This window comes from Eubalaena glacialis, chromosome 11, assembly GCF_028564815.1.
Source record: "Eubalaena glacialis isolate mEubGla1 chromosome 11, mEubGla1.1.hap2.+ XY, whole genome shotgun sequence".
In the NCBI taxonomy this organism is placed as follows: Eukaryota; Metazoa; Chordata; class Mammalia; order Artiodactyla; family Balaenidae; genus Eubalaena; species Eubalaena glacialis.
The window spans coordinates 62,948,948-63,088,158 of NC_083726.1; the positions used below are offsets into that span (position 1 = coordinate 62,948,948).

At 46.1% G+C, this 139,211-nt stretch overlaps 7 protein-coding genes and 1 pseudogene across 7 annotated transcripts in view; all 8 read left to right on the forward strand.

The window, feature by feature from the left end:
• The window catches only part of LOC133101464 (keratin, type II cytoskeletal 5), a 6,568-nt gene extending 394 nt beyond the window's left edge, over window positions 1-6,174 (forward strand). Inside the window, exons 1-9 of the mRNA XM_061206289.1 lie at window positions 1-161; window positions 748-962; window positions 1,732-1,792; window positions 1,903-1,998; window positions 3,412-3,576; window positions 3,944-4,069; window positions 4,320-4,540; window positions 5,317-5,351; window positions 5,824-6,174. The exon at window positions 1-161 is cut by the window's left edge and continues 394 nt beyond it. Coding sequence (XP_061062272.1) covers window positions 1-161; window positions 748-962; window positions 1,732-1,792; window positions 1,903-1,998; window positions 3,412-3,576; window positions 3,944-4,069; window positions 4,320-4,540; window positions 5,317-5,351; window positions 5,824-6,119 — 1,376 coding nt within the window. The 3' untranslated portion in view covers window positions 6,120-6,174. The remainder of the gene's footprint in view (window positions 162-747; window positions 963-1,731; window positions 1,793-1,902; window positions 1,999-3,411; window positions 3,577-3,943; window positions 4,070-4,319; window positions 4,541-5,316; window positions 5,352-5,823) is intronic.
• A 21,929-nt stretch (window positions 6,175-28,103) lies between these two features.
• LOC133100445 (keratin, type II cytoskeletal 6A-like) lies at window positions 28,104-33,008 on the forward strand. The gene is made up of 9 exons (XM_061204514.1): window positions 28,104-28,643; window positions 29,603-29,817; window positions 30,161-30,221; window positions 30,366-30,461; window positions 30,588-30,752; window positions 31,231-31,356; window positions 32,185-32,405; window positions 32,625-32,659; window positions 32,773-33,008. Exons 1-9 carry the CDS (start codon window positions 28,104-28,106, stop codon window positions 33,006-33,008), a joined length of 1,695 nt encoding a protein of 564 aa, XP_061060497.1.
• Window positions 33,009-41,294: 8,286 nt separating this feature from the next.
• Window positions 41,295-46,199, forward strand: LOC133101500 (keratin, type II cytoskeletal 6A-like). The gene is made up of 9 exons (XM_061206354.1): window positions 41,295-41,834; window positions 42,794-43,008; window positions 43,352-43,412; window positions 43,557-43,652; window positions 43,779-43,943; window positions 44,422-44,547; window positions 45,376-45,596; window positions 45,816-45,850; window positions 45,964-46,199. The coding sequence occupies exons 1-9, from the start codon at window positions 41,295-41,297 to the stop codon at window positions 46,197-46,199; spliced, it is 1,695 nt and encodes a 564-aa protein (XP_061062337.1).
• Window positions 46,200-54,487: 8,288 nt separating this feature from the next.
• LOC133101501 (keratin, type II cytoskeletal 6A-like) lies at window positions 54,488-59,392 on the forward strand. Its single transcript, XM_061206355.1, has 9 exons — window positions 54,488-55,027; window positions 55,987-56,201; window positions 56,545-56,605; window positions 56,750-56,845; window positions 56,972-57,136; window positions 57,615-57,740; window positions 58,569-58,789; window positions 59,009-59,043; window positions 59,157-59,392. Exons 1-9 carry the CDS (start codon window positions 54,488-54,490, stop codon window positions 59,390-59,392), a joined length of 1,695 nt encoding a protein of 564 aa, XP_061062338.1.
• Window positions 59,393-67,678: 8,286 nt separating this feature from the next.
• LOC133101333 (keratin, type II cytoskeletal 6A-like) lies at window positions 67,679-81,791 on the forward strand. The gene is made up of 10 exons (XM_061206016.1): window positions 67,679-68,218; window positions 69,178-69,392; window positions 69,736-69,796; window positions 69,941-70,036; window positions 70,163-70,327; window positions 70,806-70,931; window positions 71,760-71,980; window positions 72,200-72,234; window positions 72,348-72,394; window positions 81,567-81,791. The coding sequence occupies exons 1-10, from the start codon at window positions 67,679-67,681 to the stop codon at window positions 81,789-81,791; spliced, it is 1,731 nt and encodes a 576-aa protein (XP_061061999.1).
• Window positions 77,984-81,557, forward strand: LOC133101298 (keratin, type II cytoskeletal 6A-like; annotated as a pseudogene).
• A 14,959-nt stretch (window positions 81,792-96,750) lies between the features above and the next one.
• Window positions 96,751-116,590, forward strand: LOC133101334 (keratin, type II cytoskeletal 75-like). Its single transcript, XM_061206017.1, is given in 8 exon segments — window positions 96,751-96,870; window positions 96,872-97,249; window positions 97,783-97,991; window positions 100,640-100,700; window positions 101,535-101,630; window positions 111,599-111,769; window positions 114,304-114,427; window positions 116,370-116,590. Coding segments are annotated over 8 exon segments (1,380 nt in total).
• Window positions 116,591-126,688: 10,098 nt separating this feature from the next.
• LOC133101332 (keratin, type II cuticular Hb4-like) lies at window positions 126,689-134,154 on the forward strand. Its single transcript, XM_061206015.1, has 9 exons — window positions 126,689-127,210; window positions 128,460-128,668; window positions 129,283-129,343; window positions 129,852-129,947; window positions 130,874-131,038; window positions 131,167-131,292; window positions 131,796-132,016; window positions 132,502-132,533; window positions 133,835-134,154. The coding sequence occupies exons 1-9, from the start codon at window positions 126,689-126,691 to the stop codon at window positions 134,152-134,154; spliced, it is 1,752 nt and encodes a 583-aa protein (XP_061061998.1).
• Window positions 134,155-139,211: the final 5,057 nt, after the last annotated feature.

Genomic DNA, 139,211 nt, shown 5'->3' on the forward strand with positions numbered 1-139,211 from the left:
TCCCCGTCTGTCCCCCTGGAGGCATCCAAGAGGTCACCATCAACCAGAGTCTCCTGACTCCCCTCAACCTGCAAATTGACCCCACCATCCAGCGAGTCAAGACTGAGGAGCGGGAACAGATCAAGACCCTCAACAACAGGTTCGCCTCCTTCATCGACAAGGTGAGACATGATTCTTTGTGAAAAACCGCTATGAGTGTGGAATAAGTGTCAAAGAAAGTGGAAAGAGGGGCAATTTCCTGACTTTGTGCAAATATCTTCATAGTTTGCAGTTATGTTTTTCTCTTTGTTTCTGTGTCCTGGATTTGTGGCCTGCTTTCTTAATTAGACTGGCAGCTTGGAAGAGAAGGTCTTAATTCTTCCCCTTCAGAGCTAACCGCACAAGGGATCCTTGCTTACTGTTGGGCAGAGAGATATATTCTGTGCTCCAGGTAACAGGGCTGATTGCACAGAAAGGTGGCTGAGTTCATTGGGCAGCAGCCCGAGTGCTTTTGCAGCCACCCCTGCACCAGGTCACTCTCTGCCCAGCCGTGCCCAGTGCTATCTGTGCCCTGGAGAAGTGTCCTGTCTCCCCTAGAAGAGTGAGTTTAAACGCTTCACTCTGGACCTGCCCTCTGGGGCCCAGGTCCAAGCACTGCCCATCATGGGAAGGTTTAGGGGGACAGAATGAGATGGGAGGAAAACTGGGAAATTGATCACTGAAACATGAAATCCAAGTTTGTCCATCTTCGAACTCTGTCCCCTCCAGGTGCGGTTCCTGGAACAGCAGAACAAGGTCCTGGACACCAAGTGGACCCTGCTGCAGGAGCAGGGCACCAAGACCGTGAGGCAGAACCTGGAGCCTCTGTTTGAGCAGTACATCAACAATCTCAGGAGACAGCTGGATGGTATCCTGGGGGAGAGAGGTCGCCTGGACTCAGAGCTGAGGAACATGCAGGACTTGGTGGAGGACTTCAAGAACAAGTGAGTTGGGGTGGAGTGGAGACAGGGGCGGGTCTTGGCACCAGATGTACTTTATAACCAGACTACTGCTTATGCCTTTCCCAAGGGGTGAAATCATATACCTTCCTTGGACACCTAAAGTACTGGAAAAAAATCCAGGTCGGTGTTTAGAAAGTTCTAGCTGCAAGCTCAGTCTCTCTGCGAGGCACTTAGCCTCCAGCCAGAGTAACAAACTCAGCACCCTTGGTACCACTTGGTGGAAAAAGCAGTCATGTAATCCTTGCTTTATGGGGCTTTTCTCCCCAACACACTCAAAGCACACAGCATTGGCTTTTTGATGGATTCCCCCCAAAGCAGGAACTGATGACGTAACCTAGTTTGGTGGCTCAAAGTATTTCTTTAGTCCTTATGAACCAGCAGCTGGGTTGCTAATTTTTTGGTTTTTTTCAAAGGCTATGAAAGCTGGGAAAAAAAAAAAAAAAAAGCATTACAGAAATTGACTAGATGTGGAGTTGGGGAGAAACAGCACAGCTTTTCTATAGGAATGTTCTTGAAGCAACTGAATTATAGCAATAAAAGAATAGTTATCTGCTAGACAATTAGAGAGAAAACAGTACCCTAATGGGTAAAGACCTTGCCCAAAGGCTCACCCTCCCAGTGTCCCTCCCTCTCTGCCTATATGATGTGAGAAGCCCCTTTTGGTGGGAAAGCAGGCTCACAGTTGACTTTATGCAGTACAGACCCCAGACCTCATCCTTTGATAAGCACTTCTCATCCTTTTTACCACCAGGTATGAAGATGAAATCAACAAGCGTACCACCGCCGAGAATGAGTTTGTGATGCTGAAGAAGGTATGTGGGTAGCAGAGAACCTGTTGCCTGTGGCTATGCTCACTTAAGGTGTTGTTCATTTAAGTCAGGGTGGAAATGGGGTGCGGTGCCAACCATCCCTGTTCCTCTAGGATGTGGACGCCGCCTACATGAACAAGGTGGAGCTAGAGGCCAAGGTCGATGCACTCATGGACGAGATCAACTTCTTGAAGATGTTCTTTGAGGCGGTAAGAAATGCCCCCTATTTGGGACCCAGAGAGATGGTCACGGGGACACCACCAGGGATTAGGGTCTCCAGGGTTAAGTGACTTTCAGTGGTTCCTAAGCTATGGGCACATTTTTGTCTTTCCTACTCCTTTAGTACTATTCACATTACTTAATAAAGCCAATTCTTTTTTTTTTTTTTTAAGTCAAATTTAAAGCAAAAGACCACTTCAGTAATCATTTTGCAGAGTGAGATTTAGAATGAGTTATTAGAGCCCCAGGTATACCTTTCCCAGCCACCTCCCCTTTCTGGCGTATCATCCCGTCTTTGTTTACTCCCAGCATGGCAGACCACACAACTAGATTCTTTTTTTTCTTTCCTTTTTTTTTAACATCTTTATTGGAGTGTAATTGCTTTACATTGTTGAGTTAGTTGCTGCTGTATAACAAAGTGAATCAGCTATACGTATACATATATTTCCATATCCCATCCCTCTTGCGGTCTCCCTCCCTCCCTCCCTCTCCCTCCCCTCTAGGTGGTCACAAAGCACTGAGCTGATCTCCCTGTGCTATGTGGCTGCTTCCCACTAGCTATCTATTTTACGTTTGGTAGTGTATATATGTCCATGCCACTCTCTCACTTCGTCCCAGCTTACCCTTCCCCCTCCCTGTGTCCTCAAGTCCATTCTCTACCTCTGCGTCTTTATTCCTGTCCTGTCCCTAGGTTCTTCAGAACATTTTTTTTTTTTTTTTTAGATTCCATACATATGTGTTAGCATACAGTATTTGTTTTTCTCTTTCTGACTTACTTCACTCTGTATGACAGACTCTAGGTCCATCCACCTCACTACAAATAACTCAATTTTGTTTAAAATAAGTTATGACCTAAGAAGATTCAAGTCTGAGAGGTTACACGGTAGGGGTTTCTTGATGTTCAGAGTTGTTAAATTAAAAAAAAAAAAAGATTTAGTAGTGATTTGGATTATTTATTTATTTGTTTATTTTTTAAAATTTTATTTATTTATTTATTTATTTATTTATGGCTGTGTTGGGTCCCCGTTTTTGTGCGAGGGCTTTCTCCAGCTGTGGCGAGGGGGGGCCACTCTTCATCGCGGTGCGCGGGCCTCTCACCGCCGTGGCCTCTCCCGTTGCGGAGCGCAGGCTCAGTAACTGTGGCTCACGGGCCCAGCCGCTCCGCGGCATGTGGGATCCTCCCAGACCAGGCCTCGAACCCGCGTCCCCCGCATTGGCAGGCAGACTCTCAACCACTGCGCCACCAGGGAAGCCCTGGGTTATTTATTAACTGACCTAGGTTTTTTACGTAGGAGGTTATTCTTATTTTTCTCAAGTCGACATAGCACAGTGAGTAGAAGATTTGAATGGACCTGCTATTAAATAACACGGACTCACATGACTGACTTGAACTCTCCCCGCAGGAGCTGTCCCAGATACAGACGCACATCTCAGACACGTCCGTGGTCCTGTCCATGGACAACAACCGCTGCCTGGACCTGGACAGCATCATCGCCGAGGTCAAGGCCCAGTACGAGGAGATCGCCAACCGCAGCCGCACGGAAGCCGAGTCCTGGTACCAGACCAAGGTGGGTGCTGTGGCGAATGTGCGAGTGTGTCCTGAGCGAGGGACGGACACATGTCTAGGATTCCAGGCCATGACCAAATACTAAGGATGTGGCTCCTGAGACTGGCTGAGGCCTACTGGGAGGAGTTATGGGAACAGTCATGCATGCATCTGCCACATAAATTCAAGAACATTAGGGAACATCTCACTGAGTTTCACACCAGTGTCTCTAGAAAAGCAAAGGCAAAAAGAGCAGATTATTGAAGACCAGCCCCGGGCCCCCAGTAACTACACCACTTGCCACCTCTTGGTAGCTCCCGCCTGTGAACCTGGGAAAGTGTTTCCATCCTCATATAAATGGACTCTTTCCTCTTTTCTGGTGGCATCAGTACGAGGAGCTGCAGCAGACTGCGGGCCGGCACGGCGACGATCTCCGCAACACCAAGCATGAGATCTCTGAGATGAACAGGATGATCCAGAGGCTGAGATCCGATATCGACAACGTCAAGAAGCAGGTAGGGAAAGAAGGCAGAGAAGGGGCCTGAGCTTTGAAAGGGAGACCTATTTTGTTTTGTTTTACGTTTTCTAAGTATACACACACACACACACACACACAGAACTGGAGCAAGTACCAGCATTTCAATATTCCACCATCCACAATGACCAGGACAAATGTGCTGGCTTCTCTCTGGAATCTCAGAAAGAGACACTGCAGGCCCAGCTCAGCCTCTAAAGGGTCCCCATCCTTCCTTCCTTCCCCTCTAGTGTGCCAACCTGCAGAACGCCATCGCCGATGCTGAGCAGCGTGGGGAGCTGGCCCTCAAGGACGCCAAGAACAAGCTGACCGAGCTGGAGGACGCCCTGCAGAAGGCCAAGCAGGACATGGCGCGGCTACTGAAGGACTACCAGGAGCTCATGAACACCAAGCTGTCTCTGGACGTGGAGATCGCCACCTACAGGAAGCTGCTGGAGGGCGAGGAGTGCAGGTGGGTGACACGGCCGACATCACGAGCCCACGATGGCCTCACATTTGATAAAGTGGAGCTTCTTCTTCACTGCAGGGTGTCAAACACACACACAGGTGGCCACTACCTTGTGCATGATGATTATCCATCATTAATCCGATGATCCAATCCAATCCAATCTGACACCTGGGCATACAGCTGACCTACACAATGTGACCTCAACTCACTTTCTGACCCTATTCCCACCACCAGTATTCTAGAATGCTGCCTCTCCTTCAAACAACCAAGCAACCCAGCAAATGTCTTCCCCATTCTTCAAGTGCTTCTTCCTTCAGGAAGCCTTTCATGATTACTCCAGCTGAGTTAAACTCACCTGCCTTTGGATTCTCAAACTACTGGGTTTTCTTCAATCTTCTGACACTGCCCACCGCCTATGTCCTGTCTGAAGTATTTCTGTCTAGGCCAAGTCTTCTCACAGGACTTAAGCTCCTACAAGGCGAAAACTGCTTCCTACATATTCACAGTTCCCACAGCCTCTCCCTCACGTTTTCCATATAATGGGTAGAGAACAGTGTGAATTATAAGCTTCCTTTGATAACCTGTTTCTAGATCAAGACCTCTTCCTTGGGAAGTCCCTCCAGAGAACTGTCTCTTTCTCTAATTTAAGCAGTTTTTCAGGCATGCAGTCTCCTTGCTCAGAAAACAAGTTCTAAACATGACTATGGGAGTTATCCATACAGACTAATGCTGTCTTTGGGGGGAGTTTTTAACTCTTATTTCAATTTTTCCCCTTTCAGACTGAGTGGAGAAGGAGTTGGACCAGTCAACATCTGTAAGTAACTTTGAACAGACATTAACAATGATGACAATATGGGGTACTTGGTGTCAACTCAGAATCCTGCTATTTCTAGATACCAGACACTCCCATCCCCAAAATGGTTATTTAATACACTTAGTGAGAAGCAGGTGGTGGAGGGGAAAGAACACAGGTTGAGACAGGAAGCAACGGGGCTCATTTCTTATCTCCTAAAGAGCAGGCCGTGTATCTTACCTGTCTTGGACCCTGTTCCCCTGCCTTGCCCTGACCCCCATCCCCTGATGACTTAGCACTGTCCCTTGCCTACTGTGTTCACCAGCTTTCTGTTAGGGATCTTCACTAAATGACTTAGCTCTTCTGGGCCTCATCTGCTGCTCTGTAAAAGGGGCCAAGTACAGTGCCGACACCAGCAGGATCAAATAAATTAGATGCCTAGGCTCTAATCTGGCAGACGGGTCTCACCAGGTTCTCCCTCCTTGCTCCACAGCTTTTGTCACGAACACCGTCTCCTCTGCCTACGGCGGTGGCGGCAGCTTTGGCGGCGGCTTTGGCGGCGGCATCTGCGGTGGTCTTGGCGGTGGCCTTGGTGGAGGCGGCGGCGGCGGCGGCTTCTACTCCAGCAGCAGCGGGGGCGTCGGCCTAGGCGGTGGGCTCGGTGTGGGGGGCTCTGGCTTCAGTGCGAGCAGTGGCCGAAGCCTGGGCTTTGGCAGTGGCGGGGGCAGCAGCTCCAACGTCAAGTTTGTCTCCACCACCTCGTCCTCCCGGAAGAGCTTCAAGAGCTAAGAGCCTGCGGCAGGTCACTGTCTCCCAAGTGCAGAAGCCGGCCGTGGCAACAGCCTCTTCTAGGTGGTGGCCCAAGCCAAGTTTTCTCTTTTTCTGGAGTCTAGTCGACCAAGTCTATCGCAGACCCACATTCTTTGGTTCCTGAAAGGCCCAACCCCCAGTCTCTAGCCTGCTGTGTCCTGATTCTATGCTCTGCTTGCAATTAGCCTTTGGGTCTCTACAGCCTGGTCCTCGGTGACAGAAGAATCCAATGTTTTCCAGTATTGAAACCATCAAAACAGAGTCCCTACCCCAATCCCATCTGGTCTATCTCCAGAGTGTGTTCAATAAAATGCTTTTATAATATAAGCTGTTGGGAAGAACTGTTTTTTCAAGATCTACAACCAACCTAGAGAACCCCTGTGGGTCCATCTGTCCAGGTGTGATTTGTTCCTTGCATGATTCACAGGGAGACAGAATGGCCTTGGAGGGAAAGTGGTCCTCGTGGGCGGTCCAGAGACTCCAGGAGGCATGAGAAGTGGATGCTAAATCCTCTAGAATGAAGGAGTCTCTGGAGGGCACGAAGGGGAGGGTTCCTTGTTTCGACAGATTACAGAGCTGTTTGTTGGAGGGGGGCCCCAATGAAGGTGGGCCAACTTGCAAGTAACGACATAATGCGCTTAAGTCAAATTTGTAAATAAGGAATATGTTGCCTTGAAACCCCACAAAGGCCTAAAAGATATTGGGCCTGTTCTAATAATGTGGGTGCTGAGCGTGTCAATAGCTTATAGTTTCTTAACAGCGTCAGGCATGAAGTAGCCCTCGGATTAGCAAATAATTTCAAGAATTTAATGGAGGTGACCGGAACTTGCACTATGTGTTGGACAATGGCCCATCCTCTTTTTCTGAACTTCTTTGTGAGTCTTTGTTGGTCCTGAATGGGTATGTTTAATGAATCTTTTCGAAGGGGGATTTATCAATGCAATATCATACCTATGTTCCTGGGGAAAGTCAGATGCATTTAAAATCTTGCCTGCAAAGACTGTGTGTGATGGCAGGGCTGTTGAGGTACCTCACCAGCATCTGGGTAGAGATGGATTGTGCCCCTTCTGAGGTGAAAGCAAACTGTGATGGAGAGGCTGTTGCAATGGGCACTGAACAGAACATTATTAGCCAAATCCACAAGAGCAAAATATCTACCAGTTGCTGATTGAACAGAGTCAGCGATTTCAATAATATTGGGTAGTGAGCCTTAACGGGAGTGACCATGGCATTAGGGTTGTGGTAATCCACTGTCAGGCACCTTTATTCTTTCCAAGTTTAAAAGTAGGCCAAATTGAGTTGTTGAATGGAGAAACAGCGGGCATAATCACCCCATTCTCTAAATATATTCCCTTTAATGGGTTTGACCTTTGAAGGCCCTGTTTTCATTTACATTGGGACGTATTAACAATTTTAACTGGGGGAAGGTCCATGGAGTCCCATTGTGACAAGCCAATTTGTTAATGTCAAGGATTTAATTTAATTTTAGTTTTGTTACTCACTGGATCAGAGTGTCCATGACCACTGAGATATACTGGGGGGTGGGGGGGGTGGGCAATGATCATGTGAAATTTAGGCAAGTCAGTAGTTCTGATAATTAAGGTGAGGCATACTTGTTTGTTCTCTCTTTTGTGTTCAATAGCTTCCTCAAGATTACAGGGGGGTACCTTGTTTAAATTTAGTGAGATCCCCAGTATAATATGAGCTCCAGTATGGATTAAGGCCATGAAGATTTGCCAATTGGTGTATTTCAGCAGACATTAAAGTTAATTCAGAACCTATGCAGTAGAGGTGCAAAGCCAATCCACACCCCTTTATATCTTTTTTAATGTATTAATTCTTTCAGTAAATTTTGGATTTTCAATTACATCGAATTGTGTTTAAGTTTTTTTTGTTTCCTCCCCCTGTTTCCAGGTTTCTTTCTTTTCTTGCTTCCTCACTCTGGTTCTCTCTCTCTATTTCTTCTTCCTCCCTCCCTTCCTTCCTTCCTCCCTCCCTCCCTTCCTTCCTCCCTCCCTCCCTCCCTCCTTTCCTTCCTCCCTCCCTCCCTCCCTCCCTTCCTTCCTTCCTCCCTCCCTCCCTCTCCCATGGCCCCTCTCTTTTCTAGGGTTACTAGAATTACTTATGAGAGAGGAATTCTTGCTACCCTGCTCATATCTATAAATTTGTTCCTCCAGAAGGCCTCAAATCAGTATCATCAGGGTTTAAGGCCTCCCCCACAGAAATAGTTGAATTAACTCCTTAGTTGTGCCACAAGGGTGCCCTATGTGTCTTCCCCTATAACCCTGAAGAAGAGGATCTTTTCTTGGTAACAGAGGCATAGGCAGCAGCAGCAGAAAAGCATTTTGTAGGGTTCTCATACACTATCTGCCTTTAAGAGTGTGGCCTCAGTATGCTACAGAGTGACTGCTTTTCCTCCCAATGAGTGATCACCTGATAGGACCATATATTGCACAGGTTGTAGTCTTTCCCCTGAGCACTTCATAGAATGGGGGCCAACACCTGCTTAAGACACACACCAGTCTTCACAGGGTAACAGTCATTCCCTTGAGCTTGGCGTCGGTCATTGTTTATGGAAGAATCAAGAAACACAATTCAATATGAGACACACAGATAGGTCTGGGCCGAGGCACATGACACTTTAAGGAGGGCTCCAATCCCATAACTGTCTCCAAATGACAATGATTGAAACTTCTGACATAGATCAGTTAAGTCTATAACAGAGGCCTTGGTAGAACTCAATAAATGTAGCACAAAGCAGTACAGCTCAAGTGCAAGCTTGACAGCAGGTAGCAACACAGCTCAAAGAGCTCACTAGGCAGAAAGCAGCGGTTCAAAGTGCATATTGCCATGCTGCAAGCTAAAACAAGAAAAGAAAGATCCCAGTGGTAGCAGTCATCATCCAGACATCCTGCTCACAAAACCAATTATTGTGAACACCCTCACTCAAAATGTGGTTCCACTATTGAGACTGATGACTCCACACACACGCACCAATATGGTATGAAAATGATATTATTCACATAATAAAGCTTTCTGGAAAGAGTAGGGCAGGCTTCCCATGCTGGTCCACATATGGCTTGAAAGAGACTGGAGTGGGTTTATTACGGTGGTTAGGGGTTGGGCCAGGCCAAGGATTCCCGCACATGGTTTGAAGTTCCCACTAGTCACGAACAGGGCGGGGATCACCCAGGCTTTCTTATTAGCTGGGGAAGGAAGAGGGGTGGGGATTAGAAGCTGTCAACTGTCAAGCATCATTACAGTAAGAGTGCTTTAACATTCAAAAAATTCAATCACATAATACGCAAATTTACGGAATAAAAAGAGAGGAGTCAAATTGTCACCTCTCCCTCCAAATAGACAGGAAATATTATACTTAATAGTGAATGATCAAAACTTTCCATTGAGATCAGAAAGAAAAGAAAAACCATATCACCACAATTATTCAACATTATACTGGAGCTTTAGCCAGTGCAAGTCAAGACAAAGAAATAAATATCTTTTTTTTTTTTTCACACACACACATTGTATTTTATTTTTACAAGAGATAAACTGACACCAAGCATTGTAAATGGATGACCACAACAAAAGCAACAATGATTGCAATTACCAAACACGAAACACACTCATACTATGTCATAATATTGACACTCAGTCCAGTAATCCTCCACTGTAACAGCTCCTTTACTTTGCAGTGAAAATTGATTTGTATATTTTTTGCCTCTGAGTCCTTGTGGGATTTTTTTTTTAATTCAAACACAAAGTCACAAAAATTATAATCATCCTCATCAGTTCACTCAGTCCCATGTAATTAATTTTTATTTTTCATCTTGCTCTTTTGTTAGCACTTTTATGAATTCATCAGTTTTCCATTAGAGTTCTGAAAATGCTTATTCATTCAGTTCAGCAGAATAGTCAGTTACCAGAAACCTGTACTTGTCAGAGTCTTTTCCATGAATTCCTTGAAGATGAAACCCTTTTATAGGAACATTTTTGCAAAAGCATCAGAGTACACCCAGAACTGTCTGTAAATGACAAAAGACTTAAAAATGACCACGGTTAAAGATTTGATGAAAGTTCACAATAATGCAATTGACAAGGAAATTTAGTTATTTCTGAGATGTACATTTTAAAGTAATAACTAGAATTATGACATAACATTATACCATAACATATAAGATTTTTAGAAATTTCATGTAATGTCTGAAACATTTATATTGACATATTTCCATACAAATAACCTAAAGAAAGTTTAGTATTAGTTGTTTTTTTGTTGTTTGTTTGTTTTTTTATACTGCAGGTTCTTATTAGTCATCAATTTTATACACATCAGTGTACACATGTCAATCCCAATCACCCAATTCAGCACACCGCCATCCCCACTCCACCGCCGTTTTCCCCCCTTGGTGTCCATACGTTTGTTCTCTACATCTGTGTCTCAACTTCTGCCCTGCAAACCGGTTCACCTGTACCATTTTTCTAGGTTCCACATGCATGCGTTAATATATGATATTTGTTTTTCTCTTTCTGACTTACTTCACTCTGTATGACAGTCTCTAGATCCATCCACGTCTCAACAAATGACTCAATTTCGTTCCTTTTTAGGGCTAAGTAATATTCCATTGTATATATGTACCACATCTTCTTTATCCATTCATCTGTCGATGGACATTTAGGTTGCTTCCGTGACCTGGCTATTGTAAATAGTGCTGCAATGAACATTGGGGTGCATGTGTCTTTTTGAATTATGGTTTTCTCTGGGTATATGCCCAGTAGTGGGATTGCTGGATCATATGGTAATTCTATTTTTAGTTTTTTAAGGAACCTCCATACTGTTCTCCATAGTGGCTGTATCAATTTACATTCCCACCAACAGTGCAAGAGGGTTCCCTTTTCTCCACACCCTCTCCAGCATTTGTTGTTTGTAGATTTTCTGAAGGAAATAAATATCTTAAGGATTAGAAAGAAAGAAAGCAAACCACAGTTACTCACATATGACATGATTATGTATATAGAAAATCAAGAGAGTCTCCTAACTATTAGAACTAATAAGTGAATTTATTAAGGTCACTGGAAAATAAATATAAAAATTAATTGTATTTCTATATACCTACAAGAAACAATTAGAAAATGAAATTTAAAAGATACCATTTTCAGTAGCATCAAAAATATCTGATATCAAAAAAAAAATCTGATATCTAGGAATAAACGCAGTCAAAGATATGCAATACTTATACACAGAAAACTACAAAAGTTTATTGAAAATGACTAAAGGAACTTAATAAACAGGTATGTATATACTATCTTCATGGATTGGAAAACTTAATAATGTAAATATGTCAATTTCCTCCAATTGAACTATGGATTCAAAGCAATTTCAATCAAATTTCATTTGGTATTTTATGAAAATTTATAAACCTATTCTAAAATTTGTATGGAAATGAAAAAGATCTAACATAATCAAAACAATCCTGAAAAAGAAGAACAAAATTCTTATAGTTCTAGATACTGAGAATTATTAGAAAGATATAGTAATTAAGAGATTGTAATATTGAGGAAATGACTGAAAAATGGACCAATGGAACTATATACAGAAACTGGAAACAAACCACACGTAGACTCACTAGATTGACAACAATGGGGCCCTTGAAGTGCAATAGGGAAAGGATGGCTTTGCACAATAAATGATGCAAGATCAGTTAACTCTCCATATGGGAAAAAATGTGTCGAGTCCTAATTCAAAACATTCACAAATATCAGTTTCAGCTGTATTATAGTTCTATATGTGAAAGGTAAAATAATGTATTTAGAAGAAAATAGAATATATCATTATGACCTGAGGATAGGCAAAATATCTTAAACACCATAAAAAACTGCTTCCCTTAAAAAAGAATAAACTTCTGCCCATAAGACACAAAGAGAACAAAACAACAAGCCACAACCCAGGAAAATACATACTACAATACTACATGATCCATCGATGGTTGAATCCATGGATGCAGAACTGCAAATACAGAGGGCCAACTGTAAAGTTACACACAAATTTTCAACTGCGTGGGGGCCTGGTACCCCTAACCCCTGCATTGTTCAAGGATCAGCTGTATTGTAAGAGTCTAAATTGCTGCGGTTTTGTCAGAAGCTAATCAACCTGGGGGAAGAGAATACCTGACTCCAGCCTCCTCTAGCCATCTTGTCCCACCTAAGGGGTGAAAAAAACCCCTGAGAAGCACATGCGGAGTTCACAGCCCAGGGGCACAAGCTCAAAAAAACCAGGACCTAATCATGGGACTATAGAATGTTTTCTTCCTCCCACACCTTACCACCACATCACTAAAGGCCTATTTCAATAGCACAGTTTCTTTCACCCAGTACATCATGGCTGGCTTTCAACAAAAATTTACAAGGCATACTAAAAGGCAAAAAAAAGAAAAAGAAAAAAAAAAAAAGAAGTTTGAAGAGACACAACAAGCAAGCACAAGAACCAGACTTAGGTATGGCAGGAATATTGGAATTATCAGACCAGGAATTTAAAATAACTATGACTAATATGCTAAAGGCACTAATGGGAAAAAAGACAGTATGCAAGAACAGATGGATAATGTTAGCAGAGAGATAGAAATTCTAAGAAAGAATAAAAATAAACACTAGAGATCAAAAACCCTATAACAGAAGTGATGAATGCCTTTGATAGTCTCATTAGTAGATGGGGCATGGCTGAAGAAAGATTATCTGAACTTGAGTATATGTCAATAGAAACTTCCAAAATTGAAAAGCAAAGAGAAAAAAAAAAAAAAAAAAAACCAGAACAGAATATCCAAGAACTGTGGAATAACTACAAAAGGTATAACCCACGTGCAGTGGGAATACCAGAAGAAGAAGAAAAAAAGACAGAAACAGAAATAATATTGGAGGCATTAATGACTGAAAAATTCTCCGAAGTATTGTCAGACACCAAACTACAGATCCAAGTTCAGATAACACCAAGCAGGATAAGTGACAAAACAGAACCACAAAAAGCAAACAAACAAAAAGACACCTAGGCATATTCAAACAGCAAAAAAATCAAAGATAAAGAAAAAAATCTTGAAAAAATGTTTGAGGAAAAAACAGCTTACCTACAGAGGATACCTTTGATTTCTCCTCAGAAACCATGCAAGCAGGATGAGAGTGGAATGAAATATTTAAAATGTTGAAAGGAAATCAAAACACCAATCTAGAATTCTATACTCTGCAAAACTATCATTCAAAAGTGAAAGAGAAATAAAGACTTTCTCAGATAAACGAAAATTGGGGAAATTTCTTGCCAGTAGTTTTGACTTGCAAGAAATGTTAAAAGAAATTCTTCATAAAGAAAGAAAATGATATGGGTCAGAAATTCAAATATACATAAAGAAAGGAAGAGAATTAAAGAAGGAATAAGTAAAGGTAAAGCAAAAGTTTTCATTTTTCTTATTCTGAGTTGATCTAACAGATAATACCTGTTCAAAATAAAAACAGCAACAATATATTCAATGTTTATAGCTTATGTGCAAATGAGATGAATGACAACAATACAAGGAAAGAATTTGGAATGCTTGGTTAATATAAGGAACTTGCACTACTCATGAAGTAGTACAGTTGTTATTTAAAAGCAGACTGGGATTAGTTATAAATGTATATCGCAAACTCTAGGGCAACCAGTAAAAGAATTTTTAAAAGATGTATAATTAATATGTTAAGAAAAAAGAGAAAATGGAATCATATAAAATGCTCAATTAGAACTACCAAAGGTAGAAAAAAAGTGGAAAACAAAAATAAGAACAAAGAACAAGGACAATGACTAGAAAACTGTAACAATAATGGTATTGATTGAACTACATTGATGATCACTTTACACAACAATGATCTAAGTACACCAATTAAAAGACAGATTAACAGAATGGATCAAAACAAAAGACCCAGCTATAGGTTGTCTACAAGAAACCCACTTATATAAAGACATATATAGGTTAAAAGTAAAGTGATGGAGAAAGATACACCATGTTAACACTAACTGAAATACAGTTGGAGTAGCTGTATTAATTTCAGAAAGAGTAGACTTCAGAGCAAGGAAAATTATCAGGGATAAAGAGGGGCATTACCTAATGATAAAGGAATCAATTCTCCAAGAAGATATAACAATCTTTAACATGTACATACCTATAACAGAGTACCAAAATACATCACACAAAAAGTGATAAAGTGGTACAGAGAAATAATGGCTACTATTATAATTGGAAACTTCAACCCTTCTCTATTAGTGACGGGCAAATCTAGCAGACAGAAACTCAATAAGGACATAGTTGAACTCAACAGCACCATGAATTAACTGGATATAATTGACATCTATAGAATACTTCATCCAACAGTAGCAGAATACACATTCTTCTCAAGCTTACATGGAACACTCATCAGGGTAGAAAGAATGAAATTGTACAATCTATGTTCCCAGACCAAAAACAGAAATAAATCAGAAATGAATAACAGAAAGATAGCCAAAAAAATCTTTTAAAAATGAGGAGACTAAACAACAAACTTCTAAATAACACATGGGTCAAAGAAGAAATCTCAGGAGAAATTTTAAAATATTTTGAACTAAATGAAAATTGAAGTATAACAACTAAATTTTGTGGGATGCAGCAAAAACAATGTTTAGAAAGAATTTTATAGCACTGAATGCATATATTAGAAAAGAAGAAAAGTCTAAAATCAATAATCCAAGTGTTCACCTTTGGAAACTAGAAAAAGAAGAACAAAATAAATCCAAAGTAAGTGGAAGAAAAGAAATAATAAACAGAAATCAATGAAGTTAAAAAAAGAAATTAATAGAAAAAATTAATGAAACCCAAAACTTGTTCTTTGAAATGATCAATAAGAGCAATAAGCCTCTAGCCTAGTTAACTAAGAAAAAAAAGAGAAAAAACACAAATTACTAATATCAAAACCAAGGAGTGGACATCACTATAGATCCCATGGACATTAAAGAAATAACAAAGGAATACTATGAACAACTCTGTGTCCACAAAGTTGATAACCTGAACGAAATGGACCAATTTCTTGAAAGACGCAATCTGCCAAAATTCACACAAGAAGAAACAGACAATCTCAATAAGGCTATATCTATCTAAAAATTGAATCAAGAATTAATAACCTTCCAAAACAAAAAGCATCAGACTCAGATGGTTTCTGAGTCTGATGAAACTCAGAAAGTTTTTCACTGGTGAAAAACTTAAGGAAGAAATTGTACCAATTCTATACAATTTCTTCTAGAATCAGAGAAAATATTTTCTCATTCTACAAGGCCAGCATTGCCTTAATACCAAAATCAAAGACATTACAGGAAAAGAAAGCTATAGACCAATATCTCTCATGAACTTAGATGCAAAAATTCTCAATAAAATATCAGCAAATCAAATCTGACAATGTATAAAAAGAATTATATATCGTGATCAAGTAGGATTTATTCCAGGTATATGAAGCTGATTCAGCATCCAGAAATCAATTAATATAATCCATCACATCAACAGACTATAGCAGAAAAATCACAAGATTATATCAATAGATGCAGAAAAAGTATTTGACAGAATCCAACACCATTCATGATAAAAACTCTCAGCAAGCTAGGAATAGAGGGGAACTTCCTCAACCTGACAAAAAAATCTACAAACAACCTACAGCTAACATCATATTCAGTGGTGAGAAAATAGAAGCTTTCCCACTAAGATCAGGAACAGGGCAAAGATGTTCCCTCTCACCACTCCATTTCAGCATTGTACTGGAATTCCCAGTTAATGCATTAAGACAGGAAAAGGAAAGAAAGGTGTACAGATTCAGAAGAAAGAATGAGACTATCCGTTCACAGATGACTTGATTGTTTATGTAGAAAATCCAAAAGAATTGATAAAAAATACTCCTAGAACTAATAAGCAATTACAGCAAGGTTTTAGGATACACAGTTAATATATAAAAGTTGATTGCTTTGCTTATACCAGCAATGAACAAGTGGAATTTGAAATTAAAAACCCAACACTATTTACATTAGTATCCCCCAAAATGAAATATAATACGTAGGTATAAATCTAACTAAATATGTGGAAGATCTATATGAGGAAAACACTAAAACTCTCATGAACAAAATCAAAGAACTAAATAAATAAAGGGCTATTCCATGTTCATGGATAGAAGGACTCAATATTGTCAAGATGTCAGTTCTTCCCAACTTAATCTTTAGATTCAATGCAATCCCAATCAAAATTATAGCAAGTTATTTGGTGGATATCAACAAACTGTTTCTAAAGTTTATATGGAGGCAAAAGAACCAGAATAACCAACACAATATTGAAGGACAACAAAGTTGGAGGATTGACACTACACAGTCTCAAGACTTACTATGTTAAGGTAATCAAGACAGTATGGTACTGTTGAAAGAATAGACAAATAGGTCAATGGAACAGAATAGAGAGCCTAGAAGTAGACCCACACAACAATGGCCAACTGGTCTTTGACAAAGGAACAAAGGCAATACAATGGAGAAAAGATAATCTTTTTAAATAAATGGTGCTAGCACAACAGGACATCCACATACAATAAATTAATATAAACACAGACATTACACCCTTCCCAAAAATTAACTCAAAATGCATCATAGTCCTACATGTAAAATGCAAAACCGTAAAACTCCTAGAAGATAACATAGGAGAAAATCTAGATGACCTTAGGTCTGGTAATGACGTGGATACAACACCAAGGGCATGAGTCATGAAAGACATAATTAATAAATTGGACTTCATTAAAATTAAAAACTTCTGCTTTGCAAAAGACACTCAAAAAATGGTAAGTCAAGCCACAAACTGGGAGAAAATATTCGCAAAAGACATATCCAATAAAAGACTGTTATCTGAAATATAAAGAGCTCTTTAAACTCAACAATAAGAAAACTAACAACCTAATTAGAAAATAGACTAAAGATCTTAACAGATACTTCACCAAAGAAGATATACAGAATGCAAATAAGTGTATGAAAAAAATGCCCACATCATATTTCATTAGGGCAATGCAAGTTAAAACGAGACACCACTACACACTTACTAGAATAGTGAAAATCCAAAACTCTGAGAACAACAAATGCTGACAAGGATGTAGAACAACAATAACTCTCATTCATTGCTGGTGGGAGTGCAAAATGATACAGCAATGTAGGAGACAGTTTGGACGTTTCTTATAAAACTAAGCATACTCTTGCCATACACCCCAGCAATTGTACTCATTAGTATTTGTTCAAATGAGTTGAAATTCATGTCCACACAAAAACCTGTACACGAGTTTCATTAGGTCCCATTTGTTTATTTTTGTTTTTATTTCCATTACTCTAGGAGGTGGATCAAAAAAGATCTTGCTGTGATTTATGTCAAAGAGTGTTCTTCCTATGTTTTCCTCTAAGAGTTTTATAGTGTCCAATCTTACATTTAGGTCTCTAATCCATTTTGAGTTTATTTTTGTGTATGGTGTTAGGGAGCATTCTAATTTCATTCTTTTACATGTAGCGGTCCAGTTTTCCCAGCACCACTTAATGAAGAGACTCTCTTTTCTCCCTTGTATATCCTTGCCTCCTTTGTCATAGATTAGTTGACCATAGGTGCGTGGGTCTATCTCTGGGCTTTCTATCCTGTTCCATTGATCTATATTTCTGTTTTTGTGCCAGTACCATGTTGTCTTGATTACTGTGGCTTTATAGTATAGTCTGAAGTCAAGGAGTCTGATCCCTCCAGCTCCATTTTTTTCCCTCAAGACTGCTTTGGCTATTCGGGGTCTTTTGTGTCTCCATACAAATTTAAAATTTTTTTGTTCTAGTTCTGTAAAAAATGCCATTGGTAATTTGATAGGGATTGCATTGAATCTGTAGATTGCTTTGGGTAGTATAGTCATTTTCACAATATTGATTCTTCCAATCCAAGAACATGGTATATCTCTCCATCTATTTGTGTCATCTTTAATTTCTTTCATCAGTGTCTTTTAGTTTTCTGCATACAGGTCTTTTGTCTCCCTAGGTAGCTTTATTCCTAGGTATTTTATTCTTTTTGTTGCAATGGTAATGGGAGTGTTTCCTTAATTTCTCTTTCAGATTTTTCATCATTCGTGTATAGGAATGCAAGAGATTTCTGTGCATTAATTTTGTATCCTGTAACTTTACCAAATTCATTGATTAGCTCTAGTAGTTTTCTGGTGGCATCTGTAGGATTCTCTATATATAGTATCATGTCATCTGCAAACAGTGACAGTTTTCCTTCTTCTTTTCCAATTTGTATTCCTTTTATTTCTTTTTCTTCTCTGATTGCTGTGGCTAGGATTTCCAAAACTATGTTGAATAATAGTGGCGAGAGTGGACATCCTTGTCTTGTTCCTGATCTTAGAGGAAATGCTTTCAGTTTTTCACCACTGAGAATGATGTTTGCTGTGGGTTTGTCATATATGGCCTTTATTACGTTGAGGTAGGTTCCCTCTTTGCCCACTTTCTGGAGAGCTTTTTTATCATAAATCGGTGTTGAATTTTGTCAAAAGCTTTTTCTGCATCTATTGAGATGATCACATGGTTTTTATTCTTCAATTTGTTAATATGGTGTATCACATTGATTGCTTTGCATATAATGAAGAATCCTTGCATCCCTGGGATAAACCCCACTTGATCATGGTGTATGATTCTTTTAATGTGTTGTTGGATTCTGTTTGCTAGTATTTTGTTGAGGATTTTTGCATATATATTCATCAGTGATATTGGTCTGTAATTTTCTTTTTTTGTAGTATCTTTGTCTGGTTTTGGTATCAGGATGATGGTGGCCTCATAGAATGAGTTTGGGAGTGTTCCTTCCTCTGCAATTTTTTGGAAGAGTTTGAGAAGGATGGGTGTTAGCTCTTCTCTAAATGTTTGATAGAATTCACCTGTGAAGCCATCTGATCCTGGACTTTTGTTTGTTGGAAGGTTTTTAGTCACAGTTTCAATTTCATTACTTGTGATTGGTCTGCTCATATTTTCTATTTCTTCCTGGTTCAGTCTTGGGAGGCTATACCTTTCTAAGAATTTGTCCATTTCTTCCAGGTTGTCCATTTTATTGGCATAGAGTTGCTTGTAGTAGTCTCTTAGGGTGCTTTGTATTTCTGCGGTGTCAGTTGTAATCTCTCCTTTTTCATTTCTAATTTTATTGATTTGAGTCCTCTCCCTCTTTTTCTTGATGAGTTTGGCTAATGGTTTATCAATTTAGTTTATCTTCTCAAAGAACCAGCTTTCAGTTTTATTGATCTTTGCTATTGTTTTCTTTGTTTCTATTTCATTTATTTCTGCTCTGATCTTTATGATTCCTTTCCTTCTGCTAACTTTGGGTTTTGTTTGTTCTTCCTTCTCTAGTTCCTTTAGGTGTAAGGTTAGATTGTTTATTTGAGATTTTTCTTGTTTCTTGAGGTAGGCTTGTTTTGCTATAAACTTCCCTCTTAGAATGGCTTTTGCTGCATCCCATAGGTTTTGGATCGTCGTGTTTTCATTTTCATTTGTCTCTAGGTATTTTTTGATTTCCTCTTTGATTTCTTCAGTGATCTCTTGGTTATTTAGTAACGTATTGTTTAGCCTCCATGTGTTTGTGTTTTTTTATTTTTTTTTTCCCTGTAATTGATTTCTAATCTCATAGCATTGAGACAAAAATAAACAAATGGGACCTAGTGAAACTTAAAAGCTTTTGCAAAGCAAAGGAAACTACAAACAAGATGAAAAGACAACCCTCAGAATGGGAGAAAATATTTGCAAATGAATCAGTGGACAAAGGATTAATCTCCCAAATATATAAATGGTTCATGCAGCTCAATATTAAAAAAACAAACAACCCAATCCAAAAATGAGCAGAAGACCTAAATAGACATTTCTCCAATGAAGACATACAGATGGCCAAGAAGCACATGAAAAGCTGCTCAATATCACTAATTATTAGAGAAATGCAAATCAAAACTACAATGAGGTATCACCTCACACCAGTTAGAATGGGCATCATCAGAAAATCTACAAAAAACAAATGCTGGAGAGGGTGTGGAGAAAAGGGAACCCTCTTGCACTGTTGGTGGGAATGTAAATTGCCAAAGCCACTATGGAGAACAGTATGGAAGTTCCTTAAAAAACTGAAAATAGAATTACCATATGACCCAGCAATCCCACTACTGGGCATATACCCAGAGAAAACCATAATTCAAAAAGACACATGCACCCCAATGTTCATTGCAGCACTATTTACAATAGCTAGGTCATGGAAGCAACCTAAATGCCCATCAACAGACGAATGGATAAAGAAGATGTGGTACATATATACAATGGAATATTACTCAGCCATAGAAAGAAACGAAATTGGGTCATTTGTAGAGACATGGATGAATCTAGAGACTGTCATACAGAGTGAAGTAAGTCAGAAAGAGAAGAACAAATATCATATATTAACGCATATATGTGGAACCTAGAAAAATGGTACAGATGAACCAGTTTTCAGGGCAGAAATTGAGACACAGATGTAGGGAACAAACTTATGGACACCAAGGGGGGAAAGTGGTGGTGGGGGGAGATGGCGGTGTGATGAATTGGGAGATTGGGATTGACATATATACACTAATATGTATAAAATGGATAACTAATAAGAACCTGTTGTATAAAAAAATAAATAAAATAAAAACCAAACAAACAAAAAAACCCAAAAACCTGTACATGATGTTTATAGCAGTATAGATTCATTGACTGTAGAAACTGTACCACTCTGATGTGGAATGTTGATAGTGGGGAAGGCTATGTGTGTGAGGGGGCAGGGAGTGTATGGGAACTCTGTACATCATGCTCAATTTTGTTGTGAACCTAAAACTGCTCTAAAAATTAAAGTCTAACGTTAAAAAATGGTTCAACCATTTTAGAAAACTGATATACATTTAATCGTCTGTGTGTGTATGTGTGTGTGAGAGAGAGAGAGAGGAATGGAATTTTCTATGGCTCTGGTTATATACACATAAGATGTGCCTGGCTGGGCTGGCTGTACATTTCCTCTTGATGCAGCAGTTACATTCCTAGGTACTTATTTAAGGAAAATGAAACATATGTCAACACAAAGACTCACAAGTATGCTCATAATTGTTTAATGGAAAGTAACCCCAAACTGGAAATATTTTAGGAACCCACGAGTCAGAATGGGTAAAGAAACTGTGGTTTATTCATACAATGGTACAGTACTCAGCCATAAAAAAGAATGAACTACCAATATTCACAACCATCTGGATGAATCTTAAAAACATTTTGCTGACTGAAAAAACTACACACACACAAATATATACATATATATTTATACATATGTAAGTAAATGCTGTGTGATTCCATTTATATAAAATTCTAAAATAAATTAATTCAAGGTGGAAAAATCAAAACAGTGATTGCTTTAGGCAGTGGGCTTAAAGGGAAAGGGCACAGAGGAATTTTCTGGAGGAATGGAAGTGTTCTATGTCTTGATATTGTGTGGATACAGAAGTGAGCAAATTTGTCAAAATTAATTGAACACCACACTTAAGATCTGTGCATTTCACTGTATATAAACTATACCTCAATAAACACAAAAATTTTTAAGAGAAAGAATATTTCATGTTTCAAGTTTCTAAAGTGGAAACGGGAAAGAAAAAAGTAAATCAGGAATGGAATCTAGATTAGCCAAACCAACAGTTTCTGCCACAGGGTCCAAACTTTTCTAGCCATCTTGAATGTTCTTCTGGGCCTATCGGAAAAATTCAAGCTATTTTCTGGAAGTGGCTGAGGGAAGGGCAGAGGAAAATCGGAAGGAAGCTAAATGTATCAGATCCACCCTGAGGTCTCCTTTGCAATGTTAGTTCCACAGACTTGTGCCAGAGTATCAATGATCTGTTACTAATTCCAGCCCTAGGTTTAAAGTAAGATTATAAAGGATTAACAAATGGAAGTAGCCATTGAATGCTAAGAAATCTCAGAGGAAACAGTTGGAGGCATGTTTGTTCTCTAGGACATTCAGATGGTTTTGAGATGAATTTTTTTGGGGTAGGAATTACTCCAAATCATCCTGAATTGGTGGGGAGAATTACCCAGTACATTCATAATTAACCAATATTTCCCCTTTACTGAAATAAAGGGAGTTTAACCAGAAGGCAGATGTAGTAAGACATCATCCCATAAGGTGCATCTTTTCTAATCACTCATGTTATTTAAGTCAGATACTTCGTGTATCTTATTAAAATGTTGGAGAATTTTCACCCAACTATACTTTTTTTTTTAATGACACAGTATAGAGAGGTGGACCCTGCAGAGGTGAGGAGGTGAAAACAAGAAGCTCAAAGAGGAGGCAGACATAAGAAGGGAGGCAAGGATGTGAGGGAGGCAGTGGAGAGAGAAAGAAACCAGTCCACTGGTAACTCTTCTTGGGCACTTTCTTGGTCTCCCCTGGAGCCCTGGCTTGGCTCTCTTCAACCTCTGTTCCTACTGAGGACTGAGGACATATGACGAAGGAGGCTCTGGCCCCTTGTCCTCTTCCCCATGCTCTTTTTGGCTGCTCATCCCAGGCATGCTCCACACTAGCCCTGGGGTTCAGCCTGTTCTCTCCCCATCCTCACATCTTCTCTAAAACACTTCTCACCTCCTGCATCACTCTTGCTTCAGAGCATTAAAATGCCTCACTCACAAGATACCAATTGCTCCTCCTCCTCCAACTAGTTTCCCCACATCAATTAGGAAAGCCAAAGGTTGTCCCCTTCATCCAACTATGCCTTCAGTCCCAGCCCAATGATGCACTTATCAGTGACTTATACTTTCAAGTACACCTACCTACCCAATACCAGTATGTACAGGGCGAGTCAAAAAGAAATGAACATTTCCAAAAATGTATTACTCAGTAACTAGGTTTTATAAGAAGAGGTACCAAAATCAGTTGAAGGGAAAAATCAGAGTTTTTTTTTTTTCTATAACTGTACAAACACTCAATTTTTGTCCCTCAAGGCACATGACACGCCTTAATTCTGTAGGCTAATAATTGCATCAATTCATCCCAGACCCTTTGTTGAATACTACTTTTGATAGTTGAAATGGCAGCCACAATGTTTCCCTTCATCTCCTCCAGGCTATGAGGAAGAGGTGGGACAAACACGAGGTTCTTGACTTATACCCCCTAGCAGTCACATGGAGTGACATCTGGGGACTTGGGACTGTAGTTCCAGAGGTCAATACTTTGAACCAAGCATCTCACTGAGCACCGTGGAAGGTGTTCTTTCCATGACCTCTGGACCCCACGATTGACTTAAGGTAGAGCCCCATCCTGCTGGAAGACGGAGTTGTCAGAAACTACCTGCAGCTGTGAATAAAGCCACACAGGTATCATATCCAGATATGCGACCCCATCACTGTGCTCTCTGCCAAAAATGGGTGGACTCTGTGTGTGAAAATTGAGAAATACAAGGGAAGCTCTACTCTTTAGTGCATACTACATGTTTATATACAGCATGGTTACTAAGTAATACAATTTTGAAAGTTTCAATACTTTCTGAACCACTCTGTATATCATAGAAGGCTGCATTTTCCACTCCAACTTTTGGTGCTGAGACAGGCTGGGACCTGGGACCTGGGACCCTTTGCTGCAGTGCTTGCACCTGGACAAACATCTCCTTGAACAACAAAATACAAAGAAACTTATAAGGGACTAAAAATAACTGTATATGTGCCGTTGGGGCAAATTATGGACAACAAGATACAAAAAGACCAAACAAACCCAACTGCCACTTCTGAAGAGTTGGGAGCAAAAGCAGGGTACTGCGCATGCCCCCTGCATACAACATCACCAAAGGGGTGGCCAAATCACCTAAGCCACCCCTCCAGCCCGACCCCTGGACATTCCCCTACCCTCACCCCATATAAGGAACCAGCTCGCTCCTGAGCTAGCAAGGAAACATGTTACTTGTTCTCACTCCCCGCTGCTGCAGTAGGGGTCCCAATAAAGCCTTGCCTGAATTTCTCGTCTGACCTCTGATCAATTTCTATTGATTAAGGAGGTTAAGAACCCTGGTCGGTGACAGTGCTACTGTCTCCATCCTTTACATGTGTGGTTGCATGTGCTTCTCTTTCAATGGCTGCTCCCCAGGGACAAGACTGGGTCTGTGGGATTCCCTCTGAACAGCATCATCCTGCTCTGGGGCTTGCAGGGTTAGGCACTTAGTCTTAAGCTTTTGACGGAATGTGACAATGGCCTATTCCTCATTCTCATCTGCCAGCTCCATCCAGGGAGGCAGAAAGACAAGGCAAATCCTCTTGAGGCAGACTTTCCATGGGCTCAGCCTTCAGGGGATCCCTCCTGCCTTCCTCCATGCTGGGAAAAATGCAAGGAGTATGGTTTAATCCCTGGGCCCTAGAACAAAGGCCTTCCTCATTCCATGGCCATGAGAGACAACACCAGCCTGGATGGAGGCTCTCCCAGCAGAGAGTAGAGGCTGGGTTCAGCAGCCTGCTGAGGAGGAGGCTGGCTGTTGCCGGAGTTACTCATGCAGCTTTGCTTCAGTTTCTCTCACATAGTTGCCTGGATTATCACTCTTTGTTTTAATCTTATTATGAAGGTCTGGCTTCCCCACCTTTCTCCTCTGGGAAAATATAACTCCCCTGTGCTCCACCATGGGACATGATTCAGGATCACTGGGAAGATTTCATCTGAGAAGTCAATTCTCTAACCATCCAGTGGGTCCCCACTGCCTATGAACACAACCCTCTCCTGGGCACTAAAACAGGGGAAGAGGGCAGAGTACTGCATTCCAGAGGAGGGAAGAAGTACAGCTTAGTCCAGGGAGGCAGTCTAAAACTGGGTTAGGGAACATGGCACACTTCCCACACCCAGACAAAGAAAGATAGAGAAAATCAAGGGCAAATGAACCACTTGCCCTTGACCTTTTAAGGGTAGTGGGACTTGGAAAGAGTGGGCAGAAATGGATCAGCCACAGGGTCCCTTCTCCCTGACTCCCCCTCCACTCTCTCAGGAGCCCTCATCATCTCTCATGAGCCCTCTCAGTGGACATGACTCAGGGTCAGGGTCCCTGGAATTGGTTCCTAGAACATCATTCCCTGGCAGGTGGTGATGGGGACTTTTGGGGGGAAAAAAAGTATATATATATATGAATGACTTATAAATCTACCAATAGGAGAAATACTTGTGTCAGGAAATGAAACAAACATGATACTTTACATTGCTCATGCCATCTGGTGCACATGCCAAATTTCACACTGGATAATATGTTGAAGTTAAATCATCCTCTGATAGGCTAAATGGTTGAATGTGAGGTTCCTGCTGCAATTGAATTATATACTTCATTGGAGGATGAGTCTTCTCCCACCCTGGAAAAGATATACAATTAGTACTAAAAGAGGAACTGATCTGATCACCTGTGCTGTTTGACAGAAACCTGTCCCCGTGTGCACAGCCCAGAGGACAGATAAGGACCCGGAAGAGGGTTACAGCAGAGAACCTGACTCCACAGGAGGGAGAGGGCAGCCTGCCAGGCTCCCTCCTAGGACTTGGATGCTGCCTCCCTCTGACCACCGCTTCCTTCCAGCCCCTTGAGCAAGGAGCTGCTGCTGGAGAAGAGCTCTTCCCTGCCTGCTGCTCTGAGTGCCAGCAAGCTTGCAAATCACACTTCTGATCTCGTGCCTCTGCATGGCCTCCAGGAGCAAGGACAAAATTCTACCTGTGGCTTCTGGCCTTACTAATGTGGCACAAACCTGCAACACTGTTTGCATTTTCTCCCCACCCCTCCCAGACACATACACGCTGTCCCTGTGTTCTGTTCTTGAAGCTTCTTGTGGGTCCCTGAACACACCAAGCTTCTTCATACTTCCATTATAATGATGATATTAGCTCATCTTCATTGAGAACTTATGCGCAGACACTGTGCTAAGACTTTTACGTGAATTATTTCACGTTATCCTCACATCACTGTGAGATAGGTACTATTTTCATCCCCCAGTTTACAGCTCTAAAAATGAGTAATTTGCATAAAGACCACGGGAGCCTGTGAGCCTGAGCACTCTGTCTCCAGAGCCCTTGCTCTTAACCAGGGGTTGGCACATTTTTCTTCAAAGGGCCATCTAATAAATCTTTTAAGCTTTGCCAGTCATACACTCTTCTGTTGCAACCATTACTCAACTCTGCCATTGCAATGTGAAAGCAGACACAGACATGGAACACTGACATAGACACAGGACGTTGGACAAATGCATGTTGCTCCAAACTGACTTGCCAACCCTTCCTCCCCTCCTGGCCTCATCCATGCCAAGTCTAAAGAATCTATCCCAAGAGAGTAGCTCAGAACACCATGCCATGGAAAGGAAAGCTTCTTTCTCAGAATTGGGTGGAATCACATTTCTTGGTAAAGCATTGTGCAACCAGGGTGGAGGAAGGGGAGCTGCTTCCATTGCCTTGAGAAGGTATCTCTTTCCTGCCAGATGCTGAGTTAGCACTCCTTTGGGTAGGGAATGCCCTGCTCTCCGGGATGCTGTGCCTCCATAACACTGGAGAGATTGAATTGCTTATAAAATCAACACAAGAGCTTTTCTCAGGCTCATCTCAATATGGGAGTTTGTCTTTCCTCCCTTGGTTGTCAATTAACCAGATATTCTCATAAATCACCATGCCTACAATTGCTCTCAACATTCCTCTTAGTACTTAATGTATGGACTAAGAAATGAATCTCTTTCCCCCTAAACCAAACACCATGCTCACTTGACAGCCTTCCGACCCTCTAAGAATGTGTCTGGGGATTTGAGATTTCAAGCACTGAGATTAGAAATATAAATTTGGAATTTACTTGTGACATCATCACACTTATAAAGGTACATTTTTATGATTCACTGCTTCTATATGCCCCTCAACTTTCTGTGCACACCACATTAAGATATATAATTCTTGATTCTTAAGAAATGTCAGAATCTATGGGCATCAAAATGCAGTGAATTCCCTTAATGATTTTTGTCCTACTCATTTAAGCTTCTGTAAATTAAGCTCTAAGTTAACATTCCAAAAAACCAGAGAAAAAGGTGTCTATGAATTTCATTTGGTTAAAAAAAATGTACAGGGTCATCAGCTCAATGGGAAAACAAACACTAGGGAGGGAGGTGCAGGCATGGGTAGAAATCACAAGAAGTCAGATCTCTGGGCAGGGTGGGCTTGGGTGATCTCTTATCCTATCATGAAACTGCCAATTCCACATAGGATAGAGTTGCTCTTATGCTGTAAAAACTCAGCTCCTTTGTCCCTCTTGCCTTTCAAAGGAGGGTCATGTCCCCAAAGTAGCCCCCATTCCCAGGCCAGGCCACCAGAAAAGCAGCCAGGAGCTCCAGAAGGACAGGTTCAAACATGGCGGGAAAACACCACAAGCCACTTCTTGCTCAGGCCACAGGGCAAATGCCTATTAGCTCTCAGAGGCAGTCCAACTTGATGGGAAGGGTGGTGCTGGTGGAAGAGAAAAACTGTGTGGGAAAGGGGCACACAGAACAGTGTCTGAGTAAGCAGAAGGAGGGGACAATTATCACAGATCAACTCCTTGTCTCCTTTGTTTGAGAACATGACTAACTCATGACTTCAGTGAATTTACATCCAGACTTATTGTGTTGTGATCAAGTCAAGGCTAGAAGCCAGGAGAATTTCTCCACGAGTAAAGGATGCCACAGAAGCAACATCCATACTTCATACCTTTCTAGTGCCTGGGGGTGATGTCACTATTGTAAAGCCCAGCCTTCACAACCTGCAGGCTCACCTTCCGGCACTGAGCCCAGCCCATTTTCTCCATATATAAGCCACTGCTGGGAACCTCGTCTCACCAATCTGCTCCTCTCAGCTCTACCCTCCACCTCTCACGCCCTCCTCAGCCTCTTCGACTTCAGGAACCATGACTTCCAAATCCACCGTGAAGAGCCAAAGCTGCAGCCGCCGTGTCTTCAGTGCCGGCTCAGCCAGAGTCCCTAGGGTCAGCTGCTCTGGCTTCAGCAGCGTGCCCGTGTGCCGCACCAGGGGCAGTGGTGGCCTCGTTGGAGTGGGTGGAGGAGCTGGCTTTGGCAGCCGCAGCCTCTATGGCGTGGGGGGCTCCAAGAAGATCTCCATCGGAGGGGTCGGCTGTGCCTTCGGTGGCAGATATGGTGGCAGAGCTGGAGGCGGCTATGGCGTTGGAGGTGGAGCTGGGAGTGGATTTGGTTTTGGCAGTGGAGCTAGTGGTGGCTTTGGGTTCGGTGGTGGAGCTGGCTTTGGTAGTGGCTGTTTGGGCCCGGGCTTCCCCGTCTGTCCCCCTGGAGGCATCCAAGAGGTCACCATCAACCAGAGTCTCCTGACTCCCCTCAACCTGAAAATTGACCCTGCCATCCAGCAAGTCAAGACTGAGGAGCGGGAACAGATCAAGACCCTCAACAACAGGTTCGCCTGCTTCATCGACAAGGTGAGCCGGGAGCACCTGCCCTCCACTGGGATTACAGAGTCCACAGTCGAGAGACGCAACCAACGTCCTACCAGGGGGAGACTCGGGAGAGAGGGAGGAGGGGACTCGGGCTAGCTCTCCACTGGGATGCAGGACAGGCTCCATGTGGACCACAGGTAGAAGGTGATAAAAATCATTTACAGCTACTGATCCCTTAAATGTCTTCATTCCTGCCTGGGAAGCATTCTCCACTCTTGATAACCCTCAAGCAAAGGAAAGGAACTGAGAGAATGGAATGAGTTAGCTTGATCTTCTGAAGGGTCTAAGAAATTAAAAAGGGAATTACAGTGGAAACTGCGCTTGAGCCTTAGTTGGGGTGGTGGCAGGGAAGGAAAGAAGATAAAAACCCAAAGGAGATGTCAGGAAAAAAAGACTCAGAAACATGTATATGTGCCTAGAAATACTTAACTTGTAGAACCAGATCACGAGCATTAAGGGAGCTTGTTTTAGAGGAACTCATGCACTAGATGGGAAAGAAGATTAAATCCAATTGCCAATAGGGTTGGAATTTAACCATTAGATTGTAAACATTTGACATCCCTTTAGCTGAGATACACTCTATAAAATAACTCTGTGCAATATACGAGAGAAATACTGTTTTCAAGTACATTTGTGATTGTGCTTATCAAGAGGAAGAAAAGAAATGTTGAAAGTCACTGACTGACAGGCTCCGTAATTGAGAAGAGGGACTATGTGACAGCTCCCTGGGGAAGCGTGGCCAGTGAGATCTGTGCGGGTGAAGGAAAACAGTCAGGGGAGCAGCACTGTCAGCCTGAGGCTCTGTGCATGCTCTGGAGCAGCCCAGCACCACGGGGACCATCAGATCTGCTTGGGCACAGTCAACCCACCTCTCTTCCTGCCTTCCTTCCTTCCTTCCTTCTTTCCTTTGTTGCACAAATAACCATCTTGTCTTCCTCCAGGTCCGATTCCTGGAGCAGCAAAACAAGGTCCTGGACACCAAGTGGACCCTGCTGCAGGAGCAGGGCACCAAGACCGTGAGGCAGAATCTGGAGCCTTTGTTCGAGCAGTACATCAACAATCTCAGGAGACAGCTGGACAGCCTTGTCGCGGAGAGATGCTGCCTGGACTCCGAGTTCAGGGGGATGCAGGACACGGTAGAGGACTTCAAGAAGAAGTGAGTTACAGGAGAGAAAAGGGCTCAGTTTCCTGAAGCCCACGCTTCAAGTCTATTAGATGACCAGGTCCAAATGAGGGCATGATTCTTAGCAAAACATGTCCATGGAAATGGAACCACAATTCTTGCCTAAACACAAACCCCGAAGAACAAAAGGGCCATACAGGTGGATGGGGAGAGTAAAGATGTAAACAATTTAGGGACCACAGAATTCGTCTTTTAGGCTTACTGGCAGGAAAGCTCCATTTGGATATATCCATTGTGGGAAGTTGGGATCCCAGGCTGCCTTTTCTGTATAATCTTCACCACTGACTCAATTAGGTTTTACCCTTTCTAATTCCAGATATGAAGATGAAATCAACAGGCGCATGTCAGCAGAGAATGAATTTGTGAATCTGAAGAAGGTGAGATGAGTAAGATCAGGGGTTCATGTTTCTTTGCCGAAGGAGAGGACTCTGAGAAAAGAATAATCAGGGAGATTAAAGGAGGAGCAGACTGGGAAGGAGGGCTCGGCTCATCTGATCCCAAGTTGTTGGCTTCTTCCCCAGGATGTGGATACTGCTTACATGAATAAGGTTGAACTACAAACCAAGGCAGACGCTCTCATAGATGAGATCAACTTCCTCAGAGCCCTCTATGAAGCAGTAAGCATCTTTCCACACTCTGTTTTATTGACTCTAAAGAGATTTGCAAAAGATGGAAAATCTTAGGCTTGGGTACCTCTGTAAACGTCATGGGAAAAGGGGATCTGACGATCTCATGTTCTGCAGGAGCTGGCTCAGATGCAAACCCACATCTCAGACACGTCTGTGGTCCTCTCCATGGACAACAACCGCACCCTGGACCTGGACAGCATCATCGCTGAAGTCAAAGCCCAATATGAGGAGATCGCTTGCAGGAGCCGGGAAGAGGCTGAGTGCTGGTACAAGTGCAAGGTGAGCAGTGAGGGGGAAGCTGAAGAAGAATCCCTGTGCCTCCTCGCTGGAGACCAGCAAGGCTTCCCGAGACTTCACTCGGGAAATCTCCATCTAGGAAGCGGGGGTCCTCTCAATGGACGTGTACCCTGAACCAACAGAGTAGATCTTTACAGTATTTATGTCCACGTCTAGTAAGTCAAAGAACCTAAATGTAGGACAAAAGCTACCGTAGATAAAGGCCAAGGGATCTTTGCTTTAGCTTCACCCCAATGCTGGTTCTCAGAAACAGTACAGAGGATGTTCTGGTCCTGAAGAGAACCAGGCAGTCAGTGGTCCTACCAAGGATGGTGTGTGATGGGTGTACAGTGTCCATGACCTTGTAACACCAATTTTCTTAAAACGCCTCGTGGAGAAACCATTCGTTTCGATTTGTGAAAACCTTGATTAGTGTCCTGTGAAGCCCATGGACACCACCCTCTCTCCCTCTGGTTTACAGTACGAGGAGCTGCAGCTGACGGCGGGCAGACATGGGGACGACCTGCGCAACACCAAGCAGGAGATCAGTGAGATCAACCGCATGATCCAGAGGCTGAGGTCTGAGATCGACCACGTCAAGAAGCAGGTATGGTGGGGACCATGGAGGAGAAAAGCATCCTTTCCTTCCTTGCTTTCCACCAGGGATCATCTACCACCATGTAGGGAATTCCTGGGCACTGAGGGAACAGCAGGGAGGGGAGGACATGTACTTCCTCCCTTAGTGAGTTCCCACAGGTTAGAGAGATGGATCCCAACCCAAGAGCAGGAAACCAATGCATGACAGGACCAATCCCAACTGGTCAGCGGTACAAAGATACAGTCTTGAGGCACTGAAATGAGATTCCATAAGAGGAATGATTGATTTGGGAATGCAAGACACAAGTTGGCAAAGAAAAGGTCAGGCCAGAAAGTGTGAGGAAGATTGCTGCAAATATGCTCAGATTCGATGTGGAAAAGAAGCTGAGAAAAGACACAGGACAAATGAGGGTTTTCCAAACATGTGAAGTGGAAGGAAGGCAAGGTCGCAACAGTTTAAAGTGAAATCGTCTCCTCACTGTGGGTGTCTGTGGTTCTGTGTGAGTTCGTGTGCATCCACATGAACTTACCCAAACTGTCAACATTCAGAAGAAGCCAGTGGGTCCATTTCTTCCAATGTCCCCTGGTCTTGGGTCTGCTGTAGTATCTTCCAGCAGTCACCACCTCCATCCTCATTAGGGTGGTTAACACAGAGGCGCAGAGGGAGCTCCTAGACTAGTTCAGGTTTGCAGAATGGAAAAAGACTGGACAAAAAGAATCAAACGTCCTTTTCCATGGAATCTGGGCTCTAGAGCTCTTCCTCATTGGGAAAGAAGAACCATGCTTCGTCTCCTGAGGAGTCCAGATTGCAGGTTCATCTGTCCATCTTCCCCTCCAGTGCTCCAACCTGCAATCCGCCATCGCCGATGCTGAGCAGCGTGGGGAGCTGGCCCTCAGGGATGCCAAGAACAAGCTGGCCGAGCTGGAGAACGCCCTGCAGAAGGCCAAGCAGGACATGGCGCAGCTAGTGAAGGACTACCAGGAGCTCATGAATGTCAAGCTGTCTCTGGACGTGGAGATCGCCACCTACAGGAAGCTGCTGGAGGGTGAGGAGTGCAGGTGAGTAACTCACACAACCTCCTCAAACATCTGGGTCCATGTCCACGGTGTCCAGCCAGTGAGCACCAGTGGAAGGCGCTCTAGTCGTGGCCATAATGCCACTCCCAGAAAAGCACTTAGAAGGCACGTTCCCCATGGGCTCTCCTCACGCCGAAGCTTCCCACGCTGGTCCAGCTCTGGCTCTGAGGTCTCATGATGGCTGTGTCTCCTCTCTCCTAGGCTGAATGGGGAAGGCGTTGGACAAGTCAACATCTGTAAGTACCTTCACTTGCCTCCCTCCCTTGCCCTTGTGCTCTTCTGACTGGACTCTGTGTGGCAGAGTGAGCTCACCATGTCTTGTCATGGCCTTGTCCCCTTGCCTCTCCAGCCGTGGTACAGTCCACCCTCTCCAGTGGCTATGGCTGTGCCGGCGGTGTCAGCAGCGGCTTAGGCCTGGGCGGAGGCAGTGGCTACTCCTACGGCAGTGGTTACGGCATTGGAGGTGGCTTCAGTTCCTGCAGTGGCAGAGCCAAAGGGGGTGGCATCAGCTCCTCCGGGGGCAGCACTTCCGCCGTCAAATACACCACCACCTCCTCCTCCAGCCAGAAGAGCTACAAGCATTGAACGCCTGCCATGGGCTCGGGGTCCCACAGTGTCTCAGGCTCCCTCTCCAGCTTCACTGCCCTTTCCTCCAGTTGCTTCCTCTCTCCTGCTTCTTTCTTCTCTTACTCCTTGAGTTAGAACTGAAGTTGCTGAGTGCCCTCATGTCCTCTCCGCCAACACCTACTGCATCTGAGCTTCCATTGCTCACCATCGGAAGGTCTGGGTCCTACTCCAGAACAGGGCAATGCCCCTAGCTTTCCACTGGCCCAGTATGTCCCATCTCACAGGTGCTGTGTTCCTCCCTTGCAGTGATCATGAAAGCACAAGTGACTAGTTCTATGATGTACGGGGGTCTCTATCCCTGTGACGCTTCCTCTGCTCTTTGCTCACTTGTATTGCTAAATAAAGCAGATTTATACTATAATGCGTGGTTTCATATTGCCTTGCTTTGTTACCAATGGTTCTTGCGGTTTTCACCGGGCAAATGCCTTTTCAGGAATGAAGCATACTGCCAATCCCCATGTGCTTCACCCCCCTCCTTTAGAGAACTTCGGCAAACAGCAACTTAGCATCCGGATGCTCAGGAGTCCTCCGAGAGCAGTTTGGCAAGTGAAGCGGGAGGGATCAGGTTCATCATCATAGTAAAGTCTGTTTTCACTGCCCTTACCAGGTGCCAGCAGATTAGTTTCTCTGACTTGGTCTCTAACACTCAACCTCCTCCTGCCCCCGTTGACACCCATACTCCCCAGAGAATCATATTACAGTCCAAGTCGATCAGAAGGACATTGACTAGAGAGTAAGATATTTGACTTATACTTAGAAAGGCCTCATGACCAAGAAACTTGCCTGGCAACGTGTATCAGGAGTAATTTAAATGTACATACTTCTGAACTGAAATTATGCTTCTAGCAATGTGTCCTGAGGAAATAGTACAAATGCAGGAAGTTGTACTTCATGGTTGTCAATCCCAATAATCCTTTCGACAGGGAAAAATTGGAAACACTGGGCAAATTCAGGATCCAAGGACTCAGACACAAAGCACAGGTGGTGATTTTTTGAAGTGTGGAGGCAAAGTAAGAATGGAAATGCCTTCTTCCTTACCACATAATCCTCTCACAGAGACTCAAAGAAGTAGAGCCCTTGCTGCTCCAAAGAGATAGCCCTGCATCCTCTCTCAGCTGTGCACTGGCTTCCTTTGACTTCTACAAATGGGTAATGGAAAACTCAGGATACAGTGCAAGGGTGATCTGTCAACATCTTCCTGAGGGCCAGTCACTTTTTCCAGTCTCTGTCCTGTCCATGTTCCTAATCCCAGGTTTTTTTCTCTGGAGAATTCTGCCTTATACCATTAGGAATGAAAGTTCCCTTGTTAGGAATCCAGGAGAAGTGACTGATTCTAGGAATGGGGTGGAATATATACATAAGATGACCCCGCAGCATCTTTCAGTGCCAAGAAGTAAAGAAATAATCAAAAAGACCCTGTAAGAGCTCCTAATAGACAAATTGGAACAACTTGAGCCATAAATAAATAGATAGACAAATAAATAATGCACTGGATTATAACCCAAATTAGGAAATAATTATTCATGGTCCCCACTGACGTGAATAAGGGATTGACTAAATTGATTAATAAGGGATGACTGACAACTCTTAGGCAGAAGAATTTCATTTAGTTACATAGGTGCTCCCCAATCAAGGAAAGAGTGAAGAACTGCTCCCCCCTAAGTGTGGGCTGTGCACAATGACTTCCTTGCAAAGAGCACAGTCTAAAAATGGGAGAAAAGAGTAACTTTACTGTCAAGAAGTCAATCAAACACTTCCTCAGCCAGGTGATCAAGGGTAACACCGACAGTAGTAAGTCTGGTTCATAGCAAGTACCCTGGATATGATGTGATGAGAAGGGCACACGTCATCTCTGTGGTCTTCCTCCCAAACACCATAACTCCAGTCTATTCATGAGGCAACATCAGACAAAGCCCAGTTGTGGACATCTGCAAAACACCTGGGCAGAGTTCCCCAAAACTTGCAAGGTCATTGAGACAAGGAAAACCTGACAAACCGTGTTAGCCAAGAAGGAGACACAATGACTAAATGGAAAGTGGTACCATGGATGATACCCTAGAACAGAAAAAAGAATATTGGGCAAAAGGTAAGGAAATCCAAATGAAGTATAGACTGGTTAATAATAATATATTTATATCGTTTCCTTAATTGTGAGAAATATAACTAAAGTGAGGTACTAATAATAGGGGGAATGAATGTGTATTGTATAAGACCTCTTTGTACTATCTTCACAATTTTTTGTAAATCTAAAACTATTCTGAAATTAAAAGTTTATGACGAAAAGCACTTAAAGTGTGGGGCTCAAAGTAACATCTGTATTTTTCACTAAACTAATTTTGTACACAAAATTATGAAACAAGTAAGCGAGAGAAAGAGACAGAATCACAAAGGAACACAAAGACGGTTGCAGGGCCAGAGACACAGAGAAATCATTGAAGAACTAATGCTACAACAATAATGCTCATCATCTCAAGCTGGCGTTAACTCTAGTAAACTGTCTTTCTTTTACGTTGTGTACTTTCTAAATTTTTTGATGTTGAACATGTGTCATTTCAAAAGAGAAAGTGTGTTCCCCACGATGTCCTCATTGTATGACATCTGAGATTAAACGCGGTTACACTTTTTGGTACTAAGGAAGGAAAGATTCAGTCTCTAGATTAAGCTCCCTGAGATGAAAACATTCCGATTGATTTCCTTTGCCCACTGAGGACTGAATAAGAGGAAACGTATTTCTTTCGCAAGAGCAAAGACGTGTTTTTGAGTCAAGGAAGGACTCGGCAGTACTCACGGTCCTTAGGTACTGGATTTGACTCCTAAGGAGGCTAGCCAATTGCCTCCTCCTGTATGGAGTCCATGTACCTGGAAAATATAGGAAATACATTTTAAAAATAACAACCTCCAATAGAAAAACATTTTCCAGTTAGAAGCTGTATCCAAAGTTCACCTTACCTGAATCCTCTGCGATTCAGAATGATCACTTGTGAGCCATACCACGTGGATTCTAGCTGCATGGGCTAGAATCGCCAGTACAGCCCAGTGCATGGAATCCCAGCTCACGGTGGGGGCATGGGGTGCAGAACAGCCAGAGGAGGGAATGTTTCTACAGGTGCTGAGAGCAGGCTGCTCTTCTCTGCGCTGCTCCATGCTCCCAGAGTCATCCCTACAGAATCCCTTGCTAGCTAACTCTTCATTGTACTTGGCCTTGAGAAAAGCTGACAGTAGATCCCAGGATGGGAGGAGAAAGGGCTTGAGGAGTTCTTCTCTAACAGCAGCTGGATTCCTTTAACCATGAGTTTTGCTGGGCAGTGCCTTCTCCTCAATGCTCTTACTTCCTGGACTCCAGGGGTGTCCCTTTAGCACTAGCAAGTGAGTGGCAGAGGAAAACCATCCTCTTGAGGTCTCAGAGGCCGGTCCACTCAGATGTGCCATTTTCCCCAACACTCTTACTGTCCCCAACCTCCTCATGCACCTATAGAACCCCCTTCTTTAACCCCACTGCCATCTGTATCTGTACTCCCTCCCTTAAGAAACTCCTCTCCATCAAATGTAATAATGGAAGACCTTTCCTTCCTGCTTCTGTTTGAAACTGCAAGGCTAGAATTTATCTGGATTCTTATGAAGGTTTTCCTTCATCCCGTGTTTCTATCTCTCCATTCCTCTTGCCTAATCTGATTTTCTTCATAGCACTTGCAGGGTGTAGCCACAAAGAAATCAGAAACTGCATTTAGTAGCCCTCTTTTTTGTAATAATATTGGTACTGTTAGTTTGACACTATCATAGGTTTGTTGTAGGATAAAGCAAATAAGTAATATGTCATTCAGAGCTCAGCTTTTCAGAGTGAGTAAAATAAATACAGGTATAAAATCATCCTGTATTCTATTTGAATTGGAAATATCAGTATAAACTTCTGATTTGAGTACTTTTCAATTATATTTTTACATTTTTCTTAGCTCTATCCATTGAAAAGTCTTCAAAGCAAGAATAACCCAGTAACAATGAGCACCCATAGCATGTAAATTTTAGCTCGTGAATATCATTTCTCAATAAAAGGTACCAGAGCTACTCACAGAAATGGCTGATTCCATGTCTGTTGCAAGATAAGTACAAGGTAGCCTTGAGACATCTCGTCCCCGTCAACAAGGAAGCTTGCAAAGTCCAATGCGTTTCTGTCAAAAGGACACAGAAGCCAATCTGAGGAGCTCCCATTGGCCTAAAATGGACAGTTTAAGCACCAAAAGGATTAATGCCTGCCATGGACTCAAACATATCAAATATATTTTTTGAACTGTGAATTTAAAATTATACAAAACCTAAAAAACAAACAAACAAAAAATAACTTTCTTTATTGCATTTGGAAATTGCTGGGGCCCCAACCCACTATTCTAAAATTGCAAAATAAAGAGAAAGAAGCACTTATTCTGCCTTTCCTGTATCAATTAAATACATATTAGGTTACCTAAAAAGGAAACCATGACAATTCCTTCCTTATAGATGACTCCCAGGTGATAAATGCAGAGGCAGGATGTTAAATTAATAAGTTACCAGTTTGCAACCCCTCATGAAATAGTCAATCTGAGAATTGATCAATGAATATTAAAATATTAGATGACAAATTTATTGGACACTTTTTAATGGAGGGTTAAGGCTGGAACTATGGCTATACCTGGATCAGTCTTAACATCACTTAATTGAACAACTTGTATTATATGCCTCATGATCTGATGCATTACGGGGCACACAGCACCAGCTGGGACATAATCTTGCCTGAAACAATGGAACTAAATCTAATCAACTCTAATATAACTAGTACCGAGGAAAAACCGGCGTTAGAAGTTACATGGCACCGACAGAAACAATGAGCCAAATCCAGAATGTAGACGTTCTAGAGAAAAAAACAATTTCTCCACAAATCAGTGGTATATAAAAGAAAACAATGGAATCTATCACAGAATGAAAGAAGCTTAAGAGAACCAACAGTCCAACGCAATATGTGAATCTAGTTAGGATGTTGCTTCTAGCAAACCAGCATAAAAAGACATCTTTGAGATAATCAGAGAAGTAGGAACATAAATGAGTATTAGGTTTCATTAAGAAGTGACTGTTGCTCATGATCGATATAAAACTGTTGTACAGTTAGATTTAAAAGTCCTTCTTAAGAACTTAGACATGCATGCAAATATTGACAAGTGAAATGACTTAATGTCTTAATTTCCTTGAAGATACATCAACAAAAGTAGAAGATTTCAGTATAAGAAGTAGTGGAATTAGATGAGACAAGCTGAGAAGTATGGATAAGTGTTTAATCTGGGGGATTGGTACATGGTGGTTTACAGACTATTCTCTTTCATTGTATCTGCTGGGCTTTCAATGCTGCAAACTGTGATTAAGCAATAAAGGAGGTTCTTCCACTGAGGAGAGCACAAATATATTTTGGGATTACATTTCTGACGATGGTAAATATGATGGCTTGCAGAAAACTTTCAGGTGACTCTTATCATGGCTCAGGGAAGGGAGAGGCCCTGAGCACAATGATGTCTTCATTGAAGCCAATAGTTTCCATGCAGCACGAGAAAGGAAAATTAATATTTTGAATTTCAATTATTGCTTAATATTTTAAATGCTATATGTATTTTAAATATAAATATATGAATGGGAGACTTCTGAATGTAGCCGAATGGAGGAAAGGGAGGCATTTCCCCTTCTCAGATATTATCTTAAAACAAACAAGGAGAACAAGAAACGTAAAAGTAATCTCCACCCTCAACCCCCAAAAGGAAAACATCTTAAAGTCCTTCAATCAAAAAAAAAAAAAAAAAAAAAATAGAAAACTCTTCTCACAGGAAGAAAGAAATCAAACACAGTTGTTGGGAAACTGAGAGAGAAGATGCCCTCAGTGCAGATCTCAGAAAATGCAGTGAAGAACACTCTTGAGAACAAACAAATCAAAACTAAACAATGTGGTAACCACAGAGGGACAGCACACAAAGTTAACCCTGAGGTTTTCCTACTGCCAGGCACTGCTGACTCATGTAACTCCTACCGTGTGAATGTGAAGAACACATCCTCAGGTGCAAATCCAAGAATCGCTGGTTTGCAGCAGTCAGAAGTGGGTGTGTGTGTTCCAGGGAGGACCCATTTGCCATGAAGTTTCAAGACCCAGTGAAGGTAGGGTTGAGTAAGGGATCAGAGGCAAGGCCTATTGGCAACAGGTTGGCGGGGAAGCAAAGAAGACTGAGACTGAACTGCGAGCCACGCCGCAGCCATCTTCCTTGGTTTCGTCTAATTAAAATTAAAAGAATTATTCACACAGCCTGTGCCATAATGAGAATTCCTGTTAGGCTGGTTGCAGCCTGGCCCCTCCTCCCAGAATACTGTCTGCAAAAGACAGGTCCAGAAGGAGCTCGCCTCTTTCAAAGATGAGCCCTCGTTAGAAAGGAACCATTCCAGGCCCCACGAAGGACATTTTACATTGAAAAAGAAAAACAAGAGGCACTTAGAAAACACTCAACAGAAAAAAGTGACAAAGATTATTACCGAAAAGGCAATGAAATAAACACCACGGTGAAATAAGAGAACAAAGGGGCAGTAGAGTGAGAAACAAAAGATTAAAAAATTAGTTGATAGAGCTCAGAAAAGGAGCAGAGAAGAAAGATAAAGCCACAATAGAAAGGAAGGCCAAGCTGAAAGCAGCATAAGACGTTGCGGATGCACAGCAATGGACCACAGGTAAAGGTGGAGAAAACAGCCTGTAGGAAATAGCATGAGAATCGAGTGAAAACATAGATATGGGAGACAAAGTACATACACCATGAGTGTAACTGCAAAAGGGAATATATATGTGTGTTTCATATATATCTGTATGTATATATTCAATATATATACTCGCATGCATCACACATGCCCCAGGAAAAACACAGAAACATATCGAAGTGACGTGACTACAAGGATACACAGGGCAGTGGCAACACTGCTTTGTCTTCCTAGACAGGAGTGGGGAATGATCTTGAGCATGTAATTTTTTCCTTAACCATGTATTACTTGTTTAATTTTTCAGTTAATAAGTAGGTGTGTAAATATCAATATTCAGTATATAAATAGGCATTCTATGACATCTGTATCTGTAATGTTTAAATAGATAGCTTATTAAGCTTCTAGTTTGAACTGTCAGTTTACAGGATACACAAAGGACACAAGATCATGCTAAATAAGATAACATGACTATGCAAATGCATAGGACAAATAACCTGTTTTTAATTTTTTTTCACAAATAAACTGCAAGTGGAAAAGCGGAGGGGGATTTAATGACTTAAATGATTTTACAGATGTATTACTTTAAAGACATATCACCAAAATACAAAATGTATGGAACTTGTTAGGATCCTGATTCGGACAACCAAAACTTAAAATATAAATAACGCAAACGGATTTAGTTCAAGATTGAAGAGACACTCCTTAATGTTAATGAATGCATAAATATTAAGGATATATAAATGGTATTTGGTTATGTATTTAAAAGAGTACCTCATTTACAAAATAAATGTTGAATTATATACTAAAGAAATGATATGATCTCTGGGACTTGCTTTTGAATATTTTAAGATGGATAGGGAATTGGGTGGGAGTATAGAAGAAATAAGGCTGACCATGAGTTAATAATTTGTATAAAATCCAGTGAGAGATATACAGAGGCCCATTATATTGTAAAACTACGCATCTACCTGTGGGAAATTTTTAATGAAAGCAAAAAAATGTCATGTTTAACTTCTGCAATCAGTGAAAACACTAATAATTATAGGTAAGGGATAAGCAATAGGTTATTTTGATCTCCAGTATTTCTGCCTTGTGGGTGAAACACCAGGGGAGAGGAGCCTCAGTGCATTTCATACACGAGCGTAACATGGAGAACCTTTGTGTGAGTCAGTGACTAACTCCCAGCTAAGTGAATTCAGACTAGTCTTATTGTACTGAGAGCAGTCAAAGCTGGAAGGCAGGAGAACTTTTCCCTGACTAAAGGAAACCTAAAATGCGATCTTCAGATTTCATAACTTTTCTAATAAACCCCATGTGATCTCACTGTTGGTAAAGCCCAGCCTTCCCAACCTGCAGGCTCACCTTCCGGCACTGAGCCCAGCCCATTTTCTCCATATATAAGCCACTGCTGGGAACCTCGTCTCACCAATCTGCTCCTCTCAGCTCTACCCTCCACCTCTCACGCCCTCCTCAGCCTCTTCGACTTCAGGAACCATGACTTCCAAATCCACCGTGAAGAGCCAAAGCTGCAGCCGCCGTGTCTTCAGTGCCGGCTCAGCCAGAGTCCCTAGGGTCAGCTGCTCTGGCTTCAGCAGCGTGCCCGTGTGCCGCACCAGGGGCAGTGGTGGCCTCGCTGGAGTGGGTGGAGGAGCTGGCTTTGGCAGCCGCAGCCTCTATGGCGTGGGGGGCTCCAAGAAGATCTCCATCGGAGGGGTCGGCTGTGCCTTCGGTGGCGGATATGGCGGCAGAGCTGGAGGCGGCTATGGCGTTGGAGGTGGAGCTGGGAGTGGATTTGGTTTTGGCAGTGGAGCTAGTGGTGGCTTTGGGTTCGGTGGTGGAGCTGGCTTTGGTAGTGGCTGTTTGGGCCCGGGCTTCCCCGTCTGTCCCCCTGGAGGCATCCAAGAGGTCACCATCAACCAGAGTCTCCTGACTCCCCTCAACCTGAAAATTGACCCTGCCATCCAGCAAGTCAAGACTGAGGAGCGGGAACAGATCAAGACCCTCAACAACAGGTTCGCCTGCTTCATCGACAAGGTGAGCCGGGAGCACCTGCCCTCCACTGGGATTACAGAGTCCACAGTCGAGAGACGCAACCAACGTCCTACCAGGGGGAGACTCGGGAGAGAGGGAGGAGGGGACTCGGGCTAGCTCTCCACTGGGATGCAGGACAGGCTCCATGTGGACCACAGGTAGAAGGTGATAAAAATCATTTACAGCTACTGATCCCTTAAATGTCTTCATTCCTGCCTGGGAAGCATTCTCCACTCTTGATAACCCTCAAGCAAAGGAAAGGAACTGAGAGAATGGAATGAGTTAGCTTGATCTTCTGAAGGGTCTAAGAAATTAAAAAGGGAATTACAGTGGAAACTGCACTTGAGCCTTAGTTGGGGTGGTGGCGGGGAAGGAAAGAAGATAAAAACCCAAAGGAGATGTCAGGAAAAAAAGACTCAGAAACATGTATATGTGCCTAGAAATACTTAACTTGTAGAACCAGATCACGAGCATTAAGGGAGCTTGTTTTAGAGGAACTCATGCACTAGATGGGAAAGAAGATTAAATCCAATCGCCAATAGGGTTGGAATTTAACCATTAGATTGTAAACATTTGACATCCCTTTAGCTGAGATACACTCCATAAAATAACTCTGTGCAATATACGAGAGAAATACTGTTTTCAAGTACATTTGTGATTGTGCTTATCAAGAGGAAGAAAAGAAATGTTGAAAGTCACTGACTGACAGGCTCCGTAATTGAGAAGAGGGACTATGTGACAGCTCCCTGGGGAAGCGTGGCCAGTGAGATCTGTGCGGGTGAAGGAAAACAGTCAGGGGAGCAGCACTGTCAGCCTGAGGCTCTGTGCATGCTCTGGAGCAGCCCAGCACCACGGGGACCATCAGATCTGCTTGGGCACAGTCAACCCACCTCTCTTCCTGCCTTCCTTCCTTCCTTCCTTCTTTCCTTTGTTGCACAAATAACCATCTTGTCTTCCTCCAGGTCCGATTCCTGGAGCAGCAAAACAAGGTCCTGGACACCAAGTGGACCCTGCTGCAGGAGCAGGGCACCAAGACCGTGAGGCAGAATCTGGAGCCTTTGTTCGAGCAGTACATCAACAATCTCAGGAGACAGCTGGACAGCCTTGTCGCGGAGAGATGCTGCCTGGACTCCGAGTTCAGGGGGATGCAGGACACGGTAGAGGACTTCAAGAAGAAGTGAGTTACAGGAGAGAAAAGGGCTCAGTTTCCTGAAGCCCACGCTTCAAGTCTATTAGATGACCAGGTCCAAATGAGGGCATGATTCTTAGCAAAACATGTCCATGGAAATGGAACCACAATTCTTGCCTAAACACAAACCCCGAAGAACAAAAGGGCCATACAGGTGGATGGGGAGAGTAAAGATGTAAACAATTTAGGGACCACAGAATTTGTCTTTTAGGCTTACTGGCAGGAAAGCTCCATTTGGATATATCCATTGTGGGAAGTTGGGATCCCAGGCTGCCTTTTCTGTATAATCTTCACCACTGACTCAATTAGGTTTTACCCTTTCTAATTCCAGATATGAAGATGAAATCAACAGGCGCATGTCAGCAGAGAATGAATTTGTGAATCTGAAGAAGGTGAGATGAGTAAGATCAGGGGTTCATGTTTCTTTGCCGAAGGAGAGGACTCTGAGAAAAGAATAATCAGGGAGATTAAAGGAGGAGCAGACTGGGAAGGAGGGCTCGGCTCATCTGATCCCAAGTTGTTGGCTTCTTCCCCAGGATGTGGATACTGCTTACATGAATAAGGTTGAACTACAAACCAAGGCAGACGCTCTCATAGATGAGATCAACTTCCTCAGAGCCCTCTATGAAGCAGTAAGCATCTTTCCACACTCTGTTTTATTGACTCTAAAGAGATTTGCAAAAGATGGAAAATCTTAGGCTTGGGTACCTCTGTAAACGTCATGGGAAAAGGGGATCTGACGATCTCATGTTCTGCAGGAGCTGGCTCAGATGCAAACCCACATCTCAGACACGTCTGTGGTCCTCTCCATGGACAACAACCGCACCCTGGACCTGGACAGCATCATCGCTGAAGTCAAAGCCCAATATGAGGAGATCGCTTGCAGGAGCCGGGAAGAGGCTGAGTGCTGGTACAAGTGCAAGGTGAGCAGTGAGGGGGAAGCTGAAGAAGAATCCCTGTGCCTCCCCGCTGGAGACCAGCAAGGCTTCCCGAGACTTCACTCGGGAAATCTCCATCTAGGAAGCGGGGGTCCTCTCAATGGACGTGTACCCTGAACCAACAGAGTAGATCTTTACAGTATTTATGTCCACGTCTAGTAAGTCAAAGAACCTAAATGTAGGACAAAAGCTACCGTAGATAAAGGCCAAGGGATCTTTGCTTTAGCTTCACCCCAATGCTGGTTCTCAGAAACAGTACAGAGGATGTTCTGGTCCTGAAGAGAACCAGGCAGTCAGTGGTCCTACCAAGGATGGTGTGTGATGGGTGTACAGTGTCCATGACCTTGTAACACCAATTTTCTTAAAACGCCTCGTGGAGAAACCATTCGTTTCGATTTGTGAAAACCTTGATTAGTGTCCTGTGAAGCCCATGGACACCACCCTCTCTCCCTCTGGTTTACAGTACGAGGAGCTGCAGCTGACGGCGGGCAGACACGGGGACGACCTGCGCAACACCAAGCAGGAGATCAGTGAGATCAACCGCATGATCCAGAGGCTGAGATCTGAGATCGACCACGTCAAGAAGCAGGTATGGTGGGGACCATGGAGGAGAAAAGCATCCTTTCCTTCCTTGCTTTCCACCAGGGATCATCTACCACCATGTAGGGAATTCCTGGGCACTGAGGGAACAGCAGGGAGGGGAGGACATGTACTTCCTCCCTTAGTGAGTTCCCACAGGTTAGAGAGATGGATCCCAACCCAAGAGCAGGAAACCAATGCATGACAGGACCAATCCCAACTGGTCAGCAGTACAAAGATACAGTCTTGAGGCACTGAAATGAGATTCCATGAGAGGAATGATTGATTTGGGAATGCAAGACACAAGTTGGCAAAGAAAAGGTCAGGCCAGAAAGTGTGAGGAAGATTGCTGCAAATATGCTCAGATTCGATGTGGAAAAGAAGCTGAGAAAAGACACAGGACAAATGAGGGTTTTCCAAACATGTGAAGTGGAAGGAAGGCAAGGTCGCAACAGTTTAAAGTGAAATCGTCTCCTCACTGTGGGTGTCTGTGGTTCTGTGTGAGTTCGTGTGCATCCACATGAACTTACCCAAACTGTCAACATTCAGAAGAAGCCAGTGGGTCCATTTCTTCCAATGTCCCCTGGTCTTGGGTCTGCTGTAGTATCTTCCAGCAGTCACCACCTCCATCCTCATTAGGGTGGTTAACACAGAGGCGCAGAGGGAGCTCCTAGACTAGTTCAGGTTTGCAGAATGGAAAAAGACTGGACAAAAAGAATCAAACGTCCTTTTCCATGGAATCTGGGCTCTAGAGCTCTTCCTCATTGGGAAAGAAGAACCATGCTTCGTCTCCTGAGGAGTCCAGATTGCAGGTTCATCTGTCCATCTTCCCCTCCAGTGCTCCAACCTGCAATCCGCCATCGCCGATGCTGAGCAGCGTGGGGAGCTGGCCCTCAGGGATGCCAAGAACAAGCTGGCCGAGCTGGAGAACGCCCTGCAGAAGGCCAAGCAGGACATGGCGCAGCTAGTGAAGGACTACCAGGAGCTCATGAATGTCAAGCTGTCTCTGGACGTGGAGATCGCCACCTACAGGAAGCTGCTGGAGGGCGAGGAGTGCAGGTGAGTAACTCACACAACCTCCTCAAACATCTGGGTCCATGTCCACGGTGTCCAGCCAGTGAGCACCAGTGGAAGGCGCTCTAGTCGTGGCCATAATGCCACTCCCAGAAAAGCACTTAGAAGGCACATTCCCCATGGGCTCTCCTCACGCCGAAGCTTCCCACGCTGGTCCAGCTCTGGCTCTGAGGTCTCATGATGGCTGTGTCTCCTCTCTCCTAGGCTGAATGGGGAAGGCGTTGGACAAGTCAACATCTGTAAGTACCTTCACTTGCCTCCCTCCCTTGCCCTTGTGCTCTTCTGACTGGACTCTGTGTGGCAGAGTGAGCTCACCATGTCTTGTCATGGCCTTGTCCCCTTGCCTCTCCAGCCGTGGTACAGTCCACCCTCTCCAGTGGCTATGGCTGTGCCGGCGGTGTCAGCAGCGGCTTAGGCCTGGGCGGAGGCAGTGGCTACTCCTACGGCAGTGGTTACGGCATTGGAGGTGGCTTCAGTTCCTGCAGTGGCAGAGCCATAGGGGGTGGCCTCAGCTCCTCCGGGGGCAGCACTTCTGCCATCAAATACACCACCACCTCCTCCTCCAGCCAGAAGAGCTACAAGCATTGAACGCCTGCCATGGGCTCGGGGTCCCACAGTGTCTCAGGCTCCCTCTCCAGCTTCACTGCCCTTTCCTCCAGTTGCTTCCTCTCTCCTGCTTCTTTCTTCTCTTACTCCTTGAGTTAGAACTGAAGTTGCTGAGTGCCCTCATGTCCTCTCCGCCAACACCTACTGCATCTGAGCTTCCATTGCTCACCATCGGAAGGTCTGGGTCCTACTCCAGAACAGGGCAATGCCCCTAGCTTTCCACTGGCCCAGTATGTCCCATCTCACAGGTGCTGTGTTCCTCCCTTGCAGTGATCATGAAAGCACAAGTGACTAGTTCTATGATGTACGGGGGTCTCTATCCCTGTGACGCTTCCTCTGCTCTTTGCTCACTTGTATTGCTAAATAAAGCAGATTTATACTATAATGCGTGGTTTCATATTGCCTTGCTTTGTTACCAATGGTTCTTGCGGTTTTCACCGGGCAAATGCCTTTTCAGGAATGAAGCATACTGCCAATCCCCATGTGCTTCACCCCCCTCCTTTAGAGAACTTCGGCAAACAGCAACTTAGCATCCGGATGCTCAGGAGTCCTCCGAGAACAGTTTGGCAAGTGAAGCGGGAGGGATCAGGTTCATCATCATAGTAAAGTCTGTTTTCACTGCCCTTACCAGGTGCCAGCAGATTAGTTTCTCTGACTTGGTCTCTAACACTCAACCTCCTCCTGCCCCCGTTGACACCCATACTCCCCAGAGAATCATATTACAGTCCAAGTCGATCAGAAGGACATTGACTAGAGAGTAAGATATTTGACTTATACTTAGAAAGGCCTCATGACCAAGAAACTTGCCTGGCAACGTGTATCAGGAGTAATTTAAATGTACATACTCCTGAACTGAAATTATGCTTCTAGCAATGTGTCCTGAGGAAATAGTACAAATGCAGGAAGTTGTACTTCATGGTTGTCAATCCCAATAATCCTTTCGACAGGGAAAAATTGGAAACACTGGGCAAATTCAGGATCCAAGGACTCAGACACAAAGCACAGGTGGTGATTTTTTGAAGTGTGGAGGCAAAGTAAGAATGGAAATGCCTTCTTCCTTACCACATAATCCTCTCACAGAGACTCAAAGAAGTAGAGCCCTTGCTGCTCCAAAGAGATAGCCCTGCATCCTCTCTCAGCTGTGCCCTGGCTTCCTTTGACTTCTACAAATGGGTAATGGAAAACTCAGGATACAGTGCAAAGTTGGTCTGTCAACATCTTCCTGAGGGCCAGTCACTTTTTCCAGTCTCTGTCCTGTCCATGTTCCTAATCCCAGGTTTTTTTCTCTGGAGAATTCTGCCTTATACCATTAGGAATGAAAGTTCCCTTGTTAGGAATCCAGGAGAAGTGACTGATTCTAGGAATGGGGTGGAATATATACATAAGATGACCCCGCAGCATCTTTCAGTGCCAAGAAGTAAAGAAATAATCAAAAAGACCCTGTAAGAGCTCCTAATAGACAAATTGGAACAACTTGAGCCATAAATAAATAGATAGACAAATAAATAATGCACTGGATTATAACCCAAATTAGGAAATAATTATTCATGGTTCCCACTGACGTGAATAAGGGATTGACTAAATTGATTAATAAGGGATGACTGACAACTCTTAGGCAGAAGAATTTCATTTAGTTACATAGGTGCTCCCCAATCAAGGAAAGAGTGAAGAACTGCTCCCCCCTAAGTGTGGGCTGTGCACAATGACTTCCTTGCAAAGAGCACAGTCTAAAAATGGGAGAAAAGAGTAACTTTACTGTCAAGAAATCAATCAAACACTTCCTCAGCCAGGTGATCAAGGGTAACACCGACAGTAGTAAGTCTGGTTCATAGCAAGTACCCTGGATATGATGTGATGAGAAGGGCACACGTCATCTCTGTGGTCTTCCTCCCAAACACCATAACTCCAGTCTATTCATGAGGCAACATCAGACAAAGCCCAGTTGTGGACATCTGCAAAACACCTGGGCAGAGTTCCCCAAAACTTTCAAGGTCATTGAGACAAGGAAAACCTGACAAACCATGTTAGCCAAGAAGGAGACACAATGACTAAATGGAAAGTGGTACCATGGATGATACCCTAGAACAGAAAAAAGAATATTGGGCAAAAGGTAAGGAAATCCAAATGAAGTATAGACTGGTTAATAATAATATATTTATATCGTTTCCTTAATTGTGAGAAATATAACTAAAGTGAGGTACTAATAATAGGGGGAATGAATGTGTATTGTATAAGACCTCTTTGTACTATCTTCACAATTTTTTGTAAATCTAAAACTATTCTGAAATTAAAAGTTTATGACGAAAAGCACTTAAAGTGTGGGGCTCAAAGTAACATCTGTATTTTTCACTAAACTAATTTTGTACACAAAATTATGAAACAAGTAAGCGAGAGAAAGAGACAGAATCACAAAGGAACACAAAGACGGTTGCAGGGCCAGAGACACAGAGAAATCATTGAAGAACTAATGCTACAACAATAATGCTCATCATCTCAAGCTGGCGTTAACTCTAGTAAACTGTCTTTCTTTTACGTTGTGTACTTTCTAAATTTTTTGATGTTGAACATGTGTCATTTCAAAAGAGAAAGTGTGTTCCCCACGATGTCCTCATTGTATGACATCTGAGATTAAACGCGGTTACACTTTTTGGTACTAAGGAAGGAAAGATTCAGTCTCTAGATTAAGCTCCCTGAGATGAAAACATTCCGATTGATTTCCTTTGCCCACTGAGGACTGAATAAGAGGAAACGTATTTCTTTCGCAAGAGCAAAGACGTGTTTTTGAGTCAAGGAAGGACTCGGCAGTACTCACGGTCCTTAGGTACTGGATTTGACTCCTAAGGAGGCTAGCCAATTGCCTCCTCCTGTATGGAGTCCATGTACCTGGAAAATATAGGAAATACATTTTAAAAATAACAACCTCCAATAGAAAAACATTTTCCAGTTAGAAGCTGTATCCAAAGTTCACCTTACCTGAATCCTCTGCGATTCAGAATGATCACTTGTGAGCCATACCACGTGGATTCTAGCTGCATGGGCTAGAATCGCCAGTACAGCCCAGTGCATGGAATCCCAGCTCACGGTGGGGGCATGGGGTGCAGAACAGCCAGAGGAGGGAATGTTTCTACAGGTGCTGAGAGCAGGCTGCTCTTCTCTGCGCTGCTCCATGCTCCCAGAGTCATCCCTACAGAATCCCTTGCTAGCTAACTCTTCATTGTACTTGGCCTTGAGAAAAGCTGACAGTAGATCCCAGGATGGGAGGAGAAAGGGCTTGAGGAGTTCTTCTCTAACAGCAGCTGGATTCCTTTAACCATGAGTTTTGCTGGGCAGTGCCTTCTCCTCAATGCTCTTACTTCCTGGACTCCAGGGGTGTCCCTTTAGCACTAGCAAGTGAGTGGCAGAGGAAAACCATCCTCTTGAGGTCTCAGAGGCCGGTCCACTCAGATGTGCCATTTTCCCCAACACTCTTACTGTCCCCAACCTCCTCATGCACCTATAGAACCCCCTTCTTTAACCCCACTGCCATCTGTATCTGTACTCCCTCCCTTAAGAAACTCCTCTCCATCAAATGTAATAATGGAAGACCTTTCCTTCCTGCTTCTGTTTGAAACTGCAAGGCTAGAATTTATCTGGATTCTTATGAAGGTTTTCCTTCATCCCGTGTTTCTATCTCTCCATTCCTCTTGCCTAATCTGATTTTCTTCATAGCACTTGCAGGGTGTAGCCACAAAGAAATCAGAAACTGCATTTAGTAGCCCTCTTTTTTGTAATAATATTGGTACTGTTAGTTTGACACTATCATAGGTTTGTTGTAGGATAAAGCAAATAAGTAATATGTCATTCAGAGCTCAGCTTTTCAGAGTGAGTAAAATAAATACAGGTATAAAATCATCCTGTATTCTATTTGAATTGGAAATATCAGTATAAACTTCTGATTTGAGTACTTTTCAATTATATTTTTACATTTTTCTTAGCTCTATCCATTGAAAAGTCTTCAAAGCAAGAATAACCCAGTAACAATGAGCACCCATAGCATGTAAATTTTAGCTCGTGAATATCATTTCTCAATAAAAGGTACCAGAGCTACTCACAGAAATGGCTGATTCCATGTCTGTTGCAAGATAAGTACAAGGTAGCCTTGAGACATCTCGTCCCCGTCAACAAGGAAGCTTGCAAAGTCCAATGCGTTTCTGTCAAAAGGACACAGAAGCCAATCTGAGGAGCTCCCATTGGCCTAAAATGGACAGTTTAAGCACCAAAAGGATTAATGCCTGCCATGGACTCAAACATATCAAATATATTTTTTGAACTGTGAATTTAAAATTATACAAAACCTAAAAAACAAACAAACAAAAAATAACTTTCTTTATTGCATTTGGAAATTGCTGGGGCCCCAACCCACTATTCTAAAATTGCAAAATAAAGAGAAAGAAGCACTTATTCTGCCTTTCCTGTATCAATTAAATACATATTAGGTTACCTAAAAAGGAAACCATGACAATTCCTTCCTTATAGATGACTCCCAGGTGATAAATGCAGAGGCAGGATGTTAAATTAATAAGTTACCAGTTTGCAACCCCTCATGAAATAGTCAATCTGAGAATTGATCAATGAATATTAAAATATTAGATGACAAATTTATTGGACACTTTTTAATGGAGGGTTAAGGCTGGAACTATGGCTATACCTGGATCAGTCTTAACATCACTTAATTGAACAACTTGTATTATATGCCTCATGATCTGATGCATTACGGGGCACACAGCACCAGCTGGGACATAATCTTGCCTGAAACAATGGAACTAAATCTAATCAACTCTAATATAACTAGTACCGAGGAAAAACCGGCGTTAGAAGTTACGTGGCACCGACAGAAACAATGAGCCAAATCCAGAATGTAGACGTTCTAGAGAAAAAAACAATTTCTCCACAAATCAGTGGTATATAAAAGAAAACAACGGAATCTATTACAGAATGAAAGAAGCTTAAGAGAACCAACAGTCCAACGCAATATGTGAATCTAGTTAGGATGTTGCTTCTAGCAAACCAGCATAAAAAGACATCTTTGAGATAATCAGAGAAGTAGGAACATAAATGAGTATTAGGTTTCATTAAGAAGTGACTGTTGCTCATGATCGATATAAAACTGTTGTACAGTTAGATTTAAAAGTCCTTCTTAAGAACTTAGACATGCATGCAAATATTGACAAGTGAAATGACTTAATGTCTTAATTTCCTTGAAGATACATCAACAAAAGTAGAAGATTTCAGTATAAGAAGTAGTGGAATTAGATGAGACAAGCTGAGAAGTATGGATAAGTGTTTAATCTGGGGGATTGGTACATGGTGGTTTACAGACTATTCTCTTTCATTGTATCTGCTGGGCTTTCAATGCTGCAAACTGTGATTAAGCAATAAAGGAGGTTCTTCCACTGAGGAGAGCACAAATATATTTTGGGATTACATTTCTGATGATGGTAAATATGATGGCTTGCAGAAAACTTTCAGGTGACTCTTATCATGGCTCAGGGAAGGGAGAGGCCCTGAGCACAATGATGTCTTCATTGAAGCCAATAGTTTCCATGCAGCACGAGAAAGGAAAATTAATATTTTGAATTTCAATTATTGCTTAATATTTTAAATGCTATATGTATTTTAAATATAAATATATGAATGGGAGACTTCTGAATGTAGCCGAATGGAGGAAAGGGAGGCATTTCCCCTTCTCAGATATTATCTTAAAACAAACAAGGAGAACAAGAAACGTAAAAGTAATCTCCACCCTCAACCCCCAAAAGGAAAACATCTTAAAGTCCTTCAATCAAAAAAAAAAAAAAAAAAAAAAAATAGAAAACTCTTCTCACAGGAAGAAAGAAATCAAACACAGTTGTTGGGAAACTGAGAGAGAAGATGCCCTCAGTGCAGATCTCAGAAAATGCAGTGAAGAACACTCTTGAGAACAAACAAATCAAAACTAAACAATGTGGTAACCACAGAGGGACAGCACACAAAGTTAACCCTGAGGTTTTCCTACTGCCAGGCACTGCTGACTCATGTAACTCCTACCGTGTGAATGTGAAGAACACATCCTCAGGTGCAAATCCAAGAATCGCTGGTTTGCAGCAGTCAGAAGTGGGTGTGTGTGTTCCAGGGAGGACCCATTTGCCATGAAGTTTCAAGACCCAGTGAAGGTAGGGTTGAGTAAGGGATCAGAGGCAAGGCCTATTGGCAACAGGTTGGCGGGGAAGCAAAGAAGACTGAGACTGAACTGCGAGCCACGCCGCAGCCATCTTCCTTGGTTTCATCTAATTAAAATTAAAAGAATTATTCACACAGCCTGTGCCATAATGAGAATTCCTGTTAGGCTGGTTGCAGCCTGGCCCCTCCTCCCAGAATACTGTCTGCAAAAGACAGGTCCAGAAGGAGCTCGCCTCTTTCAAAGATGAGCCCTCGTTAGAAAGGAACCATTCCAGGCCCCACGAAGGACATTTTACATTGAAAAAGAAAAACAAGAGGCACTTAGAAAACACTCAACAGAAAAAAGTGACAAAGATTATTACCGAAAAGGCAATGAAATAAACACCACGGTGAAATAAGAGAACAAAGGGGCAGTAGAGTGAGAAACAAAAGATTAAAAAATTAGTTGATAGAGCTCAGAAAAGGAGCAGAGAAGAAAGATAAAGCCACAATAGAAAGGAAGGCCAAGCTGAAAGCAGCATAAGACGTTGCGGATGCACAGCAATGGACCACAGGTAAAGGTGGAGAAAACAGCCTGTAGGAAATAGCATGAGAATCGAGTGAAAACATAGATATGGGAGACAAAGTACATACACCATGAGTGTAACTGCAAAAGGGAATATATATGTGTGTTTCATATATATCTGTATGTATATATTCAATATATATACTCGCATGCATCACACATGCCCCAGGAAAAACACAGAAACATATCGAAGTGACGTGACTACAAGGATACACAGGGCAGTGGCAACACTGCTTTGTTTTCCTAGACAGGAGTGGGGAATGATCTTGAGCATGTAATTTTTTCCTTAACCATGTATTACTTGTTTAATTTTTCAGTTAATAAGTAGGTGTGTAAATATCAATATTCAGTATATAAATAGGCATTCTATGACATCTGTATCTGTAATGTTTAAATAGATAGCTTATTAAGCTTCTAGTTTGAACTGTCAGTTTACAGGATACACAAAGGACACAAGATCATGCTAAATAAGATAACATGACTATGCAAATGCATAGGACAAATAACCTGTTTTTAATTTTTTTTCACAAATAAACTGCAAGTGGAAAAGCGGAGGGGGATTTAATGACTTAAATGATTTTACAGATGTATTACTTTAAAGACATATCACCAAAATACAAAATGTATGGAACTTGTTAGGATCCTGATTTGGACAACCAAAACTTAAAATATAAATAACGCAAACGGATTTAGTTCAAGATTGAAGAGACACTCCTTAATGTTAATGAATGCATAAATATTAAGGATATATAAATGGTATTTGGTTATGTATTTAAAAGAGTACCTCATTTACAAAATAAATGTTGAATTATATACTAAAGAAATGATATGATCTCTGGGACTTGCTTTTGAATATTTTAAGATGGATAGGGAATTGGGTGGGAGTATAGAAGAAATAAGGCTGACCATGAGTTAATAATTTGTATAAAATCCAGTGAGAGATATACAGAGGCCCATTATATTGTAAAACTACGCATCTACCTGTGGGAAATTTTTAATGAAAGCAAAAAAATGTCATGTTTAACTTCTGCAATCAGTGAAAACACTAATAATTATAGGTAAGGGATAAGCAATAGGTTATTTTGATCTCCAGTATTTCTGCCTTGTGGGTGAAACACCAGGGGAGAGGAGCCTCAGTGCATTTCATACACGAGCGTAACATGGAGAACCTCTGTGTGAGTCAGTGACTAACTCCCAGCTAAGTGAATTCAGACTAGTCTTATTGTACTGAGAGCAGTCAAAGCTGGAAGGCAGGAGAACTTTTCCCTGACTAAAGGAAACCTAAAATGCGATCTTCAGATTTCATAACTTTTCTAATAAACCCCATGTGATCTCACTGTTGGTAAAGCCCAGCCTTCCCAACCTGCAGGCTCACCTTCCGGCACTGAGCCCAGCCCATTTTCTCCATATATAAGCCACTGCTGGGAACCTCGTCTCACCAATCTGCTCCTCTCAGCTCTACCCTCCACCTCTCACGCCCTCCTCAGCCTCTTCGACTTCAGGAACCATGACTTCCAAATCCACCGTGAAGAGCCAAAGCTGCAGCCGCCGTGTCTTCAGTGCCGGCTCAGCCAGAGTCCCTAGGGTCAGCTGCTCTGGCTTCAGCAGCGTGCCCGTGTGCCGCACCAGGGGCAGTGGTGGCCTCGCTGGAGTGGGTGGAGGAGCTGGCTTTGGCAGCCGCAGCCTCTATGGCGTGGGGGGCTCCAAGAAGATCTCCTTCGGAGGGGTCGGCTGTGCCTTCGGTGGCGGATATGGCGGCAGAGCTGGAGGCGGCTATGGCGTTGGAGGTGGAGCTGGGAGTGGATTTGGTTTTGGCAGTGGAGCTAGTGGTGGCTTTGGGTTCGGTGGTGGAGCTGGCTTTGGTAGTGGCTGTTTGGACCCGGGCTTCCCCGTCTGTCCCCCTGGAGGCATCCAAGAGGTCACCATCAACCAGAGTCTCCTGACTCCCCTCAACCTGAAAATTGACCCTGCCATCCAGCAAGTCAAGACTGAGGAGCGGGAACAGATCAAGACCCTCAACAACAGGTTCGCCTGCTTCATCGACAAGGTGAGCCGGGAGCACCTGCCCTCCACTGGGATTTCAGAGTCCCCAGTCGAGAGACGCAACCAACGTCCTACCAGGGGGAGACTCGGGAGAGAGGGAGGAGGGGACTCGGGCTAGCTCTCCACTGGGATGCAGGACAGGCTCCATGTGGACCACAGGTAGAAGGTGATAAAAATCATTTACAGCTACTGATCCCTTAAATGTCTTCATTCCTGCCTGGGAAGCATTCTCCACTCTTGATAACCCTCAAGCAAAGGAAAGGAACTGAGAGAATGGAATGAGTTAGCTTGATCTTCTGAAGGGTCTAAGAAATTAAAAAGGGAATTACAGTGGAAACTGCACTTGAGCCTTAGTTGGGGTGGTGGCGGGGAAGGAAAGAAGATAAAAACCCAAAGGAGATGTCAGGAAAAAAAGACTCAGAAACATGTATATGTGCCTAGAAATACTTAACTTGTAGAACCAGATCACGAGCATTAAGGGAGCTTGTTTTAGAGGAACTCATGCACTAGATGGGAAAGAAGATTAAATCCAATCGCCAATAGGGTTGGAATTTAACCATTAGATTGTAAACATTTGACATCCCTTTAGCTGAGATACACTCCATAAAATAACTCTGTGCAATATACGAGAGAAATACTGTTTTCAAGTACATTTGTGATTGTGCTTATCAAGAGGAAGAAAAGAAATGTTGAAAGTCACTGACTGACAGGCTCCGTAATTGAGAAGAGGGACTATGTGACAGCTCCCTGGGGAAGCGTGGCCAGTGAGATCTGTGCGGGTGAAGGAAAACAGTCAGGGGAGCAGCACTGTCAGCCTGAGGCTCTGTGCATGCTCTGGAGCAGCCCAGCACCACGGGGACCATCAGATCTGCTTGGGCACAGTCAACCCACCTCTCTTCCTGCCTTCCTTCCTTCCTTCCTTCTTTCCTTTGTTGCACAAATAACCATCTTGTCTTCCTCCAGGTCCGATTCCTGGAGCAGCAAAACAAGGTCCTGGACACCAAGTGGACCCTGCTGCAGGAGCAGGGCACCAAGACCGTGAGGCAGAATCTGGAGCCTTTGTTCGAGCAGTACATCAACAATCTCAGGAGACAGCTGGACAGCCTTGTCGCGGAGAGATGCTGCCTGGACTCCGAGTTCAGGGGGATGCAGGACACGGTAGAGGACTTCAAGAAGAAGTGAGTTACAGGAGAGAAAAGGGCTCAGTTTCCTGAAGCCCACGCTTCAAGTCTATTAGATGACCAGGTCCAAATGAGGGCATGATTCTTAGCAAAACATGTCCATGGAAATGGAACCACAATTCTTGCCTAAACACAAACCCCGAAGAACAAAAGGGCCATACAGGTGGATGGGGAGAGTAAAGATGTAAACAATTTAGGGACCACAGAATTCGTCTTTTAGGCTTACTGGCAGGAAAGCTCCATTTGGATATATCCATTGTGGGAAGTTGGGATCCCAGGCTGCCTTTTCTGTATAATCTTCACCACTGACTCAATTAGGTTTTACCCTTTCTAATTCCAGATATGAAGATGAAATCAACAGGCGCATGTCAGCAGAGAATGAATTTGTGAATCTGAAGAAGGTGAGATGAGTAAGATCAGGGGTTCATGTTTCTTTGCCGAAGGAGAGGACTCTGAGAAAAGAATAATCAGGGAGATTAAAGGAGGAGCAGACTGGGAAGGAGGGCTCGGCTCATCTGATCCCAAGTTGTTGGCTTCTTCCGCAGGATGTGGATACTGCTTACATGAATAAGGTTGAACTACAAACCAAGGCAGACGCTCTCATAGATGAGATCAACTTCCTCAGAGCCCTCTATGAAGCAGTAAGCATCTTTCCACACTCTGTTTTATTGACTCTAAAGAGATTTGCAAAAGATGGAAAATCTTAGGCTTGGGTACCTCTGTAAACGTCATGGGAAAAGGGGATCTGACGATCTCATGTTCTGCAGGAGCTGGCTCAGATGCAAACCCACATCTCAGACACGTCTGTGGTCCTCTCCATGGACAACAACCGCACCCTGGACCTGGACAGCATCATCGCTGAAGTCAAAGCCCAATATGAGGAGATCGCTTGCAGGAGCCGGGAAGAGGCTGAGTGCTGGTACAAGTGCAAGGTGAGCAGTGAGGGGGAAGCTGAAGAAGAATCCCTGTGCCTCCCCGCTGGAGACCAGCAAGGCTTCCCGAGACTTCACTCGGGAAATCTCCATCTAGGAAGCGGGGGTCCTCTCAATGGACGTGTACCCTGAACCAACAGAGTAGATCTTTACAGTATTTATGTCCACGTCTAGTAAGTCAAAGAACCTAAATGTAGGACAAAAGCTACCGTAGATAAAGGCCAAGGGATCTTTGCTTTAGCTTCACCCCAATGCTGGTTCTCAGAAACAGTACAGAGGATGTTCTGGTCCTGAAGAGAACCAGGCAGTCAGTGGTCCTACCAAGGATGGTGTGTGATGGGTGTACAGTGTCCATGACCTTGTAACACCAATTTTCTTAAAACGCCTCGTGGAGAAACCATTCGTTTCGATTTGTGAAAACCTTGATTAGTGTCCTGTGAAGCCCATGGACACCACCCTCTCTCCCTCTGGTTTACAGTACGAGGAGCTGCAGCTGACGGCGGGCAGACACGGGGACGACCTGCGCAACACCAAGCAGGAGATCAGTGAGATCAACCGCATGATCCAGAGGCTGAGGTCTGAGATCGACCACGTCAAGAAGCAGGTATGGTGGGGACCATGGAGGAGAAAAGCATCCTTTCCTTCCTTGCTTTCCACCAGGGATCATCTACCACCATGTAGGGAATTCCTGGGCACTGAGGGAACAGCAGGGAGGGGAGGACATGTACTTCCTCCCTTAGTGAGTTCCCACAGGTTAGAGAGATGGATCCCAACCCAAGAGCAGGAAACCAATGCATGACAGGACCAATCCCAACTGGTCAGCGGTACAAAGATACAGTCTTGAGGCACTGAAATGAGATTCCATGAGAGGAATGATTGATTTGGGAATGCAAGACACAAGTTGGCAAAGAAAAGGTCAGGCCAGAAAGTGTGAGGAAGATTGCTGCAAATATGCTCAGATTCGATGTGGAAAAGAAGCTGAGAAAAGACACAGGACAAATGAGGGTTTTCCAAACATGTGAAGTGGAAGGAAGGCAAGGTTGCAACAGTTTAAAGTGAAATCGTCTCCTCACTGTGGGTGTCTGTGGTTCTGTGTGAGTTCGTGTGCATCCACATGAACTTACCCAAACTGTCAACATTCAGAAGAAGCCAGTGGGTCCATTTCTTCCAATGTCCCCTGGTCTTGGGTCTGCTGTAGTATCTTCCAGCAGTCACCACCTCCATCCTCATTAGGGTGGTTAACACAGAGGCGCAGAGGGAGCTCCTAGACTAGTTCAGGTTTGCAGAATGGAAAAAGACTGGACAAAAAGAATCAAATGTCCTTTTCCGTGGAATCTGGGCTCTAGAGCTCTTCCTCATTGGGAAAGAAGAACCATGCTTCGTCTCCTGAGGAGTCCAGATTGCAGGTTCATCTGTCCATCTTCCCCTCCAGTGCTCCAACCTGCAATCCGCCATCGCCGATGCTGAGCAGCGTGGGGAGCTGGCCCTCAGGGATGCCAAGAACAAGCTGGCCGAGCTGGAGAACGCCCTGCAGAAGGCCAAGCAGGACATGGCGCAGCTAGTGAAGGACTACCAGGAGCTCATGAATGTCAAGCTGTCTCTGGACGTGGAGATCGCCACCTACAGGAAGCTGCTGGAGGGCGAGGAGTGCAGGTGAGTAACTCACACAACCTCCTCAAACATCTGGGTCCATGTCCACGGTGTCCAGCCAGTGAGCACCAGTGGAAGGCGCTCTAGTCGTGGCCATAATGCCACTCCCAGAAAAGCACTTAGAAGGCACGTTCCCCATGGGCTCTCCTCACGCCGAAGCTTCCCACGCTGGTCCAGCTCTGGCTCTGAGGTCTCATGATGGCTGTGTCTCCTCTCTCCTAGGCTGAATGGGGAAGGCGTTGGACAAGTCAACATCTGTAAGTACCTTCACTTGCCTCCCTCCCTTGCCCTTGTGCTCTTCTGACTGGACTCTGTGTGGCAGAGTGAGCTCACCATGTCTTGTCATGGCCTTGTCCCCTTGCCTCTCCAGCCGTGGTACAGTCCACCCTCTCCAGTGGCTATGGCTGTGCCGGCGGTGTCAGCAGCGGCTTAGGCCTGGGCGGAGGCAGTGGCTACTCCTACGGCAGTGGTTACGGCATTGGAGGTGGCTTCAGTTCCTGCAGTGGCAGAGCCAAAGGGGGTGGCATCAGCTCCTCCGGGGGCAGCACTTCCGCCATCAAATACACCACCACCTCCTCCTCCAGCCAGAAGAGCTACAAGCATTGAACGCCTGCCATGGGCTCGGGGTCCCACAGTGTCTCAGGCTCCCTCTCCAGCTTCACTGCCCTTTCCTCCAGTTGCTTCCTCTCTCCTGCTTCTTTCTTCTCTTACTCCTTGAGTTAGAACTGAAGTTGCTGAGTGCCCTCATGTCCTCTCCGCCAACACCTACTGCATCTGAGCTTCCATTGCTCACCATCGGAAGGTCTGGGTCCTACTCCAGAACAGGGCAATGCCCCTAGCTTTCCACTGGCCCAGTATGTCCCATCTCACAGGTGCTGTGTTCCTCCCTTGCAGTGATCATGAAAGCACAAGTGACTAGTTCTATGATGTACGGGGGTCTCTATCCCTGTGACGCTTCCTCTGCTCTTTGCTCACTTGTATTGCTAAATAAAGCAGATTTATACTATAATGCGTGGTTTCATATTGCCTTGCTTTGTTACCAATGGTTCTTGCGGTTTTCACCGGGCAAATGCCTTTTCAGGAATGAAGCATACTGCCAATCCCCATGTGCTTCACCCCCCTCCTTTAGAGAACTTCGGCAAACAGCAACTTAGCATCCGGATGCTCAGGAGTCCTCCGAGAACAGTTTGGCAAGTGAAGCGGGAGGGATCAGGTTCATCATCATAGTAAAGTCTGTTTTCACTGCCCTTACCAGGTGCCAGCAGATTAGTTTCTCTGACTTGGTCTCTAACACTCAACCTCCTCCTGCCCCCGTTGACACCCATACTCCCCAGAGAATCATATTACAGTCCAAGTCGATCAGAAGGACATTGACTAGAGAGTAAGATATTTGACTTATACTTAGAAAGGCCTCATGACCAAGAAACTTGCCTGGCAACGTGTATCAGGAGTAATTTAAATGTACATACTCCTGAACTGAAATTATGCTTCTAGCAATGTGTCCTGAGGAAATAGTACAAATGCAGGAAGTTGTACTTCATGGTTGTCAATCCCAATAATCCTTTCGACAGGGAAAAATTGGAAACACTGGGCAAATTCAGGATCCAAGGACTCAGACACAAAGCACAGGTGGTGATTTTTTGAAGTGTGGAGGCAAAGTAAGAATGGAAATGCCTTCTTCCTTACCACATAATCCTCTCACAGAGACTCAAAGAAGTAGAGCCCTTGCTGCTCCAAAGAGATAGCCCTGCATCCTCTCTCAGCTGTGCCCTGGCTTCCTTTGACTTCTACAAATGGGTAATGGAAAACTCAGGATACAGTGCAAAGTTGGTCTGTCAACATCTTCCTGAGGGCCAGTCACTTTTTCCAGTCTCTGTCCTGTCCATGTTCCTAATCCCAGGTTTTTTTCTCTGGAGAATTCTGCCTTATACCATTAGGAATGAAAGTTCCCTTGTTAGGAATCCAGGAGAAGTGACTGATTCTAGGAATGGGGTGGAATATATACATAAGATGACCCCGCAGCATCTTTCAGTGCCAAGAAGTAAAGAAATAATCAAAAAGACCCTGTAAGAGCTCCTAATAGACAAATTGGAACAACTTGAGCCATAAATAAATAGATAGACAAATAAATAATGCACTGGATTATAACCCAAATTAGGAAATAATTATTCATGGTTCCCACTGACGTGAATAAGGGATTGACTAAATTGATTAATAAGGGATGACTGACAACTCTTAGGCAGAAGAATTTCATTTAGTTACATAGGTGCTCCCCAATCAAGGAAAGAGTGAAGAACTGCTCCCCCCTAAGTGTGGGCTGTGCACAATGACTTCCTTGCAAAGAGCACAGTCTAAAAATGGGAGAAAAGAGTAACTTTACTGTCAAGAAATCAATCAAACACTTCCTCAGCCAGGTGATCAAGGGTAACACCGACAGTAGTAAGTCTGGTTCATAGCAAGTACCCTGGATATGATGTGATGAGAAGGGCACACGTCATCTCTGTGGTCTTCCTCCCAAACACCATAACTCCAGTCTATTCATGAGGCAACATCAGACAAAGCCCAGTTGTGGACATCTGCAAAACACCTGGGCAGAGTTCCCCAAAACTTTCAAGGTCATTGAGACAAGGAAAACCTGACAAACCATGTTAGCCAAGAAGGAGACACAATGACTAAATGGAAAGTGGTACCATGGATGATACCCTAGAACAGAAAAAAGAATATTGGGCAAAAGGTAAGGAAATCCAAATGAAGTATAGACTGGTTAATAATAATATATTTATATCGTTTCCTTAATTGTGAGAAATATAACTAAAGTGAGGTACTAATAATAGGGGGAATGAATGTGTATTGTATAAGACCTCTTTGTACTATCTTCACAATTTTTTGTAAATCTAAAACTATTCTGAAATTAAAAGTTTATGACGAAAAGCACTTAAAGTGTGGGGCTCAAAGTAACATCTGTATTTTTCACTAAACTAATTTTGTACACAAAATTATGAAACAAGTAAGCGAGAGAAAGAGACAGAATCACAAAGGAACACAAAGACGGTTGCAGGGCCAGAGACACAGAGAAATCATTGAAGAACTAATGCTACAACAATAATGCTCATCATCTCAAGCTGGCGTTAACTCTAGTAAACTGTCTTTCTTTTACGTTGTGTACTTTCTAAATTTTTTGATGTTGAACGTGTCATTTCAAAAGAGAAAGTGTGTTCCCCACGATGTCCTCATTGTATGACATCTGAGATTAAACGCGGTTACACTTTTTGGTACTAAGGAAGGAAAGATTCAGTCTCTAGATTAAGCTCCCTGAGATGAAAACATTCCGATTGATTTCCTTTGCCCACTGAGGACTGAATAAGAGGAAACGTATTTCTTTCGCAAGAGCAAAGACGTGTTTTTGAGTCAAGGAAGGACTCGGCAGTACTGACGGTCCTTAGGTACTGGATTTGACTCCTAAGGAGGCTAGCCAATTGCCTCCTCCTGTATGGAGTCCATGTACCTGGAAAATATAGGAAATACATTTTAAAAATAACAACCTCCAATAGAAAAACATTTTCCAGTTAGAAGCTGTATCCAAAGTTCACCTTACCTGAATCCTCTGTGATTCAGAATGATCACTTGTGAGCCATACCACGTGGATTCTAGCTGCATGGGCTAGAATCGCCAGTACAGCCCAGTGCATGGAATCCCAGCTCACGGTGGGGGCATGGGGTGCAGAACAGCCAGAGGAGGGAATGTTTCTACAGGTGCTGAGAGCAGGCTGCTCTTCTCTGCGCTGCTCCATGCTCCCGGAGTCATCCCTACAGAATCCCTTGCTAGCTAACTCTTCATTGTACTTGGCCTTGAGAAAAGCTGACAGTAGATCCCAGGATGGGAGGAGAAAGGGCTTGAGGAGTTCTTCTCTAACAGCAGCTGGATTCCTTTAACCATGAGTTTTGCTGGGCAGTGCCTTCTCCTCAATGCTCTTACTTCCTGGACTCCAGGGGTGTCCCTTTAGCACTAGAAAGTGAGTGGCAGAGGAAAACCATCCTCTTGAGGTCTCGGAGGCCGGTCCACTCAGATGTGCCATTTTCCCCAACACTCTTACTGTCCCCAACCTCCTCATGCACCTATAGAACCCCCTTCTTTAACCCCACTGCCATCTGTATCTGTACTCCCTCCCTTAAGAAACTCCTCTCCATCAAACGTAATAATGGAAGACCTTTCCTTCCTGCTTCTGTTTGAAACTGCAAGGCTAGAATTTATCTGGATTCTTATGAAGGTTTTCCTTCATCCCGTGTTTCTATCTCTCCATTCCTCTTGCCTAATCTGATTTTCTTCATAGCACTTGCGGGGTGTAGCCACAAAGAAATCAGAAACTGCATTTAGTAGCCCTCTTTTTTGTAATAATATTGGTACTGTTAGTTTGACACTATCATAGGTTTGTTGTAGGATAAAGCAAATAAGTAATATGTCATTCAGAGCTCAGCTTTTCAGAGTGAGTAAAATAAATACAGGTATAAAATCATCCTGTATTCTATTTGAATTGGAAATATCAGTATAAACTTCTGATTTGAGTACTTTTCAATTATATTTTTACATTTTTCTTAGCTCTATCCATTGAAAAGTCTTCAAAGCAAGAATAACCCAGTAACAATGAGCACCCATAGCATGTAAATTTTAGCTTGTGAATATCATTTCTCAATAAAAGGTACCAGAGCTACTCACAGAAATGGCTGATTCCATGTCTGTTGCAAGATAAGTACAAGGTAGCCTTGAGACATCTCGTCCCCGTCAACAAGGAAGCTTGCAAAGTCCAATGCGTTTCTGTCAAAAGGACACAGAAGCCAATCTGAGGAGCTCCCATTGGCCTAAAATGGACAGTTTAAGCACCAAAAGGATTAATGCCTGCCATGGACTCAAACATATCAAATATATTTTTTGAACTGTGAATTTAAAATTATACAAAACCTAAAAAACAAACAAACAAAAAATAACTTTCTTTATTGCATTTGGAAATTGCTGGGGCCCCAACCCACTATTCTAAAATTGCAAAATAAAGAGAAAGAAGCACTTATTCTGCCTTTCCTGTATCAATTAAATACATATTAGGTTACCTAAAAAGGAAACCATGACAATTCCTTCCTTATAGATGACTCCCAGGTGATAAATGCAGAGGCAGGATGTTAAATTAATAAGTTACCAGTTTGCAACCCCTCATGAAATAGTCAATCTGAGAATTGATCAATGAATATTAAAATATTAGATGACAAATTTATTGGACACTTTTTAATGGAGGGTTAAGGCTGGAACTATGGCTATACCTGGATCAGTCTTAACATCACTTAATTGAACAACTTGTATTATATGCCTCATGATCTGATGCATTACGGGGCACACAGCACCAGCTGGGACATAATCTTGCCTGAAACAATGGAACTAAATCTAATCAACTCTAATATAACTAGTACCGAGGAAAAACCGGCGTTAGAAGTTACGTGGCACCGACAGAAACAATGAGCCAAATCCAGAATGTAGACGTTCTAGAGAAAAAAACAATTTCTCCACAAATCAGTGGTATATAAAAGAAAACAATGGAATCTATCACAGAATGAAAGAAGCTTAAGAGAACCAACAGTCCAACGCAATATGTGAATCTAGTTAGGATGTTGCTTCTAGCAAACCAGCATAAAAAGACATCTTTGAGATAATCAGAGAAGTAGGAACATAAATGAGTATTAGGTTTCATTAAGAAGTGACTGTTGCTCATGATCGATATAAAACTGTTGTACAGTTAGATTTAAAAGTCCTTCTTAAGAACTTAGACATGCATGCAAATATTGACAAGTGAAATGACTTAATGTCTTAATTTCCTTGAAGATACATCAACAAAAGTAGAAGATTTCAGTATAAGAAGTAGTGGAATTAGATGAGACAAGCTGAGAAGTATGGATAAGTGTTTAATCTGGGGGATTGGTACATGGTGGTTTACAGACTATTCTCTTTCATTGTATCTGCTGGGCTTTCAATGCTGCAAACTGTGATTAAGCAATAAAGGAGGTTCTTCCACTGAGGAGAGCACAAATATATTTTGGGATTACATTTCTGATGATGGTAAATATGATGGCTTGCAGAAAACTTTCAGGTGACTCTTATCATGGCTCAGGGAAGGGAGAGGCCCTGAGCACAATGATGTCTTCATTGAAGCCAATAGTTTCCATGCAGCACGAGAAAGGAAAATTAATATTTTGAATTTCAATTATTGCTTAATATTTTAAATGCTATATGTATTTTAAATATAAATATATGAATGGGAGACTTCTGAATGTAGCCGAATGGAGGAAAGGGAGGCATTTCCCCTTCTCAGATATTATCTTAAAACAAACAAGGAGAACAAGAAACGTAAAAGTAATCTCCACCCTCAACCCCCAAAAGGAAAACATCTTAAAGTCCTTCAATCAAAAAAAAAAAAAAAAAAAAAAAATAGAAAACTCTTCTCACAGGAAGAAAGAAATCAAACACAGTTGTTGGGAAACTGAGAGAGAAGATGCCCTCAGTGCAGATCTCAGAAAATGCAGTGAAGAACACTCTTGAGAACAAACAAATCAAAACTAAACAATGTGGTAACCACAGAGGGACAGCACACAAAGTTAACCCTGAGGTTTTCCTACTGCCAGGCACTGCTGACTCATGTAACTCCTACCGTGTGAATGTGAAGAACACATCCTCAGGTGCAAATCCAAGAATCGCTGGTTTGCAGCAGTCAGAAGTGGGTGTGTGTGTTCCAGGGAGGACCCATTTGCCATGAAGTTTCAAGACCCAGTGAAGGTAGGGTTGAGTAAGGGATCAGAGGCAAGGCCTATTGGCAACAGGTTGGCGGGGAAGCAAAGAAGACTGAGACTGAACTGCGAGCCACGCCGCAGCCATCTTCCTTGGTTTCGTCTAATTAAAATTAAAAGAATTATTCACACAGCCTGTGCCATAATGAGAATTCCTGTTAGGCTGGTTGCAGCCTGGCCCCTCCTCCCAGAATACTGTCTGCAAAAGACAGGTCCAGAAGGAGCTCGCCTCTTTCAAAGATGAGCCCTCGTTAGAAAGGAACCATTCCAGGCCCCACGAAGGACATTTTACATTGAAAAAGAAAAACAAGAGGCACTTAGAAAACACTCAACAGAAAAAAGTGACAAAGATTATTACCGAAAAGGCAATGAAATAAACACCACGGTGAAATAAGAGAACAAAGGGGCAGTAGAGTGAGAAACAAAAGATTAAAAAATTAGTTGATAGAGCTCAGAAAAGGAGCAGAGAAGAAAGATAAAGCCACAATAGAAAGGAAGGCCAAGCTGAAAGCAGCATAAGACGTTGCGGATGCACAGCAATGGACCACAGGTAAAGGTGGAGAAAACAGCCTGTAGGAAATAGCATGAGAATCGAGTGAAAACATAGATATGGGAGACAAAGTACATACACCATGAGTGTAACTGCAAAAGGGAATATATATGTGTGTTTCATATATATCTGTATGTATATATTCAATATATATACTCGCATGCATCACACATGCCCCAGGAAAAACACAGAAACATATCGAAGTGACGTGACTACAAGGATACACAGGGCAGTGGCAACACTGCTTTGTCTTCCTAGACAGGAGTGGGGAATGATCTTGAGCATGTAATTTTTTCCTTAACCATGTATTACTTGTTTAATTTTTCAGTTAATAAGTAGGTGTGTAAATATCAATATTCAGTATATAAATAGGCATTCTATGACATCTGTATCTGTAATGTTTAAATAGATAGCTTATTAAGCTTCTAGTTTGAACTGTCAGTTTACAGGATACACAAAGGACACAAGATCATGCTAAATAAGATAACATGACTATGCAAATGCATAGGACAAATAACCTGTTTTTAATTTTTTTTCACAAATAAACTGCAAGTGGAAAAGCGGAGGGGGATTTAATGACTTAAATGATTTTACAGATGTATTACTTTAAAGACATATCACCAAAATACAAAATGTATGGAACTTGTTAGGATCCTGATTCGGACAACCAAAACTTAAAATATAAATAACGCAAACGGATTTAGTTCAAGATTGAAGAGACACTCCTTAATGTTAATGAATGCATAAATATTAAGGATATATAAATGGTATTTGGTTATGTATTTAAAAGAGTACCTCATTTACAAAATAAATGTTGAATTATATACTAAAGAAATGATATGATCTCTGGGACTTGCTTTTGAATATTTTAAGATGGATAGGGAATTGGGTGGGAGTATAGAAGAAATAAGGCTGACCATGAGTTAATAATTTGTATAAAATCCAGTGAGAGATATACAGAGGCCCATTATATTGTAAAACTACGCATCTACCTGTGGGAAATTTTTAATGAAAGCAAAAAAATGTCATGTTTAACTTCTGCAATCAGTGAAAACACTAATAATTATAGGTAAGGGATAAGCAATAGGTTATTTTGATCTCCAGTATTTCTGCCTTGTGGGTGAAACACCAGGGGAGAGGAGCCTCAGTGCATTTCATACACGAGCGTAACATGGAGAACCTTTGTGTGAGTCAGTGACTAACTCCCAGCTAAGTGAATTCAGACTAGTCTTATTGTACTGAGAGCAGTCAAAGCTGGAAGGCAGGAGAACTTTTCCCTGACTAAAGGAAACCTAAAATGCGATCTTCAGATTTCATAACTTTTCTAATAAACCCCATGTGATCTCACTGTTGGTAAAGCCCAGCCTTCCCAACCTGCAGGCTCACCTTCCGGCACTGAGCCCAGCCCATTTTCTCCATATATAAGCCACTGCTGGGAACCTCGTCTCACCAATCTGCTCCTCTCAGCTCTACCCTCCACCTCTCACGCCCTCCTCAGCCTCTTCGACTTCAGGAACCATGACTTCCAAATCCACCGTGAAGAGCCAAAGCTGCAGCCGCCGTGTCTTCAGTGCCGGCTCAGCCAGAGTCCCTAGGGTCAGCTGCTCTGGCTTCAGCAGCGTGCCCGTGTGCCGCACCAGGGGCAGTGGTGGCCTCGCTGGAGTGGGTGGAGGAGCTGGCTTTGGCAGCCGCAGCCTCTATGGCGTGGGGGGCTCCAAGAAGATCTCCATCGGAGGGGTCGGCTGTGCCTTCGGTGGCGGATATGGCGGCAGAGCTGGAGGCGGCTATGGCGTTGGAGGTGGAGCTGGGAGTGGATTTGGTTTTGGCAGTGGAGCTAGTGGTGGCTTTGGGTTCGGTGGTGGAGCTGGCTTTGGTAGTGGCTGTTTGGACCCGGGCTTCCCCGTCTGTCCCCCTGGAGGCATCCAAGAGGTCACCATCAACCAGAGTCTCCTGACTCCCCTCAACCTGAAAATTGACCCTGCCATCCAGCAAGTCAAGACTGAGGAGCGGGAACAGATCAAGACCCTCAACAACAGGTTCGCCTGCTTCATCGACAAGGTGAGCCGGGAGCACCTGCCCTCCACTGGGATTTCAGAGTCCCCAGTCGAGAGACGCAACCAACGTCCTACCAGGGGGAGACTCGGGAGAGAGGGAGGAGGGGACTCGGGCTAGCTCTCCACTGGGATGCAGGACAGGCTCCATGTGGACCACAGGTAGAAGGTGATAAAAATCATTTACAGCTACTGATCCCTTAAATGTCTTCATTCCTGCCTGGGAAGCATTCTCCACTCTTGATAACCCTCAAGCAAAGGAAAGGAACTGAGAGAATGGAATGAGTTAGCTTGATCTTCTGAAGGGTCTAAGAAATTAAAAAGGGAATTACAGTGGAAACTGCACTTGAGCCTTAGTTGGGGTGGTGGCGGGGAAGGAAAGAAGATAAAAACCCAAAGGAGATGTCAGGAAAAAAAGACTCAGAAACATGTATATGTGCCTAGAAATACTTAACTTGTAGAACCAGATCACGAGCATTAAGGGAGCTTGTTTTAGAGGAACTCATGCACTAGATGGGAAAGAAGATTAAATCCAATCGCCAATAGGGTTGGAATTTAACCATTAGATTGTAAACATTTGACATCCCTTTAGCTGAGATACACTCCATAAAATAACTCTGTGCAATATACGAGAGAAATACTGTTTTCAAGTACATTTGTGATTGTGCTTATCAAGAGGAAGAAAAGAAATGTTGAAAGTCACTGACTGACAGGCTCCGTAATTGAGAAGAGGGACTATGTGACAGCTCCCTGGGGAAGCGTGGCCAGTGAGATCTGTGCGGGTGAAGGAAAACAGTCAGGGGAGCAGCACTGTCAGCCTGAGGCTCTGTGCATGCTCTGGAGCAGCCCAGCACCACGGGGACCATCAGATCTGCTTGGGCACAGTCAACCCACCTCTCTTCCTGCCTTCCTTCCTTCCTTCCTTCTTTCCTTTGTTGCACAAATAACCATCTTGTCTTCCTCCAGGTCCGATTCCTGGAGCAGCAAAACAAGGTCCTGGACACCAAGTGGACCCTGCTGCAGGAGCAGGGCACCAAGACCGTGAGGCAGAATCTGGAGCCTTTGTTCGAGCAGTACATCAACAATCTCAGGAGACAGCTGGACAGCCTTGTCGCGGAGAGATGCTGCCTGGACTCCGAGTTCAGGGGGATGCAGGACACGGTAGAGGACTTCAAGAAGAAGTGAGTTACAGGAGAGAAAAGGGCTCAGTTTCCTGAAGCCCACGCTTCAAGTCTATTAGATGACCAGGTCCAAATGAGGGCATGATTCTTAGCAAAACATGTCCATGGAAATGGAACCACAATTCTTGCCTAAACACAAACCCCGAAGAACAAAAGGGCCATACAGGTGGATGGGGAGAGTAAAGATGTAAACAATTTAGGGACCACAGAATTTGTCTTTTAGGCTTACTGGCAGGAAAGCTCCATTTGGATATATCCATTGTGGGAAGTTGGGATCCCAGGCTGCCTTTTCTGTATAATCTTCACCACTGACTCAATTAGGTTTTACCCTTTCTAATTCCAGATATGAAGATGAAATCAACAGGCGCATGTCAGCAGAGAATGAATTTGTGAATCTGAAGAAGGTGAGATGAGTAAGATCAGGGGTTCATGTTTCTTTGCCGAAGGAGAGGACTCTGAGAAAAGAATAATCAGGGAGATTAAAGGAGGAGCAGACTGGGAAGGAGGGCTCGGCTCATCTGATCCCAAGTTGTTGGCTTCTTCCCCAGGATGTGGATACTGCTTACATGAATGAGGTTGAACTACAAACCAAGGCAGACGCTCTCATAGATGAGATCAACTTCCTCAGAGCCCTCTATGAAGCAGTAAGCATCTTTCCACACTCTGTTTTATTGACTCTAAAGAGATTTGCAAAAGATGGAAAATCTTAGGCTTGGGTACCTCTGTAAACGTCATGGGAAAAGGGGATCTGACGATCTCATGTTCTGCAGGAGCTGGCTCAGATGCAAACCCACATCTCAGACACGTCTGTGGTCCTCTCCATGGACAACAACCGCACCCTGGACCTGGACAGCATCATCGCTGAAGTCAAAGCCCAATATGAGGAGATCGCTTGCAGGAGCCGGGAAGAGGCTGAGTGCTGGTACAAGTGCAAGGTGAGCAGTGAGGGGGAAGCTGAAGAAGAATCCCTGTGCCTCCCCGCTGGAGACCAGCAAGGCTTCCCGAGACTTCACTCGGGAAATCTCCATCTAGGAAGCGGGGGTCCTCTCAATGGACGTGTACCCTGAACCAACAGAGTAGATCTTTACAGTATTTATGTCCACGTCTAGTAAGTCAAAGAACCTAAATGTAGGACAAAAGCTACCGTAGATAAAGGCCAAGGGATCTTTGCTTTAGCTTCACCCCAATGCTGGTTCTCAGAAACAGTACAGAGGATGTTCTGGTCCTGAAGAGAACCAGGCAGTCAGTGGTCCTACCAAGGATGGTGTGTGATGGGTGTACAGTGTCCATGACCTTGTAACACCAATTTTCTTAAAACGCCTCGTGGAGAAACCATTCGTTTCGATTTGTGAAAACCTTGATTAGTGTCCTGTGAAGCCCATGGACACCACCCTCTCTCCCTCTGGTTTACAGTACGAGGAGCTGCAGCTGACGGCGGGCAGACACGGGGACGACCTGCGCAACACCAAGCAGGAGATCAGTGAGATCAACCGCATGATCCAGAGGCTGAGATCTGAGATCGACCACGTCAAGAAGCAGGTATGGTGGGGACCATGGAGGAGAAAAGCATCCTTTCCTTCCTTGCTTTCCACCAGGGATCATCTACCACCATGTAGGGAATTCCTGGGCACTGAGGGAACAGCAGGGAGGGGAGGACATGTACTTCCTCCCTTAGTGAGTTCCCACAGGTTAGAGAGATGGATCCCAACCCAAGAGCAGGAAACCAATGCATGACAGGACCAATCCCAACTGGTCAGCGGTACAAAGATACAGTCTTGAGGCACTGAAATGAGATTCCATAAGAGGAATGATTGATTTGGGAATGCAAGACACAAGTTGGCAAAGAAAAGGTCAGGCCAGAAAGTGTGAGGAAGATTGCTGCAAATATGCTCAGATTCGATGTGGAAAAGAAGCTGAGAAAAGACACAGGACAAATGAGGGTTTTCCAAACATGTGAAGTGGAAGGAAGGCAAGGTCGCAACAGTTTAAAGTGAAATCGTCTCCTCACTGTGGGTGTCTGTGGTTCTGTGTGAGTTCGTGTGCATCCACATGAACTTACCCAAACTGTCAACATTCAGAAGAAGCCAGTGGGTCCATTTCTTCCAATGTCCCCTGGTCTTGGGTCTGCTGTAGTATCTTCCAGCAGTCACCACCTCCATCCTCATTAGGGTGGTTAACACAGAGGCGCAGAGGGAGCTCCTAGACTAGTTCAGGTTTGCAGAATGGAAAAAGACTGGACAAAAAGAATCAAATGTCCTTTTCCATGGAATCTGGGCTCTAGAGCTCTTCCTCATTGGGAAAGAAGAACCATGCTTCGTCTCCTGAGGAGTCCAGATTGCAGGTTCATCTGTCCATCTTCCCCTCCAGTGCTCCAACCTGCAATCCGCCATCGCCGATGCTGAGCAGCGTGGGGAGCTGGCCCTCAGGGATGCCAAGAACAAGCTGGCCGAGCTGGAGAACGCCCTGCAGAAGGCCAAGCAGGACATGGCGCAGCTAGTGAAGGACTACCAGGAGCTCATGAATGTCAAGCTGTCTCTGGACGTGGAGATCGCCACCTACAGGAAGCTGCTGGAGGGCGAGGAGTGCAGGTGAGTAACTCACACAACCTCCTCAAACATCTGGGTCCATGTCCACGGTGTCCAGCCAGTGAGCACCAGTGGAAGGCGCTCTAGTCGTGGCCATAATGCCACTCCCAGAAAAGCACTTAGAAGGCACGTTCCCCATGGGCTCTCCTCACGCCGAAGCTTCCCACGCTGGTCCAGCTCTGGCTCTGAGGTCTCATGATGGCTGTGTCTCCTCTCTCCTAGGCTGAATAGGGAAGGCGTTGGACAAGTCAACATCTGTAAGTACCTTCACTTGCCTCCCTCCCTTGCCCTTGTGCTCTTCTGGCTGGACTCTGTGTGGCAGAGTGAGCTCACCATGTCTTGTCATGGCCTTGTCCCCTTGCCTCTCCAGCCGTGGTACAGTCCACCCTCTCCAGTGGCTATGGCTGTGCCGGCGGTGTCAGCAGCGGCTTAGGCCTGGGCGGAGGCAGTGGCTACTCCTACGGCAGTGGTTACGGCATTGGAGGTGGCTTCAGTTCCTGCAGTGGCAGAGCCATAGGGGGTGGCCTCAGCTCCTCCGGGGGCAGCACTTCCGCCATCAAATACACCACCACCTCCTCCTCCAGCCAGAAGAGCTACAAGCATTGAACGCCTGCCATGGGCTCGGGGTCCCACAGTGTCTCAGGCTCCCTCTCCAGCTTCACTGCCCTTTCCTCCAGTTGCTTCCTCTCTCCTGCTTCTTTCTTCTCTTACTCCTTGAGTTAGAACTGAAGTTGCTGAGTGCCCTCATGTCCTCTCCGCCAACACCTACTGCATCTGAGCTTCCATTGCTCACCATCGGAAGGTCTGGGTCCTACTCCAGAACAGGGCAATGCCCCTAGCTTTCCACTGGCCCAGTATGTCCCATCTCACAGGTGCTGTGTTCCTCCCTTGCAGTGATCATGAAAGCACAAGTGACTAGTTCTATGATGTACGGGGGTCTCTATCCCTGTGACGCTTCCTCTGCTCTTTGCTCACTTGTATTGTTAAATAAAGCAGATTTATACTATAATGCGTGGTTTCATATTGCCTTGCTTTGTTACCAATGGTTCTTGCGGTTTTCACCGGGCAAATGCCTTTTCAGGAATGAAGCATACTGCCAATCCCCATGTGCTTCACCCCCCTCCTTTAGAGAACTTCGGCAAACAGCAACTTAGCATCCAGATGCTCAGATTTCCTTCACGGATAAGATTTCATCTAAATGTTTGGCAAATGTAATGGGAAGAATATGGTCCACCATATTGTATACTCTTCTTTCAATTGCCCATACCAAGAAGTAATTGTTGAGTTTCTCTTCCTTCTTCTCTAAGATCACTCCACCCATGCCCAAGGGATCAACTTTCAATGTCCAGTAGGGGAAAGATATTTCTGGCCTACCATAGCAAAATGACATTTAACAAGAGAGTAAGATGTTTGATTTTTACTTAGAGTTAACTTCATGACCAACAAACTTGCCTGACAAGGTGTATCAAGGGTAATTAAAGTGTATATACTGCTGAACTGAAATTCTATTTCTGGAAATGTATCTTGAAGAAATACTACAAATGCAGGAAGAAGTATGTACATGGATGTGAATCCCATCTTCGCAGCAGGGAAAATTAAAAGCAGGAGAGCTGGTCAAGCCACCACAAAACTCAGATTCTGGTTTCTTAAAGTGTGAAGGCAAAACGAGAATGGAAATATCTACCTTCTCACACCTTAAGACTCTTGCGGAGATGGATGAAGCTGAGTCCTTCATCTCTCTGGTGTGCTCTGGCTACAGTGACTTCTGTGAATGGGTAATGAAAACTCAGGATATGGTGCAAGGCTCATCATTCACTTGTCCACACCATTCCCTATTTCCTCATGAGTGACCATTATCTCCCTTGCCCCCAGGCACTTACAACACAAGCAAAAGTTTCTTGGATTCAATAATATAAAGAGGGTGAATCTGGATCCTTTTGTATCAGTATCCTGCTGTATTCACCTATAACCATTCCCCCAGCAAAGTGGGCAGCCTCTCACATTGGTACCTCCTCACTTTGCCCAGAACTTCCCCAACAGCAGGTATGTGACAATTGGGTTCCAAAATCTAAGCCCACTTAGTATTTATATTATTATGTACCCGTGAGGAATAATGGAAAGAAAATACTGACCAGGAAAAATATATAGAATATAGCAATGAATAATAAACAGGTTGCAAAATAATATGTACACATGGATTTATCTTATTAAAATCTTATGGTGCATGTGCTGATAGCAAAATGGCAGACTGTAAACCACCAAGCTCTCCTTTTGCCAAAGAAATATTGAAAAAACAACCAGAAGCTGTCTGAACAAACTTTGTAGGAGCTCTGGAAAACACTCAAAACTTTACAACAAACAAGCAAATGCCCAGTCAAGAAAATCCATCTTCAAAACGATAGCAAAAGCTTTGTGACAATTTTCCTAGCACTTGCCCTGCCCTATACCTGGTGTAGTTGTGGTCTTGAGCAAGCAGCAGCCTTGTTCTAGAACTTTCCCCCCACCCCTCTCCCACCCTCCAGTCCCCTCTCAAACCCATTTGCTCCTCTCGGTCACCCTCCACCACCCAGCACATGCATCTTGAACCAGAGGGCAGATGCAGATTATTTGCAAATTACTGTGCAAGTCTCTTCAAACACATCTGGGCCATTCCTGAAGAAATGCTGCAAGATTCTCACCTTTGTTCCACATAAATCCAAATGCAGGCAAGAGAAGCAGCAGGTACAGTTAGTAAAAACTGCAGGGCAGACTACAAACCCACAGAGGCCTGGGGCAAAAGACTATGGGAGAAGATACGCAATAGACCCTCTGACCATCTAAGGTCTAGAGGCTAAGCTGGAGTGAGACTCTGGGAAATGAGGACATTCAGGAGCAGCTGTGTATATGAGAGAATTTAGAAAACTGTGCCTAGGTCCAGACAAGACACATGCCCAGAAAAGTCTTGAGAAGGTCTTAAGCCTTAACCTTGGGCTGATCTCTAGGTTCAGAGCAAGCCCCGCTAAGTGGTGAAGGAGTATCCAGTCACAGGGAGAGTTGGTTGTTCTCAGTTTGTTATTTTGGCTTTTGGTTGTTGTTTTTTTTCAGCTCCTGGTATACAAGAAAATCTTCATCAAGACAGTAGCTGAACACAAGCTATAGGAGCAGCCTGATGTTGAGGTTTTACTGCATGCCAGGCACTGTTGACTCATTTAACACAACTAGGTCAATGTGAAGGGCAGGTCCTCAGGTGCAAATCCAAGAATCCCTTGTTTGCAACAGTCAGAACTGGGAGTAGGACCTGAGGCAGGACCACATTTGTCATGAACTTTCTAGAAACTGGGAAGTAGAATTGAATAACAAATCAGAAACAAGGCCTATTGGCAGCATTTTGTTAATAAGAGGGAAAAAAAGCAGAGAGACTGTGAATTTAAGTCACTCTGCAGTGATGTGTTGGGCAAGGTTTTTAAGGAATAAGAGAATTTTTCACACAGCCTGTTAACCTGAATATGGCCCCAGCTCACTCTCCAGAATACTTTCTGTAAATGACTGGTCTAGAAGGAGTTCACCTCATTCAAAGATGAGCACTAGTCAGAAAGGAACTGTTCCAGGACTCACTAAAGAGAATACACATTCAAAAATGAAATGAACAGGAAAAACAAAAGGCAGATAATGATCACTCATCAGAACAAAGTCACTATAAAATATTGCCAAAATAAAACAAACCCTCTATAAAATTAGAGAAGAAAAAGCATATAATGAGACAATAAGAGATAAAACATTACTTACAGAAGTCAGATATGAGGCAGAGAGAAAAACAAAGCCAGCAGGGAAATGAAGGCTAAGTTGATGTCAGTACAAAGGACAATAGACGTGCTGATGCACAAGAAAGGGCGTATGGGAGAATATCGAGAAAAGAGAATGGGGGTCATAGAGGGAGTTAACGAGGGGTTAAAGGAGGGTCAAGAGGATATATAGATAGATTCAACACAAGAATAATTGAAACACCTAAAGGAAAAGAGTATACACACACATACGCAAACTCATACACACAAATTGTCCCCCCCAAAGCACAGAAACATCTTCAATTAGGTGGCTGGGGATTTGCCCTGAAATTTATTTTGATAGACAAATGTGCACAATTTAGGCATTTTTAAAATATGTAAATATTGTATATGGGTATAAAGAATGAAATCTTGCCACTTGTGACAACATGGATGGATCTCTAGGGCATTATGTTAAGTGACATAAGTCAGACAGAGAAAGACAAGTACTGCAAAATCTCTCTTATATGTGGAATCTAAAAAACAAATTTTCAAAAATTTAAAAACTAAGCTCATAGATACAGAGATCAGATTGATGGTTGCCAGAGACGGGGGAAGGGGTGGGAGTGGGAGAAATGGGTGAATTGTTTTCGTGAGGGTTTTTTTAAGTTTAAATAAATTAAATTTTAAAAGCCCACAGAGATAAAACCACATACTATTAGAATGGCTAACATCAAAATAATTGAGGATACCAAGGCAACAATATGGAGCAAACAGAACACTCATACACTGCTGTTGGAAACTCAAAATGATGCAACCACTCTGCAAATGTATATATTTATGGATGTATATATATGTAATACTCAATCTTATACACTTTCAACTACATCTACTTCTGGAAAAGTTTAAATACACAAAATAAACTTATTATTCTTCCAGATTTAAGATTCCAGATTACAGGAATATAGAGGAGAGAGTAACATGTGGAATGACATCAGAGGATGCAATCACAAAAGCCAAAGAATGGAAAACTCTACAGGACAGTTAACCTAGTTTATTTAACAAATAAATGGCCAAAAAGATGAAGAGCTAAATGATGTAAAGGATGTATTATTTAAAGGATGTATCATCCAAATAAACATGTATGGACCTTATTTGGACCCTGAATTAAACAAACAAATTATAAAAATAAGTAAGAATAAAGGGAAATTTGAATGTTCACTAAACTTCGTGATGTTAAAGAATTACTGTTAAATTTTTAAGATATAAAAATAGCATTTTGGGGACTTCCCTGGTGGTCTGGTGGTTGAGACTCTGCACTTCCACTGCAGGGGACTCGGGTTCCATCCCTGGTCAGGGAGAACTAGGATCCCACATGCCGTGCATTGTGGCCAAAAATAATAATAATAAAAATAAATAATAAATGTTTTAAAAAATAAAATAAAGTAAAAAAAGCATTTTGGTCATTTTCTAAAGAGTCTGTCATTTAGACATAAATACTGAATTGAATATGAAATCATATGACCTTTCTTCTGGAATTTCCTTTCAAATAACTTAAGGTGGATGGAGAAAGTAGGTGGAGTTATGGATGAAATAAAGTCAGCCTTGAGATAATAATTGCAAAATCTGGGTGATGGGTATCCATCCTTAATAGACAAATAGGGGTCTATTATGTTGTTCTTATACTTTTCTATCTGTTCAAATTTTTACATACAGAAAAAACAAGTCAAATTTAGCATATTTGTAATCACTGGGGAAATGGTAATCTTTCTATTAGGGCATAAGCAATAGATTGCTGTTAGATTTCCAAGTTCTCAGCTGTTACAAAAGATCAGATTGGAATTATGGATGAAATAAATCTGGCCTTGACATAATAATTGCAAAATTGGGGTGATAGGCACGTACATTCTGATACACAAGCAACGCATATTGAACGTTTGCTTGAGACAGTCTAACTCCTAGCCTCAGTGAATTGAGAATAGTCTTGTTGTATTGATATAAATCAAAGATCAAAGGCAGGAGAATTTTTCCCTGGCTAAAGGAAGCCAAAAAGCATTCTTCATATTTCATATCTTTTCTAATAACCCAGGTATGATCTCACTGTTTGTAAAGCCCAATCCTTCCCAACCTTCAGGCTTACCTTCCAGGACTGAGCCCAGCCCATTCCTCCCTGTACACTGGCTGCTGGAAACCTATCTCATACTTTTCCTCTCAGCTCTACCCTCCACCTCTCACGCCCTCCTCAGCCTCTTCGACTTCAGGAACCATGTCTTGCAAATCCTCCGTGAGGAGCCAAAGCAGCAGCCGCTGTATTTTCAGTGCCGGCTCAGCCAGAGTCCCTGGGGTCAGCCGCTCTGGCTTCAGCAGCGTGTCCGTGTCCCGCTCCAGGGGCAGTGGTGGCCTCGCTGGAGTGGGTGGAGGAGCTGGCTTTGGCAGCCGCAGCCTCTATGGCGTGGGGGGCTCCAAGAGGATCTCCCTCGGAGGGGTCGGCTGTGCCCTCGGTGGCGGATATGGCGGCAGAGCTGGAGGTAGCTTTGGCTTTGGAGGTGGAGGCGGAAGTGGATTTGGTTTCGGCACTGTGGCTGATAGTGGCTTTGGGCTCGGTGGTGAAGCTGACTTTGCTGGTAGCTTTGGGGACTCTGGCTTCCCTCTATGCCCCCGTGGAGGCATCCAAGAGGTCACCATCAACCAGAGTCTCCTGACTCCCCTCAACCTGCAAATCGACCCCACCATCCAGCGAGTCAAGACTGAGGAGCGGGAACAGATCAAGACCCTCAACAATAGATTCGCCTCCTTCGTCGACAAGGTGAGCCGGGAGCACCTGCCCTCCACTGGGATTTCAGAGTCCCCAGTCGAGAGACGCAACCAATGTCCTACCAGGGGGAGACTCGGGAGAGAGGGAGGAGGGGACTCGGGCTAGCTCTCCACTGGGATGCAGGACAGGCTCCATGTGGACCACAGGTAGAAGGTGATAAAAATCATTTACAGCTACTGATCCCTTAAATGTCTCTCATTCCTGCCTGAGAAGAATTCTCAACTCTTGATAACCCTGAAGCAAAGAAAAGGAAAAGAGAGAATGAAGTGGATTAACACTTACCACTAATGAGTCTACAATGGGATACAAAGAAAAGGCCAGTCACTACCTTCTCTGAGGTTCTGGCCTACCTTTCCAGCAGGAAGAAAAAAAAAAAGAAAAACAAAGAGAAGAAAATAAAAGTAAAATTATTTTCCATCCAGGTGAGAAAAAGAAACATTTGAGATGTACAAATATTTATAATTTGTTTTTTTAAAAAAAGTTATTCTAGAAACAGAACATGACCATCTATCAAGAGTGTTTTAGAAGAGATACATGCACTAAATGGGAGTTTAGATTAGAATCTAATCATTAGATAACATTTAACATCCCTTTTATTTTAGAAAATAAAAGCTTTGTATAATACATCAGGTAAAAACTATTTTAAATTACACTTTTGATTCTGCTTGTCAAGAGAAAGAGAGGAAGTGATGAAAAAATCACTGATAGGCACAATAACTTACAGGGCAGGAACAGCTCAAAAGTCTATGGGGGAATTTCATCAATGAGATCTGCCGGTTTAGAAGGAAGAATATCAGGGGAGCATACCTCCCAATCTGAGCCTCTGTATATTCCCTTAGTAGCCCAGCACCATGGACACCACCCCAGCCTACTTGGAAACCTGGTAATACAGACACTTGTTCCTTTCTTTCTATGTCTAGCAAACGACTCTCTTGCCTTCCTGCAGGTGTGGTTCCTGGAGTAGCAGAACAAGGGCCTGGATACCAAGTGGACCCTCCCTCAGCAGCAGGGATCCAAGCCCGTGAGGCTGACCCTGGTGCCTACGTTTGAGCAGTACATCAACAACCTCAGGGGGTGGAAGGAATCTCTCCTCTTCTTTAGTGGCTGCCCAGACTCAGAGCTCAGACACATGCAGGATCTGGTGGAGGACTTCAAGAACAAGTGAGTTACAGGAGAGAAGTGAGCTCAGTTTTCTGAAGCCCACACTTCAAATCTACCAAGTGACTAGGTCCAGTTGAGGGCATGATTGCTTAGGAAAAATATCCAATGGAAATGAAAATTTCCATTGGCTCTTTCAAAATCCTTTACTCACTGGCTCAAGCATCTTTCATCATCCTCTCTGGAAATGAAGAAGAAATCAATAAGCCTGCAACAGCACCGAATGAACCTGTAACACTGAGGAAGGTGAGCTTAGCAATATTAGATGTCCCCATTCTTTTGTTGAAGGCTGGCAGAGCCCACACATGGGAGGAGAAGATATTGGGTGGGCTGGGAGTAGGGGTCGGCTGACTCCGAATTGTTCCTCCTTTCCCAGGACGTGGATGCTGCATGAATGAGGTTGAACTGCATACCAAGATAAATACCCTTAATGATCAAATTGATCACTTATGTTCTTACTTTGAGATGGAGAGAACCTCACCCTGTTTGTTCGTTTTTCTGCTTAAGAGTCTGAGTGGATGGAATGTTTGGGAGTTGGATCTCATAGATGTATATCACTGGAAGCAGAGGTACTAACAATCCATATCTGGTAGGAGTGCTCTCAGATGCAATCCTACAGCTCAGACATTTCTGTGGTCCTCGCCGTGGGCAACAATCATAATGTGGACGTGGACAGCACCATTTCTGAGGTCAAAGGCCTATATGGGGAGATTGCTCAAATGAGGCAGGCTGAGGCCAAGTCCTTACACCAGACCAAGGTGAGCAGTTGCCAGCAACGGGAGAGAAATCCTGTGCCCCTGTGACGGTCCAGCCACCGCAGGGGGTCTTCCAGGTCCCGACGGAGAGGGATAAGGGACTGAATAACACCGTGAGTATGGGGTCAGTAGGACCAAGACAACTGATGGTTGCAAGGCACTTTATTTAGAATCTACTGAATCTTATATAGACAGAAGAGGAACTCATTATTAGACAATGAACCCATAGAATTGTTTATCGTCTCAGTTCAGTCACCACCATGGACGTCAACAAGTTTACAACAACTATCCTTGAACATTATCTTCCTTTAAGCAGGCTCACACACAGCCCCCAGCCATAAGGAACAACCAGGACTCTCAGTTCCCTGAGGTCTCCTGGCTTGAGATAGCTTTGCTAATCTCTTTTACATTCCTCAGGCCTGGGAAAAAGAGTGCATTCCAAGTCAAGGGTAAGGGCTTTGCTTTTTGTGAGAGACATACTGTCTCCTCCAGGAGTTACCTCCGGCTAAGACTGCATGCTTCCCACATGCCCCCGCCCCAGGTGGTTACACTCAGCTGCACCAGCCTACCGCAGTTTTTTGAGTGGAGTTTGAAATACAAAGACCCTGGATGATTTCATAGGAGGTCTGTCATCGCTCAGTTCACGTAGACAATTAAAGAATTTACAGTTAGGCCTATTGAATAAAAAGAAAAAAGAGTTTAATGACATTGCCCTACTGAGTTTTGCCTTCAACCTCTTCCTGATTGTGAAATCCCTTAGATATCACTAAGAACATCACTAGTTTATTGAAAAACTAGGTGCTCAATGATCGTACAGAACTATTCAATAGTGCAGCAGCAAATAATCTTGTGCCATCTACTATTTCTAGAGATGTTGCATCGTTTGGTGTGAGTTTATTAGATGGCTGGGAATTGACAGCCAGTTTTGGCATGGGAAAGCCCATAAACACTTTATCTACCCGCATGCACACTGCTTCTCTATTCTTCTGGACTACAGTGTAAGGAGCTGCAGGTCAAGGTACATAGACAAAGGGATGACATGTACAACACCAAGCAGGAGACTGCTGAGCTCAACCACATGATCCAGAGACTGATCTGAGACAGACCATGGCCACATGCAGTCCACCATCTCCAGTGGCTATGGCAGTGTCAGTGGTGTCAGCAGTAGCTTAGGCCTGGGCGGAGGCAGTGGCTATTCCTACAGCAGTGGTCACAGTGTTGGAGGTGGCTTCAGTTCCGGCAGTGGCAGAGCCATAGTGGGTGGCCTCAGCTCCTCCAGGGGCAGCAGTTCCACCGTCAAATACACCACCACCTCCTCCTCCAGCAGGAAGAACTACAAGCACTGAAGTCCTCCTGTTGGTACTTGGTCCCACATTGTCTCAGCCCCCCATCCAGCTGCATTGCCCTCTTCTCAGGTTGCTGCTTCTCTCCTGTCTCCGACTTCTCTTGGCCTATGAGTTAGAGCAGAAGTTGCTAAGTCCTCATTTCCCCCGTCTACACTGGCTTCACCCGAGCCTCCATCACTCACTATCAGAAGGTCAACAATCAGTGTCATGAACATATGTAGGCATCCTACCGATGTTCCCATCTTATTATCAGTTTCATCAGTCTACCATGATTCTAGGAAGAAAATGACCTATGCCCTCCTTGAAAACTGACAATCGAGATCATGAAAACAGAGCAGGGAATCTTCCCTTTAACTGTCCTGCCCATTCTAGCTAGACTCAGGAGTTCTCCACAGAACAAATAAGTTATCTTCCCATGCAGTGTCCCTAAATGGTATTGACACCACCCTCTCAGCTGCAGTTATATCCCTACAATGTTTTTCTCTGCTCTCTTTGCTTTCTTTTGTTGTGTTGAATAAAGCAGATTTCTAATATAAAGATTCTGTGTTAGATTGTAGTGTTGATCATGTACTGGTTCTGAAACTTACTCAACCCACTCAGTGATCCTCATCTTTGGAGAACCACCTCTCAGCCCCACTGACAACTTACCCTGCTTCATACCCAACTCTATCAGTCAACATCATGTGATACTCAGTTATTCTGTGGGTGGATGACTACCAACTACTATTCAGCCCTCTGCCACTCAGGGTTTTTTCTCAAAATGGAGTCTTTGAGAGAGTCTCTTCAGTAAGTGGTGTTGGGAAAGCTGGACAGCTGCATGTAAATCAATGAAGTTAGAACACGCCCTCTCACCATACACAAAAACAAACTAAAAATGGCTTAAAGACTTAAACATAAGACATGACACCATAAAACTCCTATAAGAGAACATAGGCAAAACATTCTCTGACATAAATCATACCAATGTTTTCTTAGGTCAGTCTCCCAAAGCAATAGAAATAAAAACAAAAATAAACAAATGGGACCTAATCAAACTTACAAGCTTCTGCACAGCAAAGGAAAACATAAACAAGATGCAAATACAACCTACAGAATGGGAGAAAATATTTGCAAACAATGCGACAGACAAGGGCTTAATTTCCAAAATATACAAACAACTCAACAACAAAGAAACAAACAACCCAATCAAAAAATGGGCAGAAGACCTAAAGAGACATTTCTCCAAAGGAGAAATACAAATGGCCAATAGGCACATAAAAAGATGCTCAACACGGCTAATTACTAGAGAAATACAAATCAAAACTGCAATGAGGTACCACCTCACTCTGGTCAGAAGGGCCATCATTAAAAAGTCTACAAATAACAAATGCTGGAGAGGGTGTGGAGAAAAGGGAACCCTACTACATTATTGGTTGGAATGTAAGTTGGTGCAGCCACTGTGGAAAACAGTATGTGCGCTCCTCAGAAAACTAAAAATAGAATTACCGTGTGATCCAGCAATCCCACTCTTGGGCATATAGCCAGACAAAACTATAATTCAAAAAGATATAGGGTGACGGTGGCCTCATAGAACGAGTTTGGGAGTGTTCCCCCCTCTGAAATTTTTTGGAAGAGTTTGAGAAGGATAGTTGTTAACTCTTCTCTAAATGTTTCATAGAATTTGCCTATAAAGCCATCTGGTCCTGGACTTTTGTTTGTTGGAAGATTTTTAATTACAGTTTCAATTTCATTTCTTGTGATTGGTCTGTTTATATTTTCTAATTCTCCTTGGTTCAGTCTTGGAAAGTTGTACCTTTCCAAGAATTTGTCCATTTCTTCCAGGTTGTCCATTTTATTGGCATATAGTTGCTTGTAGTAGTCTCTTATGATCCTTTGTACTTCTGTGGTGTCAGTTGTAATTTCTCCTTTCAGGATACAAAATTAATGCACAGAAATCTCTTGCATTCCTATACACTAACAATGAAAGGTCAGAAAGAGAAATTAAGGAAACAGTCCCACTTACTATTGCAACAAAAAAATAAAATACCTAGGAATAAACCTACCTAAGGAGACAAAAGACCTGTACGCAGAAAACTATAAAACACTGATGAAAGAAATCTAAGATGACACAAACAGATGGAGAGATATACTGTGCTCCTGGAGTGGAAGAATCAATATTGTGAAAATGACTATGCTACCCAAAGCAATCTACAGTTTCAATGAAATCCCTATCAAATTACCAATGGCATTTTTCACAGAATTAGAACAAAAAATTTTACAATTTGTATGAAAACACAAAAGACCCCAAATAGCCAAAGCAATCTTGATAAAGAAAAATGAAACTGGAGGAATCCGGCTCCCCAACTTCAAACTATACTACAAAGCTACAGTAATCAAGACAGTACTGGCACAAAAACAGAAATATAGATCAATGGTACAGTATAGAAAGCCCAGAGATAAATCCATGCACCTATGGTCACCTAATCTATGATAAAGGAGGCAAGAATATACAATGGAGAAAAGACAGCCTCTTCAATAAATGGTGCTGGGAAAACTGGACAACTACATGTAAAAGAATGAAATTAGAACAATTCCTAACACCATACACAAAAATGAACTCAAAATGGATTAAAGATCTAAATGTAAGACTGGACACTATAAGACTCTTAGAGGAAAACATAGGAAAAACACTCTTTGACATAAATCACAGCAAGATCTTTTATGACTCACCTCCTAGAGTAATGGAAATAAAAACAAAAATAAACAAATGGGACCTAATGAAACTTAAAAGCTTTGGCACAGCAAAGGAAACCATAAACCAGACGAAAAGACAACACTTAGAAGGGGAGAAAATGTTTACACATGAAGAAACTGACAAAGGATTAATCTCCAAAATATACAAACAGCTCATGCAGCTCAATACCAAAAAAACAAACAACACAATCAAAACATGGGTGGAAGATCTAAATAGACATTTCTCCAAAGAAGACAAACAGATGGCCAACAAACACATGAAAAGATGCTCAAGATCACTAATTATTAGAAAAATGCAAATCAAAACTACAGTGAGGTGTCACTTCACACCAGTCAGAATGGCCATCAACAAATAATCTACAAACAATAAATGCTGGAGGGTGTGGAGAAAAGGGAACCCTCTTGCACTGTTGGTGGGAACGTAAATTGATTCAGCCACCATGGAGAACAGTAGGCAGGTTCCTTAAAAAACTAAAATAGAACTACCATATGACCCAGCAATCCCACTACTGGGCATATACCCAGAGAAAACCATAATTCAAAAAGACACATGGACCCCAGTGTTCACTGCAGCACTATTTACAATAGCCAGGACATGGAAGCAACCTAAATGTCCATCAACAGAGGAATGGATAAAGAAGCTGTGGTACATATATACAATGGAATATTACTCAGCCATAGAAAGAAATGAAATTGGGTCATTTGTAGAGATGTGGATGGACCTAGAGCCTGTCATACAGAGTGAGATAAGTCAGAAAGAGAAAAACAAATATTGTAAATTAATGCATATATGTGGAATCTAGAAAACTGGTATAGATGATCTTATTTGCAAAGCAGAAATAGAGACACAGATGCAGAACAAACATATGAATACCAAGGGGAAAAGGGGGGAGTGGGATGAATTGGGAGATTGGGATTGACATATACACACTATTGATACTATGTATAAAATAGACAACTATTGAGAACCTACTGTATAGCACAGGGAACTCTACTCAATGCTCTGTAGTGACCTAAATGGGAAGGAAATCCAAAAAAGAGGGGACATATGTATGAGTATAGCTGATTCACTTTGCTGTACAGTAGACAGTAACACAACAGTGTAAAGCAACTATACTCCAATAAAAATTAATATAAAAAAAAAAGAAAGATGGTCCAGGTTAACAGATGACACTCAGATTAGCATGGAGGCGGTTATGGCTGGGAACATTCTCCTTTTGTGATAGGATATCCAACAACCATTTTCAGTGTAAAATTCTATACAAGTTTTGACAAGCAAAACAGATGTTAGAGGTTTATTCAAATCTTCCCAGATATCAGTGTCAGGGTTACGATTTTGACGTTTAGACAGAAACAGATTTTTAGGCCAAGTTTACACAAACTTATTCTAGAATTTGGCTCATCAGTCTTTCCAACCAGGTGCTACCTGTATGCAGAAAAATAAAAAGCAAGGAAAAATTCCATAGGAACAACAATTACCAATTCAATTATAATAATTTTTGCTAATTTGGAGCCACAGCAGAGACCCTCTGCCCTGGATCATGGATCAAGTTGCAATCTAGCCTTGTGCCATGGTGGTCCACAGGTGTGCAAGGGACTTGCAGCTGAGCAGGTCACTAGGCAGAAGTTTTGCATCTGGGGAAGACTTCTGAGAATTAGTGACCGCCCTACCCTATTACGCAGCTGTAGGGTTTGAGTCAAGGGAATGATGGAAGCAGAGGTCAGGAACTACCAAGCTGTACAAAATCCCAAAAGCTGGTGGGGAAACTTCCCAATGAGCCAGGCACAGACTCTGGTTCCCCCTCCCCATGTGAAAAGCTCCATGACAGCAGGTTACTTACAGGCTTCTCTCACCACCCTGGAATGAAGGCCAGATATGTCCCCAGTTCTGTGGAGGCCAGCTACATGCCAGAAGCTTGACCTTCAGGGCAGGCATTACTATCCCAGTCAGCTATGAATAGGGCCACCAGACAAAATAGAGCCTGCCTAGTGGAACTTGAATTTCACATAAACAACAAAAACATTTTAATATAAGCATGCCCCAAATATTGTATGGAACCCACCTATACTAAAAAATTATTGGTTGTTATATCTGAATTTAAAATTGAACTGCACATCTTATATTTTAATTTGCTAAATATGGCAACCCTACCTATGAACTACAGACATACTGATCGACAGACATTGAACTACAGACAAGGGCGCTGGTGGTTGGGCTGCTGCTCCAAATTTCTATTGTAAAGCCGCAGACAATAGGCAAGGACCAAACCCCCGCACAAGTCAGCTCAAACAGCCTTGAGATCCCCTGGGGTTTCTCACAGTTATGTGTCATCACTGGTGATTCCTAGTATCCATGACTTCCATGTTTCTATAATTTCTCAGGCTTGATCCTGGGAGAAGGAGACAGCAGTACACCTGGCTGGCCATTTTAGCCAGAATTTAAGCCATGGATTGTTCTAAAGGACATTGTGCTTATTTATTACGTATGTGATTTGTTAAACGATGTTAACACGGAGAAAAGGGTGAAAGCAAATACATGAGTCAAAGTATTAATAGTGATTGATTCTGAGGAGTGGGAATTTGGGTCAATGTTCTTTTCTCTTTTGTACTTTTTTACTGCATAAAAGTATATCCTCCTTTTCGCCCATTGAAATACTGCTTTTATTACATTGAATTCATACATTCTCTGTCCTGTTCCAGTCATCTCTTTGTGCGATCACACCACTGTCATTACTAAAGCTTTCTATTCCATGATGGTCTCTGATACAGTGATTTCTACTCATTGCTTGTTTGTTTTCAATGTTTTCTTCTTATTCTTGTGCATTTTGTTTTGTGGTTGCTGTTGCTATTAGGTTCCCCTAGGGATCTTACAGTTTTTTGTTGTGAATTAGAACCTCTTCTGTCATATTTTCTAATCACTGGAAGGTAGTGCATGAGAGTTACTGATTCCTGTACCAACCACCTTGCTAAACTTTATCCCAGTTCTGATGATGAAGTGACAAGAAAGAGGCAGAGCCAGGATGCAAGGACCGACCTGCCTCCTTTTGTAATCTTCGCTATTCCCCAGTGCTAGGGCGGTGCGGTCTCACCCTTGGACTCCGGCTCCATCAGTTCCCCCTCTGGCCGTGGCGAGAGGTGCAGGTGTGGACCAGGAGGGGCCGACCTGGCCTCCCCCATCACTCCAGCCCTTCCCGGCTGTGCTTGCCCTCCAGTGGAGATGCCATTGCGCTAGGGTGCTAAGAGCAAACACAGGAGTGGGCTCCTCTCCTCAATGGGACATCTGCTGGCTCATGACATCAGCTGGTGACATACCCCGCACCGAGGGCAAACACCAAGGAGTGTTGCCCTTGAGGCTGAGAATGCCAGCCCACACTGGGAGGATGAGGAATGACTGCTTTTGCCCAAGCTGGCACAGCATCCCGTTCTCTCCTCCCCCAGCTCTGGACTCCATCCAAGCTTTATTTTGTCTTTCCTCCTCCTGAGACCCTTACCAGTCTCTGCAGCCTTATTTTCCCCACTCTGACCTCTCGTTTATTCCTTGGTGATGTAGGAGTGATGAGTGGAGTATGACTGTCTTTAGCCTGTATTACTCTCATCTAAAAACATGTTTTCCAAACCTCATTATTTGCTCATATATGCTCTGTGTCACTCAGCCACCCAGCAAAGTCACTCAGCAATACAGTGTAAGGTTACCTGTGGCAGAGCTAGCTTTTAGACACTGCAGATAGTTGAAAGGCAGGTAGGTACATTATTAAGCTCATGTTGGATTCAACTGAATTATGTGCCTACCCTTGAAGAAAAATCCCTCTCACTTGACAGAGCCAGAACTACACCCATAAACACACACACACACACACACACACACACACACACACCCCATGTAAATTAAGAGGCAAGAGTGGTGCATGCATGCAAAGCATAAAGGTACGTGCACAGTGGCAGGTTCAACTTCAGAGAGGCTGAGTGACTGTCAATTCCTTCAAGTGAAGGGCAGTTTTTGAAAATGTAGGGAAACCACATTTTAGAACTAAATCCATAAAATACCATGATACCTAAACAACCTTATCAGGGTACAGCGTATAGGTACTAATCTCACAGAGACATTAAATGCTCCAGAAAAACAAAACAAAACAAGCAAACAAAAAGAACTCCATTTATTGCAGAATCACACCCTCTCAATCATTCCAGAAAGAATCAGAAATCTCACGACTTCCCTGGAGAGAGGATTTCCTTGTTTACCATTAGACAGTAGAAGCCCTTTGTTACTGAGTTGAATTCCTCTTGCTGAGTTTAAGTGTATTCTATTCCCTGGTGGCTACAACAAAGCCGAAGAAACAGATTGACCTCCTTGCATCATGCCTTTCCTCTCCCCTCACACCTCCTATTTCCCAATACCTTCATCATTTTCACCTCTGGGCTCACTCCAGGCTGGCCAACTCTTGCTTAATAAACCAGTGCTCGGGGCAAGTGGAAAGCACATTGAAGCATTCCTTTAAAAAGAATTAGTGTCTCTCATTGGCCTGATGGGAGCATATCCAGAATATCCACCAGAGGAGAATCACCAGAGGGCACTGAGGCATCTGCCTGTGGGATCGATCATACACCATTTTAGCCCTTTTCCAGGAAGGAAGGTGAGAGCAGCGCCCTGGCCGCTCAATGTAACCTGCAGCACAGACATGGCGCTGGTCTGTTTCGTGAAAACTATTTCATCCCATCAGATTACAGAAATACTCGTGGTTTTGCAGAGGGCTTTTCCTAGAAGCCCTCCAGGGAAGCTGCGTATCAGTCAATCACACTATGAGTGCACGCAAGAAGAGCTGACCAGTTGGAAGAGTCCTCTGCTGAGTCCTTCTTCAAAGAGATGAATTCTTTTGCAGTAACAAGTCACAGATCTTAATTTTTCATCCCTCTGTGTCTGGGCTTTTGAATATTTACCCTCTTAAAGCACAGCATGGAGAGCTACCTGCTCTCCAGTTACCTGGAGCCAATCGCTCCCAGCTTAATGGCTCTTGGTTTCCCAACACCATCGTCATTGTCACCATCCTCATCATCAGCGTATGCTCACACGGTGCCCGCAGGTCAGCTGGGTGCCAGGCAGTCCAGAATGAGACAGGGACTCCGAGGCCAAGGCTGGATGCTCCGCAGGCCCCGCCCTCCAGGGGATGGTGGAGAACACAGCCCCACATCCAGAAACTCCTGCCCGTGGAAATACCCAGGTAAATAATGTGTCACCAAAAGGTTTTAGACAGTAATGCAGCTTTACAGACAAGGTGGGTGTGCATTCAGCAGATCAATGCAATCCCATCTCAAGGATCCGTGAATGGAATCACTCTGTGATTTATCAGGGAGAAATGTTCAACCAAGCCGGCTCCCCCAGCCTCTCCTCCCACGCTCAGGAGCTTGCGTCCTCTTGTGTGCACCCAAAATGTGGTCCTTGCAGCCAACAGGGAGAGCAAGGCTCATCTGCAGCCTTCAACATCTATCCTGCATTCAGTCATGCCGCTCACTGTCTGAATTTCACCTTTTTAAATTCTGTTGTATGCCACTTTATATGACTTTTATTGTTTCATATAAGTACGTCAATTTTATCTTCCTCACAGCCCAGCAAGCCCCTGTGGGTGGGAACCATGCAGAACCTTTTATCCAGCATGGATCAGGGTGGCATGGGCACAAGTCCTGTGGTAGGGGACAGGGGACAAGAGTTCTAACTCCAGATTTACTCTCAACTTCCTGTGGGACTCTAGGCCTCACTCTCCTCATCCATAAAATAGGGACCTCTGTAACACGTACTTCATGAACTTTTCTGGAGCTGAGGTGAAAGCAAGGGCCTGGGGTCTACACCCCAGGGTCATGGCCTGGCCTCCTAGACACCTGGCAGCTGTGTCAGAGCTCCCCGTGCACATCCTATGCCTACTCCTATCCATATGGTGACACTATCCTAATGGTCCGTTCCCTGGATGTGTTGGTAATGGGACCCCCTTCACTCTGGTATCCCAGTGCCGAGTACATTGTAGGTTCCACAGACATTTGTTGAATGAATAAATGAACAACTGCATCTTGTCTGAAGGCTCAGGTCAAAATAACTGGGGCTGAGAGGATGAGACTAGAAAGCAGGAAGGAAGAAAGCGTTTCCGTGACATCCAAGCCCACGAGACACTGGGCAGTGCCCAGCCCAGCACAGGGGTAAGGCTGACACATCCGGCTGTTTCTTCCCAGCTGGTGACACACACACCCACCCTCAACAGCAACCCCCAAGCCCAGTAACGAGCCAATGGGATGGTGTAAAGAGCCTCCCTCGGTGCTCGAGTATCGCCCAGCCCACTCAGCCTGTGCCCACAGACCACGACGACGTGCCACGTTTACCTCACCGGGATTCCTAGGTAGTGTGTTCCTCTGTTCACAGATGGCCCAGGAAGAGCCGCAGGGGCATCCCATTGCTCCCCCACTTTCCTCTCCCAGCAGCATCCCCGTTTGGCAGCTCCTCCTCAGCACCAACCAGAGAGACTCGGTGAAGTGCCCCCTCCTAGGGACACGGGAGGACATTAAGATGGTCAGAGGCAGATGGCCAAGACACATATGAATCCTTCCAGATGCTTTCTGTGGGGGGGGGGCACTGTGAGGGCCCTTGAGACACTGGCATCGTACCACCCCCTCCCTCCAGGAAGAACCCCAGCTGTGCTTCCCAGGCAAAGGGGGCTTTCCTCACTGGCTCTATGATGTGAGGGAGGTTTGGGGCAAAAGGCATCAGAAGGGATCGGGAGCTCTGGCTGGTCTACCAGATGACTGTGTGGCCTTCAGTGGCTCCTGTCCTTGGTTTCATCCTCTCTGAGCCTCCCTCAGCTCTAAAGATTGACTCTGCTCCTTTGCTTCGCCTCTCTATCCTGACGCACCCAGTTGACACCACATTCATGTGTAGATTATCGTCTCGTGAATGTTCTTAGGACGTGGATGGCCATGTGTCCATCCATGCTTTGTATGTGCACATCTGCTGGGTGTGTCTGAAGCTCTTGATCTTGGAGGGAAGGGGCTGCTCCATCTTGCTTCTCTTAAGCACAAGCTTGAATGGAAAGAGCGCTCCAATTTGCTGCTAAAATTGAGGAAGGGGCCTTGAGGGCCACCTGCCCATCTGCACCAGGCTCTGTACCTGCCCATTGAATCTGGACCTGAGTGAAAGCCCTGGTTATGTGGGCAATGGAGGGGAGCAGATCAGGTAAGGTCTGGCCGTGCGCAAGTACACATCTCAAGTCCTGAATCTCGGTGGTTTCTTGAGGTCAATTGGCACGTTTAGTCCCTTTGGAGAGGAATTGTTGCCACTGAATGCAGGAGCAAAGGGGCCATGTGGTGGAAGGTCTGACCCCTGTACAGGCAGGCTGGGTGGTGCCTGTTAGAGATGCCAAGTGTTGAGGAAGGCGGCTGCCCCGGCAGGAACAGTCAAAGTTGAAGAGTGTTTCTGGTGGGATGTCTCAGGTACCACTGCAACAGAATTATCATCTCTGTACTCAGTCCCCAGAAGTTGTAAGACTCAGGTTGTGACTGAACCTCCAGATGGCCCCAACCCCCTTTCTCTTTCAGTGTGAGCTCCGGGAGGGAAGGGGTTTGTCTGCTTTGTTCACTGCTATATCTCCTGTGCCTGGATCAGTAAACACCTGGCATATAGCAAGTGCTAATAAATAGTTTTTAACTACAAGCAGAACTCCTTGAGACAGTAGGAGAGGGCTGTCTGGGAGGGATCTAGAATATTGAGGGATTGGGGGTGGGTGGCTGAGGCCTGGGGACTTGGACACTGTACCCAGGGACCCTGGCTCTGAGCATCAGCCAGCCTGCTCTAGAGGATGACCCAATCCCCTCTGCCCCCTCCAGCCTGCCCTACTCTGGCCCTGGCCTGGTTGGAAGCCAAAGCTCCTTGGTGTGCCCCCCACCCCCATGGCCTTGGGAGGTGTGCCTCCATGTTTTCCTCACCTCTTCCCCTGACTTCAAGCCCTGGTTGCCACCTCGGTTCAGTCGCCTTGAAATCCACCACAGCCAAAAGCCTCAGCATCCCTCTGAGGATGGGAGAGACCAACCCAAGCAGAAGGTGCGGGAACAGGGAAGTGGAGGAGTTTGGCACTCCCAGCCTTGGGCACCAGAGCCCATACTATAGCTTTTGAATCCACGACTCCTCAAACCTCAAGAAAACTCCTCCCAGATAGACCCAACAGTACAGTGTTGGAGAAACTCAGGAGAGCTGGAGAACAGAAAGGAATATGTTCCTAAAGCTCTTCTTTAAATTAGACAACCTATGTCCAGTGAGCCGCAGTCACAATTCTCTGTAGGGTGCTACGAGGCAGGGCAGGGGAAAGGGGACACACCCCAACCCTCCAGACCACCAGGAAACCAAGGCAGGAGGAACAATACACCGATGTGCAAGCCACACACAGGCCTGCTCAGGGAACAGGTGTGAAGAGGCTGGTCTTGGGCACAGATTATCTGAGAAGGCTTCTTGCGGGGAGAGTTCAAAGCAGAATTATAAAGGAGGTTAAAAATCGAAACAAGAAACCTCGTTGGCAGGAAGGAAAGCAGAGGTGTTATAGTCTCTAAGTTCTGAGGTTTTAAAGTGGGAGGCCGGGGTGTCCTAGGCGTTCAGGTAGACATTGTCCACCAGGGTAAAGGTCACAGTGAAGGTCAAAGGTCACAGGAGGGGTAGTGAAGGAGAAAGAGAGGTAAGACATATCTGTTTCCATCTACTTCACCAAAGTCAACGAGTAAGACAATCTAGCTTTGGAAACAACGGTCCAGGTGGGAAAATTAGAGAGGGGAGGGAGGGAAGGAAGGAAGTGGGCAACCCCAGACAAGAGGTGATGGCCATTGGAAACAGGATGAGATGGCAATGCCTGGAATAGGCTCCCAGGAGAGGGTTTGGGAAAGCAAAGCATGACCCAGGAGGGAAGGCAGCCTGGAGCATCCTCCACACAGGAAGCTTGATGGGCAAGAGCTGCAGTGACCCCCACTCCCGTGGACGGGCCAGCGAAGGCCCTCCCAGCCTTGACCCTTCACCAGCTTTTGTTCCCTGGAAAGCTCTGAAGAGTTTCCTTAGCATGGCTCAGGAAACAAGTGTCCCTTCTTCTGGGAGAAAGATCATCATGCCATGAGTACAGAACACGAAGACGATTATTCTTTCCACCGCAGACGCATTCACCACCCCAGCTGGGATCTGGACCCGTTGGCAACCAGGCAAGAGAACTCCTGTGCTCCTCCTGGCCTGTATCAACAAAAGCTATGATTCACAGGTTCCCTGTGGAAACTGAGACTGTCAAACAATCTCTCGATGGAGGAGAGGCCCATTCCCTGGCCTCAGCCCCAAGGAGGAAATAGCCCAGAAAACAGAGAACCGCCACTCCGAGTGCCAAGCTGCTGCTTGAGGCTGGCGAGCATCTGCCAACCCATCACCTGCACCTCTGAAAGGACCCCTGTGTGGAGAGACCACGGAATGTGGCTCTGCTTCTCTCTAGCTCGGCAATGTTGGTCTCCTTCATTTACCAAGCGGGGACTCAGTTTCCTCATCGACAAAACAGAGACGGCATACATTTCAGCTTCTCTCTCCCTCTCCCATCCTCCAAAGCCACTGCAAGAAGCAAGAAGTCAGCAAGACAAAAGAAGATCTAAATATTTCTCTGTCTGACTCCACCCCCACCCCCCGCCCCCGGGATGTGAGATGAAGACAAAAGGGGACGAGAAGCCTTGGAGACTCCTTATCAATTTAGATGGATAGGGGCTGGAGGACACAGTCAACAAGACCAACAGGGATCACTATAAACTTCCCTCTTAAAACTGCTTTTTCTTAAAACTGAATCACTTTGCTGTATATATGAAATATTGTAAATCAACTATACTTTGATTTTTAAAGAAAAAAAAAAAAGAACTGCTTTTACTGCATCCCATGGGGTTTGGATCATCATGTTTTCATTTTCATTTGTCTCTAGGTATTTTTTTAATATAAATTTATTTATTTATTTTTAACTTTTGGCTGCATTGGGTCTTTGGTGCTGCGCGCAAACTTTCTCTAGTTGCGGCGAGTGGGAGCTACTCTTCCTTGCGGTGTGTGGGCTTCTCATTGCAGTGGATTCTCTTGGTGTGGAGCACGGGCTCTAGGTGTGCCAGCTTCAGTAGTTGTGGCACGCAGGCTCAGGAGTTGTGGCTCCTGGGCTCTAGAGTGCAGGCTCAGTAGTTGTGGTGCACGGGCTTAGTTGCTCCACGGCATGTGGGATCTTCCTGGACCAGGGCTCGAACCCATGTCCCCTGCATTGGCAGGCAGATTCTTAACCACTGCGCCACCAGGGAAGGCCCGTGTCTCTACATAATTTTTGATTTCCTCTTTAATTTTTTCCATGATCCATTGATTGCTTAGTAACATATTGTTTAACCTCCACGTGTTTATGTTCATTGCAGCATTATTTACAATTGCCAAAATATGGAAGCAATCTAAGTGTCCATCAACAGATGAATGGATAAAGAAGATGTGGTACATATACACTGGAATACTACTCAGCCATAAAAAAGAATGAAATTTTGCCATTTGCAGCAACATGGATGGACTTGGAGGGCATTATGCTAAGTGAAATAAGTCAGAGAGAAAGACAAGTACTGTATGATATCACTTATATGTGGAATCTTAAAAATACAACAAACTAGTGACTATAACAAAAGAAGAAGCAGACTCACAGTTATAGAGAACAAACTAGTGGTTACCAGTGAGGAGGGGCAATATAGGGGTGAGGGAGTGGGAGGTCCAAACTATTATTGAGTGTAAGATAGGCTACAAGGATGTATTTTACAACACAAAGACTATAGCCAATATTTTGTAATAACTGTAAGTGGAAAGTAACCTTTTAAAATTGTATAAAATATTTTTAAAAAATTCTTTTTAAAGACTAACAGGGAAAACAACCCAAAAAACAAAAAACAAGTCCTCTACTCAGTGTAGCCACTGGGGCTTTTTGATGAAGGATTAAAGGGTCAGGATCCTTGGCCATCAATAGGAAAAGTGGCCAATCAGGGAGACTTCTGGAATAGGAGACCTGAGACAGAGCCAAGAGGTGGTGTTTTACTACGTACCACCTTTTCATAAGCTACTCAGTGTGCTTTCATTTTGTCTTCCCAACAGGACCACAAGCCTGTTATTAAAGAAAAAGAACGTGTATTGTGCGTCTCTCGAATCCCCGCAGGCCTTGCTCAGGACAGATGCCCTGCTGGCACTTCCTTCACACACGCGTGATTATATCAGGAAAGAAGACACAACAAACATTGGCTCAGCATTTACATGTCCTCAGCGTTGCAAAAGCTGTTTTGCCATGAATAGTCATCACAAACCCCACTTTACAGACACCCACACCGAGGCCCAGAGAAGTTTCATGACTGGCCCCATGTCTCACCACTAGGAAGCGGCAGGGCTGGGATTCAAACCCATCTTCCCACTCTCTCAACTGCTCTCCACGCAGGCAGAAGACCTGGCCTTGAGGGTCACGTTATATAGGAATGGACAGGACGTACGTGTGTGCACGGATGCACACACTGACACCCCAGGATGTCGTGTGTGACCCATGCAATAGAGATGGCAGCTTCAGAGTAAAATAAAGGGGCAATCAAAACGGGTGGATTCCTGATAAAGATGAGTGTAGGGCAGGATTTTCAAGATCTGGAGGGACTGCTTGAGCTGGGGACGGGGTCGGGAGGGGGGATAATTGCCCAGAAAGTGCTCAGGAATAAGATGCACACCTAAGGGACAGAAAGGAACAGGAAACAGTGAACCGCAGTCGCTGGGGTTGACACAAGATGTTTGGACAAGAGGCAGTTGGTCCCAGGCCTAGGAGAGCGGTTTAGAAATGAGGCAGTGTTTTCCGAGTCCATTATAAGATGCATGATTAGGACGAGACTGAAAGCAATTTACCTGCTTCTCATTCATCTGCTGATCAAGTTGCGACTAGAAAGGAGTTTCCACATGCGGGAGGGATGTCAGGGAACCAACCAGTGGCTTTTACACTGTTTCCAGAGGGGAGCTGAGTGTGGGCTCAGGGTTGGTGGATGCCAAGGAGATGCCGTCAGAGGGCCTGCCTGAGCACGCCCCGCCCCTCCCCTCCCAGAGGCCCATAACAGCCCAGGGGGCCAGGGCGCCCCAGCTGCCCTGTCTCCTCCATCCCCCTCCACACGTACCCACATCAGGAGCTCTCCTCGCCAGCCTCTCCCAGCCACCATGTCCAGGCAGCCCACTATCACCTTCCAGACCGGCAGCCGCAGGGGCTTCAGCACGGCCTCAGCCACCACCCCAGCCACCGGCCGTTCTCGCTTCAGCTCCGTCTCTGTGGCCCACTCCCCGGGGGGGCAGTGGAGGACTGGGAAGGATCAGCGGCGCTGGGGCCAGCTGTGGAAGCCTCAGCCTCTACAACCTGGGGGGGACCAAGCGGGTCTCCATCAGTGGCTGCAGCAGCAGCTTCCAAAGTGGCTTTGATGGCAGGGCGAGCAGAGAGATTGGGGTCAGTGGTGGGTTCGGCTATGGGGGCGGAACTGGAGGGGGCTATGGGGGCTCTGGCTTCTCCATCTGTCCCCCTGGAGGCATCCAAGAGGTCACCATCAACCAGAGGCTCCTGACTCCCCTCAACCTGCAAATTGACCCCAACATCCAGCGGGTACGGAAAGAAGAGCGGGAGCAGATCAAGACCCTCAATGACAAGTTTGCCTCTTTCATTGACAAGGTGAGCCGGGGGCTGCATCTGGTCCATGCGGTTGGGTTGGCAGGAAGTTTTGGAGAGGCCCCGGCCAGAGCGCAGCCGTCACCCAACGACCTCCCTGTGGGAAAGCGCATCCGCTCAGCAAGCACCTCCCGGGGGCAGAGGTATTTGCAGGTGGGGCCAGCTTGCCCCGCAGGACCTGTGGGAATTTCCCCTCATCCTCTTTGGGAGCCATGCCGGCTGGTTCAGTCAACACAGAGGGAAGAGTGAAGCTGTTAAATTCCCTGGGGAAACTAACCTAACCCAGAGCAGGTGTTGTAGAGACACTTACCCCGGGAACGGAGGCTCCCCATCAAAGTCTCCAAGGTCCACTGCACTAGTTCTGTGGAGCCCCAGAGAACATCGGGGTGGCTTGATGGGCTTTTCCATTTTGACCTGGAGTTGTCAGTTATATCATTGGTAGACGGGCATACTTTTCCTCTCTCCCGTATTAATTGGGGTGTCTGGCTCTGCCTCCCCAGTTTCTCCAGACTTCATTCTCTTCTTCCCCCATCCAGGTGCGGTTCCTGGAGCAGCAGAACAAGGTCCTGGGGACCAAGTGGAGCCTCCTGCAGGAGCATAAAGCCACCAGGGCCAACCTCGAGCCCATGTTTGAAGCCTACATCAACAACCTGAGGCAGCAGCTGGACAGCCTGGGGGGAGAGCGCTGGAGGCAGGAGATGGAGCTGAAAAGCATGCAGGACGTGGTGGAGGACTTCAAGAACAAGTGAGTGGCAGCTCAGCCCTGAGGCTCCAGGGGAGGCTCTGCTCTCCGGAAGTGTCCAGGCCAGTGGGAAACAGGGCACACGCTTAGGGCACGGAGGTGGACTCAGGAGAAGAACTGGGACCCTGCAGTCAAGAATGTTGAGCCTCGGGGCTTCCCTGGTGGCGCAGTGGTTGAGAATCTGCCTGCCAATGCAGGGGACACGGGTTCGAGCCCTGGTCCGGGAAGATCCCACATGCCTCGGAGCAACTGGGCCCCTGAGCCACAACTACTGAGCCTGCGCGTCTGGAGCCTGTGCTCCGCAACAAGAGAGGCTGCAACAGTGAGAGGCCCGCGCACCGCGATGAAGAGTGGCCCCCGCTCGCCGCAACTAGAGAAAGCCCTCGCACAGCAACGAAGACCCAAAGCAGCCAAAAATAAATAAATAAAAAAAAAGAATGTTGAGCCTTTGAGGTGGGGCTGGGCTTAGAGATGAAAACTAACATGGGCACGTAGAGCGTGATACACATAACCCTGCAAACTCTGGAGATGAGGGAAGTAAGACTCTGAGATAGCAATCAACTCATCCAAGGTTATACAAGTAGCAACTCATGAGTTATGAACTACACCCATAGAATCTCATGCTCACATTTGTTCAACCCAATCCCATTGCTGACTTACACAATGTTCATGCATCCACCCCAACCCCGGCCAAGGCTGGGAAATGAAGAAAAAGGAGGCATATTTGCTGCCTTCTTCCTGGAACCACACACACACACACACACACACACACCCCACTAAACATAGCGGCATGCTCTTGCCTATAGATACAAATAATTTCTTATTTTTATTGTTTTAATTTATATCTAATGTTCTTGGTCCAAACAAAGTAAGTGACTTGATAAGTTTTGGTTACTGTTTGTATAATGTAGTAAGAGTCCAGATTTTAGAGTTGTGCTAACATGGTAGCCACTAGTCACATGGGGCTATTTAAATATAAATTAATTAAAATTAAATAAAATTTAAAATTCAGTCCCTCAGTGACACTAGCCACATTTCAAGTGCTCAGTCACCACATGTGACTAATGGGTCCCATAATGGATGCAGATACAGAACATTTCCATCACCACAAAAGTTCTGTGGGACAGCACTATAGAATCTAGTCAGGTTTACAGTGTTGGCGCAACCACTTACTGGCTCAATGACCTGAAGAAAACTAACCTCTCTAAGTCCCAGTTCCTTTGTCTGTTAAAGGGGATATTAATAGTACCCACCTCATAGGGGGATTGAGAATATTAAAGCAAAACTTGCATGTTAAGTACTTAGTAGGCTGCCCAATGCCTGGCACATACGTGTTAGCTATTTTTATTGTACTGATGATTAGGTATATGCGTGTAGTGACGCAAACATAGACAAGAGAAGCAAGTGCAGATAGATAATTTATAAGATCATGCAAATGTGGGGTAACAGTGTTTCAATCCAAGAAGACTTCCTGGAGGAGGAGACAAAAGCTCAAAGTTGAGAAGGAAAGAGGTACATTGGAGGGATAGGGGGGTGGGGGTATCTGTTGGAGTGTGCTGCTGGTTAAAGGATGGTGATGTTCCTGTGGCAGGTGTCTAAGAGGCTTGTGTAGGGCCATGTGATGCTTGCCCTCTGGCGGAGGGACTGTGAACTGGGAAACATGAAGGACAATTGCATGGAGTTGGGTGAAGTCAAGATGGTCAGATTTAATGAAAAGACAACTTGAGGAAACAAAAAGGAAAATCAGATCCGTTTTCCCAGAGAACTTAGAGGAAGGCACAGTACTGAAAATTCTCTGGACAGTAGAAGCAACATAAAAGCCGGGGAGACTCTGGCTATATCCATCACGTGGGTTAGTACTTTGTGGTCTTAAAAACATAACAACAAACTGATTCATAGACGGGGAAAAAGCCTCTGAGAGGTTAAGGGACCTGCCCTGGGTTATTCAGCTGGTAGGCGGAAGAGACAAAGCCCACAGCCCAGCTGTCCAGAGCCTCCGAGAGGGTGGGGTTGGCTGATGCTTAGGAGGTAGGGTGGGAAATGGGTTACCTAGAGCAGACATAAAACTTCCTTCCCAGAGATCAGTGAGCAGGGGGGCAGGGGGTAGTGGAGTTGCTGCTTAGGGGCAAATTGAAGATGAGAAAACTTGATGGAGGGGGCAAAGCGGAGGTCTCTTATTAGCCTGGAGAATCTGCTTCCCAGGCTGCGGGTCAGGGGCTGAGAAGAGAACAGTGACGCAACATGAGGGTGCCATGGGGTGCAGGCACCGGCCTAGGCCTAGGCTGTCCGCCTCTACTGTTCTCTGTTCCTCCCCTCAGGGCCCCTGTTTGGCTTGGGCGAGACCGTGAGGTAAAAGGAAGCATCCCGTCCCTTCATGGGACCTCTTAGGAGCAAAGCTGTGAGAAAGCAACCTCAGAAAGAATGAGGGGTGGTTCTGTTTTGCGCTGTTTTGAGTTTGGGTTTTGTTCGGACAGGGGTGGTTGCTTGATGGATTTGGGGTGGGGGGCACATGTGTAACAAACAGGAGAACAGTGCTACAGCAGCACATTTTCCCAGTCTGCTCTGGAGACCCACCTACAGCCCACCCCCTTGCTGGACCTCACTCCCAGAACCCCTGCTCCGAACACCCATCCACTTCATCCTTCCCGCAGGAACGAAGAAGAAATCAACAGGCGCACGGCAGCGGAGAATGAGTGTGTGGTGCTCAAGAAGGTGAGGAGACAGGGATGCTCCATCCTGCCTCCAGGCCCAGGCGGCCCCTTCCGGGAGTGACAGCTGCCACTTAAGCCAGCGGCCCTGTATACAAGGCTTTATTTAATTTGCGCAGCCAATCTTGGAAGCAGGTTCTACTTTAGAAGTGAGAAAACTCAGGTTTGTGGAGGTTAAATAAGTTGCCCCAGGTTACCCAGACAACCAGAAGCGAGTCAGGATCCAGGGCACCCAAGTCCGAGCTGTAAATCCTGACACCAGCCCCCTCCTCCACGTGGGTCCGGTGCAGGGAAAGGGGAAGCAAAATGGGCCTTGTGATGAGCTGGGTCTGTAGGACCTCAAGTTGGGCTCAGGGATGGGTACAGGACGGGGACCAGCTCCAGGAGTTGTGGACCTTTCTGCTGGGCGGGGATGGGCAGAGGGAGGGAGAGAATCAGCCCCGGAGCTAATCTGGAGAAGGAGGAAGAAGGGAGAAGCAGTGCGTGAAGGCGAGGAGTGGGCAGAGTGTGAGGAGGAGGGGAATCCTAGGAGGAGGCTGGGAGAGTCCAGAGGCAGGGGGGCCCAAGGGCCAAGGATGGGCCAGGTTGTCCTCACAGCATGGAGGTGACATGGGAGGTCTTTCCACGTGACACCAGCTGATGAGCAGGTGGGCGTTTCCTGAGAGCCCTGGTGCACACAGAGTTTGGATCCCCCCTTGCGTTCCACTCCATCTATAGCTTGGGATAGAGAAACACTCTACTCTGTGGGAGCTGAAGTTCTCCAGCCTAACTCGCAGACAGAGCGGCCAGCTAGTCCAGGAAGGGTGAGACTCAGAGTGACAGCATGTTCTGTGCCCAGAACGTGGACGCCACCTACCTGAACAGGGTGGAGGTGGAGGCCAAGGTGGAAGCCTTAATGGACCAGATCAACTTCCTGAGGGCTTTCTACGCCACGGTAAGTGGGGCTGATTGCTCCCCGCTTCTGGAGAGGAGCGCAGAGCACAGAGGCTGCCAGCCCCTTCCCTGGTCTCCTCTCTGACGCTCGCTCCATGCCTGAGTTAGAATTGACGGGGCGGATGCTGCTTCCTCTACCAAGGGAAAATGTGAGGTTTCCCAGGGCAGCTGATGGGTCAGATGATGTGAAAAGTTCGAGCATGTTCTGTTGTCAGACAAAAGAACTGCCTGTCACTCGTGGTTTCCCTAGAACTATCTGAACAACCTGGCTCACCCAGCCCAGCTCAGATTTACCTGCTACTCTTCCCAGAGCGGCTGCAGGATGATGCAATTACTCACATCAAGTGGCACCTAGTGAGCCCTTGGGTGCTTCTGGAAGCACATAGCACAATTAACTGGCTCCCCTGAAGATGCATTTTGCTGTGTGCCTCTATAAGCCCAACACTGAGCTCAGGGCTGCAGGTACAGTGCTGGGCAAACACAATCAAGGACCTAAGTTCTTGGAGCTTCCATTACGGTGGAGGAGGTGGACAGCACGGAGAGAATCACTACACCATTTTGGGGGGATGGAGAAATTGACAACAGGGGGCAGTGGCAGGCAGATGGTGGAGGATAACCTGTAGGGACCGAGGATCCAGAAATGCTCAGAGGAGGCCCAGGTAGCTGGAGTAGAGTGAGTGAGCTGGGGAGATGGGACACCCTTCAAAGTATTACCAACTCCACTGTTCATACTAGAATGGAATCATGTAATCAAGAACCCAAAATTTCTCCACGGCCTGGGGCTACATTGTGTAAGAGTTCAGAGCCAGATTCCTTCCACATCTGCCTCATTTAAGACCATATTAGAATTACTGTCCCAAACAGAAATGTCCCGATGACGATGGGGAGGGAGGGAGGCTCACGTGAGGGTGTGGGCAAGGCAGCTGGGCCCCAGACCCTGCAACAGACACACCAGGGAAAGGAACCTAATGAGCCTGTATCAGAACTGCCCTGGGAAATAGTCTTCCCCCAAAGAATCCTCCAGGCTCAAGAGTTTTCTCTTTCCTTTGAGCTAGCCATGACATCTCTCTTCTGGAAAGTTTTCTTTCCTTTTTACCCTGCCCTCTCCACCTTCTCCCTCACCCTCCTTCCCTTTTCTGTTCATCCTCTACCACCCTGTGTGTCTATCTCCCTGTCTCTGAAATGTCTATGGTGTGGATTTGCCTGTCCCCAGCTCTGGCCAGAGCTGAAACTCTTTAAGGCCTTCCACCAGATTCCCTGCCCACAGGGAAGTTCCAAGATAGCAGACCTGGAAGAAAGAGGGAGTTCTTCCTTTGTTCTTCCTTGCCCTGAGCTGGCATGAACTCAGCTCCTTGAAGGAAGCAGAGGTAGGGTGGCGGTGGAATAGCGGAGTGAGGGAGACACAGATCTTTTTGAGTGGCCTTCACAGGGTGGGTTCCCCTTTGAGTCCAAAGAGTTGTAAGCCCTCAAAACACCTGCCATGTATTCAAGACCAAAACGCACTACAAAGGCAATACAGACTGGTTGCCATGCTGCTCAAAAGAAGACAGAGTTCATGATTTCAGAAAAAAGTCAGTCCCGTTCTGACGGCTCAAACCCTTCTGAACTGCCTGCTCCCTGTGCCTGCCTTTTCCCTGAAATCGCTTCAGTAAAATGTCACGCAAGAGGGAAGAGATATGGGGATATGTGTATATGCGTAACTGATTCACCTTGTTATAAAGCAGAAACTAACACACCATTGTAAAGCAATTATACTCCAATATGTTAAAAAAAAAAATGTCACCGAGCTCGCTAGGTCTTGACTGAGTCTGTGTCCTAACCCACACTCAGAGGGCGACCTTGGAAATGGAGTTCTCCGGGAGCAGGTTCCATGCGCCCACAATGCTTACTCCAGGGCAAAATGAGAGTCCCCTTCCCCGGACACCGTGCAACAGGACCTTCACCCCGCCTCTGCTTTCCACCATCCCCCACGGTCTCTTGTTACACCCCTTACCTCCCCAAGCCCCAGTCTTCCCTCCCCAGCGCTCCGGGACCCAAAGTCAAGACAATGCAAAAGGGGACAGAGTGAAATGTCACAGTTAGACTGAGAATTGCCATGCACAAGAAATGTTTGAGTTCCAGTCTCCTAATCTAGACGTGGGAAAGCCGAGCAACAGAGCAGACACTATGCATATTGGCGGTAGACCCCTGATTCTTAACCCAGACTCCTCCCCACCAGAGCAGTAGAGCACGGTGACATCAGAAAGGATGGGACTGGATCCCAGCCTATCCTGGACAAGTTGTGTGGCTTGGGAGTTTTACTTAACCACTCTGCTCCTCACTTTTCTTATCTGTAAAATAGAAACTGCATCATGGTGTCATCACAAGAATTACATGAGATAATGGATGTAGAGCTCAGGGCGGTCCCAACACATAGTAGGCACCCAATAAATGTAACTATTATTGTTGACTTGATTTTGATCTGGAAAAAGGTCACAGTGTGGAAGGGAAAGACCAGTCGGCCACAGTGGTTTCACTGATGGGACTGATGGAAAGGCGAGGCGTTTCAAGCATCTCCAAAGAGCTGTGACCTGGGTGCTGGGGAGAAAGCCTGTATCCTGCTTCCACCTGAACAATTCCTGAGGGCAACAACCATCCCCAGAGATGTCCTCGGCCCAGAGCAGGCTCTGTCTACCTCAGGGAGGCTCAGGATGGGGTGGGGAGACAGGGAAAGGAACCCTGACTTAATGGCTGACAACAGTACATATTTTGGGGGCCAGTTGGAGGATGGAGGGAACAAAAAGTGCCCACCTAACTGAGAAGTTATCTTGAAACCAAAAAACGAGGCAGACAGCTCCATTTAATCAATGGATCAGTTTATTACAGGGTAACTTACTCACAGGGTGGGATTGGGTAGACAACGATCTGGAAGCATTTGCACCTGCACTCCACATCACCGAGGGGCCATCGGGACAATTTTAGAGTTAACTTGGGGTACGGGGGTAGGTGCTTGGAAACAGGACGTGCATTCTTAAGTCAAGGTTTATGAATGGGTAACTAGTCTTGTGGGTGCCGGGAATATGTCAGGGAAAGTTGTCATCGTTGCTTGGGGACCAACAGAGCATAGGGGCCACGTGTTCCTAATGATTATTAAAAAATATCTGTTAACTACAAAGCCCTTGATGACAGAGAAGTAATTTACTGCACAGTACAGCCCTAGGTCGGGTCAGGGGAAGGACTGGAGGAGCTGTATGGGCCAAGATGGCGTCAAATATGCTAACAGTTATCCAGGGCCCCAAAGAGTCTCGGGGAAGCATCCACTCCTCTCCCTTCCTCAAGCACAAGGCATCTCCTCCTGAGTCCCCTGCAGCCTTTTTTCGACTAACCAGGCCCTGGAGACAACAGTCACATGACTGGAGCCTTCTATCTCAGAAGTCCTAGAGGGACAGTGGCTAGGTAGCTGAGCCAGAGCCAGGACTCCGCCTGGCCTGAGGAGGCCAGGGCCCCGGCCTGCTGAGGGAGGCTTCTCTCACGCCAAAAGCCTCCCTCCCTGGGGGCTTCTAGGACCAGCTCAGAGCCCGTGGAGGGCGCTTGGGTCTGGAGCATGCGCAGAAAAACATAGAAACAGTCTTGGGGGAATAGAGCATCCTCAAGCACAGCTAATTTGGCCTCTAATCCCGGAGCAGCCAGGTAGATAATTCATGCCCCGCCCCTCCCCCTGACCCCAGGAAAGGGCATAAGGTCCCAACTCTCCCTTTCCTTGAGGCCGAGCCACTGAACACGCCAAACATATCTGTCTGGTTGGCCCCTTTCATCACCCGCATAAACGAGGAAGACGGACAAATAGGATTTTTATGAGACCCACGAGCACTGACCATTGGCTCCTGCCCTTTGCCCTTTGCTCTTTGCTACCCTAGTTACCCACCTTGGTACTCAGCAGCTGCCGGTATGCCAAGCTCATAAACCTGATTTCGTGGTGATTTGGGGTTTGGCCCAGCTCAGCCCTCCATCCCCGACCAGACAAAAGGGTAGAGGCTGAGCTGTCCTGTAACTCGCGCCCCCGCCCTCCTGCCAGGGCCCCGTCTCCCTGCTTCTCTCTCCCTCCGTGTCGTGCCGCTCCTTCCAGCACGGCTCCAGATGTGGTAGCCGGAGCTTCAGCTCATGCTCGGCCATCCCCCCCGCTCCCCGCCCGATGGTCACCCACTACGCAGTGAGCAAGGGACCATGCCGGCCCGTGGGCCGCGGAGGCCTCCGCGCCCTGGGCTGCCTCGGCTCCCGGATCCTGTGCAACGTGGGCTTCGGGAGGCCCCGGGTCACCTCCAGGTGTGGCCTGCCTGGCTTCGGGTACCGCGTGGGTGCCGCCTGCGAGCCTTCTGTCTGCATCCCCCCCGTCACCATCAGTGAGAGCCTGCTGGTCCCACTCGAGCTGGAGATCGATCCGACCGTGCAGAGGGTGAAGAGGGACGAGAAGGAGCAGGTCACGTGCCTCAATAACCGCTTTGCGTGCTTCATCAACAAGGTAGGAGGGTGGGCGCAGGGGTCCAGGGCCATGGGAGGCAGAAAGCACCTTGTGGCTGCCCCAGGAGCAGGGAGAGACTGACAGCAGAGTAGCCATGGTGGATCCATTGGCCTCTCCTCTGCTCCACGACCCCTAATCACTGAAAGCTGGTTAGATCAGGCTCAGTACTAGACATTTCTGCTTGCTTGTCCTTTTTTTAATATGTCATCTGTCTCTGGATATTATCTGATAAAATCACCAAGGGGCCCTGAGGTCAGACTACAAGAGGAACTTCCAAAGCAATGATAGATACTGAAAGGGCAAACCAAGGAAGCAGAGGCCTGCCCTTCCTGATGAGGGTTTAACGAAAGAGCCGCCTTCTGAGGGCACGAGCTGGGGCGAGACCCTTGGGCCTGGAGGCAGGGGTGGGCACTGTGACCCTGGAATTTGCTATCAGCTTAGGCCTGAGATGAGGAGAAGGTGGGGCAGTCAGAGCTAGGGATACAAAGCGGCAGTGACCAAAGTCTTACATCTGTCAACCCCCGAGCCTCAGCTCTGAAAGGCTTCAGGGAAGGGTGATGTGCTGCCTTTGGAAGGCGCTGGACTGGCCTGTCACCTCAGCTGCTTCTGGGCCTGTCCCTATACCCCAGGGAGGCTCTTGAAGTCAGGATACATGCCAAGGGCTGAGCTGGTGTTTCTGGTGACCCCAAGTTTAGGGCAAAGAGTCCTGAACTGGCAGTCAGGAGACCTGGACCCTTGTGCTGGCTCTACTCCTGACTGTTACCCTGAGGCCCTCTGCAAACCACTCGCCTCCCAGCCTCAGGGACCCTGCTGCCCAGTGGGGTAGGGGGGAGAGATGGTTTGGGAGAATTAAAGGAACTAATATATGCAAAATTCTCCCAAAAGGAACTTGTCTTAGCAAATGGGAACTGTTAAACTTACAGTTTTATTTTGAAAGCTCATTAGGTTCTGGTTGTAAACTCATTCTAACAACGTGGGCCCTGATCGTCAGCTATGTCACACCACCTTCTATGAGGCTAGGAGCCTCCTGGTAATGGGGCCGTTGAGGGCAACATTACTTCCTCTGCCATCTTCTTGAGAGATGGTGCACAAGATGCAAAATCCAGGGCGAGGACCAGAGACCGTGTGTGCCCTGCCAGTGACTAGCTTAGCTGGGTGACCACAGCCAACTCGCTCAGCTTCTCCTAACCTCGGTTTCCAAGCCACAAAAATAAAGGATTGGGCCAGCAGCTCTCCACAGTACTGTGACAGGGACATGTTTTGGACTCAGCCAGCAGGATGGAGCAGAGTAGCACCAAGTGTTAGCACCAAGCCTTTGCGCTTTGTCCCCTGAGTGCCCCTGGGCTGTAATTGAAGAAACCCCAATTCCCAGTATACTCACCAGCTTACATTAGTATGAAGACGTACAAAGGTCTCCCCATAAGATCCCAAGTAGGAGCTTTCGGCAGCAAAGTGAGGCTTGAAGAGCTGGGATGGCTCGGCCCAGGTTACCAGGCTCATGGGAGGAAAGCACGGCTGGAAGGAGGACCTGTCCCAGGCCTCTTGGGAAAGCCCTCTTTCCTTTACAGCGTGTGACCCTGGGGGAGGTGGGGTCTTATGAGCCACCCCAGGCAGGGGAGACACAGAGACACAGCAGCAGCGTGTTGGGAGTGGGAGCACAGATGGATTCCACTGCCCCCACCAGCACTTACTCTCGCCAGCCATGGTCCCCAGGGTCCCCGCACCCCCATAGCATTCTGTTCTTGGCTGTAGGTCCGGTTCCTAGAGCAGAAGAACAAGCTGCTGGAGACCAAGTGGAACTTCATGCAGCAACAGAGGTGCTGCCAGAGCAACATCGAGCCCATCTTCGAAACCTACATCTGTGCCCTTCAGAAGCAGCTGGACTGCGTGACCGGGGACCGGGACCGGCTAGAGTCGGAGCTCTGCAGCCTCCAGGACATGCTGGAGGCCTACAAGAACAAGTGAGTCTGCCCTGCTGCCACCCAGCCGGGGGACCTAGGGCAAGTGACATAAATGATCTGGGCCTCAGTTTCCCCATCTATAAAATGCGAAGCTGAAAACTTAGTTCATTAGGTGGTAACACAATCAGGTGGGATAATGCAGGCAGAGCATCTAGGATACTGCCTGTCTGGCACACGGCAGAAGCTCTGAGATTGCGGATTTGTCTTCATCTCCCTTCCCACCACGCTCTTCCTCTCTTCATGTAAAACAAGTTTTCTCCTGCCGTTCCCGGCACTCCAGGGTTCTGCCCTACCTACCACCTGCTCTGCCTTATCTTCCATCAGTCCCTTGGTAGATCCTGCACACTTCTTAGTCCCCAAACAGATCCCCAAACCCTCCTCCCTCCGAGCTTGGACTCCCACTGTTCCTTCTTCCTGATAAGCCCCTCTTGGGATTTCTTCGCAACATTTGGGCTAATACAATATATCCCATCCTGCCTCCTCCTGGTGCAACTGCAAGTCATCACCCCCAGTTGCTCCATCTCCCTGTCTCCCTCCCAGTTCTTTGTGGTGAAGGTTGTATAACTGGTCCTCCCTGAGAACAGCTCCAGACCTGACTCACACACCAGAAGGTAGTGGATAAGCATGTGTTAATGAAGAACTCACAGGCTAGTAGATTCAGTGCTTCTTGCAAGAAGCTGAGGCCTAGATAAATTGCCTCATGGTCCTGGGTGGGTCTCTCATGCCAGTGGGGGAGGGTTGAAAGAGACACATCTCCATTGACAGTGTGAATATGCTAAGAGCAAGGATTTGGTGGAACGGAGCCACGTTGGGGACACACACGCTGCAGGTGTCAGCCACATGTCTCCTTGGGGCCAGACGCTGTGCTGGGCAGTGTGGGTGTGATAAAGTTGGGAAAGTCTGGCTCTTTCCCTCAAGATGCCCCGGTCCACTCAGCACAGACCTCCATGCGTGCACACCAACAGCTACAAGGTGGTACAAGGCATGAGGGGAGAGGAACCCCAAGAGAGCGAGAGAGCAGATGTGGCTCAGGAAGACTTCCTGGGGGAGGTGCCATTTTGCTCAGGGCCTTGAAGGAAATGTTTCATTCCAGTTGTTTCTTATAAAAGAGGAGTCCAGAGTAGACCACAGAAAAGAAGATGGGACAGGAGCAGGTGACAAGGAAGGACCAGAGTGTGCAAGTGAGAGGGGGCAACTCAAGCAGACTGTGACAGGCGAGATGTGGTAAGGTCATGGGAGGGGCAAGGCCAGCCTTCTCAGCAGGAGCGATGCCTTTCTTGATGGATACAAGATGGGCGGGGGACATGTTTTGCAGCTCAAGATGAGGACTTTTGATTTTAAAAGTGGGGCAATAGGAGAAGGATGAGACCAGATGGTATTTTAACAATAATAGCAAATACACAGTACCCTGTGCCAGGCACTGGTGTGGTACTTTGCAGACATTAAGTGTGATGTTTGTAACACAACAGCTCTGTGAGGTAGGACCAGTGTTATCCTCATTCTACAGATGATGAAACTGAGGCCCAGAGAGGCCCAGTCACTTACCCAAAGTCACATGACTAGCACAGGACAGAGCTGGGGTTGAAACCCAGGCGGCAGGCTCAGTGTCCAGAGCCTGCGCAGCGGCAGAGTTATGCTGGAAAACGGAAGGACGGGCGTCAGGAAGCATGGGGAAGCTTTTAATGCATCGATGTCGCTCATCAAACTGAGTCATTCAGCCAGACTAAACCCCTGACCCTGATTCCATTGCCTTCGGGGGCAGTGAGTGGGTGAGGAGCTCCCTTGGAGCCTAGAGGAAGTAGGCGGGCTGTCTCTGAGGATCTGGTAAAGCGAGTAATTGCTACTTCTGCAAGTGAGCTGCAGGTAGAGGCCAGGCTCAGAACTCTCCTGGTGAGGAGGGGCACGGGGTCAGCTGGGATTTCAGTGACTACAGCCAACTCTCAGAACAACTCAGAAAAGACAGCTGTGCCAGCAACAGGCAGCCAACTCTTCACCGCCCTCCCAGAGGAAACAACTAGATGAGGTAAGCTTCCTCAGCAGCAAGAGAGAATAAAGGTAGCTTTAAGAAGGACTTCCCAGAGAATGATTCGACACAGGAACAGGCTACTGGCCAGTGGCATGGAAGGTAAACTTGCAAAGTGGTTAATGAGAGGCTATGATAAAAGTCATCTGTGTTGAGTGGATGGAGGAGCCAGAGGTGTCCAGAGATGGGGCTGGACCTGGTGCCTCCCTAGGGCATTCAGACGGTGAGACACAGATTTGCCCCCAGAGGCTCCTACCCTCAGGCCTGATACCAACTCCCTTCCAGACCCCACAAGCCCAACTAAAACATTTTCCCCTGCCCATTCCACCAGATATGAAGAGGAGCTCTCCCTGCAGCCCTCTGCTGAGAATGAGTTCGTTGCCTTGAAGAAGGTGAGGGAGGATGGCCCAGGGAGGGAGAAGGCCCCCTGAGCTGGCCCACTGGGCCTGGGGACACTCAGCCCCTGGACCGTGTCCAAATGTGCCTGCAGCCCGCCCACCCCGCAGACCCTGGTGCCAGCCCCACTGACCCTGGGAGAGAGGAAGGCCAGCCTCCCCCACCCCTTGCAGAAGGGCAGGGACTGACCTGGCCTCCACCTCCCAACTCGTGTTAAGGGTTGTACTTACACCTGCCCGAGAAGCTGGAGATGTTGCAAATGCCAAATCAAAGCCAAAACAAAGACTCTGACTCAGACTCCCAGAGATGAAAATCATCTTGTTGATCCCTCACATAGATAGCGACGTATTTTCTGGCCTGAGGTCCACGGGGAGCTCTGAGGAATGCATTCAAAGCTCCTTTAACCCCATTCCCTTCAGATGCTTCCCCATCAGAATGCCAGGCCCAGGCATGGGGTCCTGGGGCTGGGGACCCCGCACTCCATCCTTGGCTTTGTCACCCCTTCCCTTCCACATGGGCCTAAGCGAGGAAAGGTGGGTCCCACACCCGCCACCTGCTACCACCTTGCCTGGGAGGTGGCCCAGCTGGCGGAGGGGTGGCCCCAGGTTACGACTGTCACTTCTCTGGCCGCAGGATATGGACACAGCCTTCCTGATAAAGGCTGACGTGGAGACCAACGTGGAGGTTCTGGTCCAGGAGATCGACTTCCTGAAAAGCTTATATGAGGAGGTACCCACAGGTGGTCAGCCAGGGGCCAGTTCTATAGGGATGACGGGGTGGGAAAGCTCCTGCCCTGTGGGTACATTTCAGGCTTAAAAGTGAGCAAGTGAAGAAATCAGCATGGGACAGCTGGTACTCAGGCAGAGAGACTCCCAGGAGTCGGACGGCCCAGAGCTTGGCTCTTGGTCTCTGTGTAACTGGAGGGTGCGGACAAGGAGCAGGCTGGTGGCTGAAGGCCGGGACAGCTAGGCAAAGCCCGCGCAAATCTGCTGTGGGAAGCTCAGAGCTGGGTCTCCTCTTTCTTCCCTCCTCCCTCCCCCACTTTATCCTCAAAGAGCTCACTCGTTCTCACCCGGGGTCCCCACCCCCAGGAGATCAGCCTGCTGCAGTCTCAGATCTCAGAGACCTCCATCACTGTGAAGATGGACAAGAGCCAGGAGCTGGAGGCGGACGGCATCGTTGCCCAGATCGAGGCCCAGTACGACGAAATCGCCAGCCGCAGCAAAGCCCAAGCAGAGGCCTGGGTACCAGAGCCGGGTGAGGCCCAGGCGGGGCCCGGGGGACCCCAGACCCACTATCCCCCAGGAAGCGGGTGAGGAGAGACTGAGGGCCATGCCACACCCAGCCCCCATTGTTTCGGCCAGGCCTCAGGCCAGGTCTCCGCAGAGTGTGTGGGAGACCCCACAGACAGCCCAGGCCTGTCATCAGAGCTCCCCAGCTTTATTCACCCACAGACTCACTGGAAGTGCTCCCCTAGGTAGCATTCAAGGAATGCTAATTGGCAATGACGGCAAAGAGGACTCTGGGCTTCCGGGCATGGGAGGAGGCTGATGGCATGGGGTGGTTACTAATAGTGGAGCAGAAGCCGTGATTCAGGTGGCCCCAGACTTAGGTAATTAGGGCCTTGCTGGGAGGGCAGTTGGTGTCCCTGAGGGCAATTTGATTTAACAAATACTATCATCTCAGTCTTGCCCACCCTATCTGTGAAAGGCACCATTCATTATTCACTCACTCATTTATTCATTCATTCATTCATTTATTGAGCATCCATCGTTTGCCAAGCACCATTCTAGATGCTGGAGGTCCAGGAGGGAACAGCACAAACAATCCCTGCCTTCGTGTCACTTTCATTCCAGAGGCAGGGGCTGGGGCGGGACAGGCAAGACAAATAAGTACAGTGGATGTATGTTAGATGGACACGTGCTATGGAGAAAATAAATCAGGGTGAAGGGTAGGGAGTGTGGTGTGAATACGGTTTTCAATAGGGTGGCCAGGGAAGGAGGGCCTTACTGGGGTGTGTGGAACCATGAGGATACTAAGAGTCACACCATCCCCATCCTCAAGGAAACTGCAGTCCACGGGAGAGAAACATGTAACCAGCCAAACTGAAATACGAGGGAGCGTGAAGTGACCGCTAAGGCCGAGCTGCAGGCTAAGGGAGTAGGATGATGACGGAAGTAACAAATTGTGTCTGGAAAGGCAGAGGCACTGGGATGTGTGCTGAATCTTGAAGGCCAAGTATGATTTCCATAAGCAGAGCATGGGGGAAGGGACGTCTGGCTGAGGGCCAGCAGGAGCCAGGCCGGAGAAGCATGAAAGGAAGCACCATGAAGGAAATGCAGCTGGAGACACAGGGCCGGATCACAGCAGATCTGCAGAGGTGCACTGAGGCCTTTAGACTTTTTTCTGAAGGCAATGGGTACCAATCTCCAGGGAGTGTCCCAAGCAATGCTCTACCCTTTTTCTGGAGATCCATGGTGATCAATGTATCAAACCCTGGCCTGGAGTCAGCTCCCTGTGACTCCGTCTGTGGCTCACCCACGGCCAGGTTTTGCTCCGGCCGGCCCCTCCTCCAGTTGCTCTCCTGGGCCATTCATCGGTCAGGTGGGCTCAGGGAAAATAACCTCAGTTTCCCATCCTCCTAAGTTAGAACCAGAAAGATAACTCTATTATTTAAAAATTGTATTTAGCTGGGAGGATCAGAAATCAGTAATAATAATACCAGTTGAAGCAAATTTGATTTTTACTTTTTTCTCAAATAATTTGAAAGTAAAGAAATAGACTGCCCACAGATGACTCTGGGGTTCTATGTTACCATCAGGAACACAGGCTCCTTCTAGCTTTCTATTCTGTCATTCTTAGCACAGTGCTTTAATCCTCATGGTTGCCCCATGTCCCAAGATGGCTGCGATACCACCAATCTCACATGTTCATTCCAAGCAGGCAGAAGAAGAGAGGGCAAAAGAAACATGACAACTGAGTCATCTCTGACTTTAAACAGCTTTCCTAGAAGCCCTACCCAGCAATGGCCGTGCACCTCGTTGATGAGAAAGCTGAGAAATATTCTCTTATCTGGGCTTCTGTTTGAAGAAGAGGAGAATGGATATTGATTGGGCAACTACAGGCTTTTTCACAATAACCAAAGAGAGTGACTTGTGCTTATCTTGTTTTGCATTTTCTATGCAAAACGCTCCTATCCATTATATGCAGAAAACATAAAGTTGGCTAATTTTTTAATCTATTAATGTAATCTATAACACACTATTCAGAAATTAGATTCAATGTGCAAAAGTTTTAAAAAAAAGTGTTAAGCCAAGATAGGAAATAATATTGCATTTTGTTTTCAATTGTTTTGAAGGAGAATATACAAACATATTCACCCTGGCGGGGGCAGACATACTGTGTCCTCAGTCCTTGGTCTGTTAGGTACCCCAGGCTGAGCACAGAATCCCCTTCCAAGGTCCAGAGCAGGGACGGAGCAAAAAGGAGGGAAATCCCAGGGCAGAGAGAAAAGGACAAGACACAGAATCACTAAACAGAGAGGAGGGGAGTTTGGAGCTTAGAGGAGAATTTAATAAGCCTAAAGATTCAGGGCTGGAATATGAGAAAGGAATAAGGAGTAGCCCAGAAAAGGACCAGAAATGGATAAGGGATGGGGAACAGAACAAGTATAAGAATCCAGAAGCACCTGACCCAGGAAGTCAGGAGAGGAGACACGGGGGACAGTGGGAAAGGGGGCTGGGAGGGACCACAGTGTGGGTGCCCAGGTTCTGACCTCTCTATCCGGTAATATGAGGAGCTGCGGCTGACAGCCGGGACCCACTGTGACAACCTCCATAACTGCAAGAACGAGATTCTGGAAATAAACAAGCTGATCCAGTGGTTGCAGCAAGACATTGAGAACGTCAAAGCCCAGATGAGGCCATCACAGGGTAACCCGCCATCCGGTCTTGGTCACGATGGGTGGGTCCATCCTCCCTGGGGGCCCAGTTGAGGAGGGAATAAACTTGCGCTGTCTCCCACGAGAGGGAGCGAGCCCTTTCTACAGAAGAGCGGACCCATAGCAGGATGAGCAGGCTCAGGGAACAGTGAGGCCCCCAGCAGAGGCTGGGCAACCTGCTTTCATCAAGATGGAATAGCAAGGGGCTTCCCTGGTGGCGCAGTGGTTAAGAATCCGCCTGCCAATTCAGGGGACACAGATTCGAGCCCTGGTCCGGGAAGATCCCACATGCTGCAGAGCAACTAAGCCCGTGCACCACATCTACTGAGCCCATGCACCACAACTACTGAGCCTGTGTGCCACAACTGCTGAGGCCCATGTGCCTAGAGCCTGTGCTCCGCAACAAGAGAAGCCACCGCAATGAGAAGCCCACACACTGCAACAAAGCCCCTGCTCACCACAACTAGAGAAAGCCTGCACACAGCAACGAAGACTCAACATAGCCAAAAATAAATAAATAAAATAAAAACATTTAAAAATAGAAAAAGAGATGAAGTTTAAAAAAAAAAAAAAAGATGGAATAGCAAGGATGCTTCACTAGATGGGAGTATAGAAAAGATGTTCTCCAAGGCCCCTTCCAACCAAAGACTCTAATTCTATGATCCTGAAATTCAAGGTGACTCCGCAGAGTTCATAAACTCAGACTCACTCTCTTCTCCTAGGCTAGTGAAGACCAGACAGACACTTAAAATCTATTAGTCACAAAGAAATTGCTTGGCTTACCTAGAGGAAACGCACAGAACTCCTTGAGGTGTTATAGACAGGAGAACTGGTCCCCATCCCCCAGAGGAACCAGATGTCACAATCCTAGGATGAAAACCCACAGCAGATTTGAATCTGGCACATAACCATGACTGTAGGAAAAACTCACTCTTCCTCCTGTGTCCCTCCTTTACCCTCCCACTATCACATTCACAGCACTTTCTGATACCAGATATGGGGGAAGGGTGTTTCCATACTAACCAGTTCTGCAACACCAGCTGGGTGTTCTACAACTTAACGCACTTCTGACACTACCTACCTGGAGATAGCATCAGATCCCACAGGTTAGGGACTGCTCCCCAAGTCGCACAAGCTTGCCCCCAGTTCAGATGCTAATCACAAGTCCAAGTGTGCTTCTGACCAGTCGGCTCTATATTGGAGGTCTCCGTGACCCCCCTCCTCAGGTTCGATTAATTTGCTGGAGTCACTCACAGAACTCAGGAAAATAGATTCCTTTACATCTACCGGTTTATTATAAAAGCATATGATAAGGGATGCGGATGAACACCCAGGTGGGAGAGATGGAAAAGGCAAGGTATGGGGGAAGTGTGTGGAGCTTCCACGCCCTCTCCAGGCGTGCCATTCTCCCCACACCTCCTCCTGGTCACCAACCTGGAAGCTCTCTGAATCCTCTACTGTTGAGATTTTATGGAGGCTTCCTCTCATAGGCATGATCAATTATTACCTCTGTTCCCAGCCTCTCTCCCCTCTCGGGAGATTTGCGGGGTGGGCTAAAAATTCCCAGCTTCTCATCATGGCTTGGTCTTTCTGGTGACCAGCCTCCATCCAGGAGCCCACCTAGAGTCACCTTAATTAAGCAAAAGACATTGCCAATACCCAGGAAATTCTAAGGGGTTTAGGGACTCTGTGTCAGAAACCAGGGTCAAAGACCAAATGTTAGAACAAAGGATGCTCTTAGTGTGCTTATCACTTAGGAAATTACAAGGTTTGGGGGAGTTCTGTCCAGAAACTGGGGGCAGAGACCAATATATATTGTTTCTAATTGTCTCACAACGACTGTGTTCTCTGTTCTTCTAAGAGTCAGCCCAGGGCTCCAGGGCGCCCCGTAATGCCTTTCTGTGCCCTCTCCTCCCAGCGCTGCAAACTGGAGGGTGCCATAGCCGAGGCAGAGCAGCAGGGCGAGGCGGCCCTCAACGACGCCAAGTGCAAGCTGGCTGGGCTGGAGGAGGCTCTGCAGAAGCCCAAACAGGACATGGCCTGCCTGCTCAAGGAGTACCAGGAGGTGATGAACTCCAAGCTGGGCCTGGACATCAAGATCACCACGTACAGGCGCCTGCTGGAGGGCGAGGAGCACAGGTAAGTCAAGGATGGGCACCAGGTACGTCTATTCTCCTGCCCTCTGGTTGCTGCTGCCGCCATTGCCCATCCCGCAGTCGTGGAAAATCTAAAACAGCATGCAGACCACAGGCTCTCCTCGTTGACAGGGTCCGTGGAGCAGGCAGAAGCGGTGGGGTGCCGCGTGCTTCTTGACCTCATTCTCTGATGCAGTTCCCTTGTGTCTCCTTTTCCTCCCACCCCCAGGCTGTGTGAAGGTGTTGGGCCCGTGAATATCTGTGAGTAGATGAGCCCTCCCCAGCGGTTCTGGGGTCTTGGGAGCTGTTCGACCCATAATAGACCACACTGGCCCCTGCCCAAACCTCAGCGTGCTTTCCCCACCCCAAAGGAAGAGTTCTGTTTGCCTGGAGCTCCTGGCAGATGGAGAGGCTCTCCCTCAGAGCTACCCAAGTCTATGGGAGTCAGAATCAGGAGCACACATGCAGCGTGGTCCCAGTGCTTCAGGCCCCAGAAGCTGCAAGGAACATATAGACAAGGGGATGCTTTTCTGGAGAAAGAGGATTTGAAGCAGGCTCAGACAAATAGAAACAGAGAGGGTGAAGCAGAAGATAGGGCTCTGGGGCAAGAGGAGAGACACGTGGGGAACTGCTAAGCACTTTATGTGGCCGGAGTGAGAGACATGGAAGCTGGTAGCTGGGATGGGAATGTCCTCAGAAGTGAGCTGCAGCAGGTGGGGGCCTGGCCTGGCCGAGATGTTTCAGGGAAGGGCCCTGAGCATCCCTTCCTGTTCCTGCAGCTGTGGGCAGCTCCAAAGGCGCCATCCTCTACAAGCCAAGTGTGGTCAGCACACTCATGTACTGTCCAGGGGACACCAGTGTCCTCAAGAGCAGCGGGGGCTGCAGCATCGTGGGTACGAGTGAAATCTACATCCCTTGTGAGCCCCAGGGGCTACTGGGCTGTGGAAGCAGGCAGAGCTTCAGCGTGAAGCTAGGGGCTGGGGGTGGCTCCTCCTGCCACAAGTGTTAGTACAGCCCCAGAGGCTAGAAGCCCAGGGGACAGGGCACCAGCCCCCAGCCTGGATGTTGTCCCCCTGCCACCAGGGTTGAAGACAAGGCTGTTCCAAAATCCCACCTTCCTGTACTGATCGAAGTTTTCCCTTGGGTTTTCACCGTGAGCTGCCCCTCAGGTATCTTCAAGAGTCACCTTTCACTTAGCTGTGTGCAGACCTTGCGCTAGGTCCTGGGGTGGGGGTGGGATGCAAAGAACGGAAATGCATCCGCCGTATCCCTGGACCACTCACAGTCAGGCTCTAGTGCGGCCAAGAGAATGGCAATGGCCCCCAAACACTTCTCTTCCCCATGAGAAGGCCAAATGGGCACATCACAGTTCTGTTTTGTGGATCATCCCATGGAACTTTCCCCACAAAGCCAGCCTCCCCTGACCCCCGGACATTCCCCTCCTCTCTTACCTCGGTCTGTCATGAGCCTAAAAAGTGAACTCCTTTCAACACCCACCTAATACATGCACTATTACAAATATCAAAAGGAGACACCCCCAAATCCCGTTCCAAATTCCCAAGCCAAGTGCCAGGATTTCAGCTTCGCTCGGGACCTGTCCATGGTCCTCTCAGTTAGCACACAGAATCAAGAGGTGGTCTTTGGGCAGTAGATTTACCTGCTCAGGTGTGTTGAACTGGCACTATAAAAATACTTTTTTTCCTGAGCTCACAGTGGCAGCTGACGGCTAAGAAATGCCTAGCACAAAGGTAAGGGGACATGGAGTATTTACTGAACAAAGGGACAATCAAGAGCTGATGTTATTTGTTCAATGGAATCAGCCCCACCCCTACCCTCTGTACGTAGCCATCCCTCTCCTGCTCCCTCTCCCTTGAGTTCCTCTTGCTTTGGGTCTGATAGGAATGTGCTTTCCTGGCTGCAGTGATATGGGGCTGCCTCAGCACACTTGGAGGCTCTGACTCAGGGGCTGTGAGGGAAGAGGAGGTGCTGGGCTGACCCCACCTCCCCAGAGCACACCTCTTACCCCTGAATTGTGCTGCATCTGCAGAAGCCCTGCCCACCCAGGGATCCACGTCTCTGCCATGAGCCTCCGGGCTTGTCTGTTCCCAATAAGCTGACTGTTCCCAGGCTACAGGAATCAGGATTATTGGCACTGCTCTGTGGAGGGCAATGAGGCTGAAGGGGAACTGACGGGCAGCTTTGGGGAACTGGGGGCCAGTGCGGGGTGTGGGGTTGGGAGTGGAAATAGAGGTTATTATACAAAAGGGAAAACTACATATGAATGATTGGCAAGTGGCCTGTGGAGTGAGTGTGGAGCCATACAAATTCCACTTAAAACCTACACATCACACCCCAATAGTTTGCAAGTCACCTGCCACGTTAAAAACCACAGCCCTATTCCCCACAGGCCTCCTCACCACATGGTCCCCCGCATATGTCCTAGAGAAAGTCTGTCATGTCTGTACTCAGCAGCCTCAAAGCCTGGGCTCTGCCTCCCCAGCCAGGTCCCCAGGCAGGGCAGGTGCAGGCCTGGGGAAAGCAGGGAAGACGGGCAGCAGACTGGCCAGGGCGGGGCACCCCCTAGCCTCCTCTCCCTCTCGGGAGCCCCAAGACCTGGAAATGAGACTTGGTGGCAGCGGTTCCACCCTCTGCCTGGCCCTGATACCCTCCCTGTTGCCTCACTGATCCCCTCCCTGTTGCCTCACTGATCCGCTGTAACAATCTCCCCATTACAGATGCCCCCTTGTGGCTCCCCTCTCTTGAGCGCTGGGATGCAGCTCCTCTTCCCCCACAGCCCCGCATAGGGCATCTCTTCTGTGCCAAGCCCTGCGTTAGAAGCTGGTGATACAGAGGTGACTACCACACGCTCGGAATCCTAGGGTGACTCTCAGCCTCACAGAGGAGTCATAAGCAGTGACAGCCAGAGAGAATGGAAACGACAAGAAAAAGCAACTTGTGATTATGCCAGGCAAGGAGATCAGAGAGAAGTTCACAGAGAAGATTACAAGGGTAGGGTCTGAACGGACAAGGGTTACCGATTTACGGGCGGCATATTCAAAAGAACCCATCCACTTGCTTTTTCATTCATTCAATATAATATTTATCAAGCACCTGTTATGGGTCAGACCACCCAGGGGCTGGTGTCTCTGTGGTGAACAAGGCAGCCCCAGTCAGGGCTGACCTACCAGTAGGGACAGTAGACACAGTTCCTAGAGCCCATGGTAGGGACCATAAACTGGTGCAGCCACTTTGGAAAACAGTCTGGCAGTTCCTCAAAATGTTAAACATAGAGTTACCATGTGACCCAGCAATTCCACTCCTAGGTAGATACCCAAGAGAAATGAAAACATGTCCACACAAAAACTCATACGTGAATGTTCATAGCATCACTATCCACAAGAGCCAAGAGGTGGAAACAACCAAAATGTCCATCAGTGGATGAATGGATAATCAAAATTTGGTCTATCCATGCAATGAAATATTATTTGGCCATAAAAAGGAGTGAAGTACTAATACGTGCTCCAACATGGATGGACCTTGAAAACATGAGGGAGATAAAAGAAGCCAGACACAGAGACCACAAATTCTATGATTCCATTCATATGAAATTCCAGATTAGGGAAATCTATAGAGACAGAAAGCAGATCCGTGGTTGCCTAGTGGGCTGGAGGGAAGAGAAGATGGGGTGGGGGGGACAGCCAAAGGTTTCTTTTGAGGCAATGAGAACATTCTAAAAGGGACTGGGGTGATGGTTGCACTTATCTGGGAATATACTAAAACCACTGAATTGTACATTTTAAACGAGCGAATTATATGATATGTGAATTATATCTTAATAAAGCTGTTTTTAAAAAATGGGGCCCTGGCCCCAATCCATGCCCCTGGGCTTACAGCCTACTGGGCTTACAGCCTACCTGAGGGTACAGACCAGGAACAGGAAATTACAGATGTCAGGCTTGTTGTGAAGGAGGACATAACTGAGGGTCCCACCCTGGTCACAGGCCTCGGGAAGGTCCCCAGAGGAGGGGGCAGGCAAGCTGGATCCCAAAGGCCAGCAGGACTGAGGGGAAGCAAGGAAGCCCAGAGGGGGCTCCAGGCTGAGGGATCAGCAACCGTGAGCCAGAGTGCGCAGTGTCAGACGGGCGAGGGCCGGTGACTTCAGGGATGCACATCCACACCCAGGGAAGGAGGGGACGGGACAACGGGGGCCTCATGGCCTCCATTCCCACTTGAAGTCCTGTCACTCTGGACCTGGCCCTAGAGCCAGCTAAGCTCCTTGCTGATTAAGCACTCAAAGCTCTGAAAACTACAGGAATGCTCTGCTCTGGCCTGCAGTCAGCAAAAACAGAGATGACAATAGGCCACCCACCTCTGTCCCAAAGATGTCTACCCAAGGCCCAGGAGACACCCCAGTGGAGTAAAGGAGGAGAAGGAGAGAAGAGTCCCCCACCCTCACCATCAGGTGGGCTTGAGCCTGGCGACCATCCCTTCGGGAATTCCCATCCCAGAGTGGCCCAGGCCCCAGGGGAAGGGAGACTTGTCTGGAACCATCCTCTAGGCAGACTCATCCCAGTAGTGAGGGCACCCCAGCTCAGTCCTGGACGTGAGCTACAGGCCCCGCATGCCCTTCTAGAGCCTCCCCCAGGGGATCCCCCTCAGTGCTGTGCAGCCGTGCCCCCATTCTCCCCCTCTCTCCAGGGAGGAGGTGACTCTAGGCAGACAGGACAAAAGTGCTTCCTGGTGGTTCCCCGGGCGGTTCACCTCCATCACCTGGGCAAACATCTGAGCTTCTCCCAGGACCTGCCCTGCACCTACAGGGAGGATCAGGGCCCGCCCTGCCCTCGGAAGGAAGGGACAACCGACTGCTGGAAGCCAGAGCCTCCCTGCATTCCACTCGGCCTCGGGAATCCAAATCCCAGCCCTTTCCAGAGCGCCCCCATGAGGACAGGTGGGGAACAGCCCAAAGAGGCTTGGGGCGGGTGGGAGGACCCTGAATGAGGCCCCTTGTTTTTGTGTCTGTCTGCCCCGAATGTCTCCCATTTCTTGTCCCTCTTCTCCCTAGGAGAGCCTTCCTTGCCCCACTGCCCCCTCCCTCAGATGCCCTCTGCCCTTCCCCTGGGTCCCCCAGGATCCCTTCCTCATCCCAGTCCCATCAGCGGCCCCAGGTGGACCCACTACCGCCGCTCTCCCCTTGGGGCTCGGATTGGGGGAAATGGCTGCAGAAATGGAACTGTGGGCAGAGGAGGGGAACTTCTTAGGATCACTGAGTCTGGTAAAAGGAAGAGGGCTGCACCCAGCAGGCATCCCAGCACCTAATCTTGATGTCGGGCTCACATCAGCACCCAATAAAAGTTTGTTGAAGCAAACTGACCTGCACGCCTGCGAGCAGGTCACCTGTCACATTTCACCCCGACAGGTGATAACTGTGTGGGCAAGTGAAGAATTTGGGCTAAACCTGAAAAAACTCATCCTGCCTGAAAGGGTGGGGATGAGCTCAAGCAAGAGGGGTGCTTTGACTCTCCTGGGAGGTGTTTAGATTCTATCCAAGCATCACTAGTCTGACAGGGCAGAGGGCTCTCTCCTCATCGCCCCCCTCCTTCTGCTGGGGGACTCCTGAGCTTCCCTTCCCACCAGGGCAGGTCTCAGCGCGAACACCTCCCAGTGAGTGCCTCTCTCCTGCACAAACTTGTCCCTAGGCAAAACGGAAACACTCTGAAGAAGGCGGCTTTAGCAAAGCCTTCTCACCATCTGGATTTCCCTGTCACCCTCCTCCCCTCCCACAGGCACGCGCGCACACACACACACACAGTGCAGCCACGGTGCGCCCAGGATTTGCAGGCTCTGCTCAGCCAACCAGGATGGCCCCCTCCCCTCCCATCCCCTCCTCCCCGCCTTGCCCTCATCAGCAGTTCCCCCTCTGCCCCAGGCAGTTAGCATCGAGATGAGCCAGCAATCTGTCTACATCAGCCAGCAGATCTCAGGATTACATCCAGACCAACTCTCAACAGGAAGCAGAAACTGTCAGAGCAGCAAAAGCCCCAGCCCAGAGTTTCCAGGGCAACTCCACCCCTCTCCCCACCTGCCACCCTTTAAAAAATGGCTGAGGATTGTGTTTTGCATTGTCTGGTGAAATAATGCCTCAGAACTATAAACTGCTGATGGCGACAGCCCATCTCCGAAAAGGGGTCATACGTGACTGCTCTCAATTACCCCCACCCCGCCTGGGCTGTTAAGGTTGAAGGAAGCTGAGCCACTGGACAGCCCCGGGAATGGCTGGTGGGGTAATGATGCCGCAGCCACTGGAGCGGGAAGCAGGTGGGGTGCTGGACGGGAACAGAAATGACGGCTTACCAGTGAAAGGAGGATTGTGCAAAAGAGAGGGGAAGGGGGCAGAGAGAAAAAGAGGGGGACGGAGGGGGGAAAGAAATGGATGACAATAACCACACCACACCACACCAGGCTCCACACAGCATACACCCCAAACATTTTCACGTGTAACCCGCACATACTATAATTCCATCTTACAGATGAAGAACCTGAGGCTTAGAGAGGTTAAACAATTTCCCCAGGTCATTTGTATACCATGGAGGGCGAATGTTGCACAGTGATAATAAAAGGCAAGCAGACTTTTAGTTGGGTGTATTGTTGTTTTTAAGTTCTCTACAGACAAGCACCCCTGACTGCCTGCATCCAGGGTGTGCCACCACCGTGCCCTTCCCATGCCACTGCCCAAGGTCACACTGCTGACTGATGGCAAAATTGGGATTGAACCCAGTTCCATTTGACACCAAGGGCTGTGTCAAGTCTTCCGTTCCCGGCCTGGCACACACACTGGTGTCCTCTATGCCATCCCTCCTGCTCCCCTTCCCTTTCCTCCTCCACACGGGTCCCCCATCCCCTTCCCAGTCACCTGGATCCCCTTGCCTGGCCTCAGCAGAGGGGGATGCCCTTTCCTCCAAGCAGCCAGGCTCGCACCCCAAGAGGCCGGAGCTGGAGGGCAAACTGGGTTGACCCTCTCTGAGCTCTTGGTTTTCGGCACCATCCTCCTCAGGGTCATTCCTGTTCATTTTGGAGACTAGAGTCTCCTCTTCCTGAGATACCTACAAAGCCAAATGCCCAAATTCCTCTTCTTTCACCCCCTGTCCTCCCTCCCTTTTTCCTCCTGCTTTTAATCTTTGCGGTGTCTTCATTCATTCAACAAAACCATATAGCATGCCTCCCACATGTCCCCACTATCCTAAGCAGGAGACACAGAGGAGAAAAAAAAAACCACAACAGTGCCTGCCTCCTGGAGCTTATATTCCAGCCTGGGAAGACAGATGATAAACAGGCAAATCCATGCAGGAAAGGACCTCAGACTGTAAGCACTGGTAAGGAGAAGAGGAAGCGGGGAGGGGGAATAGAGAGTACATAGGGGAGGGGGCTTTAAAGAGGGGGCGACCCATGAGCAAAGAACTGGGAGAGTTGAGGGACCTGGCCATGTAGCCATTTGCAGGAAAAGAGTTCCCAGCAGAAAAAAAAACACAACAAAAAACAGCAAATGGGAAAGCGTCTGAGTAGGAGTTTTCCTGCCTGTCTGATGGAGGCCAGGGTGGCTGGAGCTGGGCGAGCAGTAGGACGGATAGAGGGAAGTGAGGTCAGTGAAAGAGGAGGGCAGACTATGTAGAGTCCTGTATGGCATTTACTCTGAGCGGGATGGGAAACCACTAGAGGCATAAGAGCTTAGAAATGCCATGATCTGACATGTTTTTAAAGGACCATTCTGACTATGGTGTTAAGGAAAATCAGAGGGGGCAAAGGAGGAAGCAGGGTGACCAGCTGGAAGGATACTTCAATAGACCCTGTGAGGAGTGATGGGCTTGGACCAATATGGTAGCAGTAGGGTGATGAGAAGTAGTAGGAGTCCAGGTATATTTTGAAGGTAGGACTTGCCAGTGGATTGAATGTGCGATATGGAAAAAGCTGAGGAATAAAGGATGATTCCCAGATTTTTGGCCTGAGTCACTACAGGGATAGTGAGCCTGGCAAGTGGAACATGTTTCATAGGAACAATCAATCGGGAGAACAGCTTTGGATAGATGAAGGTTGAGATACCTAATCGATATCCAAGTAGAGATGTTGATCAAAATATACATGTGGGGCACAGAAGGGATGTCTGGGATAGAGATGCACCTTGGCAGTCATCAGTGGAAAGATGGTATTTAAGTCATGAGGCTGCATGATGTCATGAAGGGAACGAGTATAGATAAAGACATGAACAGGTACAAGGGCTGAGCCTAATGATGCTGTGGTGTGTAGAGGTTGGGGATATGAGGATAAACTGGTTGAGAAAACGGAAAAGAAGCAGTCAGTAATATGTAAAGAAAATCAGGAGAATGTGGTGTCTGGAAACCAAAAGAAGAAGTTGTTTTAAGGAAAAGGGAATGATCAACTATGTCAAATCCTGCTAAGTTAAATGAGAGCTGAGAACAGACCAGTGAATTTAGCAACCTGGAGGTCACTTGCAATCTTCACAAGAAGTATTGTGTTATTATTATTTTTCTGCTTCTCCCTTTAGACATACACCTGATAGCTGGGTCTGTATAAAAGAGTAGTAAACTAGGAACAGAGGAAAACTTCCTCAACTTGATAAAAAATATATATATCTACAAAAAAACTACAGCTAACATTGTACTTAATGGTAAGAAACTTGAAGATTTCCCACCAAAAATCAGGAATAAGGCAAAGATGCCCCCTCTCACCACTGCTTTTCAACATCACATGCAGTAAGACAAGAAAAAGAAATCAAAGGTATAGAGATTGGGAAGGAAGAAAATAGTGAAGACTTGAGCTGGATAGCTCCAGAGAAAAGCACATATCCCCTTCCAAGTAGAATCCCAAGTGAGCATCCAGTCAAGCACAAGTTCCCCCAGGCACAGACAAGTAGGACAAATCATGTCACTCTCTAGAATAGAAAAGGCAAACATCTGTCTCTGGGTCCTGAAATACCTGTGATATTGATTAACAATGATAATGATATCCAGTGACTTAGAACTTTTCATTTCCTACCCAGATTCTTATTGCTTGGTGTCTCTCCCTCCTAACCAAAGATTCATCAATAATGCAAGAAACCTGCATAGGCAGGACTATAGATCAGCCCTAATGTATATTTTGGGGGCTCAAAATCATGTGGTTAACTTTCCACACAGATACATGGCCAAATCATACAGAATTTTGGCCTCAAATTATGCCACAAAAGTATTGGTTGGTGGAAGTCCTCAAGATTAATCTCCCCCCACCACCATGAGGATAGAGACCATCTTTTTATCTCTGTACCCTCGGCACCAAGCACATTACCTGAGAGAGAGTAACTGGTAATTGTCAAATGAATAAATGAATGTATGAATGAATGGATCTCCTCTGAGTGTCTCAAATCAGACATGTATCTACACTACCTCAAATGAGCTTTAGTGACGATTCAATTTTTATGTAAACAGTGAAATCAGATCATAGAGGTCAGATAAAACACTGCAAAATGTTTTTGGACTGTTTAATCCATCTACAGGGATGCAACAAACTGTATTCTCACCGTATCATTTCTTACTTAGAGCTATGAAGACCCTGCCTGTCTTCTGCACACCCCCATCTATTGAGGGGGTTATCTGTATAGCTGCATCCCTTGCAGCCTCTTGCTGGAGCAGTTACCATCCTAACTTTCTGGTGGTTAGCCACACTTGCTGTGGAAAGTCTATTGGATTTATGACCAAAGCAAATTAAGGTCCCCATAATGGCAATTGTGGTCGACTTGTGGAAAAAGAAGGATCATAATGTTTATGTGTTTATATGTTTTTAATGTTTATAGGTTTGATGTTATGGCCCTGATTCTGAGGAAAATAGGCGTGTCTGAGATTAGCTCATTGTGAAGGAGGTTACAGGCTGGAAGAGTTTCTGCTAACTACCCAAGCTCATAAATGCTTCCAAATGGCTTTTTCCATTTTTATGGGGCCAATCCTCAGGTCCCCACACACATAAAAGAGCTGAGAGGGATCCACTGGCCTCAGAGGGACTCCCAGCTCCAGCTCACCCTGCTCTGCCGTCGCTGCTTGGCTCTCACCCAGGACACCATCATGTCTCGCCGATCCTACACAGTCAGCTCTGGTCGCCGTGTGGGCAGCTTCAGCTCTTGCTCAGCAATGACCCCCCAGAACCTGAACCACTTCCGGGCCAGCTCTGTCTCCTGCAGGAGTGGGCGCAGCTTCCAGGGTCTTAGCGGCTTTGGCAGTCGAAGTGTCATCAGGTTTGGATCGTGCTCACCCAGGATAGCAGCTGTGTGCCCTCGGCCTACCCGCTACGAAGTTGGCTTTGGTTTTGGCAGTGGGAAGGCCTTTGGCTTTGGTGATGGTAGTGGTGCAGGTCTGGGGTTTGGAGCCGGCAGTGGCCTCGGCTATGGCTTCAGCGGCCCTGGCTTTGGCTACCGAGTTGGAGGAGCTGGAGTGCCAGCAGCCCCATCCATCACAGCAGTGACTGTTAACCAGAGCCTGCTGACCCCCCTCAGCCTGGAGATTGACCCTAATGTCCAGAGGGTGAAGATGCATGAGAAGGAGCAAATCAAGACCCTCAACAACAAATTTGCCTCCTTCATTGACAAGGTACTTGTGACAGCTCAACCTCTGGGTCTGGGATGATGAGACCTAAATGCACTGAGATGTTCTTTCCCTTAAGAACTGGTCCAGACCTAGGGCATCGACCTTGACCCCAGATCCTTCAGGCATCAGCCAAAGGCATGGCGGTATGATTTCTGGGTCACTCTGCTGCAGAGCAAGGACGAGCCTGAGGAAACACTGCATGGAGGGATAGATTAACACTGTGGTGGTGTCTTCTGGGGGAAGGAGCAACATCCAGCCAAATCTGAAGGCATCTGAACAAGCTAAGACCTACCACCTAGCCACTTAGAAATATCTCCCAGACAGGCTAGAAACACTAACACCTACACCAGGTGTTGGCTGGTACAGGTTTAAGAGGTTTTATCCTTTGAGAGTCTCATGCTCTCTTTGAAGTTTTCATGGTTTCTGAGGCTGAGTGGCCACACCTGTTCAGGCTTAAAGAAATGGAGAATGGAGTTGAGTAATTTTTGTACAAAGCAAAGAATTCATACCCCTCCCCCACCTGGGATATCCAGATTCAGCCAAGTCGCCTAGATTGAGGGAAACAGTAGGGAATGACCACTGGTGGTCACTGGTCTTCAGGCTGATGAGAGGAACAGAGATGTGGAACTGACAGAGAGGTGGAACTGACACAGCCCCAAACCCCATGTCCATGAAGACATGGGATGCTCTATTGTGTCTGAGATTGGAAACCCACCTCTGTGAGCTTCATTTCACTCTGAAATGAGGGGTTGGAGCAAATGGTCTCTATGTTCTCCTCCAGCTCTATAAGTCTCAGATGATGGAATTTCTGGGGTGATGGGTATGACTTATGACCTGAGAATTCTCACCTCCTAATACCACATCCCAGCCCAATGTACTTTACTCTGCTCCTCATTCCCTGCTAGGGATGGTTGAAATCAGTTTTCAGATGTAGGCAAACCCCAGCTCAGGTAGAATCGATCTCCAACTTCCCAGTGAACCAGCCCTCACCTTTCTCAGAGGGTTGAAAGGGAAATGGTTGAAGAGCTTTGGTTCCAAAGCTTCTGTTTGTAGCTGAGCCTGGTTGAGCATGAGGAGGGGTCGCAGACCTGCTCTGCCAGATTCTACTGAGTTAGAGGAGTAGCTAAAGTCAACAGAGGAGGGAACGATGTCACCACAAGTTTAAGTCACCTCTGGCCATCTGAGCAACGTTGACATATAGGTAACTATATCAAGCACTTCAGTTGCCATGTCTTTGCCCCTGTGGACTTAGGTGCGGTTCCTGGAACAGCAGAATAAGCTCCTAGAGACCAAGTGGAACTTTCTCCAAGAGCAGAAATGTGCCAGGAGCAACCTGGAGCCCCTCTTCGAGAACTACATCACCAACCTGCGGAGGCAGCTGGACGTAGTGAACAGCGAACGGGCCCGGCTGGAGGCTGAGAGGAACAGCATGCAGGATGTCCTTGAGGGTTTCAAGAAGAAGTGAGTGGCTGCTGGACTGCACTGACCTAGGATGGGCATGGGCTGGTCCCCAAAGCAGCAGCCAAGCTTGGATGAGAGCTGCTGGAAGGATCAGGGTTGAATGCTGGTTTCAATTCCCAGCCTGAAGACAGGGGTGGGGATGTGATATGTATGGGAGGAGGAGGCCCTCCATGGGTCCTGAGGAAAAAGGGGACTTGGAATTGGGCATGGTTGTCCCTAATCCTGCCTGTGAGCATGGGTGAGTTGACCCCAGAAAAGGAAACTCTCTGGTTTTGAGAACAGTGCCTAAGTCCAGCCACAAATAGGGTCCTACTTCCTCTAAGGTCAAGTGCAATGACCCTAAGGCTTTTCCAGCAGAGGAGCACAGCAAAGGTCCAGATTTTCAGACCCCGCATCCAATTTGAGAAAGTAAAAGGGATTTGGAGAAACCAAGGGCCGTGGACTCACAAAAGGTCTTAAAGATGGGACAGAGTGGATGAAAACATGCAGACGGCAACAGGGAGCCAGGCTCCTGGAAGGAGCAGAGAGGTCACAAGAGATGATAACTGGGGAGCTGGGAGTAATGGGCTCTCAGTTCAGAGTGAGAACTCACCCTCTTCATCCTTATCATCCAGGTATGAAGAGGAGGTGGGACTCCGGGCCAATGCTGAGAATGAGTTTGTGGCTCTGAAGAAGGTACGGAGAGCAACAGGTCCAGGCAAACTTCTCCTCCAGACAGGCAAATGTTCTCGCAACTCCAGGACACTGCCTGGGCAGCCCTGTGAATACTCACACACAGGGGACCCCACTGTTGTGGTCACAACAGCTTCCTTTCGAAGTTCTGATTTGGCCTCCAATGACTTAGGATTGGGTCTTCATGAGAGCAGAGGTCTGAAGGGATGACATTTGAAGAATCTTGGATTATCCAGACTCTTCTTGCCTCTAAATAAGCAAATCTAAATAAGGTCATCCCTGGCTAAGCATCAGAAAATGTCCAGCATCCCTGGGGGTTTCATGCTGTATAAGGGAGAAGAACAAGAGTCACTAAGCTGTATTTCCACCCAATGACTTTCCCATCTGTCCCACTTGGGTTGGCCCTGTGGGAATTGGCCTGGTCTTCCCACCCACCTCCAGAGCCTGCCAAGGTGGGGAGGTTAAACAGTGCACAACTCATGAGTATTTTATCCTTCTCTCTTTGATACAGGATGTGGATACAGTTTTCTTAAATAAGTCTGATCTAGAGGCCAACGTGGATACCTTAACTCAGGATATCGACTTCCTGAAAACCCTATACATGGCGGTAAGGGCTCATCCCCTCTGAGCCATCCAAGGAGCTCAATGCATGGTCTGGACTCCCTGGGGGATTCACTGGATTAGCGTATTTTCTAACATTTGGTATTATACATCTTTCCTCCCATCAAATCTATATCCTCTATATGTTGATGTATGTACCAGTGGAGAAGGTAAGGGGAGCAGGCTTCTCAGCAGCCTGACTCAGGTCTATGAATCAACTCCTTGGATCTATGAGCCAACTTCTTGTTGACCAATCAAAAGACTGGGGTCTAGGAATGTCACTTCCTATCTACTGATGAGAAGACCCTGGAAAACTGATTTGCTAGGAGATGCAAGAAAAATTGTGTTACCTAATTAGTCAAATGAACTAGCTATCTTTTGCTTCTGTTTGGTCTGGGACAGACCCAATCAGAGCTAAATGGCTGGCTCTGAGTGGAAAGGCTGAAGAAAGCTCCCTCTGGGGCCCTCACCTTGCAGGCCAGTTCCCAGCCCTCCCCCAGCCCCACCCCCGGTTCTATTAAGGACTTGGGATATAGGAATTCCTAGACCACCATGTTCTAGGATATTGTCAGCTCTCAACGATCCAGACTGGCACAGCCACTGTGTGGATAAACCAAAGAAAGTTTAAGCTTTAGCATGGTCTCACTCCTCTCCATCAAGTCCCTAGGCCCCCATGGTTTTAATAGTCACCTAAGAAGTTAAGGTGTTAAAGGAATGTCTCCTAGTATATAACAAGGGTTTAAAATCAAACTGAAACGGTTCTGGGCCACCTCTTTTTCTTTGCTTTTGGTTTGGATGATCTGCCCCATTGCTTTGCTCTGAACAAACAAGCAATGCTCTCTCTCCTGACTCCACATCCTGGGGACCCTGTGGCACAGCCCCGGCCACTGACGGGACGCTGAGCCCATCTGTCTCGCTGATCCTACAACACAGGAAATCCAGTTGCTGCAGTCACACATCTCTGAGACATCAGTCATCGTGAAGATGGACAACAGCCGGGACCTGAACTTTGATGGGATCATCGCCGATATCAAGGCCCAGTATGAAGAGATCGCCAGGCGCAGTCGGGCTGATGCAGAGGCCTGGTACCAGACCAAGGTAGGCAGGAGGGCACTGGGGAAAGGGTGTACGCAGCCCTGGGGTCAGACTCATGGATGACAAAATGGGCTGTGATCTTGACCCAATCTTCAAGCCCTCGGAATACCCCTTTCTCCCCCACCCCCCAGTATGAGAAGATGCGGGTGACAGCTGGCCAACACTGTGACAACCTGCGTAACACTCGGGATGAGATCAATGAGCTGACCCGCCTGATCCAGAGGCTGAAGGCAGAGATCGAGCACGCCAAGGCTCAGGTGGGCGAAAGAAAGGAGAGAAAGCCCCACAGGGAGGACAGGCAGGGTCCCAAGCTTTGGGGAGCCCAAGTCGGAAGATGTGGGGGAGGCCACCAGGACCCAGAAACAGAGGAATATAGGAATTAGTCCAGGAAGACTTCCTAGGGGAGGAAAATGTGGAACCAGGGAAAGAGTCTCCCATGTAGAAGGAAAGACCTGGGGCTGACTTACAGAGGCAGGTGAAGCAGAAAGAATGGCTTTACTCTCTGGACCCCATTGGTCTTAGAGCAGCAGAAATCAGTAAGTGCAAAATCGGTGAGGATAGAAATGGAAGATAAGCAATATTCCGCTTCCTGGTGACATCAAACTACAGGATGACAATCCCTGGGAAAGCAGCCTCCACGGGCTCCATCCCTGGCTTAGCACCAGGCTATGTGCCCACTCACAGGGGGCAGAGTTTCTAGCCTGACCTGAGGATCCCCTAGTCCCTGCCAAAGCCCACCTGCAAACTGCCCTCCCCCCAGCGCTGCAAGCTGGAGGCCGCTGTGGCCGAGGCAGAGCAGCGGGGCGAGGCAGCCCTCAGCGACGCCAAGTGCAAGCTGGCGGAGTTGGAGGCCGCCCTGCAGCAGGCCAAGCAGGACATGGCACGGCAGCTGAAGGAGTACCAGGAGCTGATGAACGTCAAGCTGGCCCTGGACATCGAGATCGCCACCTATAAGTGCCTGCTGGAGGGCGAGGAGATCCGGTAAGTGCTCTCAGGGCAGCAGGTGGAAGTGGGGTCAGACTTCCGGCTTCTAGAAAGACTAAGTGGGGGAGGGAACTACGTGAAGAATTGCTGAAATGGGCACTCTCTAGAGGTAACTATTTTTTCTGCAAACCTTAGGCGGGTTGCCCTTGGCAGGGGGTTAGAAGATGGCTCTAGATCTGTGCCTCTCCGTGCAAGCCTGTAGACGGGCTGCACCACAATCATAGGGCGTTCTGCTAGATTGCTTAGCTTGTTTTAAAATAAGAAAGAAAGAAAAGAAGAAGACATTCCCTCAAATATTTTGATTCAATAGTTTTGGGGCAGGGATTAGGAACGTGTCATTTTTCAAAGCTCCCTGATGCTTGTGCAGCCAAGGGCGAGAACCACTGGTCCACTGGTCCACTGAGCCAAGAAAGCCCTCTGATAGCACCTAGGTTTTCAGGGAATGACACCTTGTGAACTGACTTGTTTCTTTCTCTCTGTAGGGTCTATGAAGGTGTTGGACCAGTAGACATATGTAAGAACCTTCAGTCTTTTCCTCTTCGCACATTTCTCTCCTGGGGCCCTTCAAATTTCCTTTAAACTCAAGCCCACGTTGGGGTCAGGAGCCCATGGCCAGATTGGCCATGACAGCCAGGGGAGCAGGGACCATCTGGCCCCTAAACTGAGAGCATCCCTTTAGCTGAGGTCTGAGACATCCCCAGAGCCTTCCTCCCTGGAGCTAAGCAATCACAAAGGTTTGCAGGGCCTGGTAGGTGGGAGAGGGTTCCAGAAGAGAGTCAGCCTTTTTGCTTTGGGTGGTCTTGTCCTTCAAGGGCAAAGACCAGAGGAGGAATGGAAAGGCCTGTGCCAGGGAGTTCCCTCCCCTCCTTATGGCAGAGGACGGCAAGGCTAAACGCAAGTCCCCTTGCTGCTGCTGCGGCTACTGCCGCCAAACAAAGCGCTCAGGGCCTGTGCTGGGCTCTGCAGGATAGGGACACAAAGAAGGTGAGACCCAGCCCCTCCTCTCCAGAATTATAATCTTCTTGAGATGGGTCCTATCCACTGTCAACCTAATTCTCAAAACCCCGGGGGGAGGAATAGGCATGGGCATCCCCCTTTTATTCGATCAGAGAAAACACAGGACTCGCCAGAAATCACAAAGGTAGTCAGTGGCACGGCCAGAATTCAAACCCAGATTTCTGATCCAAAAGCGCAAATATACAGAGCTGTATATGCTAAACCGAGTGGGTCACAGATGGCAGGAAGGATTCTGGTGAGAGGAGAAGGAAGATAGTGGGGCCGTCCACCCTGGGGGCTGGTCTAAGCAAGGTTTAATCAGATTAGGGTCCTGGGTCATGGAGGTGTGCCCAGTGAAGACCAGAGGGCTAGAGGGCAGAGCCATCAGTGGGTCAGGAGGAACGAAGGACTACCTTTTTGATGGGCAATGTGGGGACCGCCAAGGAGCATGAAGAGAGAAGCCCTGTGGCTTCATGGAAGCTACTGACGCAGCTGCTGGGTAATCCAGGTCACTACCCACCTCACTCAACCCAACCTGACTTTGGCCGTATATAAATGATGGTGGACTTAACGGCTATATGCCAACATCTGGGGAACTGGCTGAATTCTTCCATTTTAGTCCGAATGTTTGACTTCAGTGGAGTCACAGTCTTTGAGACACCCAGACAAGGGAAGGGAAAAGTGGGTACTGACTATGTAGACAGTAGGAACTACTTGGACCCAGGCCACTTCCCCTGATGCCGCCGCCCGTCCCTCCCCCCACCCCCAGTGGGAGGTAGAGGACGAGGCAGCCTCACTGAGGGTTTCATCCTCCCACAGCGGTGAGCAGTTCCCGGGGCGGCCTGGTGTGCGGGCCCGAGCTTCCGGTCACCACCTGCAGCCTCTCCCGCGGCGGGGTCACCGTCTCGGGCCGCAGCAGCATCCGGTCCAGCGGCTTCTGCGGCTCGAGCGTGGGCGGGGCGCAGGTCGTGGGCGGTGGGGACGCGCTGAGCGCGGGCTCCCGGGGGGGCTCGGTGCTGGTGGACGAGACCTGCGCCCCCAGCGTCCCCTGCCCGCTGCCCACCGAGGGCGGCTTCAGCAGCCGCGGTTCCAGCGTCCGCTTCGTGTCCACCACCACCTCCCGACGGACCAAGTACTGAGAGCCGAGCGCCGGCCAGCCACCGACCAGGAAGAACCATCTCCACGCCTTCTGCTTCTGTCCCCAACGTGCCCAGACTCTGGGCCGAGGGTGCTCTAGGTACCCCTCCTGCCAAGAAGCCAAGGGCTGCTCTGCCTGGCCTGTGCCCTCTGGGGGGATTTTTTTCACCACCTAGACGCTCCATCCACAGCCCCAGCGGACTGGCCTCTCCCTGACTCCCAATTTCCTTCCTTTGGGTCACTCCTCACCACCCAGCCCAAAGACCTCAAGAAATGTAGATTCAATACAATTACAAAAATCAGCATGTTGGGGAGAAACGGGCTAGTTCAAAGCGATGGTGTGTCTGGGCACCATCGCCATCCTAGCTTTGGATTAACTTAGAGAATGGAGAGCTGGCTGTCCACACGGCAGGTGTCCTCAGCCACCGTCCTCTGCTTCCCTCCCCTTCCTTTCCCTGGCAGGAGAAGGTTCTTTCCTTCTCTTCCTGACCCAGAAGGATCCACCGTTTTCGGTGAGCCAAGGGATCCCTGAGTCCCCAGAGATGGTTCTTCTCCGAGTGGCATAGGTCCTAGCTGCTTCTATTCCTGGGGTGTTGGGGTAACCCTGGCATGCGAGTCCATGAGGTGGGTGGGTGCTGGTAGAGAGGCGGACCCCGCAACACTCCACGCCCCTGCTGGCGGTGTGAGGGAGGCCCAGCTCTGTTCACTGCAGGGGGGTTTATGTCTGCACGCTCCAGGGAGGCCTGGGCTGGGGTGGGTGCCTGTCTGTACTGCTCTTTGTGTGGCTGGGATTTCAATAAACTTGCCAAGCTAGCATCACTAGGACTCTGGCCTTTCCTTCCCAATCACACTGGGGATGGGGGAGCTTGCCTCCTAGACTCCACTAGCCCACCCCCCTGGGGACTTGCCAAGGGCAGAGGCTGGTGTCCTGGGACAGAGGAGGTACTGAGGAAAGAGCGCTCAGGCCCCTCCCTGGAGGGGCTCACAGCTCAGCAAGGGAGATGAGACATATAGCAAAAGCTCTGAAAACGAATGCCAAGCAGCCCGCTTCTCTCCACGCATTGCCCTCCAGCCTCCTCCCTACCAGGGCGAAATCTTTCACTTGTTCCCCAGGTCCCACCCCGCCCTCAGTTCCTCTGGGATCATTGCAGGGGCCAAGAGACCCAACCATGTGTTTAGTGGGTTGGAACTTTCAGTCCACCCTCCCCAACCTCCAGGGAGGGAAGCAGGGTTGGAGGTTGAATCAATCATTCAATCCTGACTATGTAATGAAGCCTCCATAAAAAACCCATAAGGACTGGGGGATTCAGAGAGTTTCTGAGTTGGTGAACATGCGGAGATGTGGGAGGAGTGGCACACGTGGAGAGAACGCGGACGCTCTGCACCCTTCCCCCATACATTGCCCTATACATCTCTTCCATCTGGCTGTTCCTGAGTTATATCCTTTTATAATAAACTGGCAATCTAGTAAGTAAAATGTTTCTCTGAGTTCTGTGAGCCACTCTAGCAAATTAATCAAAGCCAAGGAGAAGTCTTTGAAACTTTCAATCTACAGCCGGTTGGTCAAAAGTCCAGGTGACAGCCTGGGTTTGCAACTGGCATCTAAAGCAGGGTTGGGGGTGGGCAGTCTTGTAGGACTGAACCCTTGACCTGTGGAATCTGATGCTATCTCTAGGTAGATAGTGTCAGAATTGCATTGAACTGTGGGACACCAGCTGCTTATTGGTACAAGAAACCCCATGAACACACACACGCACACACACAAACACGTCGGAACTGTGACCAGAACTCTTAACGTGTGTCTCATGCAACCACAGAGGACCCCACACCATAGAAAGTCCCCACACATGGTTTAATGACTCTTGTCATCATCTTGAAATCCTTAATAATTTTTAACAAGGGGCTCTGCATTTTTATTTTACATTAAGGCCCACAAACTGTGTAGCCAGTCCTACCTGAATAGCTGCATTTCTTCTAAAAGAATTGAACATGTAGTTTAAAATCTTCCAACAAAGAAAACTGCGGGCCCAAATACCTTCCCTGGTGCATTCTACCAAATATTTAAGGAAAAATTCAACCCAGATTCTTCTAGAAAACATAAGAGGAGGGAAAACTTCCCAGCTCCTTTTATGAGACCAGCATTACCCTGATACCAAAACCAAGCAAAGAAATAATAAGAAAAGAAAAACTACAAATCAATATCTGTCATGAACCTAAATATAAAAATCTTCAACAAAATATTAGTAAATTGAATACAGCAACAAATAAAAGATAACACATCATGACAATGAGTTTATCCTAAGAATGCAAGGCTGGTTCAACTTTCAAAAACCTATTAATGTAATTCATGACATCAACAGACTGAAAAGGAAAAATCATATGATTATCTTAATAGATACACTAAAGGATTTGACAAAATTCAACCTCCAGTCATGATAAAAACTCTCAGCAAACTAGGAATAGATGAGAACTTCCTTGACCTAAATGGCATCTAATAAATAAATAAATAAATAAATAACAAAGTAACATCCTACAGTTAACAACATACTTAATGGTGAAAGTCTGAATGATTTCTGCCGTAAGACTGGGAAAAGATAATGGTATCTGTTCACACCACCCTTAGTCAGTATTACACAAGCTGGCCTAGCCAGTGAACTAAGGCAAGAAGAAGAAATAAAAGTCGTATGGTTTGGAAAGGAAGAAATAAAACTCTATTTTCAGAAGACATAATTTTCTATTTAGAAAACCCCAAGGAATCTTTTTTCTAAAACCTACTAGAACTAATAAGTGAGTTTAGTAAGATTATGGGATGTGAGTTCAATATGCAAAAACTAATTGCACTTCTATAAAAACAAAGAACAGTTGGAAATTAGAACATTTTAAAGTATTTTTAACATTTACAATAGCACCCAAAAAGTGAAATACCTAAGTATCAGCCTTTAAAAAGGATCTGTATGCTAAAAACTACAAAACGATAATGAAAGAAATCAAAGAAGACTTAAATAAATGGAGATATATACTATGTTCATGAATTGGAAGACTCAATATTGCTAAGACATTGATTCTCCCCCAAAGATGACATAAGGTTCAAACCTGTGGACTGACAGACCCCGGTTCAAATCCCAGGCTCTCTACTTAAAATAGCTGTGTGACCAAAAGTAATAATAGGCAAGAATAATACTTATAGATTGAACTGAGCAGAGTTTCAAGTGTGTTTTGTGTTTTAACTTGACTTTTTCAACAATCTTAGGCAGTAAGCACTTTAATAATTTCCCTTTTGACAGATGACAAAATCAAGGCCCAAGGGTCAAAGCAGAGGCATTCTGACTCCAGAACTCAGACTCATCACCACCATGCTGTTCTGTCTGTCACAATCTCGCTAAGCCTCTTGCCTCATCTGTAAAATGGAAAATAGTTCCTATTTCAAAGATTATTAGCACATAGCCTGGCACACAGTGATGCACAATAAACGGTTGCTACTGTTTTGATGGTGATGGTGGTGGTGGTTCTAGTTTTACTACTAATGGAGAAGAGCTGTGTTCAGCAGCTCAGCCACTCCAGGACCAAACACGGGTGGATACCGAAGTGTCAGCGGACTGTTTCCAGCGTCTGCACCGAAGCCCCAGCTCTGATCCGCAGGCAGGCGTCTCCCTAGCCTTTCCCGCTCCGGCAACCAGGACTGAGCCTCTGCGGGGCTGCCTGTGGGGCTTTGCTGCCCTCTGCTGGCCACCAGCTTCCCTGGCGACACCGCACCAGGGCATTTTCAAAGCACTCCCGCAATAGGATTTTGTGGAGGGAGAGGGGGGTTTTTCGTTTTGTTTTTTTTCCTTTTAATCAATTTCCCTAAGTTTTTTTTTTTAATTGACGTATTTTTTTAATTGACGTATTTTTTTTAATTGACGTTGATTTACAATATCGTGTTAGTTTCAGGTGTACAGCACAGAGACTCATCTCTATATACATATACAAATATATATATAAATATTCCTTTTCAGATTATTTTCCCTTATAGTTTATTACAAAATATTGAGTACAGCTCCCTGTGCTATGAGAGGGGAGTCTTTTAAAAACGAATTGTTTTCTCTAAAACTGTGTTTAGGACACAAACATTGCAACACTGAATAGCAACTTAAGAAAAGAAATCCACCCCCTCACTCACCAGCCCAGCACAGCACTGTTTTCACCATCCTGTGTCTCTGTCAGTCTGTGTTCCCACAGATGCTCAGAAAGCCACAGCCTTGAATCAGGAAAGAGCTATGGAGGGCTCTGAGCCCCATGGTTTTCAAACTAAGTGTGCTCCTCAGGGCTCAAGGGCCAGAGTTTCCCATCAGTGGCATTTAATGCCACACATAAAATATTTAAAGTATCCAAGACATCCATTCATTTACACAGTCATTCAATCAGCAAGTATTTACTGGACACTTACTCTATCCCCAACACTGTTCCAAGTGCTTGGGAACCATCAATGAACAAGATGGACAAAATCCTGTTTCCATGGAGTTTATTTTAGGGTGAGAGGAAAGACTGATAATCATCAAGAAATAGAATAAACAGGTCAATTATAGGGTGTGTTAGAAGGTGTTAAGTGCTATGGAACAAAGAAATAGATCAGAGCAGGATAAGCTGGAAGGAAAACTCTCTGGGAGGGAGAAGGCAGGTTGCCATTTTTAAAAGAAATGCCAGGGAAGCCTGTTTGAGAGGTGACGTTTGGGCAAAGAGCCACAGGTGGCAACGGAGCAAGCCATGTGGCAGAGGGAACAGCATTCAGGGCAGAAGGGCCAGTCAGTGCAAAGGCCCTGAGTCAGGAGTGGGCCAGGTGTGTCTGAGGAACAGAGGGAGGCCGGTGTGGGTGACGAGAGCAAGGGGATGAGGTGAGAACTGTAACAAGAGGGACCGGCGGTGCATCATTAGGACTTTTTTCTTTCTTTCTTTTTTTACTTTGAGTGAAATGGAGAATTATCGGGGCATTTGAGCAGAGGAGTGACACAGCTCAGTGTCTTAAGGGGATCACTGGAGTGGGGGGGGGGCAGGGCAAGCAGAGACCAGCATGTCCATCTTA

Bases quoted from the DNA above. Each gene is read 5' to 3' on its own strand.
- LOC133100445 (XM_061204514.1), top strand. From the start codon at position 28,104: ATGACTTCCAAATCCACCGTGAAGAGCCAAAGCTGCAGCCGCCGTGTC. The intron at 30,462-30,587 runs GTAAGCATCTTT...CATGTTCTGCAG, and splicing joins TCAGAGCCCTCTATGAAGCA to GAGCTGGCTCAGATGCAAAC. The intron at 30,753-31,230 runs GTGAGCAGTGAG...TCTGGTTTACAG, and splicing joins AGTGCTGGTACAAGTGCAAG to TACGAGGAGCTGCAGCTGAC.
- LOC133101333 (XM_061206016.1), top strand. From the start codon at position 67,679: ATGACTTCCAAATCCACCGTGAAGAGCCAAAGCTGCAGCCGCCGTGTC. The intron at 69,797-69,940 runs GTGAGATGAGTA...CTTCTTCCCCAG, and splicing joins AATTTGTGAATCTGAAGAAG to GATGTGGATACTGCTTACAT. The intron at 70,037-70,162 runs GTAAGCATCTTT...CATGTTCTGCAG, and splicing joins TCAGAGCCCTCTATGAAGCA to GAGCTGGCTCAGATGCAAAC.
- LOC133101501 (XM_061206355.1), top strand. From the start codon at position 54,488: ATGACTTCCAAATCCACCGTGAAGAGCCAAAGCTGCAGCCGCCGTGTC. The intron at 57,137-57,614 runs GTGAGCAGTGAG...TCTGGTTTACAG, and splicing joins AGTGCTGGTACAAGTGCAAG to TACGAGGAGCTGCAGCTGAC. The intron at 57,741-58,568 runs GTATGGTGGGGA...CTTCCCCTCCAG, and splicing joins TCGACCACGTCAAGAAGCAG to TGCTCCAACCTGCAATCCGC.
- LOC133101332 (XM_061206015.1), top strand. From the start codon at position 126,689: ATGTCTCGCCGATCCTACACAGTCAGCTCTGGTCGCCGTGTGGGCAGC. The intron at 127,211-128,459 runs GTACTTGTGACA...CTGTGGACTTAG, and splicing joins TTGCCTCCTTCATTGACAAG to GTGCGGTTCCTGGAACAGCA. The intron at 131,039-131,166 runs GTAGGCAGGAGG...CCCACCCCCCAG, and splicing joins AGGCCTGGTACCAGACCAAG to TATGAGAAGATGCGGGTGAC.
- LOC133101500 (XM_061206354.1), top strand. From the start codon at position 41,295: ATGACTTCCAAATCCACCGTGAAGAGCCAAAGCTGCAGCCGCCGTGTC. The intron at 43,413-43,556 runs GTGAGATGAGTA...CTTCTTCCCCAG, and splicing joins AATTTGTGAATCTGAAGAAG to GATGTGGATACTGCTTACAT. The intron at 43,653-43,778 runs GTAAGCATCTTT...CATGTTCTGCAG, and splicing joins TCAGAGCCCTCTATGAAGCA to GAGCTGGCTCAGATGCAAAC.